The sequence below is a fragment of the Lontra canadensis genome, unplaced genomic scaffold, assembly GCF_010015895.1.
Source record: "Lontra canadensis isolate GAN:19392208 unplaced genomic scaffold, GSC_riverotter_1.0 scaffold35, whole genome shotgun sequence".
Classification (NCBI taxonomy): Eukaryota; Metazoa; Chordata; class Mammalia; order Carnivora; family Mustelidae; genus Lontra; species Lontra canadensis.
In genome coordinates this window covers 10,103,277-10,211,493 of record NW_022631029.1, presented here as the reverse complement: position 1 = coordinate 10,211,493, position 108,217 = coordinate 10,103,277, and the positions used below count along the sequence as shown (strand labels likewise).

The 108,217-nt window shown below is 54.9% G+C and overlaps 1 protein-coding gene and 1 pseudogene across 5 annotated transcripts; one reads left to right on the top strand and one right to left on the bottom strand.

Annotated features, from left to right (window-relative positions):
• Positions 1-24,169: 24,169 nt before the first annotated feature.
• POC1A (POC1 centriolar protein A) lies at positions 24,170-93,203 on the top strand. Of its 5 annotated transcripts, none has more exons than XM_032868217.1 (11): positions 24,170-24,462; positions 26,297-26,381; positions 27,574-27,745; positions 28,146-28,325; positions 29,641-29,748; positions 30,727-30,842; positions 38,630-38,763; positions 47,808-47,876; positions 49,971-50,069; positions 73,032-73,171; positions 92,455-92,563. In XM_032868217.1, exons 1-10 carry the CDS (start codon positions 24,445-24,447, stop codon positions 73,122-73,124), a joined length of 1,074 nt encoding a protein of 357 aa, XP_032724108.1. In that variant the 5' UTR covers positions 24,170-24,444; the 3' UTR covers positions 73,125-73,171; positions 92,455-92,563. The 5 variants fall into 5 exon arrangements, with proteins under 5 accessions (XP_032724108.1, XP_032724109.1, XP_032724106.1 ...); XM_032868215.1 differs by having other exon boundaries at positions 24,171-24,462; positions 73,028-73,171; positions 92,455-93,203; XM_032868219.1 differs by lacking the exon at positions 24,170-24,462 and adding an exon at positions 24,533-24,730 and having other exon boundaries at positions 73,028-73,171; positions 92,455-93,203.
• LOC116873937 lies at positions 58,109-59,320 on the bottom strand (annotated as a pseudogene).
• Positions 93,204-108,217: the final 15,014 nt, after the last annotated feature.

Here is a 108,217-nt window from a genome sequence, read left to right as displayed (position 1 = left end):
CCGTCTGAGATGAAGGGACTTAACCTGAGGTAGAGGAAGGAGCAGGAGGGGCAGGACTAGATGGAACCCGTGGACTACAACAGCTCTGAGAACCGGAGGGTGTGTGGAGGCACAGGGCCTGATACATGGTTAGGGTTTGACACATACTGTTGAAGAGGGAGCAGAAGGCTAGCTGAAGACAAAGCATAAGCTAGCACCCTGCAACCTCCCCCCACCACCAACCCCAACTGGACATGTGCAACATTCTTCCAGGAATCTCCTACGTATCTTAATGTTAATAACTTGCTAGAGGGGAAAACAATCCTAAGTTGAGGATGGCAAGGCCTCTGGTATCTTGTAGGTATCTTATAGATCGGTCCTCTTTAGTATATGAAAGTTCTTCTGGAAACCTCCCTTTTCCTTATTTCCTCCAGCTCTGGAGTATATAATCACCACTACTCAAGCCCCCGGTGTGGCAGCTTTCAGCCCACAGCTGTGTGTGCTTTAATAAAACCACCATTTTGCAGCAGAGATACCTCAATTCTTTCTTGGTATTCGGGTCCAGACTCCACCTCCACTGAACCTCACCTATATTCCAAAACCACATCACTCTTATTTTTATTTTCCACTGCTGGCTGTCCAAAGTCCCTTGCCGGCCACCCTGGGCACCAACTGGTTGACTCAGGACTCCATCCCAAAGTTCAGAGTTGGGCCATTCCTCCTCTGGGTCTCCCCCAGTCCACACCTGCAGGGTAAGGTTAGGCAAACCCCTCTCAGGAATGCCAATCTGGCCTCCTTGCTCCACACCCTTCCCAGCTTAACTTGAGCTGGGTTGGCCTGGGTCTGTGCCAGGCTCAGAGCTACCCTCCTCCGCTCTTGAAGAAGGAGCCATGCAGGCTGCTCCTTCCCCAGCATGACAGTGACCAAGATGTGTCCAGGTTCTTCTCAATTCCCTTTTGAATCTCCAGCCAGCTGAGAGGCAGGCAAGGTAAATCTCCACATTCAGAGGAGGCAGCTGGGTCCAGAGTGGCACTGGGACCAGTCCAGGGCCCAGGAAAAGGGTTCTGGCCTGGGAGTCTGGAGCCCAGCTCTGCCCCATCCTGCTGAGGGCCCCTGAGAAGTACCCATTAGCCCAAGAGGAGACATGAGGAAAGGTCAGCATTTGGACTCAGACCCAGCTGTCACTAAAAGTGAAAACACAGTAAAGATGGTGTTGGGTGCTTTGCCCATCTCTGGGCCTCACTTTCCTTATCTGGGCAATGGGATCATAATCCCTGTTCCACCTGCTTCACAGAGCTGTTTGAGTGGTCGGAGGCAAAAGAAGAAGAAAGAACTAGATGTTGGAACTAACTATGGATTCCAACCCTGGCTCTGAATCTTACTTGGCTTTGGGCAGGTTAGAGTCTCTGAGGCTCGTCATCCTCATTGTAAAGCTCTTCCAGCCCTGCCACTTGTGGTTGGCAGGAGGGTCAGGTGAAGTCATAGATTTCAGAGGCTTATTGTTTAAACCAGCAAGTCTCCAGCTCTCTGGGAGTTTCCTGTTTAATAGAGGGAAAGGTTGAGAAACAAAGAAACTCACATGGAAAGTGAAATTCAATGTTGTCAACAATTCCAGATGGAGGAGGAAGCTATTACTCCCCAGACGCTGAAGGAGGGGGGATCCCAACCACCAGGAAGGCTTCTAGAAGAGAGGTGCCAGCTGGAAGGGTGGGTCTACGTGGGACCGGGAGACTGATAAGTGAAGCCTTGAGTGGGAAGCTCCCAGGCCTGTCCTGGTGGGGGTTGGGGGGTGGGAGGGATGTATGAGTCAGCCCAAATAGCTGGACTTCAGGGGTGCAGCCAGAATGTGAGGTCAGGAGGTCAGATAGAGGCCATAAAAGGCCACAGAGATGCTGGTGTCAGGGCTTAAGAACCATGGCCAGGGCACTGGTCAAAATGCCTATTCCCAGGCAATGCCCCTTTGATCCTGACCGAGGAAAACTACGGTTTTGCCAGGCCTCTCTCTTGGTAATGTGGGGGTGGCACATCTTAGGGCTATATTTTGGGAAATGTGAGTTCCAATTGAAGACTTGGAAGGGCAAGTGCTGAAGCCATGAGTTCTAATCCTGGCTCTGTTTTTGCATCTATGAAGTGAAAGCAGCCCACGTCCTTTGCTGAAGAGTCTGGGTGGGCCCCATTCTGGCAGAGCTGTGACCCCTCTCCTGGGTTCAGCCTTCTTCCTCTCCTCTCCCTCCCCCCTCTTCTTTTTCCTTTCTTCCCCCCATCCAGCCCTCGCTTTTCTCTCTCACTGCTGTCTTGCCTCCCCCAGGGCCGCAGTACAGATTCATCTTATCACCCTGCTTCTGGGCAGGAGAGCCCAAGCCACTGAAGTTCAGGCAAGGTCAGACCCCATGCTGGGGCCTGGCCTCCCCCGTTTCTTCCCTCTAGCCCAGTCTGCGTCATCGTCATCATCATTGTCGTCACTGTCGCCGTCAGGGGCTGCTGCACACAGCACTCATCCAGCGGTCAAGGCAGAAGGAAAATGTCAAACCCAGCCTGAGAGCTCAGCCTTTTCCACTCTGGGTCCCAGAAGCTGCTTGTAGTAGTGCCCCTCTTTGAGGGTCAAGGAGCCGATAACCTTACACAAGCTTAAGGCTTTCTTCTGGGCCTCAGTTTCAACATCTATCTGTCAGGCAAAAAAAAATCCCTCCAGCCCCCCACCCCAAGGAGATCCAGATGGACATGGGGCATTTTTTTTTAATTTTTAAAATATTTTTTTTAAGATTTTATTTATCCATTTGAGAGAGAGAGAAAGTGTGCCTAGGGAGGTGGTGTGGGGGTGGCACAAAGGAAGTGGGAGAAGCAGACTCCCCACTGAGCAGGGAGTTGGGCAGGGCTGGATCTCAGGACCCCGAGATCATGAGATCATGACTCAAGCTGAAGGCAGATGCTTAACCAACTGAGCCACCCAGCACCCCTGGACAGTTTTGAAGAGAAGCCAAACCTACAGCCTTTGCTATTGATGCTTTGTGTAGTGTTGGCGGTGAGCCAGCTGTGCTTCTTGGGGTGGCTGGCAATAAGTGGGAGATCAGCCTTGCAGAATGTCTAGAGATTCTGGAGACGGCTCAGTTCTGCCCTGGAGAGTTGGAAATGTGAGCTCCAGGGTTTATAGTAATAGGGCCCAAGAATTACCATAGGAAATAGAATTTAAGGGTTGGACAGAGTAGGAGGGTCCTGAGGTCCCCAACACCTGCTTTGTGCTGGCCTGTCCTTTGGAACCCTTTCAGGTTCTGGCCCACCAGGTACAGGCCTGGACTTGGGTTTGTAAAGCCAGCTTTGGAGCAAGGGGTGTGCTCTGACCAGCTAGGGGAGAAAGGGGCTAGGTTGGGACAAAGCCATCAAATGCTCCAGGTGTGTGTGTCGGGTGGGGGGAATTACAGGAAACAGCGTCACCCCCCAAAGAACAAACTCTATTCTCCCAGAAAGCCCCAGAGGACCCCTGAACCTAGTCTTCCAGGATAGAACACACAAACTGTGGTCCAGACACGTTCTCTTTGACCCACACGGGGCTTTTTAAAAATGTGAATTAGTTGTCAACATTCAACAGTCAGGAGATTGTTAAATTGAAAGATTTCTAACTTCTCTTGAGGGATCAGCAGGCCTAGAGCCCCTGAGCTGGCCCAGGCAGGAAGTGTATTCTCCAGTTCTCTACCAGCCCTCTCATCAGTGGGTCCCTAACCCCAAGGACACGTGATGTCTAAGCAGTGACGTATGTCTGCTCTATAGACAACTGAGTGTGTGTCTTTAGCCCTAACTCACTTTAGAGCTAGGGTGACTAAGAACCAGAGGTGGGAGAGGACTCAAGGTCATATAGCAAGGGAGGTTTGGGCTGTGAGGGAACCCCAGGATCCTGCTTCTTAGGCCACACACGCTGGGCTCTTCTGCCCTCACAGCTTCTAGATGACAGTCAGAGGCAGGGGGTTGGGGGAAGGATCAGGCTGGCTGTGAGAGGCTTTCTGGAAGGGACTGACCAAGAGGTGGGTTCCCTAATGCTTGTCGTCCTTCATGCCCCACCTGCAGCTCCTGTTTGTGGATCAGGCTGGGACGGGCCCCACAAGGTGATGGGCTGGTGATGGATGGAACAGGCTGAGCCCTTGCCCCTCTGGCCCATGTTGGAGGCAAAGCATGGAGGAGCCTCCTTCCCTGCCCTTCATGGTTGTTGTGGAGACAGATGCCAAGAAAGTAGCTATTTTTGAGGCTATGACCAGTGTGGGCAAGTGTTCTGGGACAGCGAATGGCAAGGAGGGGCACCCACCTCGAAACTGGAGCCTGGTATCCAAGAGATGCCACCTTGAACAAACAGCTAGGCTGAGGGGTGCCCAGTGAAGGGGTGCCTGGAGGCATTTAAAGGCCTGCCCAGCACCCCTTCTGTACAGACATTGAGGAGCTGGAAGAAAGGCAGAGGAATGGAGAAAGAGTGAGTGAGCCCCAGAGAAGTGGTCCTGGGTGTGCAAGGGTAACTAGGAGAAGGCCAGGGAAGATAACACAGTGAACAAGTATGGCAGCAAGAATAGCTCTATTCAATGTTTCGGCCTGGTGCTATCATTATATGCACAACCTCAGGTCCCCTTGGAGCAACCCTACTCCAAGGTCAGTGGAATGATGAGCCCCATACACGGGGCAGTAACCTGCCCAAGTTCACACAGCCAGCAAGTGGAGAGTGTGGCTCACCTGTTGGCCTTGGACTTTCTGGTCTAGTGCTCCATCCTGAGAAGGATGAGGCAGCTGGGAGGACACTGGGGCTGTGTCAAGGGTCAAGGTCTGAGTGGAAGCTCTTCTCTACTTCTAGGATATGTGTTTGGTTTGGATAGGCAGACAGGAGTGCCAGGCCAAGGAGCCATCCAGCCCGACCTTTAGTGGGAGTCACCTCTTTTCAGGGACCTCTGGGCAGCCAGCCATGGCCTCAGGGTCCTTCCAGAACCCACACGCTGGTGGGACACTACATTCCCTCTCTATCCCCTTCACCTGGGTCAGTGGCTCTGGGCCCAGATGCACCATGGCTCACAGCCTAGCAGAGGCCTCCTGCTGCCCTCCTCTCTCCTTGGGGTGCCTGGAAGGAAGAAGGGGGGTCTGGGCTACAGGTTTTCTGTCCCGTACTCCAGAACCTGCCTCGCTTCTGCTTCCTCTCCTAGACTACCTGTCCCTCTGCCTGGCCCTTGGTGTGTCTCCACATCTAATTTCCACACATGCCCTTGAAATGGCAATGAGCAGCCCCATTCTTAGGGAGTGGAGTTGGGCTCCTGCCAGTATTAGGCTCCCAGCTCCATTCTCTACTTGCTCCCTGGCCTTCAGCAGATGGCACAGTCTCTCTGAGCTTCCATTCCCTCCTGCACAAAAAGGCAATGGTACTTTCTGTGATGGTGGAATGTTATGGGTCCACTTGACCTGGCCATGATAATGGAGGTGGGCCTCATACAATCAGTTGAAGGCCTCAAAGAACAACAACCAGAGTTTCTTGGAGAAGGGCTTTTGCTGCAGGCTGGAACATGGGAACCCTACCTGAGTTTCCGACTTGCTGGTCTGCCCTGCACATTTTGGATTTGTGAGGCTCCGCCATCATCTGAGCCAATTCCTTAAAATGAAATAAATTTCTCTCTTCACGTATCTGTATCTTACTGGCTCTGTCTCTCCGGGGAAGCCTGATTGATCCAGTGCCTACGCGCAAGGTTGACACAGGGATTCCCTGGGCAGCAGGGATCAGCCTGTGCAACAGCAAGCAATTTGAGTTAACGGGTGGCCACGGATGAGCCTTGGAAAAGTGACTTGTCCCAAGTATCAGAGCTGGAGTCAGTGTTTGGGCCGGTCCTGCCTCCTCACTGCTCAGTGTATCTTTGCTCTGTCACCCTCCTCCTTGCCAAGAACCTTGAGTGGAGGTGCCCAAGGGGCCACCGGTGGCTCCCTCTCTCCAGGGGTTCCCTTGGCGCTGAACAAAAGCCCTCAGGACCGGGTGGGAGAGGTGAGACCAGAGGCACTGTTGGGGCCTGGCTGGGACTAAGTTAACAGCTTCTTGTGCAAGATTAGCAGGCTTGTGACATGCCGACATTCACCGGCCCCCCGAACTGCTGTGGCCCTGCTGTGGCCTTTGGAGTGGTTGGAGTGAGATCAGCACAGGAGCGATAGCCAAATAACCACCCCTTCTCTTGGGGGAAGGCTCCTTAGCCCTGCCTCCCCCTTGCAGACCTAGCAAGCTAGGACCGTTGCAGCATGCACTTGGGGTAGGCAGCACAGGGACCCACGGGGGCCAGCTGGGGAAGGGCAGTGGGTGCCCGGGGCCCTCCTACATCTCATCCTTGCTCACTGTATCCCCAGGAACACAGCCTAGTGTGGCCAGGCCATCTTCCCTTTTCTCAAGAAAAGCCTCACATCCAGATTGTTACGTGAGCACTCAGAATTCTTCTTGTATTTTTAAACAACAAAAACTTATTTGAGTAGGTAATATTTGCATATGACTAAAATGCAAATAGTATGGCCAGGTAAACAAAGAAATTTTCCTCTTCAGGGTCTGTCCCAGACACAGCTACTGTTCCGGAGTTTTCGTGGGTCCTTCCGGAAAGATTCTGCTCATTCATTCAACATTTACCAGTTGATTGCCTGCTATAACTGAGCTCCATTTATAAAACATATTCCTCTTTGTTCATTGCTTTTTTTTTTTTTTAAGATTTTATTTATTTGACAGAGAGAGATCACAAGTAGACAGAGAAGCGGGCAGAGAGAGAGAGGGAAAGAGGCTCCCCTCTGAGCAGAGAGCCCGATGCGGGACTCGATCCCAGGACCCTGAGATCACGACCCGAGCCAAAGGCAGCGGCTTAACCCACTGAGCCACCCAGGCGCCCTGTTCCTTGTTTTTTGTATTTAACACTATAGCTTGGAGAGGGCCCCATCATGAGCAGAGAGCCTTTTTATGGCTGCATAGCACCCCACTGTCCTGCTGTTCCTAGTTCCCTGGCCTAGCCCCTCACCAGTCCTTTGGTGGTTCCCGGTAGGTTGCCCCTACAAGTTCTTGAACATGCTTCCTTGTATGGGGACGTGGGATATTTAGAAAGGACATCACTAGGTCACAGGTCAAAATCTTTGATTCCAACATTGTTTTCTCCTCTTATGATGAATTGCATGTGTTCTTGTAATAAGCAGCCTCAGACCCTTGATGAAGTGAGATAGCTTTCAGGAAATGGGTGAATAGGTTTATAGATTCAGCAAATACTTACTGTGCACCCACTAGGTTTTAAGACAGAACAAGGCAGAGGTAGTCCTATTCCATGGGATGTTCTGGTAGGGGTAGACTGTATATACATATATATACAACTTACATATATTAATATAAATATATATTCAGTATATATATATTAAATACAAGCCCACGCAAACGTGATCGCAGAATGAGCGCTCACATGGGTGGTCTGAGTGGCAAGGACAGGGACTGCTTTACTTGGGGGCTTGAGGAGGCCTCTCTGAGAAGGGGATGTTCGAGGTGAGTCCTGGTGGATGCGAAGGAGCCAACCAGGTGATGACTAGAAGTGGAGAAGGCCGGCCTGCAGGATCCATGCTCTTGGCCGCCTCCAGCTCTGGCCAATGCACTTTATAACATGGGAGGTTGGGACCACCAGCCATCATGTCCAGGACTGAGGTCTGGGTATGTTTCATTATATTACAACTATTATGACAACGATGTGATCAAGGGTGCATGGATGAGAAGTCTCGGGAAGGCAGGCAGCACTCAGACGGGCTCCCTAGACCTTTAAGGACTGGAGGAGGGAGAGTAGGGAAGAGTTAGAAGGCCTCCTGGTCCTTTGAACCCTCCATGAAGTCAGCGTCTGGTGCAGCTGGTGGGAAGGAGCATGACGAGCGGCCAAGGCCACTTGGGCCCAGTGCAGGGGTCCTGAGAGCCAGGCTAGAGATGAACCTTGTTGGATGGGGTTTGGGATTGAGGGATGGCTCTGAAACCTTGGGGCTCAGTCTTAGCTGAGGCAGACCCTGGGCTTCAGGCAGAGTGGCAGTGCCATACCCATCTGGGGGGCCTGACATTGGGGGGAGGCCACCCATGACATTTACCCAACCTCCAGAGCCCATCCGGCTTGACACAGCCTCTGGGTTGTGACACCCACTCAGTGCTTCCCCCTAGCCAACGGCTGCCATGCTATCTAGCCCCGAGGTTCCTCTTTTCTGAGCTACTCACATCGAGGTTCGTTGGGATTTTGCCTTCGTTGTGCTGACTTGGTGGGGTGGGGTGCTTGAGGGGGTCAGCAGAACTGGTGGCTCACAGAAGTTCTTTAATGAGCATTTGTTGAATGGATGGATGGATGGACGAACAAATGCATGCACGAATGAAGAAATGGAGTGGGTAGATAAACAAGGGTTCCCTGTGGACTGGGTGTGAGCGCATGTGTGTGGATGGGTTCCCATCTCTGAGGCAGTTTGAGGGCAGGTTGTGTCAGCAGAGAGGCAAGTGTGGAAAGCAAGAAGCAGATGGCGGGTCAACAGATAGCCCAGAATGGGCAAGGGAGTTCTCAAGGTCATTGACCAGGCACCTGTCAGCTTGGGCATTTGCAGGATCCTGCCCTGGGGAGATCTGTGAGTGCCCACGTCCTGAGCATCCTGCCACCACACTTCCTCTCATCCCGATACAAGCACACACGGACCATCGAAGGTGTCCACGTGGTCCTCCTTCCGGCCTCCCTCTGTGCTCATCCTGGGTGAGGCCATTTCTGATCCTGACCCTGGTCTATGGACCGTGTCTGTGGCCAGGAGCCCACTGAGCCCCATGGAGCGAAGCTGGGGTGGGGATTGCAGGACAGCCCACAGGGCAGGTGGCCAGTCTTCCTCATCCCAGGCCTTCACCCCTTCTCTTTGTCTTTCCCCTGCTGCCTTCTGGGGCTGGCACATCGGAGGATAGCCGTGGGCCATGCAGCAGGCAGGCTCTCCCTCTACCTCTGGCTAGCTACATTTACAAAATCTGCTTTCCACAGTCGGCTCGTGTCTTTGCTGATAGCTCTGAAGTGACGCATCACGTCGGTGAGTTCTTAGGGCCAAGTTTCTGCTGGAACAAGCCGCTAGTCACATTTAGAGGGGCACACACTGGATAGCTCTCCAGGGGTCCCAGGCCCACAGGTGTCAGGGTCACTGACACCCCCTGCACAGCCACATGCCCAGCCACTCTGATCAGAGGGACAGCAACACACACGCTTGCTGCCTCCGGAGCTGCGAAGTCACGTTGTTACAGGCAGACACCCCAGGATGGCCGCAGGAGACCACTGCCGTGACATTGTCATACATGGTGTCACACATGCATGGAGTATAGGGTCACAGAGTTGTGCACACTGCTTCATCCTCCTTCCTGCCGCTACCCACCCTCCCCGCAAGGGATCACTAGCTCCCTGGGGTAGGGCCCATCCCTACCCCCACCCCACATCCCTGATGAAGCCAAAGCTATCATGAGCCCTGACCGTCCCTCCCTTGGCCTGCCTTTTTGGTGGCCCTCCTACTCACAAATCCCCCGATGGCCCTGTGCAACTCCGAAAAGTCCCCAACGGACCTGTGTGGCCTAAGGGAGCTCCCTGGGGCATCATAGTCAGGCCGGGTGACAATAACAGTTTCTTCTTTGGGGCTTCAATTTCTTTACCTGTTTAATGGGGGCATGGACCTGGTGGCTCCAAGTCTTTTCTGGTACTCGTGATAGGGACAGCTATGATCGTGTGGTCCCTCTGGCAATTCTTAAGCCATGGGCTCCTTGGGGCCATCTGGCTCCTGAGCCTCTACTCAAACTTTAAGGCAAATACCTCTCACTAATGACTGGGCCCCCATTGCAGTTTCCTGGGAAACAAAGCAGAGCCCAGCTGCGCATCAGGCCTCACAGGGGCCACTCACGCAGGCCTGATACCTGGCTGTCTGCCAGGACCTGAGGAGGAGGCGCCCAGCTTAGAGTCAAGGGGCCAGTAACACTGACCTCTGGGGGCTCACCCAAGACTTCTACGAGCAACACGCTGGCAAAAAGAACCTTCTAGAAAAGCTGCCGTGTAACTCAGCCATGAGCTCAGGCAGGGTGTCTCAGCACCAGAGACAGTCATAGTTCTGGAGAGGCCAAGTGGCAGCCCCTCTTCCCCTTCTTGTTCCTGGTCTTCTCAGACCCCTGGGGTTCTGGGGCAACACAGAAGTCAGTATGTCTCCCCAGAGCTCGGGAAAGGCCAGTGGGTTTGGAAATCTCCCAGGTCTGGTAAGGGTCACCACGGAGAGGTTCATGTACTTTCCAAAGGGCAAGTGTTGAGAGGGCACTGTGTACCAGGCTCAACGCAGGAACCCAGAGAAAATAAACCAAAGTGCACCCTGAGTAGCATCAGTGCAGGACGTTTAACAGTGTTCTCTGGGGGAAAAAAAAAAAAAATCTGTGGTCAAGTAAGTTAGGAAAGCCTATTATATAATTCAGCGGGGCTGAACGAAGGCAGACTGGTTTCACGCTTGTGGGTTTTGGCAGAGCCCCTGTCAGGCTGTGTGCCGCAACTGGGTTCCGGGGGGTGGGTGGGAGATGGCGTGGGTCTCCTTTCCACCCTGCTCTCTTCCCCAAGCCTCCGGTGGGGTAGGAGTCCTTGAGCAATGAGGCTTGAGGGGCACAAGGATTCCAGATAAAGCAGGGTGCCAAGGAATCTGCATTTCTGCAAGTTCTGCCAGGACATCACGGGGAAAACCACCGATTTTCTCTCAGGGCAACCAGAGGGATCTATTTAAAGCCAAACCCCAGAGGTCCTCCTCTGCTCAAAGCTCTCCTGTGGCTCCCTCTCGCTCAGGAGTAGCCAAGTCCTCACAGAGTCGGTAAGGTCTACCCACCTTGCAGACACCCTCCCTCTGAAGCCGACCCAGCAAATATCCCCACGTGGGGCCCTTGTTGTGGGTGTTCCTTTTGCCCTGTAATGCTCCTTCCCCAGATCTTCTCCAGAGGGGCAACCCTCCCCCACCTTCCTTCTCATCCCCCTCACCCAGCCTGGTACCCCTGCTCTTCCAAGAGACCCCCTGGGAACCACGGCGGTTTCCACAGCACTGGATGTTGGCTCCATGAGGCCGGGGCCGTGCTGTCTCGTGACTGTTCCCAGCACCGTGCACAGTTCTCAGCAGAGGTTGAGGGCAGGAGGTGTGGGGGGGACTATTAAGTGAATGGAGCCTGAGCAGCTCAGAGCCCCAGCAGGGCTAAAGCTGGGACCTCCCAGGCCAGGCGGCACTGGGCAGCAGGGAACTCTTTCGCAGGTGGACTCTGGATGGGGCTCTCTGGTCTGAGGTCAGGACTGGCACCCAGGGAGGGGCTGGGGAGGTGGACAGAGGTGTCCGGGCTGAGGTTGTGGGGAGTGGCCCTGTGGCAGCCGGACTCTGTCACTGGCTCCAAGAGTCTTATCAGTATCTATCCTTGGAATACTCAGTGTTCCTGGTGATTCTTCCCAGAGGTCATGGCAGTGCTGACAAACTCTGCTGCCCCCAGTGATCCTGATGAGTTCAGAGGGTGTCCTGTGGCAGAGACCAGAAGGTTCTGAGGAACTGCGGCCAGGTGTGTTCTCCCCGCTGCACCCTCCACTGACTCTGGCTTGGCCTGCAGGTGACCTCAGTGGGCAGCTAGGGGAAGGAGGGTTAGCTGGACCTGTTTGACTGACAGGTGCAGAGGAGTTATGGGGAGGGGGTGGGGGAGTGGTAGACCCTCCTCTCACCTCCTCTTCCATAAGGTGGGGGATGGCTGCCCGGGATTTTCATTGCAGTCCCCGGGGCTGTCTGATTCTGTATCTTGCCTTCCTCACAAATCGCCATGCTGGCTGTACCCCTGTGACCCTCTGCCATCATGCCAAGGCTGTGTTTGGGTGGCCTTGAGTAGCCCCCCTCAAGGACCGTGTGAACTTGCACATGATGTCAGTGGTGGCCTTGTTCAGGAGTCCCAAGGAATTTTCTGACAAGCAAGTCTTTGGCTTTGGGCCCCCTGCCCAGTGAGTTGACATTAGGCCCCGAGCCTTGCTCTGAATGGCTCTGCCTGGCGGATAGACTGAGGGGACTGAGGTCCCTGGGCCACCTGTCCCAGCCTTCCAGGCTGGGTGTCACTCCCTGAGCAGTGTTTTGCTTCCCGGGCACTCATATACGCCCAGGCACACACAAGCGTGCATGTGTGAGTACGTGGGTACCCTCAAGGAAAGTCTGCCAGTCTGAGCTCCCACCATCTCCGCCCACCTGCCCCGCTTTTTTAAACCACCCTTTATTGAGAGCCTACTGTGTGCCAGGCCTGTAGTTCAATCCTCACGGCAACCCTATACCCTAAGGTTGTGTTCCCCAAAGGGACATGTTGAAGTCCTAACCACCCCCTTCCCGACCCCATACCTGGGAATGTGACTTTATTTGGAAATAAGGTCTTTGCAAATATAATCATGTCAAATGAGATTGAACCGGATGAGGGTAGGCCCTGATCCCATGCCTGGTGTCCTTGCAAGAAGAGGGAAATTTGGAGATGTAGAGAAGACAGCTACTTGAAGAAGGAAGCAGAGAGTGGAGTCATGTGGCCCAGTGCTGAGGAACTTGGGGGCTGCCAGAAGCCAGAAGGGGCCATGGAGCGTCCTCTGCTAGAGTCTTCAGAAGGAAAGTTGACCATGTCACCGCCTCAGCCTCTGATTTCAGGCCTCCAGAACTACGATGGAATAAATTTTTGTGGTTTTAAGCCACCCAGTTTGTAGTACTTTGTTACAGCAGTGCTAGGAAACTGGTATACCCAGTTTCTGTTACGAATGCCACAGGATCTCCATTACATGAGGAAACAAGGCTCAGAGAGGTTAAGCTCTTGAACACAGTCACACAGCAAGTCAGTATTGTACCTGGGATTAGAACCCAGATCTGCACAGCTCCAGCCTTTCCCTTACGGGCCCCAGAACTGTCACCTTCTTCCTTGTCTCCATCCCCTGACCCACTAAAGCACACCACCCCCCAGCCCCTGGGGAGATCCCATGCCCTCCCTGCTGGTGGTCTCCTGTCTTCCTTGTTAGCTACTAGACTGTTTCAGTGTCCTGGCTTCCCCAAGCTCCAGCCCTAACCTCCTTCCTTCTCTCCCCCAGCAGGCTGGCTTCAGGAGCACATCTCTCTATCTCCCCAACCCCCGGGCGCCACAATGGCCTCAGTTCATGTGGGGATTCCGGTTGTCCCACAGCCCAGCACCCCACTACTCTTCCTGCCACGTCCCTGTGCTGTCCTGATCTCCCCGCAGCTGGACTCATTACTCACTGCTCCCTAGGTCTGAACCACCCAGGCCTCTCCGTTCCAGGACCACTCCCTTTCCTGAAGGGGTTTCTTCGGGGCTGACCCCTGCTGGGACCTCCATGCTCTCTCTTTGCCAAGGACCACTCGCCTGGGTCACTCAGACTCCTGTCTTACCCCAGCTCCTCACCCAATGGCTATCAGACCAACTTGATGAGACCAGCAGTTCCCCTTTCCCCATTCCCGCAGTCCCCTGACCCCAGCTCTGTCCTACAGCTCTTGAATTCCTAAACGTTGCTCAGACAGTAACTGGATACCAGCCCTCCCCAAAAAGGAGTAGCCTGCTGGCCAGTGTCACCCCATGCACATGTCCTTGAGCCCTGGCCCAGTCACCTGTCATACTTAGGGCTTTGCCCAATCTGCCCAGTTAAGTGCCTTCTCTGAGCGCTCGGGCTTCCAGGCTCATAGAGTGGTCCTCCCGAAGGGGAGCACCGACTGTACCCCTTGCCAGCACATCAAGACTCTAGTGTACCCCACTGCTTATAGGACAGAGGCCAAGTTCCTCTGTGCAGTCTGTGTGGCCTTTCCCACTACTCTCCAGGCTCCCACGGGCAGCAACTTTCAGCCAGAGGAGGCCTGGGTTCTAGCCCTGTTGCTTTCTCTGCGATCAGGCCTTCCTGGGCTCCCAGCCCTACACCTGCTTTGGTCCCCCTGACCCTCTACCCTGGCCCAAGGGTGGAAGTTGCCACAGCCCAAAGCAAGCACAAGTCTGTTTGGCCTCATTTGGTACAGGCCTGGCATGATTTGGCAAATTGGGCCGACCTGGTTGGGAGAGGGAGGGAGGGCAAGGCCAACCTTTGCCCGATGCACTCACCTCTCCTGAACCAGCAGAAGTTTGCACAGAGAGGTCATTGGAGTCCCTGTGTCCATGTGCCCCAGCAGGGCACCAGCACACACACGGCGCAACAGTTCATGTGGGTGCTCTCCCTGGTCCCCCCGCCCCATACTGACCCCTGTCACACACACAAGCCTGACTTCCTGGCTGGCACCCAAGATCCTGTACTGGGGGCTTTCTTCCCCCAGAAGACCCCAGGCCTGGCCCAGGAGAGCCTGGAAGCTCCAGGCCTCCACCATGATGGTGCCGTAAACCGTGATTCCCTGATCCTCAGGTGGGATGGCCCCGAGGCCAGTTCTGTGTCATATCTAAGAGCACTCCAGTGTGACTGGGCCCCTGTCACCCAGAGCAGTCACTTGCTTCATAACACACCCTTCACTGGCTACTTTCCCTTCTCTGTTTCACTTTCCTTCTCCCTACGCTGTTTCCCAGAATCACCTCCCAAATAAATGAGTTACCCCGAATCTGTCCTCAGGGTCAGTTTCTGGAAGAATCTACAGTGAAATACGCAGGCGCACACACACGGCCAGCCACACCCAGACGTGCGCACACACAGACACACGCACACACCCTCAGTCGCAATGCAGACAAACACACACACAGCTATGCACACACCTGTGTCCAGTGCGCTAGAGAGGGGACTAGACTCAACTGACAAGACCTTCCCTCCGGGAGCCATGGAAGTGGAGAATCTGGCCTGAGGGAGTCCAAGCGGCCTGAGTCCTGTGGGGGCCTGAGGGAAAGCAGCTGTTTGTTCTTTCTGCTCATGGAAGATAAGGGCATTTGAACCAAGGGTAGAGGGTAGGAGTTGCCCTGAGGGGCTGTACAGGCAGAGGGAACAATGTAGACCCAACACAAGGCTGGGGAGGGTCTGGCCCCTGAGGTGGGGTGGGGTGTGAGGCGAGCCTGGAGCAGGGGAGGGCAGAGACACTGTGGGGAGCCTGGCTTTATTCTGAGGGCAGGGAGCCGTGGAAGGGTTTTATGTGTGGGAGCATAGGGCCAGCCCCAGGGAATACAGACTGCCAAGTGTAATCATCCCACATCTTCGCCAAACCCCTTCTCGCCCTGCCACAAGGAACAGAAGACAAGCCCCATCCTCTCTGGAAATCAGTATCTCCCCTGCACGGGATGGCTGCTCTGGCCCTGAGCGTGTGACTGACCTGTGGGGGGTGAACCTACCCAGAACCCGAGGATGACTCACCACAGGAGGCCTTTGTCCCCTGGACGGACCTCTGGGCTCCTGGCCGCTGTGGTGGGAGTGGCTGGCCCTCCGTTACATGGTCAACTAGGCAGTGGAGGTGAGTCCTCACCAGTCAGGCCTGTCTCTGCCCACCTCAGCGTGGAGGAGCTGTGGATCTCTTCCAACCCAGCCCTTCTTCTTCTGGGGCCTGCGATGCCATTTCTCTGTGGAAGACCTGCTTGTTCTTCAAGTCCGCTTCCCCACCCGCCTCCTCCTGGAAGCGCCCATCTTGTCAACAGAGGGACACCCCAGGGCTGAGCTGGAACCCCTGGTAGGATACTCATGGACCTTAGCCCGCTTGATGGTTCCTTCCCTCTCTGAGTCCTCTGAGGAGCCAGGCACAAGGGCTATTATACGCCTGACTCTGCATAATGTGGTGATGCCAGAAGAGGGCTAGGCACGCAGCAGGCACTTGACAGATGCGTGTAGAATTGAGTTGCCTGCTTCCCAACCCAACAGAAAGTCCCTCCATGAGTCCAAGCATCCCTGGGGGCCTTGAAAGGATTTGCTGGTGAACCACTCAGGCCCAAGTGACCCCAAGGACTGAACTGTCAAAGTCTGGGTGACATTTCCCTCTGTCAGGCCAGGGATGAGTGTCCAGCACCCCCTGTGACCAGCAGGGGTGGGGTTCCTGCTCTCTTGGAGCTCATAAACCAGGGGGAGATGCATGAGAAAGCAATGGCACACAAGCCCGAGGGGGATGGAAGCAGGAGAGAGTCAGAAGGCATGTTTCTGAGGAATTACTGTTCAGGTGGAGGCCTGAGGGTCCAGGCCTGAGACAGGCATGATCTCGGGGAAGGGAGGTCGGGCAGAGGGAACAGCCAGTGCAAAGCCCCAGGAGGGTCTGAGCTTGGAGTCTGGGAGGCCAATGTGGCATGACGAGGAGGGGGAGACCAAGGAGGCCTGCCTAGGTGTGCCCCAGCCCATTGCCTCGGGGAGTCCGCCCAATCACATATACCCGCTGAGACCAGAAGGGCTTTAGAAGTCCCCTATGGATGTCCTTACTGGACAATGGAGAAACTGAGGTCTGAGATGGGACCACAGAGCAAGTTAGGGTCAGAGTTGAGACTTGTCTAGTCTTGGGTCCCTGGCCAGAGCATCGGAGATGGGTGAGAGCTCCCCTGGAGGGCAGGGCTGTCCAGGCCCCCACTGTGCCCAGGGCTTCTTGGTAAGGTACCAGGACCATCACAGAAGAATTACCCAGGCCCATGGAGTCAGGCTCTGTAGCTGGCCTAGGAATAGGCATCTAAACCAGCTGCATCCTGGATTCTGGAAACCCTGAGTCCTAGGGCCCCAGGAGCAGGCTCACCTCCTTGGATGACTTGCTGAGAGAAGCTTCTACAGCCCCTCTCAAACTGATGGGTGGTGGAGGGGGACATGAAACCGCATGGCACACTGGGACTTAGTCCTGAGTCTCAGCGTGACTTGGTGTCAACTGGTCCATCCTCAAAATATTAATTTTATATTAAAAGGACATTAAAAGAGAAGTAGACACTAAACTTACTTGCCCATTTACAATAAAACACAAGACAACAAAGGACTTTCTAATGTGGGGTTGGCCACTCTGGGACACTTTGGGTCCCCATCTCTGCTGTTGGGGATCAAAGTCTTTTTTTTTTGCCCCCCCAGAGAGGGAGTGAGGGAGGGGCAGAGAGAGAGGGAGAGAGAGACTCTCAAGTGAACTCACACCCAGCACCAAGCCTGACGCGGGGTTTGATCTCACAACCCTGAGATCCTGACCTGAACTGAAATCAAGTCAGACACAACCAATGGAGCCACCCAAGCGCTGTGGGAGTGAAAGTCCCGAGGCCCTTTTTAGTTCATCTGAGATCTGAACTATTTTAGCATTCTTAGTTCTCCGGTTCTAATCCTCGCTTCCCACTTACTCTGTACCTCAGTTTCTCCACCAGTAAAATGGGCAAAATGCTGTATCGCTCCTGGGGTTGGGGCTAAGACTTCATGTGACATGTGGTGTGGAGTGACTCTGTGGTAAATTAAAGTTGTCAGTTGCTTTCTTGGTCACCCCTTCCCTTGCACCACAATTCAGGATCCCCTGGAGGAGGGAAATCCAATTATCCTCCGATTCTCAGGTGTCTGGCCCCATCTTCTCACTCCAAATGCTCTGGGGTTAACTAGCAAAGTCCTGCTATGGGGTGTGAGGGGGCTGTGGCTTGCATCTTACTGTCTTGGTCCACATCCCGAGGGTTGGGCTGCTGTCTCCCACCACCCTGCCGGATTTTCCCGCTTCTCTCCCGCAGCTGGGCAGTGGGGCATGGGGACAAAGAGTTACCTTGGCTACTGTGGACTGAGCCTATGTTCCTCACGGCCAGAAGACTGAAGTTAAAGAGGCTCAGTGACTTGCCTAAGACCATGGAGCCAATTCGCAGCCTAAGGCTGTGCTGTCCAGTACTGCGGCCACTAGGTAATACTAGCCTGTTACATTTAAATTAATGAAAATTAAATACAATTAAAAATTCAGTTGTGTAGGCCCAGGAGTCACATTTCAAGGGTTTGATAGTCACATGTAACCAAGGGCTACTGTATTCGATAGTATAGTTAGAGAACAATCCTATCATCATAGAAAGTTCTCTCATTCCCTCTGGTTTAGGGCAGTCTTGGCCCAAGGACTCACCTGGGGAGCTCTTAGACACCAGTGATTCTAAACAGCAGCAGGGGCTGAATATTGTTGCTCAAAAGCCCTGTCCGAATTATCTACTAGGAAGGTTCTCAGGTTTGAGTTCAGACCTTTTATGGCATTTGCCACCCACCCCAGGCCCCCTTTAGAGAGCCAAGGCTAGCGGGCCTCAGCTTTGTGGGATTTGTTCTATCCCAGCTGGGCTTTTTTTGGCCCCTTCTCTTTTTCCTGGACAATGCAAAACCATCCCCCAAGGGGTTGCTTGGGGTTATGGGAGGGAGGACACTGGTCACGCTCATGGGATGTGGGTAGAAAGACTCAGCACACAGAGGCTTCCCCATCTGACTTGAGTGGATGGTATGGTGTGGCCACCAACCAGCTCTGTTTCTTCACACCTCCTGGAAATTGGTCTCGGGTTCATTGACATCACTGCCCCCCAGGAATTGCCATAGCAGCTCTAGACATGCCGTTCACTGTTTGCAATATGGAAGGACAGGCTCAAGGTGGATGTTCACCCAAAGGGACGCGCCAGTGTGGGCTTCTTACCAGAGTGGCCAGTGCTGTTGGATGGAGGAGGAAGGCTGAGGAAGGATAAAGGCTTGGGCTTAGACTCCTCCCTGCTTGGGGTTCAGCCTGGTCGTTAGAGAAGTTTGGCCAGCAGGAGCAGGCACACTATTTCCACAGCGGGTATGACGGAGGCCCAGAATTGCCCTGGGATTTCCCTCCTACAGACATCACTCCCACAAGAGGAAGTCCTGACATCATAGCCTCATCTGTGAGAGGGCTCTTTTGGCTCCTCTCAGCCCTGGGAGGGGACATGTGGTCAGCCCCTTGACCCACTGAGCTCGATCCCCATGATTCTTGTCAATGTGTGTGTGACCTTGTAGTCTAGCCTTACTTCTGAGGCCACCTGCTTTATCCCTGCTCTCCCGATACTCCGCATTCAACCCTGCCACCAGACCTTTGCCTAGTCTGTTCCCTGCCCTGGAATTGTCCTGTGTGTCTGAACCCTCCCCCCCCCATTAAAGCTCAGGTTTCCCTGTCCCCACAGAGAAGCTTTTCCTGATTACTCTAATCCCTTCCCCTTCTCTCCCACTGAGAACAAGTCCTGTCCTTCAGAGGCTCTGTAACCATCCGTGAGCAATCTTGTCATGATTCATTTATTTCACTGGCAAATATTTACTGTGGGCCCACTCTGTCTGGGCCCTGTGCTGGGTGCAGGACTATAGTCACATCCTTTCCCTGGAGCTGATGTTCTAAGAGGGGAGAAGATAACGACCCAAGAAGTCCGGTGGGTCAGATGGCAAAGTCACTGGTGAAAAATAAAGCAGGGAGAGGGAAGGAGGGTTGGCACTTTAAGTAGGGTGGCTGGGGAAAACCACAATGAGAAGGTGACATATGAACAAATTCTCGATGGGAGTGCTAGGGTGAGCCAAGTGGACACAGAGACAGTAGCCAGTGCCAAAGTCCTGAGCTGGAAGTGTGCCTTGAACATTCTTATTCCAGGAGCAGCAAGAAGGCCCATGTGGCTGCAGCAGAGGCAGCCCAGTGGAGAGAGGTGGGAGCAGAGGCAGAGAGGTATCAGCTAGACAGTTGGAGCAGAGAAGACATGTGATGTGACTGAAGTCAGAGTAAAAAGTCAAATGTGTTAAGCGGCAGCTCCGTATCAAGCTTGTACATTAATTAGTGGCTCATGGAATCCCTCCTCCCCCTGTGGCAGATAGATTATGATTATAATCAAGGACATGGAGATTCAGAGATATGGCCGAGACTCCTGCTAGATCACCCAGCTTAGAGGTGGCGGGGCCTGGGCTTGTCCCAAGATGTGTCTGACACTGGGACAAGCCCTGAGCTGCCATGCTGAGTTTCAAGCCCAGGCCACAGTGCGAGGCCAAGTGATAGAACAGATGGGGGGGCTTTCCAGGGGCAGGTTGGATTGGGCTGTGTGGATGGGTGTGATCTCTGCCTTTCCTCCTTCTTTCTCTGCTTCACCCTGAGGTGACATTGGCTCTTGGGCAGGGGGTCTGGAAGTGATGAAAGGGGGAGAGTCTCTTGCAGGGGTGCCTACCCATGGGCTGTATGCCAGGATAGAAACATTCATGCCACAAAGGGGTTTGAAAAAGCTCTCTTCCAGCCCCTCTCAACATGGAAGTCCTCCCAACAAGGAGGCCAACAATGTTGGCTCTTCCAACATTGAGCATACTCAACCCCAATATGAGGGACTTAGATAGAAACAGAGTCCAATCTGATGGAGGTGGCACAGGGTAGGGGCTGCTCAGTCAGAAGGTGGAGGCCCCAATCTTTGTTTATACAGGTTGTGTCAGTGGTGGATCATGGCTTGTCTCCGTGGCGTTGGGAGAATGTGGTGTTGCAATTTTTGGAGAATAAATGAGCAAGAACGGGTGGAGCATCCCCAGCTCTTCTTCCATGGGTAAGGATAGAAGATAGTGGGATCTGGAAAGACTAAGGAGAATGAGTAAAATCTTCTAGTGCCTGTTACTTTGAGTGAGCTCGACATTTGAAAATCATTTTACCAAAGGGTTTCCCTAAATTCGGTTTTGTAGATTATGAGCTCCAACAGACCAGGGATATTTCACAGCTAAAATTATACAAACAAAAGAAAAAGACAAAACAAAACCAAAAACACTACCAATAACAGCAAGAAAAGAATTCTAAGTTTAATGGATATATTTTTCTGTATTATTTTTTTCTTCCTTAACTTTTTTTAAAAAAAGATTTTATTTATTTATTTGACAGACAGAGATCCCAAGTAGGCAGAGAGGCAGACAGAGAGAGAGGAGGAAGCAGGCTCCCTGCCAAGCTCGATCTCAGGATCCCAGGATCCCAGGATCCCAGGGTCATGACCCAAGCCAAAGGCAGAGGCTTTAACCCACTGAGCCACCCAGGCGCCCCTTCCTTAACTTTTTCACTTTAAGTGTTCAGACAGCAGGAAAGAGAATCGCCGAATAAGTTGTGAATGTTGGTGGGAAGACTTGAAAATCATTCTTTGAACAGTGTGGAACAATCTCAGGGCATGTAAATGATACAACACTTGTTTCAAGGAGAATTTCAGTTTCTGAGTTAAATGAGCCTGAACACTTGTAATGTGAAAAAAAACAATTCTGTGCCAAATCACTGTGAAGATGGGATTAAATGTATCTGTTTCTTCTGTCTGGCCCCAGACTTTCCAGATCCAAAAGAGAGACCCATTCCTCTACACGCCAGCTACCCACCTGTGCCAGCTTCTGAATCTGCTCTGGTTTGGAGACCCATGGAGATATCATCTTTGGTCTTGGGATGTAGTGAGAAATCTCTGGGCCTGGCCAGATCCTAATCAGTGTTGGAGTCTGGCCAAACTGGCCTGTCCAGGGAGGTGACAGCTTCCTGAATATTGCAAAACATCCGGTCCAGGTCAGTTCCAGGTTGGGAAGATGCCCAGAACAGGGTAAAAGGTCTGAACAAGGACTGCGTGGGTGTTCCAACAGCATAAAGTGAGCAGGGATGGCCCCTGGTGGCCAGGCCCTTAGAATGTCTCCTATTTATCTTCTTTTATTTTTTATTTTAATTCCAGTATAGTTAACATACAGTGTTACATACAGCAGTTATGAATAGTTAACATACCCTTTTACATCTAGTGGTGATGTAGAGTTAACATACAGTGTTAGTTTCAGGTGTATGATACCGTGATTCAACAATTCTACATGTCGTGTGGTGCTCATCATGGTAAGTGTACTCTCTTAATCCCCTTTACCTATTTCACTCCTCTCCCCACCCACCTTCTCTCAGATAACCATGTTTGTTCTCCATATAGTTAAGAATCTTTTTTTTTTTTTTTGTTTGTCTCTTTTTTTCTTTATTCATTTGTTTTGTTTCTTAAATTCCACATATGAGTGAAATCATATGGTATTTGTCTTTCTCTGTCTGGCTTATTTCATTTAGGATTACACTCTCTAGACCTATCCCATGCTGTTGGAAATGGCAAGATTTCATTCCTTTTTATGGCCAAGGATATATATATACACACATCCATACCACATCTTCTTTGTCCATTCATCTACTGATGGATACCTGGGTTGCTTCCATAATTCGGCTTTTGTAAGTAATGCTGCCATAAACAAAGGGAGGCATATATCTTTTTGAGTTAGTGTTTTCCTGTTCTTTGGGTAAATATCTGGTAGTGGAATTATGGGATCACAGGGTAGTTCTGAGGAGGAAACAGAAGGCTGCCTGAGGGCAAAGCAAAAGCTGATACCCTCCAACTCCCCCCACCCTTCTGGGTGGGACAAATGTGACATTCTTTAGGAATCTCCCACCCATCTTAATGTTAATACCTTGCTAGAGGGCAAAACGACCTTGGCAATGGCAAGGCCTCTGGTATCTGGTATCTTTGTAGGTCTTTTTTAGCATATGAAAATTCTCTTGAAACCTCCCTTTTCCTACCCCCCCCCCCCCCCCCCCCGCCCGCCGTGGTACAAAACCTGGCATCCCTCACAACCTGGGGCAGCAGCTCTTCCTGCCCACTGGTCCTGTCCCCGCGCTTTAATAAACCACCATTTTGCACCAAAGATGTCTCGAGAATTCTTTCTTGGTCATCAGCTCCGGACCTCACCCCACCGAACCTCACCTATACTCTAGAACTTCATCAATTCTATTTTTAATTTTTTGAGGAAAGTCATACTGTTTTCCACAGTGGCTGCTCCAGTTTGCCTTCCCACCCACAGGGCATGAGGGTTCTTTTTTCTCTGCATCCTTGCGAGCGCTTGTTGTTTCTTGTGTTTTTTATTTTAGCCATTCTGACAGCTCTGAGGTGGTATCTCATCGTGGCTTTAATTTGCATTTCCCTGATGATGAATGATGTTGAGCATCTTTTCACGTGTCTGTTAGCCATCTGGATGTCTTCTCTGGAGAAATGTCCATGTCTTTTTTTTTTTTTTTTTTTTTTCTTCCATCAGAGAGAGAGAGAGAGAGAGAGAGAGAGCGCGCGCACGAGCATGGGGAGCCACAGGCAGAGGGAGAAGCAGGATCCCTGCTGAGTAAGGAGCCAAATGCGGACTCAATCCCAGGACCCCAGGATCATGACAGGACCTGAAGGCAGATGCCTAACCAGCTGAGCCACCCAGGCATCCCAGAAATGTCCATGTCTTCTGCCCATTTTTAATTGGATTATTTGCATTTTTGGTGTTGAGTTGTATAAGCTCCTTATATATTTTGGACACTAACCCTTTAGCAGATAGTCATTTGCAAGTATCTTCTCCCATTCAGTAAGTTGTCTTCTGCCTTAATTACTTTCTTTGCTGTGTAGAAGCTCTTTAACTGGATGTAGTCCCAATAGTTTAATTTTGCTTTTGGCTCCCTTGCCTTAGGAGACATATCTAGAAATGTCTCCTTTTCTTTTAAACATGTAATTTATAACTACTTCTCAGGGCCGAGGGTTCTGGAGAGGCCCAGACTGCGTCACACTTCTCTGTATTACAAATGGGTAAACTGAGGCCTGGGCAGAGGTATTCCCCCCCAAGGTCACAGGTCACACAAGGAGGCATGACAATAACAGAATAGGACCTAGGTTTCTCCATCCACGGAGAATCCCACGGATGTCATTCCAAGGGACTAGTGTTCTTTTAAATCGACACTTGTTTTTTTTTTTTTTTATTATTATTTTTATTTGACAGAGAGAGATCACAAGTAGGCAGAGAGGCAGGCAGAGAGAGTGAGAAGGAAGCAGGCTCCTTGCTGAGCAGAGAGCCCGATACGGGACTCGATCCCAGGACCCTGAGATCATGACCTGAGCCGAAGGCAGCGGCTCAACCCACTGAGCCACCCAGGCGCCCCAAATCGACACTTGTTTTAAGTTCGGAGGAGCGGACCATTTAAAGAATCTCCGAGGGGTGACTAATTGGCCCTTAAGGCATTGGGCGACCACCTGGTTTCAAGGGCCCTTTAAGAGAACGCCCAAAGAATGACTCACGTGTCCTCCACTTCCGGGATCCTTGAGGCCTTTCCTACGCGTGGTTAATCCCGCCCGGCTCTCAAGGTGTCTTGGGAAAAGTAGTTCCACTTTCCTACACACCCTAGGTGGCCGCGGTCTTGAAACTGCATTTCCCAGAAGGCTGTGCTCGTGGCCTCGTAAACCGAGCTAGGGGTGGGCGGCGTGAACGCCTCATCCTGCGTGTTATCATTTCTCTGGGGATTAGTGACAGTGGACAGAGATCTTTGGCCGCGACGTCCGTGGGCTGCTGGCCTGGCGGAGCTGTGCGCGGAGGCCGTGGAATTCGCCACACAGCTCTGCTTCCGGCCTGGGGTCAAAAAGCCGACGCGCTGCGTCTCCTTTAATCGCCGTGGGCGGGGCGTGACGACGCGACCCGCGTTGCTATTGGCGGCGGTTGGGGGCGCGGAAACTGAACGGGCAGCAACGGCCGACGCAGCTTTCTCCGGCGCCTTGGGCGCCCCCGGCCCGCCATGGCTGCACCTTGCCCTGTAAGTTCTCGCCGGAGGTGTTTGCCCGGCCTTAGTCTCCCCCCTGGGACTGTGGGCGCCTGGCCCGGGCGATGGCTGCGAGGGGGCGAGTGGGACGCCGGGTTCCAAGCCAGTCTTCTCCAGCCGCTTGACGGTCTGTGCAGGGGTCACTGGGTCGGGACACGTAGTGAGCACCTCCGGCGCGCCAGGCCCTTTGCAGACTTCCGCGGCGGACCACCAAGTCCCTGCTCCCTGGATTCGCATCCTAGCTGAGGAGACGCTAGTACTAGTACGTTTCGACTGCAGGTCGGGCCGGAGGCCAGCTCCAGGCCTCGCTGGCCTGAGTCTCACCATCCTGAGCAGTGGGTGGCTGGTAGGGGCTTTTTTGAGCGAACACTTGCTTGGACGGGACAGCTCAGGTCTGCATTGTGTTCTGGGCTGGGCGCCCTGAGTCCCAGGTTCCTCCAGAGGGAAGCACTCCCAAACCCCTCTTTTTGAGAGATTGTGTAAACATGTCTGGTCTTTGGGCTGGGTTGAGAGTCAGGAAGATCAGATGGTGCTCTGTAGAGCAGAGGGCCTAGACTTAGGATCCAGCTTTTTGATCCTTATTCTAGCCCTTTCCACAAATCCCTCCCCACTTTTGGGGGAGATGAGGAACCATAGAGCCTGGTGGGATGAGGAGGTGGGAAGGGTGTTGGGAGGTCTCAGGAGCCCCCTGGTCAGAGGTAGAACTGAACTTGCCTAGAGGTGGACATTATCTTATTCTTGTTCTCCTAAGAGGTTCAGATGTAGCAGTTGCTGCTCTGTTGGGGGCCCTTTCCCAGCTGCCACTCCCTTTCTTGTTGAAAGGGGGACTGGGGCAGGTGTGTTGGGGGTGGAGCTGGGCACAGGGCCCTGGGGGCCTTTGTTCTGGTTACAGCTCTGTGAGGTGGAAACGGTCTTAACTCTGTTCCCAAGGACATTTTTTTTTTTTTTTTTTTTTTTTAACCAAGAGGAGGTTTTGCTGGGCTCCATGGTGTGCCCAAAATGCTTCTTTGAGGTTTCTGATATTTAGGGAAGGGGAGATGTTTGCATGGCAGGACTGTAACTTTTCAAGTACTAAGAGAAGCTGCTGTTGGGTGGTAAGAGTCTCTGGAATATTTTCTCCATGTCTTCCTAAGCTGTGTCCTGAACAGCTGCTTCCTTGACCTCAGTAGAGGTCAAGTGCCCCTTGGGTCACTGACCCTTGGGGCCTGTCCAGGCTGACCTTTGGGTTCAGTGGCCCACACTGGCTGCCAGTGAGATTGAAAGTGCAGAATCTGATTCCCGAAATGGGAGTTGCTGAAAGACCCCCCATTTCTTCTTCATTCTCTTCGAAAAATTGCTTTGTTGAAATACTCACATGTCCTAAAATTCACTTTTTTTTTTTTTTTAAGATTTTATTTATTTATATGACAGAGACCGTGAGAGAGGGAACACAAGCAGGGGGAGTGGGAGAGGAAGAAGCAGGCTTCCTGCGGAGCAGGGAGCCCGACATGGGGCTTGATCCTAGGACCTTGGATCATGACCTGAGCCAAAGGCAGACGCTCAACCATCTGAGCCACCCACGTGCCACACGATAGATTTTTATATATTGATCTTGCAACTTTGCTTAACTGGTTTATTAGCTCTATTAGTTTTTTAGCTATATGTTAGTTATAGTTATTTAGCCATATAAAAATAGTTATTTAGCTATATAAAAATCCTAAGGATTTTTATATATAGGATCATGCCTTGAGCATTTTTGTACCTTCCTGGCTGTTTGGAAGGGTTTTGACCCCTGGGGAAGCCCCTTCTTCATTCAAGTTTCACACATTTGACCCTGGCTTTCCAACAGGAGGACCCCTCGCTGGAGAGGCATTTTAAGGGCCACCGAGATGCAGTTACCTCTGTGGACTTCAGTCTCAACACAAAGCAGTTGGGTAAGAGGAGGCATCTTTTCCTAGGCACTAGGTTATGAGCCGAGAAGGCAGAGTCTGTAGCTGGGAGGTGTGGTATGAGGGGAGTAGGACACCGTGAGGACCCAGGTGGTTTGTCTAGACCTGCATTTGGCTTCAGCTGGCCACTGTCTGAGTGCTGGGCTCTGTGGCTCTGTGAACTGCATTCTGCATGCAGAGTGTGAGACTCAGAGAGTCTGGGGGCCTTGCCAAGGGCATGTAGCCTTGGGAGGGGGGCCCAGGGTCTGGGCTTTTCACTGCATATACCCCAGCCATCTCTTGGGTCTGGCTGGTGGAATGGCCCTAAACAATGGCTCCTTTTCCTTGGGTCCTCAAGTCTGTTGTCCACAGCAGTATGGGGGCATCCAGTGAGAAGGGCGAAGAGCAGAGCCACGTACTTCCTACCCGTGTGCAGCAGCTGAGTACTCCTGCTTCTTGGTCGCGTGGGGGTTCCTATGCAGCCGTCATGGCTGCCGTTTGCTTGTTTGTTTCTTTTTTTTAATGCATTTTTTTTTCTTTTTAAGATTTTACTTATTTATTTATTTGAGAGCGTGAAAGAGCACGGGTGTGCACGTGCGCACAAGTGGAGGGGAAGGAAAGAGGGAGAGGGAGAAGCAGATTCCCAGCTAAGAAGGGAGTCCAGGACCCTGGGATCGTGACCTGAGTTGAAGGCAGGCACTTAACGACTGAGTCACCCAGGTGCCCCTGCTTTCTTCTTTCTATGGATAAGGCTCCCCCTTCATCCCATGGTCAGGGTCCCCTGCCAGAGGTTGCTGGTCACTATAGATGAAGAACAAACGAAGTCATTTGATCTATCTTGGGGAATCTCTAGGTTTCTGATTAACTTGGCCCCTCTCAATGGTAAAAGGCCATTGGATTGGGCTGGGAGGACTTGCTGTCTAGTACCCTTAGGGTGTGACTATGGGGGACCCCACGGGGGATGAGTTTTGTCAGAGGCCTGCTGGGTTGCGGCCTCGGGCTGCCATGTGAAGGGCATCTCTTGGCTTCTCTGCCCTGTGGGCCTGCTGCTCAGAGAGCTGACAGCCCATCGATGCTCCAAACCCAAGCTTAGCAGTCACTGGAAGTGTGGTCTGTCTCCTGTCCCCTCACCCCATCGTCCTGCTCAGAGGCTCAAGGCCCACCAGAGCTGAGGGTCACAGCATCCCTCCTTCCTCAGCCAGTGGCTCCATGGACTCATGCCTCATGGTCTGGCACATGAAGCCCCAGTCACGCGCCTACCGCTTTGCGGGTCACAAGGACGCTGTCACCTGTGTGAACTTCTCCCCTTCGGGACACCTGCTGGCCTCAGGCTCCCGAGACAAGACCGTCCGGATCTGGATACCCAATGTGTGAGTTACAGGCTTGGAAGGGCTTATCTGAGCCTGGGGCCCTGGTGCCAGAGCTGTCCCCACTCAGGTCCCACCCTGGCTCTGGACTTGTCTCGATGGGACATCTGCCCGACTTCTGAAGAGGGGCTGTCAGAAGCTGGGGCTCCGGTTGGGGCCCTCCCTGTCAGGTCAGGAGAGGGATTCGGGGCTTGCCGCTGCCATCCCGACAGGGCTCCCATCTGATGCTGCTCATGTGTGGCAGGGTGGGTGGTGGTTCTGGCCTTCCTTGTCGGGGGGCTGGGGCGACTGGCCTGCGCTGACATCGGGAGGGGCCCCTGTCGGGCGGGGAGAGCATCGATGTGCTCACGGGCCCTCTGGTCACTGCTCTGGGTTTCCTGAGTCGAAGTACTCGTCCCCGCAGCAAAGGCGAGTCTACCGTGTTTCGTGCCCACACGGCCACAGTGAGGAGTGTCCACTTCTGCAGCGACGGCCAGTCTTTCGTGACAGCCTCCGATGACAAAACGGTGAAGGTGTGGTCAACTCATCGCCAGAAATTCATGTTCTCCCTGAGCCAGCACATCAACTGGGTCCGCTGTGCCAGGTGAGCCTCGTCCTGGCCCAGGTCCCTCAGAGGGACCCGGGCCTTGAAGGGCCCTGAGGTGCTGCTGGGCACCAGTGTAGCATGACCTTGGGCACACTAGCTCCTCTTTCATATTCCCGAGCCTCAGTTTCCTTATGAGTGAAATGGGAGCAGAGAAGTTGTCACGTTGTGAATTGTCGAGGAGCTTCTAGCTCACACGTGGCAAGTAAGTGAGTTCATTGCCAGCCACGACTGAGCGCCTCACATCTGGGCTGATGTGGCTGGAAGCACATCAGCAGGGGCTGTTTTGGAGCAAGAGCGACAAGGTGATGTCGCTTCTACCTCACTACGATTTCTTTTCCCTTTTCATGGCAGTCCTGCAGGCTATATGGTGTCATTCCCACTTTGCGGATGAGGACAGCGAGGCTCAGGACAGCGCAGTATCTTGCCCCTGGGCGCTCGCTTGGTTAGTGGTAGAGCTGGGATTTGAACCTGCGGTCTACTGCTCAGAAGTTGATTTTGCTTGAGCTGCTGGATGGGGGTCGAGGCTTCTGAGGAGGCTGGTCTGGAGGCTGGCTCTCCCTTTGCCGTGGTGGGGCAGTGCTGTGGGGATGGGGGCCAAGTGACCCAGAGGACATTTCAGGGGCCAAGGGTCGTGGATGTAAATGTGCCTGCTTTCAGCTATTCTGATCCTTTCTCTGGAGATCTCCGCGTTCCAGAGGAAGAGGTTGGGAGGGCTGGGGATCCTGGGAAACAAAGGGAGTCGGAGATCGGGGCCTATTACAGTGTTCTTCTGGAGACCCCACGCAAGTTACTTGTTCTTAGGGCACCTATGTCCTGGGAAGTCCCTGATTGCTCCGAGAGGCCTCACCATTGGGCTCCTGAGAATAGGAGGGGCCAGGCCAGCAAACAAGTGTGGAACCTACACCAGCCTTCGTGGGTGGGTCCCTAGGACCCACATACTTTTGTCGTTAGATGGTGCTCCGAGTCAAAAGTGAACTCAGGGGACCTGGGAACAGGATAACGATGCTGATGGTGGCTTCGGGACACCTTCATGTTAATAGCATCAGCCATCAGCACACACTTTGCCACATGCCATGTGCAGTGCTGGGGGCCTCGTGTGAGCAACGCTGCTCCCTGCTCCCCACGAGGTAGGTCCCATTCTTACCCATCTCTCAGAGGGAAAGCCGCTTGCCTGGGATTGCTCAGGACCGGAGCAGGGCGCATTGCTTTGGCTGGTTCTGGAATCAGGTGGTGGGCAGGGCAGGAAGGTGGCTGTGGAGGACAGCGTGCCGCACCCACAGTGGTGGTGTGACTTGTGCCCTGCCTGGTTCAGGTTCTCCCCCGACGGGAGGCTCATCGTGTCTGCCAGCGATGACAAGACTGTCAAGCTATGGGACAAGACGAGCCGGGAGTGTGTCCACTCCTACTGTGAGCACGGCAGGTAAGTCACTGGACGCTGTTGTCCTCCTGCAGGTGTTCAGGAAGAGCATGGACCTAGGGACAAAGGGACCCCAGTGGCCTTATGTGGGGCCACGTTTCTGCCCCTCTCTGTCTCTGGATTCTTCCCTCTGTGAGCAGGAGGTTCAGCCTCATCCCCATCCCCACAAATACGGGGGCTAATTTCAAGGCATGTGATGCTTGGGGCCGCTCTTTTCCCTTCACTTCCCAGTTCTCAGACTGGCGACTTGTCTCTCTCAAAGAAGGTGACCCCAGACCTCCCCACATCACATTAGTATGTTACTTACCCATGGTGATGGTTTTATCAATGACAGGCTTGTCAGGTTCTTGTAAGTTCTTGGTGGTGGTTCCCATTGTGCCGCATCATCAGGAGAGGCAGGGGCCTGCACTGGAGCTGGACCTCCCCTGTTCTGGTCTCCTTGATGAACCCCAGCTTCTGCCCTCCTCTAGTAGGCAGCTGGGAGCCCAGGGCCAAGCTCCTCTGGAGAGCCAGCCATGATGCCAGCCTGGGTGTCACATGTGGGCATACTGGGGGACTGTGGCCTGTCTCCTGGAGATAGGTCAACAGCGGCCTTGGGGTCCTGCTGGCCCTTTGGGGCTGGGCCTCAGTGGGCAGGGCCTGTCCTGCCTCCCGCTTTGATGAGGGCTCCAGCTCTGACTCAGAACACCCGGAGTCATCAGCTGATCTCTGGGCTGAGGACCACTTTCTCTATTTGTATTTAGAAGTGGCTGCTGGGATTTGCTCCCTGGTGAGTCCACGTCCGGTACCTGCTAGCTACTGTTCTCAGCCTCTCCTTGCTATCCCTTGGCCCCCGTAAAGAAACAGGACAAAAGGGAGGTCTTCTGTGTTTGGGGAACAGTCTGAGCAGATGTGCATGGTTAGGAAAGGACTGGATGTCTGGGGGTCTGTTCAGAGCCCGGATGGTCCTTCTCTAGCCTGTGGCGGCCCCTGTCTTTGCAGCTTTGTCACTTCCGTGGACTTCCACCCCAGTGGCACATGCATCGCCGCCGCCGGCATGGACAACACGGTGAAGGTGTGGGACGTGCGGACGCACCGGCTCTTACAGCACTATCAGTGTGAGTGGCCGTGCGCCGCCATGGCAGGGCTGGGTGGGAGCAGGCGGTGGGCTTGTCACTCTGGTGCTGAAGCGGCCCCGAGAATGGCCCCGGTCAGTGTGAAAGAGCCCTGGGCCTGCTGGGATCTCCCGTGGTCAGTAGTCTGTGTTGTGGCCATGCTGGCTCGGAACACTGGCCTGGAGGCGGATCGTGGCACTAGCTGGTGTCCCCCAAGCCATCTGGGAATCTTACACATGCTGCAGGGCGAAACGAGGAGCTCGCGGGGTATGTCTGGCCAGGGCCCTGCTCAAGGGCCACTTCTCAGGGCCTGCCTGTGCTACTGGCCTAAGGCGAAGGGGGCAGGTCTGTCAAAAGAAGTCAGTGTTTATACGATCTTGGCCACCTCTGGCCTCATGGTGTCCTCCATAGATACAGAGCCATGAACCAGATGGAGGGTCCACTTAGGCTAGAGACCAGGCTCAGGAGGCAGCTCCGGGGCTGTGTGCCCTTATCCAGCGGTAGCCCTTGGGAGGCAGAGTGGCAGGCAGTCAACATGGGCCGCATCAGGCTCCAGCTGGGGGGTGGGGGAGGGACGGATTTGGTATGATTAGGATGAGCTAGCCAAGGGTACTGGAGTATGGAACTGTCTTGAGAGCAAGTGTGACTGGGCAGGGCCCTGAGCCTCCTCAGTTGTGGGGATGGAGCCAGGGAAGGAAGCTGGCGAGGTCCATGGGAAGAACTGGGAGTTGTGCAAGGGGCAAAATGGTGGGTGGACCCGTGGGCCTGTGCTGAGACTGGGGAGCGGGAGAGCTGGAGTTGTTTGAGAACCTATGGTCATTGACTTGGGACTAAGTTTATTTTTTTTAAATTTTTATTTATTTTTATTTTATTTATTTGACAGAGATCACAAGTAGGCAGAGAGGCAGGCAGAGAGGAGGAAGCAGGCTCCCTGCCGAGCAGAGAGCCCAATGCAGGGCTTGATCCCAGGACCCTGGGATCATGACCTGAGCCGAAGGCACAGGCTTAACCCGCTGAGCCACCCAGGCACCCCTGGGACTAAGTTTAAAGTCCACGGGCTATGTTCCAGAATTCACACCTGAAAATGGGGAGGATGTGTCTGGACAAAGGTGTGGGACTTGGGGTTCAGAGCTCTCCTTTCTACCTGCTCTGAGCCCTTCTTAGCTGATTCTCAGATGTTGAGGATGGCACTTTCTTGAGGTAACCGAGGTGAGAAGATCTTCCAAGAAGAGGGAGAGGCACATGGTGGAGGGTGGGCTCTGCAGCCAGTCTCTGCATTCCTAGTTTCGTGATGTTAGGCAGGTCACTTGACTCCTCTGGGTCCCCTGGGACAGTGATGGGGTCTGCCTTGCAGATGGTGTTTGTAGGGTAACAAGGTGGTCTGGAACCAGGTGCTGTGTTCATGATGCCCGAGTTGCCGAGTCTGGGTCCTGGAAATCCCGGAGTAGGGAGTCTGGCCTGCACTGCCCTACACCACCACCAGGTGGCAGGGGCTAGCCGCATAACTGGTTCCTTCCTCAGTAGAGCCGGGTGTTTGTCACAGCCTCAGTCCCAGACGGACCTTCCAAAACAGAGCAGCTATGCGTCTGCCCTCTACTTGGAGACCACAAGTCTCCTTCCCCTCCTTCAGGCTTTAGAGGCCTCTCTTCTGCTCTGGGCCAGGCCTGGGTTAGAGAATGGGCACATCTGCATGGTTAACTAGGGGATGGTTTGCGGGTGTGGAGGAGTGCTGGGCCGGAAGGCGCTCCTGAGTGTGGGGTCAGGAGAGATGGGAAGGGAAGGTGACGAGGCACTGCAGGTTGGAAGTATAGGCTCTTTCCTATCTGTAACTGGGGTGGTAATAATACCTTATGGGGTTTGTGAAGCTCTGTTGGGGGAATCCACGTGAGTCCTGGAAATGTGGTTTGTAACACAGAAGTATTTTTCTTTTAATTTTTTGTTTAATTTTTTTTCACCACATAAGTCTTGACACGGGAGAGGATGTCTAGGCGACCCTGGGAGGGTCCAGCTTCACCTCTGATGGATCAGGAGCATGAGTCTGGGTTTGTAGAATACACCAGCGGGTACCCATTGGGGAGGACCTTGAATGCCATACTCTGGCCTATGGTCCCAAAGATGCAGTCTGGCTGGCCGTGCTGGGACTGGTCCCATTGCTTGAGGAGTGAAGGTCTTTCTGGGAGGACAGCAGTGCTGGGAGGTCTGCATGGGCTGGGGGTGGGGGGAGTTGATGCATCTGGGTGACTGGTGGGTGGGCCGCTTGCACCCAGTGTCTGAGTGAGGGCCGGGTTGTGAATGGGGCGGGGATTGGGCCCAGAGGGATAGGTTTTGGAGATTGACTGGAGTCAGGAGGTCATGCTGTGGGTTGAGCAGCCAGCTGGGCCCAGGAATCGGGGGGCTTGGGAAGGGCTGAGGCCATATCCTGGGTCCCTGCGATTGAGGGGCTGCAGAATGGAAGGTCCACAAAGCAGCCAGAGTGAGGGGTAGGAGCCCTCTCTCCCAGTATGGGAGGACTGAAGGGGCAGAGCCAGAGGCACGAAGGAGCACAGCGTCTCCTGAAGAGTGTGATTGGGAGGAGGAGTGATGTAAGGCAGTCGAGGAGGGTGCCGGGTGCTGGAGAGCGGTCCCTGGAGTTCTTGAGGGGGCAGTCTTGGCAGTGGGTGGGGCTGGGAGGTCAGTGACTGGCAGGGCTGGGGAGGTGGTGGGAGGGCTCAGGTGGTACCAGGAGCCAAGTCCTGAGGGGACCCGAGGTGCGTGAGGCTAACAGGCTCTGCAGAGAGATTTCAGTGGGTTTTTTTGCTGTTGTCCTTTGCTCTTGTGACAGAGCCACCGGTGTCTTGTTCCTAAGCCACCCCAATATGGATCGGATGCCTTGGGTGGCTTGGAATACCCCGGCGTTTCCTCAGCTCCCTGCCCAGTGCATGGTGCATGGGGCAGCAAACTCATTGCACTGGCTCTAAGCTCACCCTCTAGGGCTCCAGGAGAGCCTGGTGGATCTGAGGACATTGGCTGGGGGACGGAGCCCTCACCTTTCTGCTGCTTGAGGGCATGGCTAGGTCTGCTTAGGTCCAGCGGCTTCCCTTAAGGGTTCCATGGCCGAACTTTCTTCCTGTGAGGCTCCCTCTCGCCCCATCATAGCAGCTGCTCCCTCATCCTTAGAGGAGCTGGGGCTCTGTTTGGAGGCTGGCTCCCGAGAAGGACTTCTGGCGGTCTGGTAGCACATGCCTGAACTCTTTTCGGTTCCCAACCACTGGAGGAATGTTTTTAAGGCTGCCGTGACATCTCATGTCTCTCTTGGTGACTCTGGATGAGTACCTGGCATTCCTGGGTGGGCTTGGGGCACGTGAGGTTGTCGGGCTTTTCTGAGACCCTTTGGTTCCTGGTACTGTGTGTGGTCAGCAAGCCCAGCCTGCCCATGTCCAGCTGCCCCGTGGTCGCGTGCATCACCGAGGATACTTCCTGTCCTGTGCTGGGTCTTCGGGACTTAATTCGGGCAACAAGCAGGCAGCTGGCACCATTTGTTTCAGGCAAGGAGTTTTTGGCTCTAGCCTGTCACTGTGGGGAGCGGTTCTGGTTTCCCAATTCAGCAAGGAGACAGTGAGGCTGCTGGAGCCCTGGGGGTGCCGGGCCCCACGGAGGTGGGTTCAGCTCCATATGTTCTGAGCCCACATTAAGGCTGTTCAGACATCTGAGCAGCAACCCCCATCCGGAACTCATAATGCAGTTTGTGGCTCACAGGCACGTGCGGGTCCGCCGTCCAGTGATGGGCTGGGGGCGGGGGGTAGGCGAACAGGACAGGGCTACTCCCCATTTCATAGATGGGCAGTTTGAGGCTTGCCCATGGTCCCGCAGCTGGGAAGCTGGGGATCTGAATCCCCAACGGAAGGCCTCTGAGTGTAGCGACCACATGCTGGCTTCCTTACACCATGTTGAATCTCGTGATTTGCTTCCTGAGGTCCCTGGGAGGCCGTGGCTCAGCCTTCTCCCGACATTCTAGTTAGAGCTCAGAGTCCCAGGTTCTCTGTCCCCTGGTTCCTACCACACCCCTCCACCCTACCCCAGATGTGGTCATGGAGGGTCTTCAGGGGGCTGTGCAGTCAGTGGGGCGGGCCTGTATTCTTTGCTTGACATTTAGAGACCAAAAGCGTTGGTCAGGAGGGCAGAGCACTGTCCCACATAACCTGGCCTTCCCACATGGCATCCCTAAGTGGGCATTTATGGGACATTCACACGGAGGCAGGTTTTGAGCACCCTTCCCTGCTGGTATCAGAGCACTGTCATTGTGTGACTCCGTGGCCCCTGGAAACCCAAGGTCGCTGGTGACACCATTGGCACGTTGTGAGCAGCCGCCCCAGGTGAAGCGAGCTGAGCCCTTTGTGAGGGTGGTGGACTGGGCCTTGACCTGGTGTGGCCTGCCTTACAAAGCTATCTCCTTACAAAGCTGCATCCTGGGTAGCTTTGTGTGGGTGCCTGGGACTTCTCTGGGCCCCCTGGTCCCTCTGGAGCCCACTGGGGAGTGGGCTGGGTTTGCGGAGGGCTTGTACATGCAGCGCTGTGTGGGCAGCGTGGATTGTAGTACCTAGGACTCTCCTTAGGCCACGTGCTGCCCATAAGCAATGGCCAGTTCCCGGTGCATAGGGTCAGGGTCTGCAACGGCCTCCGTCCCACCCTCTCTGGGCTGCTGGTGACGTGTAGAATCTTGATGTTGGCATGTCTCTGACCGTGGGTTGGAATGTCTTCCCTGGGGCACCCCCGCCCCGGTCACTTGACACTGATTGCTGCATTGGAAGCAAGAAGAGGGCCTGGAAGCTTTGAGCTTGATCAGAAGTGGATGGCTCTGGATAGTCACTGCTTGGGACTTTATGGCGGGAGCCTCCCTAGGGGACTGTTGTGCAGGGCTGATTCTTCGGATGAGGCCTCCCTAGAATGTGTCTCCCACCTCCGTGGAGTGGGAAGGGCTGCCCCAGGCTGGCGGGGCGGTGGGAGAGGGAGGAGCATGGGGAGGGCCAGGCAGTGGGTCCTGGTATCTAATACATCCTCATCCTCCAGGCTGAACGCTCTTCTGGAGTAAATGGTTCCAGGTGTTTTCATCCCAGCAAGGAGGGCTTTGATATTCCTGCTGTTTAAAATGGAGCAGGACTTCTCGTCCCCGTCTCTGGGGGAGATTCCCTCTGTGGGGTAGACCTGTCCAGCTGGGAGGCCCTGCATGGTATCCACATCCCGTCCAGCCTCCCTGGCAGTGCAGGGAAGCCCTGGACTCCATGAGCTCGCCCTCCCCTGATCCACACCCTCCTGCTCCCACTGCTGCTCTGCCAGCTTTGCCTCAGCTGGGGTGGGGTGGTGTTCATTCCAGGACAGGCTGCCAAGGGCCACAGAAACGAGGATAGCATGTCCTTCTCCAGGCGCAGGGAGGTAGACGTGCCAGGAGCAGCATTTGAAGGGGTCCTGGGGAGGTAGAGGTGGGGCAGGCTGCCTCGCAGAGCTGTCCCGCTGGGGGGCTGAGGGGTTGAGGGTGGCGGGGCTCCCCTCCTCCCACCCCACGTCGCTGCCAGCGTGAAGCAGCAATCTGGCGAGCAGCAGTGGCCGCTCGGGAGTGCAGGGCCCTAGCTCTTAGCTTGTAGACGCCTGACCTAGAGGGCTGGTGGGAGAGTGCTGAGCCAGACTGGGCTCCTGCCTCCCTGGGCATGACTCGCTCTTTGGGGGGAGGGAAAGATTCACTTTTTATCATTCACCCAGTTGTGTAATCACAGTGACTGTATTCTGATGGTTAAAAAAAAATCTGGGACACCTGGATGGCTCAGTCCGTTAAGTGTCTGCCTTCGGCTCCGATCATGATCCTAGGGTCCTGGGGTCGAGCCCCACATTGGGCTCCCTGCTTAGCGGGCAGCCTGCTTCTCTCTCTCCCTCTGCCTTCCCGCCCTGCTTTGCACACACACGTGTTCTCTCTCTCTCAAATTAAAAAAAAAAATCTGGAAGTATACAGAATAGAAATGAGAAGTCCCATATTCCTGTCCTCCCCAGAGGACTCTATAGAAGGTCTCTATTTGGAGCTTCTGTCCACTTCCCTCTGCATGTGCGTGTCCCCTTCCACATGTGGGTACTGGCAGTCAAATTCTGTGTTACGAACGTTCTTTCTGCTTCTGCTTGTGGCTGGCTCCTGCCTGTTCAGTTCCTGATGGGGTCAGCTGTGGCTGAATTCTTTGGCTCTCCATGCCCCAAGTCTTGGCAAACACTGAGAACCCTGACCTTGCCCACCCCCGACAGCCTCGAGTGTGGGGAGTGTGGCAGGCTGAGGGCTCTGTCCTCTGTTTCTGTGGAGCCCCTGTCAGTGCCTCTGCAGGCTGGCTCGAAGAGCTCTGGTGCCTGGAGAGTACTCAGACGGAAACACTGTGTTATGTAAAGCCCTGGCTGTCTCCCCTAAGTGTGCTTGGGAGCTTGTACCCACGCTCCCCAGGCATGCTGGCACATTAGCTGGGCTGGGGTCTGGGGGGGGCTCCCTGTATCCCTGTGGGCTCTGCGGATGGCCGACCTGTGGTGGGTGTGTTTCTGGCCTAACGCTGGTTGCAACCTCCCAGGGCCAGGCTGAGGGGCTGGTTTTAGAATTTGTCTTTCTGTTTGTAGCAGTTCTGATTCGGCAGGCCACGGTTATCTCACCCTCACTGGTGTCCCCGACCTGGCCCATGGATGAAGGCACTGAGGTCTTCTTAAAGCAACTTCTTTAAGAAGGTGTAAGGTAGCTGGTCCTCACGTTGTTGTCCCCACATGGCCTGCCTGGGTCCAGCTCACCAGCCGCTTTCTGAGTCCTGCTCAGTGTCAGGTGCTGAGCCGGGAGGCCAGGACCTGACACAGCCCCTGCCTGTTAGAGCACATAATCTCATGGGGGACCTGGCCACGAGTCAAAGAGCAACACCGAAATGTGAAAGACTGCGGTGAAGAATGCACCCACTGGAGCCTCTTGGTGCTTCGGGGGGACAATTCAAGGGGGTGGCTCTGATGAGATCGGGAGGCTTCCTGGAGGAGGTGACCCAAGCAGTGAGCTTCAAGGTCGGGGCTGGAGGTGGGCAAGAGTCTCCTAGCTCTGTGTAGAACAGCTGGGGAGCTGACGGGCTGGGGTGGCTGGATTGCGCAGAGTGAGGGTCCCCAGGATGGAGGGGCTCAGGCTGGGCCACTGGGGGAAAGGGTCACACAGATGAGGGGGAGCTATGGAGTGGGTAAAGTGGCAGGACCTGGAAGCTGTGGGTGACAGCCGGGGCAGCAGAGAGGCCCATCAGGGACAGAGGCCTCGTGGGCAGGCGCCTTCCCACTGCGCCCCAACCCGTGGGTGCTGAGGTAGAGCAGGAGAAGCGGACACAGCATGTCAGGGTGCTTGCTCAGGGTCCTACGGTGAGGGACAGTGGGGAGGCCGGATCGGAAGCCAGGCCTGACTGGCTCCGGAGTGTGCGTCTCACCGTCTGCTCGCCTGCCCCGAACCCCCATTCGGTTTCCCCTAAGTAGTGGTCGGAGAGACAGAGTGGACGCTACGTTTGAGCACTCTGTTCTATTCCAGCTCAACTGCTCCATGCGCTGAGGACAGGCATCAGGAGACACAGGGCAGGCGGGAGCCCATGTGACTAGGGCGCGGGCAAGTCCTCTACCTCTCCCAGGGGCTGTTGTGGGGCTCCCCTTGTCATCAGAGCTGTGGCCACCCTGGCCTGGCCCCAAGCCAAGCCTCGGCCGGCCCCAATCGCCCATCTTCAGGCTCTGGCTGCATCCCCGGGCCTCCTGCCAGCACCTGACTGACGTCCCCCCTCTAGTGCACAGCGCAGCGGTGAATGCCCTCTCCTTCCACCCGTCTGGAAACTACCTGCTCACCGCCTCCAGCGACTCGACCCTGAAGATTCTGGACCTCATGGAGGGCCGGCTGCTCTACACACTCCATGGGCATCAGGTGAGGGCATCAGCCTGGCGCTCGGTGGTGTGGAGGGAGGCAGAGGTGCTGTCTCGAGGCCCATGTGGGTCTAGGGAGTGGCCCTTCTCTTGGCACCCCCGCTGGGGATGGGCAGTGGGGTAAGATGCAGAAACAGGTTCACCCCTCACAGGACGTATGACCTCTGGCAGAAGGGCTGGGGCTGGTACTATAGCTGAGAAGGGAGTCCAGGGGTTAACTTTGTGGGTGGGAGAGGCATCTGGACATGGTCACACTTCCCCCAGGGGGCTGCATGGAATCTGTCCCTCAGTGACCTCCAGTGTCCCTTGGGTCCAACATTTGAGTAGAGGCCTGGAACCCCTGCCCTGAATGGGGGTCTCTTGGGGGTTCTCCAGACACGATGCCTTTGGAGACATAATCCACAGGTGTCTCTCAGGCAGGTGCTAAGGGAGGAAATCTTCGTGTGTGTGTGTGTGTGTGTGTGTGTGTGTGTGTTTGTGTTTGCGAATTCCTGGAATTGAATGGAGGGAGCAGAGACCTTTTCTCGGAGTGACTTTTACCAGTGTAGCCGGTGGCCTGGACTCCGTGGGTGGCCACTGACCAGCACTAGCCCCTGTGGGCAGGCCATGGGGAGGTGGGCCATTTGCAGTGCCCAGTCAGGAAGTGTGGCTGAGCAGAGCAGTCACTGGAATGTCTCCAGTTGGGACATAACTGCCACCACCAAAGGGGGCAGGGAGTGCGGAGATCAGAGCTTTCTTTTAGTTCATCCCCTTCTCTACCTGTGAGAGGGAGGCAGGCAAAGAGGAGAGCAGGGATGGACTCTTGAGGGCTGAGGGAGGCCTGCTGTGCTCACGCATCTCGTGCTGGCAGCAAGGTGTGAGGCATCTAGGCTGGGGCTCTGGTTTCTCCTGCCCTCTGAGTCGGCCATGTGGGGACCATTGACCATGGCTTGGGGAGGGGGCGGGGAGTGTGGGCCTTTTCTTCTGCTCTCTTGGGACTTGGAAGGCTGCCTGCTCCCCTCAGCCCTTGGTGACCACTTGTGCTCCCTGTCACATGTCTGGAGTGCAGGACCCCTCCCTGCAGCGGCCGCCCATCTAGGTGTAGTATCTGGCCTCTGGGCAACTGCTGGGAAGCCACCCTATCAGCCCTTTGGAAAATCGGTTGTTCAGACATGTGTAACCGGTTTGGGCTCTTCAATAACCAGGAGGACATTTTAAAACCACATGAATTGTGCTCTCCCCTCCAACTCCCCACAGAAAGAAAAAGCAATATCCAGAAACATCACGCAAACAGAGGCCTGCCAAGTGATCACCTAGGGCTTTTGGGATGTGTGTGTGTGCGTTTGTGTGTGTGTGAGAGAGTGTGTGAGGGTTCTCTTTTAAACTGTTGACTCACCTCTCAGCCTAATAAGCCTTAAATGTGGTGTCTAGAATGCCAGTACCGTGTTCAGGCATAGCATTGAGCACGTAAAGGAAACCTGTTGACGTTCTCCTGGAGAAGTGACAGAGGGAACGAGGGAAACTGCGCAGTGGTTTGTTGGCTGTGGAACCTGGAGATGTGGGAACTAGGTTGAGGGACAGCTGGCAGTTCATACAGCCCTGTGCGGGCGTGTTGTCCTCTTGGGCTCCCTGCTTGTGTAGTCCGCTCCCTGGCCCGTCTCTCCGGGGAGCTGTGCACCTGGACTCTTCGGGGACTTGAGCATTCACGTTCTGTTCCAGGAGGTGGCTGAGTGCCCCATCAGGCCCAGGTAGCACCAGCCACTTCCTGAAGCATGGGACTGAGCAGCCCCAGGGCTCCCGAGTGGATCACCGGTGCCTTGGGCTTCTGTCCTGCAGGTGAAGACGGCGGATTTGAAAGTACTTCCGATCCCGGTGGGGGCAGCTGAGGCCCAGGGAGCAGTTTGGAACTGTAGGGGTTGCACGCAGCTTCAGGTGGCAGGGCGAGGACTGGTGTTCAGGTCTCCGCGGTTCCCACCCTACTCACTTGCCTCACACGTCTGGCTTTTAGCTGTCGAGTTGTGATTTCACTCTTGTTTTGCGATTCCCGGTCGGTGTAGGAGGCCAGCAGGCTTTGTGACCGCTTGTGTTCCAGCCTTGCCTGCGGCGTGACCTCATTCTGGTCCAGCAGGAGGGAACCCCGTGAAACTTAGGTTTGGACTTGGCAGCCCTCCTTGGGACAATCCCCAGGCATGGGAGGGAAGAGCTGTGGGAGGGAAGGCTAGTGAGTTCTGCCAAGTGGAACGCACCTCCTCGTGCTTCTAGTTCCACACCTGCGAGAAGGGACAGCCCAGGCTCAGGGTCAGGCCTGCCGAGAGGAGCCAGCTGCAGGGAGCTGAGGCCGGCGGGAGGCAGTCCTTGGCCGGGAGGGCGCTCTGGGTGTATGCCAGGGAAGTGTCTCTCTGTCCCCGTGTGAGGGCCAGGCCTGAGCCAGCTCCTTTGGGGGAACAGTGAGGGAGGGTCAGGGAGGAGAAGGAGGCTCAGAGCAGGAGGCTCAGGGCAGGCAGTGCTGTGGGGCTGACACTCTAACCTGGGTTGAGGCTAGAAGTGTGATAGGCCATTTCATGGTCTCCTAAAGTCACAAGGGCACCGGGATGGAGGTGCTTGCCAAGTGCCAAAACTAAGGTCAGGATCACCTGAGAGCCCGGGTCTCCCATGCTGCACTGAGGGCAGCTCGTCAGCCCAGGAGTCTGGCCACAGCGGCAGTTTGCTGGTTGCTGTCTAGCACACAGTCGGCCATAGCGCCCATCGGCCCATGTGAAGCTGGCTCCCTTTGTGGGGTTAGGGGTGGATGTCAATCCTAAGTTCATTGTGGGCCTCAAGGATTCTGGTGTTTCTCTCCTGCAGTCCTGGCCTTGGGACTCTGAGCTTCGAAGGCTCATTCAGGGGAGGTAGCCGGGGACTGAGAGAGGCTTCTGCCCCATGGAAGCTCGATGCCACTTTGGCTGTCCCCCAGGAATGGTTCCTTGGCTGCTGCTAGGGCCCGTGGGGGCTCTTCAGAGGCTGCTGCCACATGAGTGTCTTTGAGTGATTGAGCACCGGGTGCTGGGCCGAGAGCTGGGCAGGCCCTTTGCTCTCTGCAGCCCGGGGGTCCCAGGCCCTCAGCAGCTCTGCTGCTCCAGCTGTGAGGGCTCTCGGCAGTGAGGAGGCGGCTGGTGGGGCTGGTGGGACAGGCTGAGGGGACCCCTCTACTTCAGCCGATCTGCCCACCCCAGGTGGAGGGTGGACGCAGTAGGGAGGGCACTGGCAGCCTGGATGGGGCACATTGCCTTCTTTCCTCCACCTTTGTCCCCAGGAATACCAGGGCAGTTTCTCTCAGCAGACTGAGCTAGTAAAGAGCCTGCACCAGTCTCCTTTGCCAGCGTCTTTGAGGAGAGTGCTAGGAGCCATTCTGGGGGGCGGGGCACAGCCTTGTCTGACAGGTGATGGTACCCAGCTTGTTTAAGGAAATACCCCAATGTCTCCAGGAACAAACAGCTTGTACCCACCCGTTTCTGGTTTCGAAACGCCACGGCTACTCTCCCACCTAGTTCAGCCGAAAAGCCTGAGCCTCAGGAGGCGGGAAGAAGGCTGTCAAGGTCAGACCATTCCAGCTTCGCCTCTTTCCCTGGGACATTGGGCAGGACCTTGAGCTCTTCCTTATTTGTAAGAACTGCTGCGTCTGCCTCATAACAGGGGAGCACGTGTCTACACTCCCCAGCACCTGGCACGGAAGGTTTTTACAGATACTGGTTCTTTCCCACTTTAGCTCTTAGGAAAGATCCCAGGCTGCTCTAGGTGAGCGCTCGTTAAAAGGCCATTGAACGTTTCTGTTATGGGCACGGTCCTGGCAGCCTGCGTGGGCAGTCCTCTGTAGGAAAAGGAGTCGCTGGTAGGGGTCTCTGATGGGCCCGGCCTATAGCCACCAGCCCTGCCCTCTCGGGGCTGGGGAGTGCCTGTTTCCCTTCCCTCCATCACCCACAGGGTCTTTCAGGGGTTTATCTAGCTCTTCGTTTTGTTTGGGCTTGTCCTCATCTCCCCTAAAACACCCTCTTGCTTTGGCTTCTCTTTGGCCACACAGCTCCTGATACCTGTCCTTGTGCAGGCTGTCTGCCTCAGCGCACTTGTCCTGGCTGGTTGCTCTGAGTAGGTGTGGTCTGTTAGTGCCTTGGTCCACAGGTCTGCCTGCTGGGCCCTTTAGTAGTCCCGCCCATCAGGCTGTCTTTTCTAGGGCCTGCCTCCCAGAGGATGGGCCAGGTATATTGGCAGGAGGCTGGCCGGGGTGCCATTGCCCTCTCAGAGGCTCCGGAGGGTCTTACTCTAGGGTCAGCCACGGCGGTGACAGTTAAGCAGAAGGAAGAGTGTCCCTGCTTCTTGTTGGATCCAGTGCAGACTTCAGGATGTCAGAATACAGGGGTCTCCTCTGGCATCCCTCACCTTGCAGCAGGGGAGAGCAAGAGAAGGAAGAGCTTTCCCACTGAGCACAGCTGTTGTACTGCAGCCCCATGCCCCGCTCGAGGCCCCCGTGTGGCAAGTGTGGGGGCAGTGTGCTAGAAATGCAGCTTTATTTTTCTGTATTTTCTGAAACATAATCTTGAGCCATGCTCATTTGGTTTAAGTCCCCAGAGCTATTTGGGAGAGGATGGTGGGCGGGACGTGGGTGGGAGTTAAATCTGGCGTTTCTGGCTAGGCAGTTGGCGTTCGTGCTGCTGCGGAGTGACTGAGCTGCACGGGGACCACTGGGCACGTGGTTCCGTGCACCCCGGCTGGCTCGAGGGCCTAGAACCCCAACCCAGGGCTGCTGTCCACACCTGGGGCTGTGCTCTGAGGCTTGGTGCTTGTGAAATCACAGGCTTAGGGTATGGGGTCCACCAAGGTCACTGGGAGCTTGGGCCATGCCAGAACCGAGGCTGGGGCTGGGGCAGTGGCATTAAGGGGTGTGCAGGGTTGAGGAGAGGGGGCAGTGTGACAGAGTGGCCTGGAGCACATGGGCTGCCCCTCAGGCGGCTCCAGGTGGAAGGAAGCTCTCAGAAAGTGCTCTGCCCCCTTTGTTTCTTTCAGTGCTCTGTGGCCCTGGTGTAATCATTTCACTTTGGAGAATTACTTTTATGCCTGGGAGGCTCAGACCCAGTTTGGATAGTTGGGCACCTCCGGGGAGGGGTGAGAGCACATCAAGAGGGAGAACAGCTCATTTACTTCAACTTGTGTAAGCCGAGAGGTCAGCCTGGCCTTCTGTTCCCTGCCCAGGGTTGAGGATTGGGAACCCGCATCCTTGGCCAAGGTCAGGAGAGAGCCTCAGCATTCCTGACCCCCAGCTCCTCCCAGAGGCTACCCCTTGTCCACAGGGTCACTACTCATACAGAAGAGTCAGCCACGGCAGGTGTCGGCGAGCGAGTGCAGGAGCGTCCCTGTTGTGGGGGTTGTGAAAGGAACAGCCTGGGCGCATCAGAGACCAGAGCTCCCACGCCAGGGGCTTCTCAGGCCTTCTTGGTCTCCATATCTTTGTTGGATGGTCACTTTTTTACCTCTGACTTGAGACATGTGGTGTGACATTCCTGTTTGTTTGCTGGCGGCCAGTGAAAAACATTTCAAAAGCCTTGGGAGGTGGTGGTGGGTGGGTTACTGTGCTGGGTCTTCAGCAGCGTAGCTGTTGTGGGCACCGTGGTCAAAGTTTCAAGTGCACAGGGGCCTTGGGGAGTCAGGTGGAAGGGCGTGAGGAGAGCGGAAGGGCCTGGACAAGCTACAAGGGCTGGAGAGGGAGAATCAGTAGGACCTATGGGATCTAAACACTGTGGGTTCCTTTGTTTTGCCTTTTTTTTTTTTTTCCTTAAACTTTCTTGATTGATGCTTGATGCTTTGCCATGCGAGAGCAAAGAAAGCAGATTTTGTGGGTCCCTTGGGTTTGGAGGTTGACAAGGCAGAGACAGTATGTGTTAAAGTGACTGGGTGGGAGGCCAGGCTGTGTCCTGTGCTTGTGATGACCGAGCAGAATCCTCTCACCGAAGCCTGACTGGCCAGATCTGGAGAGGGAGGGAAGGATCTGGTTGGACCCTGTGAGGGGTCTCTGCCAGCAGATGTGGCCTGCAGGCGGATGGGGACCAGGACGTCAGGCAGGTGGGCATCTCCGGAAATCAGAGCACACTGCTGAAGTCTCAGCCAAGAGCTCAGAGTCACGCTCGGGAGTCACTGCAGAGGCCCCTCTTGCCTCTGGTGCAGAGACCACTCGGCGACATCCCTGGCCCGAGCCAGTGAACTAATGCACCGAGAGTGACTAACTGAAAAGAGTAAGCCACCCTGAAGGCAGAACGATCTCAGAGAACGGCAATCCCATCTGATCGTTGTCAGTGATAAAAGGGACCCCCCCCCCCCACCGCCCCAAGCCATGGTGGTTTGGAAGCTAGAATGCCCGCCTAAATGATTGCTGGGCTGAAAGAGAATCACAGTGGAAATACCATCTGGAGGTGGCTGCCAGTGAGAGTACTGCATGTTGTAAACTTTGGGGGTGTAGCTAAAGTAGTAAATCGGTGCACACGTGTAGCCTTAAATGAGTTGATTCAAAACTGAGAAAGATTGGAAGAAATCAAATCAAGAGCTCAATGCCGAAAGTCGACGAAAGATCCTGAAGGCAAGATGAGACCCTCTGGAGCTTGTGGTGAGGAGCAGTGAGCAGGCTGATGGGGCTGGAGCACCAGTGAGGGCAGGAAGCGGTGCGGGGTGGGGGGTCTGGTGAGGTCGGTGGGGACGGGGGTTGTCTGGGCCCTGGAAGGGGTGGGATGAGGGTTGTCAGTGGTGGAGAAGCCCGGGCTGCGTTCCAGTCCCTGCTGGCTCTGGCCCATGGCAGAGCTCTCTTTGTGGGCCTCAAACAGGCGAGAGCCTCCGTGGAAGGGTGTTCCCTCTGGGAACGGCAAGGTACAGGAGCCAAGAATCCTCTGGGTAAATGGGCATTACCGGGAAGGACTGGGGTCCTGCCGCTACTGCTTGCCTGCTGCTGGCACCAGCCCAGGAGTGTCTGGGCATTTGGACTCTGGGGAAACCTCCAGCACCTGCTCTCTGGTCCCAGCTCCCACCAAGCCACAGGCTGCCGGCTGCCTTCTTCAGGGGTGCTGCTACTGCTGGCCTCCGGCATCTTGTCCCCAACTTGGCATCTGGTGGTTGAGTGACAGCAGGAAAGGAGACTGATGAGTATTTGTTTGGTTCCTCAGTTGCTGTGACCTCGTGGAAACTGGCTATTTCTCCATGAGTTCCAGGCAGGCAAGAGCCTGGCTCCTTTGACACTCCCGTGCCCTGGTTTCCTTCTCTTTTCCCTCTCCCCTCTTTGTTTTTCCTCAGAATGAAAATAGTTTTGTTGTTTTGTTTTTATATTAACATAGCAACGCCACATACTCATTGTTTAAGAATTCAAAGTTTGGGAAATTACAGGATTTCCAAGAATCAAGTAAGAGTCATCTGAAATTTTCTCTCCCCACCACCCCGGAAGTCCTGTTCACCCTTGGGGGTTGTCACCCTGAAAGAGTCTCAGGGATGGTCGAGCTGCCCCCTCCCCCTCCTGCACTCAGCCCCGCACTGGCAGCCCGTGATTCCTTGCACCTGGCATTTTGCACCGTTCCCAGTCGTACAGATGGATCTCCTTTGTCCTGATGGTCAGGTAGGGCTCCTGGCTGCACTGATCCCCGGGCGCTTGGAGCCCCACCTGTGAGAGAAGGCGGGGAGAGGCGCAGGGGGAAGGGGCAGGACCTTTCAGGCCTTGGTCTCCCTTCTGGGACATGTCAAACCGTCCTCCGAAGATTAAGTGGGTTAGTGCACAGCAGTGGTAAATGGCCCCGTACTACCTTCTTCCTCAGCACCCTCATTATGGGCATCTTGGAGAGGAGGAGCCATGGGTAGATTCAGGAAGTGGAAGAATGTCCCGTCCTGCTGAGGATGCTTGGGCCCGGGGGGGGGTGGCTTTCCACCTGCCTGTCCTCTCTGGGCAGGCAGAAGCCCACAGATTCCTGTTTTAGCCCATAACTTGTCTGGTCTTTTCTGGTATCAAGCGGAAGGTGCATCCTAGTGTTGCCCATGGCCAGAGGCACCCACTTGGGCAGCTGGGCCTCTTGCTGCTCCCTGCTCTGGTCTGGAAGAACAGAGGTGGCCTTTGTGACGGGGGCCATGCTGTCGTCAGGAGAGAAGCTCTTTTTTCTGGTTTTGCTTGAGAGATGCCAGATACTAGCAGACGGACTGTTTGGCTAGGAGGGATTGGTGGCTCACCGTGTCGTGTAAACAGACTCGCTTCGGGCATCTTTCTGCTGTGGATGTCAGGCGTGTGGGAAAGAGCCTTCCCCCTTTCCCAGGAGACCACGCCCTGCTCCTCCAAGCCTGGATGTGCTCCCGGGCCCTCCAGCTCTGCCTGCACTGGTCTGGCATCCCCCTTCCCACAGTCATCCAGACCTTCAGCCCCGGGGAAGCCAGAGTGGGACTTTCTCTCCCCAGGGTCCTAACATAAGGCAGGTGACGTGCATTTTAGGGGGATGTATCTTGTCGCTCCTGTGCTCAGGCACATTTGATAATCCCTTCCCCAGCCCCCTTCCTGCCCTGCTCTGGCCTCCTGTGTCCCCTGGACTCCCTGACAGCACCCTGCTTCTGCTCATCGGCTCCTGCTTGGGGCCATGCGCTTCTCTGCTCGGCTATAGGGTGGTGTGGGGGAGAAGCACGGCCCCAGGCCAGGAGGACCAGGTTCTGGAGCCGGTGCTAGGCCCAGGATGAGTCAGGGCACCTCTCTGACCTCCAGCTTGCCCTTGGGAAGTGGGGACAGTGATGTCAACCCAGCAGAGCTGTCAGTGTGCACTGTCCTGCTCACTCCTCCCTGCCCACCACGACCATGTGGCCTGGCCTTTGTGCTGTCAGCGGTGCTTGGGAACAGAGGACTCAGCCTTGACGCTCGAGGCTGAGCTCCCGACAGGTGCCTCTGTGAAAGCTTGGGGAGGACTACGGGCTCCATGAGGCCCAGCCCTCGGTCCTCCCGCTGCTCTTGTTCATGAGCTGGTTTTCTTCCTATGCTTTTAGAAGCTAGAGTGACCTTTGGTGTTTGTTCTTTTCTGTTTGTTCTGATAGGGCCCAGCCACCACTGTTGCCTTTTCAAGAACGGGGGAGTATTTTGCTTCTGGAGGTTCTGATGAACAAGTAAGTAAAGAACAGTGTGAGCAACGTTGGCTTATACTTACAGAAGGGCACAGGAGGTCAAGGAGCCTTGAGGATGGACCAGTTCTTGCCAGCTTCCTTGGTGGCTTTGAGTGACCGTGAAGGCTAAAACTTGGGCTGAGGTGCTCAGACCCAGGGTGCTCCACTTAGGAGCTCTTTGAGGGGCCCCATTTTTTTTTTTTTAAGATTTTTATTTATTATTTATTTATTTGACAGAGAGAGAGAGAGATCACAAGTAGGCAGAGAGGCAGGCAGAGAGAGAGGGGGAAGCAGGCTCCCCGCTGAGGAGAGAGTCCGATGCGGGGCTCGATCCCAGGACTCTGGGATCATGACCTGAGCTGAAAGCAGAGGCTTTAACCCACTGAGCTACCCAGGGGCCCCGAGGGGCCCCATTTTCAAACTGTTTGGCTGCAGGGGGAAGACACGTGTGAGAAGGTCCTGTCCCATTTTGTCACCGTTTGTGCCGAGGCTTTCCGCCTGTCAGCCCTGGTGCCTCCTGCCCAGAATGTTCCTTCACTTGGTGCTGGGCCTCACAGCTCTGACTGCTCAGCCCAGGAAAGTCCCATTGGCCTCCCAGCGAGCCCCAGCCCCAGCCCCATGGACAGATTGAGGTTGTCGGCCAGGAAAGCAGAAGGTGGTTGGAGGCTTTTGTGGCATGGCCTGGATAAGAGACCGTGGGCGTCTTCCCGTCCCAGCACCAGCTCCTGTGCTAACCAAACGAGGGAGGAGGAAGGCCCAGGGGACCCCTGAGCTGTCCCCGAGTGTGGAGGCCTGGATCATTGCTTAAACAAGGGAAAAGTCATACAGTAAGGTCACACTATAAATAGTCCTGGTAAAAGAAAGTCACAGGGTACAAGAAGCGGCCTAGTAGAAAGTAGGGCTTCTGCCCACTCTGGCCCCTCCTCAGGCTGTCCCTGTGAGTAGCTCCCTGGCTGCCTTCTGAAAGTCAACTCCCGAGAGCCTTTGCGGAGAGACTTGCGAATCTGTCCCCCTCCTGGGAGTGTAGCCAGCTGCTGGACCAGTGCGGTTATACTGGGCCCTACAAACAGGGTGGGAGGAGTGCTATTTCTGTTTGTAAACAGGAGGAGGAACAAAGGCCTCAGTGCCTGTCAGTCAGGGGGCAGTAAGCGGTGGACTGCCCTGGGAGTGGGGTGCGGCCTCCCACAGAACAGGGCTCATGGCTGCTTCGGAAGCAGGGAGGCCTCTCAGGTGTGGTGAGCTCGCATCTGATGAGGATTCGGGACTCTCTGGGGCCTCTGCTGAGCACCAGCCACACTCGTAGCTCCTGACACATTGTAAGTGACCCTGGTGCAGGGCAGCCACCTGGGACTGACACCTTCTAGCAGGAGCTCTCTTGCTCCCCAGCAGGGCCATTTTCCAGCCTTTTGCTGGGGGAGCCTCAAGACGCGATGCTCCTTCAAGCAGAGCGGGGAGTGATGGGTGTATTACCCACGGCTCCATGGCTACCAGTGTCTGCCGAGCTATCTCCTGTGAGGTTGGAAGTAACATCATCCCGTCTTCACGGATGAGGAACCAGAGGCACAGAGAGGTTGAGTGCCTTGCCTGGAGCCACACAGTAAAGGGTGGACCCAGGAATTTAACCGCAGTGGTCGGGTGTAACTTAAGGCCAGGCCGCGGCCCTTGGGAGCTTCTGTTTTGTGGGGAGAGAGACAATAAACGAGGACGAGAGACAGAGAAATTGAATAATTGTTGAGTCTGATGCTATGAAAGAAATCACTAGAGGGCTATGATAAACATTAGCAGGAGACCAGGACAGTCTCTCAGAAGATGCTGCTGAAGCAAGCACTTTAGCACAAGCAGCTAGCAATGCTGATGCTGGGACACTCTAGGAAGGGGCAACAAAGGGCAAAGGCCTAGGGACAGCATGAAGTGAGCCTACACGGTGGCCCGTCCGAAAAGTCTGGGAGGTGGGGCAGGTCCCAGAGTTGAGCGGGGCTGTCAGGTGGGGACTGTCTTGCAACTTTGGCCGGGGTCGAGGGGTGGGGTCACCTCTGGGCTCATTTCTTCCATGAAGTAGGGCTGGTGTGATGTCTGTGTGCTTGTTGCTCTCTGCAGGTAATGGTCTGGAAGAGTAACTTTGATGTTGTGGATTATGGAGAAGTCCTAAAAGTACACAGGCCCCCAGCCCCACTGGCCACGTCCTCTGGGAATCTGGTAAGTGGCTCAGCAGGCATGTCCCAAGCCCTGAAACTCTGGTGGGTCATGGTGAGCGGCAAATCATACTTTGGCACTTGCTGCACTTTGTTTCAAATCTAGAATGTACAAACAAGACGTGAGGACCACTGGGTGCGAGGTCCTGTGCTGTCTGGTGGGGGGAGTGTTTGCATGGCGCAGGCTACTAATGGTTGAGGAGAGGGAGGACCTGTCCCATGCCCCAGCCTTGGGCCGAGGACCCACTGCACTGGAGAGTTCCTAGAGGGCGTGGGGCCTGAGCCACAGCTGGGAAGGATGGGAAAGGCCCAGCCTTGTTGCTTTCACTTCCCTTTTTTTTTTTTAAACCATGGAAAGGAAGTTCCCCAGCCACAAACCTTTTTTAGTATCTTTGTCGGTAAAAGGGCATTTAGTGTTCCTGAATTAAAATAGTTAACCGCAATTTTTGACAGATACTTTTGGGGAAAATTTGATAACTGACATGATCTCATTGAATAAGGTTGCATTCCACTGTGGCTGAAGTAAGTTGTCAAGCCAAGGGTGTGGAGCCCTGAGGGTTTTAAGCCGTAGTGGCCGCAGGGTGTTTAAATCTCTCCCTCCCGGACCTTGGAGGCAGTGTAGCCTCTCCCACCCACGGAAACCAGCCTGAACAACAGGAAACGGCTTGCCCAAGGCCCCCAGCAAGTCAAGGCTGGCCCAGAATAGAACCAGGAAGCCTCTGAGTCCATCCTGGGCTTGCCTTGGCTCCAGCAGAGGGATCCCCCACCCCAGCCCGAGACGACACACGCGCACACACACCCATTCTGTGTGTTGGAGCTACCTCTAGGAATAGGCTGGGTTGAGATTTAAAGCTTTTCTTCCGAGGGTGGCCCTGGGCTGGGAGGTTTTGTTCTCTCTCCACATTTGTTAACGAGTAGCCGATTCTCAGTTTTGGGGTTTGGTGGGGATGACTGGGTTGCATTGCGGCCTGCTTGCTCCTGTTTGGTCTTCTGCCTAGAAAGGCATTTCTCAAACTGGAGGACTGGGACCCTGTGGGGTGAGGACCCTCTCCCCTCTAGCTCCCCCATCCCTCTCCCCTCTAGCTCCCCCATGTACTGGGCATTCAGTGAGCCGAGCCCAGGCTGGGCGGGTCAAGTTACTACTCTCATTCTCAGATGAGATGTCTGGGGCTTAGTCACCTGCCGGGATGCCTGGACCTGGGGGCTCACCACACTGGCCCCTCTGAGCAAGGCTGACCGAGCTAGAAACTGTAGGTGGCACAGGGCTGCCCAGCAGCTCTCCCCCATCCCAGGAGAGGGCACGGCCACCTGCCTCTTGGGAATGGTTAGTAATCAGCAGCAAGGGGAGAATCCCATATTCTTCTTGTGGTTATTAGGCAAGTGGCTTGGACAAGCTGCCTCTTGTCCCTTCAGTCTTGCTCAGATAAGGGGTATGGAGCATCCTTGCGCCCCAGAGCTGTGGGGCTTAATACTCTAGCACGAAGGCTTTCAGCGTAGGGGAAGCCAGCAGGACAGGGCAGTGTTTAGCAAGGATGGGAGACTAGCTCACCGGTACTCAGGAAAACCATGTGTTCCCATACTGCCTTCTGGCCCACGATGGAGCTATGGCCACAGTTCCCCTGGACGTCACCACGTGGTGCTTACACAGGGGAAAGGTTATGGCCTCGGGTCAGAGAACTGGGTCTGAATCCTGGCCGTGTGGTCCCAGATGAAGCACCCATTCTTCCCACACCTCTATTTCTACAACGGGACCTGAGTACTCCCGCAGGCAGGCTCTGAGGCCCCCATGTGGGACATAGGTGAACTTTACTAATCCACACAGCGACTGGACTTATTAGTCCTACAATTGTTGTTTATGGCTTTTCCTTTATTTGTCACACGCCCCTTTGCGACGCCGAGGCAGTGTATGGGGCCCTCATCCAGACAAACACCCATGCCCAAGGATACACACCACATGGAGTACACGTCTAGGGGTGTCTCTGATCTCAGGACTCCCAGGCCAAGAGGAGGGCTAAGGGGTTTTTGGTTGGTTTGTTCTGTTTTATGTACATGACATAAGATTTCCCTTTTGAACCATTTGAAGCATGCAGTTGAATGGCGGGAAGAGCATTCACCCTGTTGTACAGCCATCACCACTGTCACCCACAGTTTTTCCAGCCCCTGCCACCCAGGAGAGCCCGTTGGCCCAGTCCTACCCCGCGGTTAGGTTTGCCCCTGTGGTGGGAAGGGAAGCTGACAAGTACGGTCTCACCTTTCCTGCCCCAGGGCTTCCCTGGCACTGAGTTGTTGACTGATCCCATGGCTGGCCAGAGTGTCACCACTCCCCTGGGGAGCCCAGGTCATCTGCAGCCACATGCCAGGAACTGGTGCACCCGATGAGCTCCCGCCCCTCCCGCGGACCCCACCCCAGCCCTATGAAGGCTGCAGCGGGGGCTGTCCTGGGTCTTGCAGGATGCTCAGCAGCTCCTAGGCCTCTCCCTGCTGGCTGCCGGTAGCATCTCCCCACCCTTTGTTGTGACAGCCCCAGATGTCTTCAAACATTGACAGATCGCTTGGGGGGGGGGGTGCAGGATGGCCTACCCGCTGAGAATCGCTACCCTAACTCCTGCCTCAGGAGTGATCCCAGAAAGGCAGTGAATGCAACAGCAGGAGGGTAGGAATCAGGTGGGTCGGGGGCGTCTCTGTGGCAGAAACAGCATGGCCACTGTGCGGAGGTTGGGCTGCCCGGAGCACGATGACTCTGGAGCTCCTGCCCCTGCTCGATTGGGCCAGATTTGGGCTTCACCCGGCAGCCATGGCTCAGGTCTCTAGACTATCTCTAACAGAAGTCTATTTTATAGAAATGTTGTTTCAGCCTGTCAAACTTTGGAATCTTCCAGAGGTGACGGTAAACAACAAAAGAAAGACCTTTAGCAACTCGTTTTTTGTTTTTTTTTTTACTTACCATTGGAGTGCGTTCTTGCCCTTCCTGCCTGCCGGCTTCCCTGGCCCCGAGATGGTAACTGGTGAGTGGTTTGGTGGCTGGCCAGGGTGGCCTGGCTCAGCCCATGCCCCAGGTGCTCTTGAACCTTCTGACCCCCTCCCTCTCCAGCTCTGTCTCTCCCCAGAGCCTGGGGCCCTAAAGCTGCCCGACACACACCTGGGCATTTGAGGATCTTAGGGAGCCAGCAGGCCAGATACTGTGTGTGTCACGGAGGATGGCATTCTAAAGCCGGAGGGCAGGGCCCCCCCCACCCAGTGGACCATGGCCAGGGCAGCCCTGTGAGCGTGTGACAGCCCCTATGCCCTGGAAAGCCCCCTGCCCTGGACCCCTGCTCGGACTGTAGCATTCAGCTCTCTCTCTTGGAATTGAAGGCCATCCTTGAGCTCACTCTGAGCAGAGAGCTCTGTTCACTGCCAGAGCTATTTTCAACCTCTGGTTGAAATTCACAGCTTATTTTTAGGCACATTTCATGTTGAAAAGCACAAGCCATTTCCCAGCCCTTCAGAATGAGAATAATGGGTTCCATCTTCCCTCTATTCCTGGCTGAGTTGTGGAGGAGAGAGTTTAGGGCTGTGGCTGGGAGCTTTCTCTGCTTGGAAGGTTGCAGAGGAAGGGCTCCAGCCCAATGGCTGAGCTGGGGGCGGCCGGGAAGCTCCGTGTTCTGCCCTGTAACACGCTGCAAGGCCGGAGGGAGGTCGGGAGGGCTGCTTGCGGGCAGATGAGCACTTCCCAGAGGGGCACGTGTCGGGGCAGGGGGTGGGCCCTGCCAGTCTTAGATAGCAGGTGCTCCTGCTGCTGTTTTCAAGGGTCTGGTGCTCACCTCTGTCCTGAGCTGCAGTTCCCGGCCTTCTCTGTTCTCTCGGCACTCAGCCACTCAGGTTCTAGCTCCTCTTAGTTCCCTCCTGCCAGCCCATGAGGCATCAGGGTCACTGTGTCTTGGCTGACCTTGGATTTGGCCCCTGCTCCCCCAAGCCCAGCTGTCATAGGACTGATTTCTGCCTCAACCAAAGAAGCATTTTAAAACCACTTTTAACAGCAAAGATGCATTTGTTCCGATTTACTCTTCTTGCCTTTCCTCCACAAACACCTGAGAGCCTATTATGTAATTGCAAAGGAAGGTTGTGCCGCGCGGGGTGGGAGGGGAAGAGCGCAGAATTCCAGGTAATTCGGGAAAACTGAAAACCACTTCCTGCGTTCTCGGGCCTGGCTGCCCTCCAGTTCAGACAGTAACCTTGAATTTTGGGGCCCCTCAACCTCAGATGGGAGGACGCCAGGCCTGCCTTCATGAGATTTCACGAGGTGGTGCATGCCAGGCAGCCACCTGGAACCGTGCCTGGCACATGGCAAGTACTCACCAAGCTTTAGCTGTTTTTAAAATGTTCCTCTTCCTTCCTCTGTCAGACCGAGAGCAGGATGAGCCCCCTGCCCAGTCGGGCTGATTGTGTGTTCCCCACTTGCCGAGCGGGGGGACAACATGCAGCAGAGGAGGCGATTCTGACAGAGATAATTTTTGATGTTGACTGTTCTCTGCAGGTCGCCTTTGTGAGGTCCGGTGAGGGTTTTAGACCCTTGCAGGAATCAGTTCTGCTTCCTGATGAGACCCAAGTCCTCTGTGCTCCCAGATCCAAAAGCCAGTCCATAAGGTGAATGGAAACAGGCTTCTTTTCTTCCACCACCCCCATGACTCCTCAAAGCAGAGTGGCTGCCCATGGCCCCCCGCCCTCATCCAGATCCTCAGTGCTAGAGCTGTCCCCAGGAGGAGGTGGCAAGGTTGGCCAAGAATGCTTGACCCGAGGGCTCAGCGTTCCCTGAGGATGGCCTGTTTCTTCTTTCTAGTTTCTCTGTTCTGAGGGTGAATCCCCAGCTGCCTCCTACACCCATGCTTCCACTTTCTGTTTTGGGGTGCTGCCATGGGTGGGGCTTGATGTAGGGGTTCTTGGGCTCGATTCCAGTCTTGGCACTGCCTCTTACCCCATGCTGAAGATCTGAGGCTCCTGGGTTCTCACCCCAGGCATCTAGCCTGAGGAGTCAAGAGTTGAGGTAGAGGACGGGGTCCATTTCTACCTGCTTTGTGGAATTCCCTCTGTATGGAACATGGAGGACTGGGGTCTCTTGCTGAGAACGTAGATTTCTGGCTGGCATTTGCTTTCAGTAGTGGGGAGAGGTATGCATTTGAGGAGATGCTTGGCAGACAAGGCATTGTGGGTGTTTATGGCAAGAATGAAGTCCGGATTTATGTGTCTTAGAAGGGAACCTCTCCTTTCTCCAGCTGACCCTGGTTCTGGCTCTGAATTTCCTAGGACTAGTTAGTAAAAAGGGCTCTAGTCAGCAGGTGAGTCGGGACAGGCCCAGGCACTTACGCGTCTTGGAAGAGGGTTGATTTCCTGGGGTCCAGACTCCCGACAGCCTGTAACCACTTGGTTGGCGGTTTAAGAGCTGTACTGCCCCTGTTTGCTGATCCAAGAGGAAGCTGGAGCCTAGCCTGACGTGTTAAGTCTCTGCTGTAACCTCAGGCAGTCCATATTGCTTCTCTGTACTTGGATTTCCTCCCATCAGCCTACGATGCATCCTTCGGGCATTCTCCATTTTCCCGGCTCACTACATAAAAAGCTTCTCCTGCCGGCGTGGGGGTAGGGTGGCCACAGTGGCCTTTGCTGACTCTGGGCAGCAGCAGGCCCCAGACAAGAGGCCTCACTTCACACTCTGGTTGCATTTTCCTCACCTTTATCGGCATGGAAGTCATGGAAAGTGCTCTGGGCTTCTTAGTTTCAGCGGGAAGACAGAAGAGAATAGAACCAAAGAAGATTCTGTATTTGTTACCAAGCTACAATTCTTAAAGAGAGTTCCTGCTGGAGTCTGAGCATCCTTGCACAGTGGCCGGGGAGGGTAACTGGACTGTGCCCAGTCTAGGAGAACCAAAGATTCCGATGTTCCCTGCAGAGGGGCACCTTGGGCCTGGGGACCAGCATTGGGGGGTTGGACCCTTCCCTCAGGCTCTGACCTGTTGCATCTGCTCCTGGGAAGCAGGCCAGATCCCCTCTCCTTTTCCTTCCAGAGGCCACAACTGAGTTTCCTGGGAGGTGGGTCAGGGCTGCAGCCAGGCGCATGTTCAATAATGACTGTGTTTACTGGAAGGAGGAAGTTGCCTTTGGCAGCGCAGTGAGGAGACAGGCCTTTGACCAATTCACGTGGATTGCGATAAGCCTCTTGCTGTGGCTCTCAAACCTCCGAGTGCTTCCAAATCACCCTGAGGGCTTGTTAAACATAGCTTGCCCCATCCTGAGTGTCTGACTTGGTAAGGAATTTGCAATTTCTAGGTTATGTCGATGGTCCCGGGACCCACTCTAAGAGTCGCTAGTCTACTAGACAACAGTCTAGCCAGTTGTGACAATGGCTTCCTGAGCAGGGATATAGTGGGAAGAAGAAAGTCTCTGACCATCTTGGGAATTTTCCATTGTTCATGGGGACTATAGTTTGGGAGAAGCATTTGGAGAACTGGGGTCCCTTTCAGCCCAATTTGGAGAATTGTAGTCCTCCTCTTTCCAAGAGAGGAAAAGTGCTATAATGGCTTTAGTTCTGATCTCTGTCTAGTGGTAAAAGAAATCCCGGTGCTTCCCTGTGGGCTCTTTAAACCTAGAGGCACCCACTGGGCTCTACAGATGGCTGGTTTTATTACCAACCAGGATGCGCTAAGTGGGAGGATGGTACCCAGGGCAGCCCTCCGTGGGCCTCTGCCGCCGGTCTTCCTGTCTCGGCTCCTGTTCTGTCCATTAGTGCTGCTGCACCAGTCCAGTGACCTGTTCTTAAACCCACATTCTGTGGTCAACTGCCTATTATCCTCAGTACCACTGCCTCCTGTGCCTGCGCAAGTGTGTGCCTCCATCATCCCCCCCTCCTCCAGAGCCTGCGGGGCCTCTAGTGAAGCCAGCAGGTGAGAGTCTCTGGCCCTTGAGCTTGAGATGACCTGGGTGCTGGTGGCTCAACATCTCAGGCCTCAGGTCAAGGAGGAAGTGGGGAAGTGCCTCCAGGTATTAGGAGCAGGAGCAAGTCCCAAAACAGCAGTAACATCAGTGGCAGTGAGAGGATGGGGCTGTAGGATGGGACTTGGCTGTACACCCTTCTCAGAGTAGCCCCTTGGAGTGGTAGTTTCCTGCCACTGGAAAATTCTCATCTGTTCTCCACTGTTCCATCTCAACAGTTCTCTACCTGTTCCAGGTAGGTCACTATATAGAGAAGAGTGGCGTGATTCTTAGAAAGGAAAGCCTATTTAATGATTTAAGCCAACAGCAGACATGTTCTTGGAAACCCCAGGCAAGGCATGGTAAGACATTCATGGTGTCAGGAAGATCCAAGAACCTAGCTCTAGAACCCACACAAGGCCCAGGGGACCCTTGCTTCTGGCTCTGCGTGCTTGCACACGGAGCATAAACCAGGCACACACACACACCTTTCGGAGCTCTGTTACCTTCTTCAAGGGTCTCATAACCATTGAAGGTTTTCCTTTTCCCACCATTTCTCTTCTTCCCAGATGACCTCTCCTCCATGCAGCCTTTTCCGGGAGGCCCACAGCTTGTGAATCCTTCCCGCCCCACCTGCCAGAGCAGCCCTTCTTTCCTGTAGTTGGTTATTCGCCGGCCTGTGGTCTTCCTGGAGGGCTGGGTACTTGGTCACTTTGTGGCACCCAGCATGTCACCAGAACACAGAATGTTCTGGAAATCCAGGTTCAGTGGACACGTGCTTGCAGTCTGTGGGCAGCATGGGTTGAGCCTTTGAGGCAAGAGGCAGGCTCTGGCTCTTTCTTTTAGTGTTTTTGACGGTCCCAGGTTAAAGGAAGGAAACCCCTTTCTGGCCTGGTTTGTCAGTTCCAGGGGCAGGTGCACGGGGTGGTAGGGGCAGTGACTGGGCAGCGGAGACGGTAGAATCAGCATGTCTGCGCTAGAAGTTTCAGTACTTCTCATTTTCACTGGAAAAAAGCCTTTTGCAGCTTGAATTTGCCAGATTGGATGGCAGCGTTGGCCCATGTGGTGTAAGGGTGTTAGATAGCGCTTGTGTTTATGTTCTCATCGGTTACCATGGCAAAAATCAGAATAGATGGTTTCCATGGAGATTATCTTAAAATTAGTTTCTTTGACGGTCTGGACATTGCTGCAGGGTTCACAGAATGCCTGTCGTGCCCCTGGGGGATTTCTCTGTGGCAATGCCAAAGACTGGCCTGAATGTTGACTGACTCCAACAAATCTGCATCCTGTGCTTGAAAATGCCGGGACACCAGGCTGGGGACATGTCCTCAGCTTCTTCCTGGGGTCTCATTCGCCTGGCCTCAGCTCCACGGCTCGTTCCAGCCACCTGGGAGCTTCTTCTTTTTTACTAAATAAAACAACAAAAAAAAATCCTTTATATTGTGGAAAATTTCAAGCAAGCACAAAAAGTAGCGAGAATAGTGTCACAGACTCCCCTGGATCTTTCGTCTGGCTTCAGCATTTTGCCGGTCTATTTTGCTCATCTCCCTCCCCCCATTTTTTTTAGAAGAGTTGGAGTATTTTTATTTAATCCCAGATACATTATTTTACCCTAAATAAAGACTTTTCTTGGTTATATAACTGCAGTGCTCTTGTCACATCCAACAAAATTAATAATCCCTTACTATCAAATGCCTAGTCCATACTCACATTTTTCCACATTGTGTCAAGAATATGGCTCTGTGCTTTTTGCTCAAATAAGGACGTGGGAGGCTTTGAAAAAACCCATGTCTCCCTTCCCCACCATGGTTCTGGTGCCTGGAGAGACTGAGCAGTCTTGGCTAGAGGTGCAGTTGGGCTGGGGGCAAGAGAAGCTCCGGGGTGCCGCTCTCCCACTGTCCTCAGGGACATTTATACCAGGAGCTCCAGGACACCCTTGTTCCAGCCTGGAGATGGGGCCGCTAGTGCCGGCTGTCCTGGGCAGGCATCCGCTGGAGGGCGCTGTCCCTCTTTGCAGCCTGTAGGGGGAGGCAGGGAGAGAGGTGATATAACCTTGGTTCACAATAGCTGTGTGCAAGTTAATTTTCCAGGAGGGGGAGGCTGAGAGACCCCATAGGATGCAGCCTCCCTTGACTTCTCCCTGGGGGTGAGAGCTTTGGCCCAGAAGAGGCCCACTGCCTCTAGGGTAGGCATTGCTGGCCGTGGTTATCTGCCTTGGCAGCCGTGCTTGTGTCCTGAGATGCTACACAAATTCTGAATTGCCGAGCTCGGGAGTGATGCCCGGGTGTGGTCAGTGCCTCTAACACTCTCCATTGAACTAAGTGCAAGGAGAGTTTAAAATAGCCAGCCTTTGTTCCCGGGGTTTTAAAAATTCAACCCCAGTAGTTACAATGAGCTGTCTTCAAGTGGATCTATAAATAAACCGCTACTGTTTCTCTTTGTCACCGAGAGCTTCGGCGTCTTCCAGAGACGTCGGCTCTGCTGCTCATCTTCATTAGCTGCCTCTCATCTGTGGGGCAGCTGTGGCCATCAGCAGGCTGGGCTGACAGCGCGGAGTTCCTAATGACAGTGACACGTTCTCTTTTTAAAAAGCCACATTTTACAAATAATACATTATATGTTAATAAAAATAATTAATTTTTAAAAAGCCACATTTTAAAAGCCAAGATTAACTACACAGGGAAAAATGTATTTTCGCACTGGGGAAGCCTGGCAGAGCGGTCAAGGTCAACGCCACTGATAATATGTCCTGTCCACGTGAGTTCTGCGATGTCAGGTGGTTCGCTTCTGTGGTGTTCTCATCAAAAAATGGATAACCTCGTTCCGATCATGAGAAAACCCTGGACAGACCCACATCGAGGGACTTTTGACAACAGAACTGATCAGTACTCTTCTTCGAAAGTGTCAAGGTCATGAAAGACAAGGGAAAACTGAGGAGCTGACCCAGATTGCAGGAGACCAAGGAGAAGTAACTCAGTGCAGGGGGACGTCCTGCTTGGGATTTTGGAATAGCAGGATCCAAGGACATTAGAAAAACTGGTGAAGCTCAGCGGGGGCCCTTAGTTTGGTTAATGGTATTGTCCCAAGGTTAATTTCCTGCTCTGATCATTGTCGTAATGGTTATGTAAGATGTTAGCACTGGGGAAGCCTGGGGGAGGGATATATGGAAATTCTCTGTACTATTTTTTGCAACTTTTCTCTAAGTCTAAAATTAGTTCAAAGCAGTCTAATTTTTTAAAAGAAAATCTCTAGTCAGTCCTTGGGCTTCATCTTCCCTGGGTGCCCCGGTTCAGGTGTTTGCACTGGGAGGGTAGGTGTTTCTGTCTCGAGGGAGGGGGCAGGTGACCTTAAGCCCCTCAGCACCCAGCCGGGGGTGGGCCTGTGGTCACATCTGTGGGATGGAGCTGAGCAAGAGCTGACCCTGGAAGACGCGGGTCCTGTTCAGAGCGAATGGTGTCACAGGGGCGCTGCTCACTGCTGTGGAGGCTACAGGGTGGCTTCTCTGCTTGTCAGTAGTGTGGCTTGTGCTAATGCTCCGGAGGTCTCACCCGCTCCAGGAGTGGACGACTCCACCCCACCCCTGCCCGCTTCCTTCTGGTCCCTGTTGCTGGCCCCCGACCTTCCTTTGCAACCCACCTCTGTGTGTTTCTGGCTGTACCCAGTATGAGGGCCTGGAGGGTGTCAGCCCCTAAAGGCCTGGGGTGTTTTCCTGTTCCCTCAGCACCCCTTTGGGGAGGAGGGTCAGGGACCCCCTCTGTGCCGAGGACAGTTCTTGCTGCACGATGGCCCGCTTGCTCTCTCACAGCCTCTACCTGTTTGCAGTCGCCAGGTCTTCTTTCCTGCCCCCTGCCAACCTCGGCTCATCCTTGCTCTTTTCTCCCCCGCAGCTCCCCTCACCCGGGTATGCTACTGCCGTGAATAGACCTTCTCCGCTCCACTGCTTTCCCTGGGGGCATATGTGGACATTGGAATGACTTTCCAGTTCTTGCTTCTCAGGGCAATCCTTTCACTCCTCTGAAAACTCTGGCTTTATACATCAGCCCTCTCGTGTGGGGGGAGATACTTGGAAACTCCTGGAGAGTGTGGCCGGCGGTGGGCAGCTGGAGGTCACCAGGGGTGGAGCCCAGAAGTGGTCGTTTGAGCCTGGGTATGGAGGCCTCAGTCTTGCTTTGAGCCTGGGTGAGGAGATAGGGTTCCTTGGTTTGTGCATTTAGCATCTCGCATGTGCCAGGCAGATCTGTGGGGGACGCAGGTGTGATAGGATGCCATCTGCCTCCAAGGGACCACTCTCTGAGGAGAGGGCTGGTATGGGAGTTGGCCGAGCTGCCTGGAGTCCCAGGTTGGGTTAGCATGTGGATCCCTCATTCCATCTCAGACCCATCCTTCGACCCCTTCACAATTCTTAGTTCAGAGGACACCCTGTCCCCTTTTGATCGGTGGGGGGCCTGGAATCAAGGGATGGCTCTTAGACCCAAATGTGACCCGTTGTCATAGAACATTTAATTCCGTTCAGAGGCTGCTCTGCTGGCCCCAGACCCTGTGTCCTTGAGCCTCTTGGCTCCCTCTGTGCACACAGATGACCGAGCACCCTGCCCTCCTTGGGAGCCTGCTGCGGGGAACACACGAGAGCACCCTGCACATTCGTACTCTAGATAAAAGCCAACACGGTAACCAGATCCCATACTCATACTTAGGCTGGCTTGGAAGAACATTGGCAAGATTGTTGAACAATTAGATGATTTGAAGACACCAGAGTTCCTCTTGGGTTCAGGGCTATGTTTAGAACCAGAAGTTTTCTCTCTTGTTGGACCCCAGGCCGGAACTCTAAATTATAGGGCAAACAAGGCTGTTGTGTATCTAGTCCACAAATATGCGCAGTGGATACAGTACCAGGTTTCTTCCGAGCTCTGATTCGAGAAAACGGCCATGCCTTTTTTCCGCTTGAAGAGCTGGAGAGAAGCGTGAGCTCCAGTGAGCTCTGTCCTCTTTTCTGCTCTCCTGGCTGGGATCAGGTTTAGCAAACAGGCAGGCAGACATAGACACCCATTAACTTTTCATGAGGGCAAATTGTCAGAGCCAAAGGCCCAAGGCAAAGACTATAAGAAGCGTGCGCGTGAATCTCTGCACCCTGACTTAGCAGACTAGGCAGTGAGCAGTCAGATGAAAGATTTTAGTTGAGAAAGATTTAATCATGGAGTGTGTGTGTGTGTGTGTGTGTCCATTTCTTCCAATTTCGTGCTCAGCCCTGCTTTGGAGACACAGTGCCACGCTTTGGTGTTTATAGTGGGCCATGGCCAGCCAGACTGCCGCCCGGTTCTGTACAAGTTGGGTCCCCGTGAGACAGCCCAGATTTGGGGCACAAGTCACCTTCCTCTCCCCTTTCTGGCCCAGAGTCTGGCCCATGGACTAGTTCTGGGTGCTTTTGTCTGTGACAGAGTTTGTTTCCAGAACAGGCCGAGCAGGGGACAAGGTCCAGTGTTAGAGATTAAAAGAAAAGGAGAAATTTCCACCTTGAGCAGCTGTTAATAATTGACCACCCCACTTACCAGAGTAGCCACTGGATCACATCAGCTCACAGCATCTTCATGGTAAATCTCCAGCCACTCCTGGCTGCTGGCCAGGTGTGTGCAGACCTTGCTTGCTGCTGACTGTCAAGCTACATAGGGACCTCTGAGCAGTTGGGGCCTGACATTCCACAGACAGAGTGGCCACTGCCTTGGAAACGCTGCCTGGGGACCTCTGCTGACGACCAGGGAAACTGAGGCTTTGGGAATTGAGCCGCACTGAAACGTGAGCTGGTTTTCTGCATCTGGGAGCTGTAATCCCCAGACCAGTGATGGGCCTTATGGGCCTCACCTGGGGTCTTCAGCCTGGGCGTTTGCCCTTTGGTAATGTCCAGTGGAGAGTTAGTGATCTTCACCTTGAGTACCGAGTGGTCATGATGGGTAGTATCAAGTGCAGTGTCACATGATGGGCAGGTTGGGCTTCTAGGGCTACTTCAGTTATAACAACATCTTTTTTTTTTTTTTTTAAGATTTTTATTTATTTATTTGACAGCACAAGTAGGCAGAGAGGCAGGCGGTGGGGGGGGGGCGGGAAGCAGGCTCCCTGCTGAGCAGAGAGCCCGATGTAGGACTTGATCCTAGGATCCTGGGATCATGACCTGAGCCGAAGGCAGTGGCCCAACCCACTGAGCCACCCAGGTGCCCATCTTTTTTTTTAAAGTCAGGCTTATTAACATACAAATCGTAGCATTCACCATTTTATTTGTTCTTTTTTTTTTTTCTTTTTAAGAAAGCTTTATGCCCAATATGGGGCTTGAACTCATGACCTTGAGATCAAGCATTGCGTGCTCTACAGACTGAACCAGCCATGCACTTTAGGTTTTGCCATTTTAAAATATGAACTGCTGGGGCGCCTGGGTGGCTCAGCTGATTAAACATGCGACTCTTGGTTTTAACTCAGGTCATGATCTCAGGGTCATGGATCGAGCCCCAATACATCAGGGTCTGTGCTCAGCGCAGAATCTGCTTGGGGTTCCTTCCCCGCTCCCTCTCCTTCCCGCTCTGCTCCTTCCCCCACTTGCATGCTCTTTCTCTCTCTCTCTCTAAAATAAATAAGTAAAATCTTTAAAAAGTGAATTGCTCTCTGAGTTTGGGCAGACATGTACAGTTAATCACCACCGTGATCAAGGTACAGAATAGTCCCATCATCCCTAACATTCCTTTTTGCCTCTTTCTGTCAATCTACTCCTTCCACCTCCACCCATAGGCAACCACTAATCTGCTTTCTGTCACTACAGATCAGTGTGTGTGTGTTTCAGAATTTGATACAAATGGAATCATGTAATTATATATTCTCTCTGGTTTTTTTCACTTAGTCTTAATTATTTTGAGATTTGTCCATGTTGTTACATGAGTCAATAGTTCATTCCTTTTTTTTTTTTTTTAAGATTTTATTTATTTATTTGACAGACAGAGATCACAGGTAGGCAGAGAGGCAGGCAGAGAGAGAGGGGAGGAAGCAGGCTCCCCACTGAGCAGAGAGCCCGATGTGGGGCTCGAACCCAGGACCCTGGGATCACGACCTGAGGCGAAGGCAGAGGCTTTAACCCACTGAGCCACCAAAGCGCCCCAGTTCATTTCTTTTTATTGCTGAGTAGTACTCCATCGAATGTTTATCTGCCTGTTGGTAAACATCTGGGTTATTTTTTTTTAAGATTTTATTTATTTATTTGACAGACAGAGATTACAAGTAAGCAGAGAGGCAGGCAGAGAGAGAGAGAGAAGGAAGGAGGCTCCCCGCTGAGCAGAGAGCCCCATGCGGGGCTCGATCCCAGGACCCTGGGATCATGACCTGAGCCGAAGGCAGAGGCTTTAACCCACTGAGCCACCCAGGCGCCCAAACATCTGGGTTATTTTCAATTTTTGTCTGTTGCAAGTAAAGCTGCTGTTAACTTTTTTTTTTTTTTTTTGCTGCTGTTAACTTTTATACTTATCTTTATATGGACATGTATTTCCCTTTCTCTCGGGTACATATCTAGCTGTAGAATGGCTGGGACATAACAAGTGTATGTTTAGCCTTTCAAGTAACTGTCAGACTCTTTTCTTGAAGTGGTTGTACCATTTTACATTCTCCCCAGCAGTGTCTGAATTTGAATTTCTCTACCTCCTCGCCAACACTTGGTATAGTCAGGCTTTTTAACTTTAGACCATTCTACTGGGTGTATACTGGTATCTTACTGTGATTTTTTTTTCCCCCTAAATATTTTATTTATTAGAGAGAGAGAGAGAGCAGGGGAAGCAGCAGTGGGAGAGGGAGAAGCAGACTCCTCACTGAGCAGGGAGCTCAACATGGGCCTTGATCCTAGGACCCTAGGATCATGACCTGAGCTGAAGGCCGACACCCAACCGACTGAGCCACCCAGGAGTCTCTGTGATTTTTAACTTGCATTTTCCTAACTGCTAATGATGGAGAGCATCTTTTATGTGTGTGTTTGCGTCCTTATATGTTCTTTGGTGAAGTGTCTGTTCAAATCTTTGGGGTTTTTTTCTTTTTTTTTTTTAAGATTTTATTTATTTATTTGACACAGAGAGAGTGATCTTATAAGTAAGCAAAGAGGCAGGCAGTGAGAGAGGGAGAAGCAGGCTCCCTGCTGAGCAGAGAGCCCGATTTGGGGCTCGATCCCAGGACCCTGAGATCATGACCTGAGCTGAAGGCAGAGGCTTAACCCACTGAGCCACCCAGGTGCCCCTGTTTTTTCTTTTAATTAGGTTGTCTTCTCATTGAGTTTTGAAAGTTCTTTTATATTCTGGATACAAGTCCTTACCGGATATGTGACTTTATTTTATATTTTCTCCCTGTCTATAGTTGGCGTTTTCATTTTCTTAACAGTGTCTTTCAAAGAGCAGTTTTGAATTTTGATGAAGTTCATTTTATCAGTGGTTTCTTTTATGGGTCATGCTTCTGGTGTCATACCTAAGAAATTTTTGCCTAATCCAAGACCATAACGATTTTCACCTATGTTTTAGAAGAAAAGCTTATACAAATATTTTAGTTCTAGGATTGACATTTAAGTCTGTGATCCATTTTGATTTAGTTATTTTTTATATGTGGTATGAAGTATGTACCAAAGTTCATTCTTTTACATATGGACATCCAATTGTTCCAGCAACTGTCTTTACTAAGTTGTTTGCATGCCTTCATTAAAAATTAATTGACCGGCTATCTGTAGGTATATTTCTGGATGGTGTTGATCTATGTGTCTGTCTTTTTACCAGTACCACACTGTCTTCGATTGCTGTAACTTTAAGTCTTGAAATCAGGTAATGTGATTTTTCTGATTTTCTTCTTTTCATCAAAATTGTTTTGACTTCTCTAGTTGCTTTGCTTCTATAGCTGATTTCAGAGAGAACTGTCATCTCAAAAACACTGGGCCTTCAGTATGCAAACATGATATATCTCTTCATTGGTACTGGTCTTTGATTCTACTCATCAGTGTACTGTAGTTTTTAGCAGACAGATTTTGCATATATATTGTTAGATTTATGTTTAAGCATTTTGTAGTGGGTTGAATGGTGGCCCCCTCAAAAATATGTCTGTCATGACCCCCAGAACCTGCAAATGTGATCTTATTTGGGAAGGAGGTCTTTGCCAATGAAATTAAATCTCGAGATGAGGTTTTATCCTGGATTATTGGGTTGGCCCTAAATCCAATGACAAGTCTCCTTACAAGAGCTACACAGAAGAAAAGGCCATGTGAAGATGGAGGTAGAGACTGGAGTTACACAGTCATAAGCCAGGGAATCCTGGAGCCGCCAGAAGCTGGAAAAGGCAAGAAAGAATTCTTTCTCAGTGCTTCCTCAGGGCGGGGGCCCTACTGATACCTTAATTTTGGACTTGCAGCCTCCAGAACACGGAGAGAATAAATTTCTATTGTTTTAAGTCACCAAGCGTGACCATTCGTTAGAACAACTGTAGGAAAGTAATAACACATTTCATGATTTTTTTCATGCTATAGAAAAGATAGTAACCAAGGATTTTTGAAAATTAATGAAAGGGATCAAACAACAGACCCAAAAAGCTCAGAAAAAGGACAAAGGCTAAACAAAAAAACAAAACCAAACCCTGCACAAATTACATTCAAGCTTCTAAAAATCAAAGATTAAGAGAAAATCTTGAAGGTAGACAGAAAAGTGACATTGTTTACAGGATCAAAGGTTAGAGGGCACCTGGGTGGCTCAGTGGGTTAAAGCCTCTGCCTTCCGCTCAGGTCATGGTCCCAGGGTCCTGGGATCGAGCTCCGTGTCCGGCTTTCTGCTCCGCGGGGAGCCTGCTTCCTCCCCTCTCTCTCTGCCTGCCTCTCTGCCTACTTGTGATCTCTCTCTCTCTCTGTCAAATAAATAAATAAAATCTTAAAAAAAAAAAAGGTTAGAACTATTGAAGAATACTTATATGAAACTATACAATCCAGAAGTCATTGGAGTAACATCTTTAAAGTATTTAAAAAAAAAAAAAAGTGTCAACCCAGAATTCTGTACTTAGCAGAAATATCTCTTAAAAATGAAAGAGAAATAAAGACTTTTTTTCCGACAAAAGCTGAGAAAATTTGCTACCAGCAAACTTGATCTGTAAGAAATGTCTCTTTTCTCTTTTCCTTCTGGGATTCCAGTCACACGTGTCAGACAGTTTGATCTTGTCTCACAGTTAATGGATACTCTGTTCTGGGGTTCTCCCCCCGCCCCCTTACTGTGTCAGTTTGAGGAACTGATCAGTGTTGAAGGACATTGATTCATTTTCCTCAGCTGGGCTGAGCCTACCAATTAGCCTGTCAAAGCCATTCTTCCTCTCTGTTACAGGTTTCCGATTTCTAGCATTTTCATGGACTCTTTCTTAGACTTTCTATCTCTCTGGTGGAATTCCCCATCTGTCCGTGTGTGTTATCCACACTTTCCAATACAACCTTTAACATAGTAGTCATAGTTATTTTAAATTTCATGTCTGATAGTGCCAGCGTCAAAGTCATCTGATTCTGCTGATTGCTTTTTTTTTCCCCAAGATTTTATTTATTTGAAAGAGAGCGAGAGAGAGCGAGCATGCACATGTGAGTGTGGAGGGACAGAGGGAGAAGCAGGCTCGCTGCTGAGTGCAGAGCCCGGATGTGGGGCTCAATCCCGGGACTCCAGGATTGAGACCCGAGCCGAAGGCAGATGCTTAACAGACTGAGCCAGCCAGGCGTTCCTGCTGATGCTATCTGACAGTGGGGTTTTTTCCCTTGCCTTTTTGTGTGTCATAATTTTTGATTAAATGCCCATACATCATGTTTAGGATAGTAGAGACAGAAGTAGATAGTCTTATCGGGAGTTGAGCTGAGTTTAGTGTTACTCCTTATCCGTATCTACATCTTGATGTTGAACCAGTGAGACCATAGTCAGTCCATATGGGTTGATTTCTTGTCACAAGGAAGACCTGCCAGCTGTTTCGTTTTTTAGTAAATGTATGGGTTGGTGACCGTGTGTTCAAGTGGCTGAGATCAATTGGATATTTCTGCAGTTTCTACTATGCATGATGCTGAGCTCCTGGTAGCCTATGACGACAGGCTGGTGGCAGTAGAAACTGAGGCAAGCAGAAGATGAACCTGCTATGAGAGCTCAGGATCCCATGCCAGGGACCATACCAGGGGACCATACCAAAGGGGGCACATGCGGACCCCAAGTGAGAGTTCCACGAAGTGGAAGGGATTTGTCTCTTCTGAGTCTTCACCTTTTTTTCTTCTGATGTTAGGAGGTTTGTATATGGCAAAAATGAAAGCTGTCCTCTCGGTGCCGCTGTGTAGGTACATAATATGTGCTGATGTCATCGTCACTGAGACTCGCCGGGCAGGGCCCCCGGGACCCTTTGATGTTGAGCGGGGCAGAGCCCTTATAGCCTTTCCCCGTCACGTGCTGCCCCGGCTGTTCCGTCACTGTCATTACTCACAGCCCGGTACGTGCGTCCCTTCCCACTCCCCTTCGTCATCTCCTTATCTCTGCTTATCGCTTGCTCACCCAGCGCTGGGAAACGCTGCATCTCCAGGGAGCTGGCGTGCAGGTGAGGGGCTGCAGCGCTCTGCGGGGTGGGGCTGCAGCCTCCCCCCGCCCCACCCCCCGGCCTTGGCAAGGTTTCATTACCCAGGAATGTCGCCGTGGTGAGCTGGGCTCTCGGAGGCGGTGGGTGTGTGTGGAGGGCCTGCTCCATGTTCAGCTCTATGCCGGGCAGGTGGGTGGGGGAGTGACTCAGACAGTGTCTGACACCGGACCTGTGTGGCAGGTGTGTGGAGGCAGTGTCACCTCTCAGAGGCTGCCTCATGTCAGGGAATGGCCTCTCCCGTGGGTCCTGGTCCCAGCTTTCTCCTTTCCTGGGTGACTTTGATCAAGATCTCTAACCTCCCCGAGCCTGCTAACTGCCCCCCCAAAAAATAAGCTTAATGCCTGCTGTGAAGGAAGAGCCACTGTAAGGATTAAATGTGTGTAAACGCTGGCACGTGCTAGGTAACAAGGGGACAACGGCTCTTGCCATCTTTATGCGCTGGCCCGGTGGCGTGTGCAGTGCTGTCATGTCCACCGGTAAGAGAATGGACAGGAAGCAGAAAAGGGCTGCATCCTGGGGGAGGAAAGACAAGGACCAGACGGCGCGGTCAGAGGAATAGCCTGGGGCAGGCAGGACCCTGGGCTTGTGGGGGAGGCTTGAGGCTGGGGCCCTCCCAATGGTCATTTGCTCTCGGAGCTTCCGTCTCCTTTGTTGTCACCTGGTCGCGGCCTGTGAGAGGTCAGAGTAGGCAGGGGAGCATGGCAGTTCCCACAGCCGTGTCCTCCAAAGGCCTCCTCCCCGGCTCGGCACGTGGCTGCTGTCCTCAGTGCACCTTTGGAGCTGGCTCTGTTTGGGCTCAGAAGAAGGGTTCCTGTTGTGAGTCAGCGGTGGTCCCCCCTGCTCCCCCAACTCGCTGTCATCACTGTGCTCCCAGGGACTCAGCTTAGGGCTGTCAGTTTCTGGGCCGTTTTTCAGAAACACTCAGAATTTCCATTCCATCCTTCCCAGGCAACAGGCAGACCCCGTCTGACCACTCCTGGAGGATGCTGGCTGTCGGGACAGAGGGCTGCCTGGCTCCCGCCCTCACTTTCATGGCCTTTCCTGAGGGAGCCACAGGGACTCACTGTCCAAAGGAAGAGTGTGCGTGCCTGGAAGGGTGGCGGTGGCAGCGGTGGGGTGGTGGGGGGAATCCTTCGGGGCAGGGGGCGCAGGGCTGGAGCTACTTCTCAAGAAAGGCCTGCGAGTGATTTCAGAGAAGTGCCTTTCACAGCCCAGCCCTTTGGGGGGCAGGGCCAATCATCACCCCCATCATGCAGATGAGGAAGCTGAGGTCCAGGGAGGTTAAGCTTCTTGCCCAGGGCCACCTTGCTTATCAGTACTGGAGCTCAAATGTCGGCCAGGGCCTGTCTGAATCCCAGCTCTTCCCCAGCGCACTGTGCCGTGTCTCCTGAGATGGCTGCCTGGGCCTGGGGCTGCTGTGGTGAGGTGAGGGCTATTCAAGGCTTCTGAAACATTTCCTTTTGGGGTGGACTCCGGCATAGGCATTGGGATCTGAAACTGTGTGCCGCTACCTGTCAATGACCAACATTGTGGTTGAACCCGCCTTCATAGTTCTTAATATAATTACAGGACACCCTTCAGCAGTAACCATCAGGAACCTTTGGAAGAAATGAAGGGACCAGGGCGCCTGGGTGGCTCAGTGGGTTAAGCCTCTGCCTTCAGCTCAGGTCATGATCTCAGGGTCCTGGGATCGAGCCCCACATCTGGCTCTCTGCTCAGCAAGGCATCTGCTTCCCTGCCTCTCTGCCTACTTGTGATCTCTCTGTCAAATAAATAAATCTTTAAAAAAAAAAAAAAATGAAGGGACCTAGAAATAACACAGCACATGTGAGGCCACACAGCAAGGGTGAAGGGAGAGGAGAGAGAGAGCAAGCACCTGGGGTTCCACTTTTATTGGGGTTGAGGGTAGAGGCCTGGGGGTTTTCAGGGCTCACTCGTTATTGGTGAATTTTAAACATAAGAGTGGGAATTTTAAGAAAAAAACCACGTGGTCAGTTACCAAAATCTGCCAAGATCTCGGAAACCAAGGAGCCTCTGTGGTGGGGGGTGTCCCAGCTCTTCGTCTGGTCATGGGCGGGCAGCATGTTTATTCAAGATAGCCCTCTTCTGGGGCGCCTGGGTGGCTCAGTGGGTTAAAGCCTCTGCCTTCGGCTCGGGTCATGATCTCAGGGTCCTGGGATCGAGCCCCACATCGGGCTCTCTGCTCTGCGGGGAGTCTGCTTCCCTCTCTCTCTGCCTGCCTCTCTGCCTACTTGTGATCTCTCTCTGTCAAATAAATAAATAAAATCTTTAAAAAAAAAAAAAAAGATAGCCCTCTTCTAGTGGATGCCTCCCTGAAGTGGACGCCTGGGCAGTCCAGAAGTCAAGCACTTGCATTACAAACCAGAAGGAAAACCCCACACCTGTCAGGGCCTACGCTAGCCAAGCGCATTGGTTTCTGGAGGCCCAGGGCCCCAGTCCTGGTGGGCACACATAGCACACAGCAGGCATGCCCACAGTGGGCTCGCGTGCTTGGCACTGCTCCTGTTTTCGAGAACACCCCTCGAGCTCTTGTGTCTGACCTTCACGTTCTCTTTAACCTCCAGAGCCTATGTTTCTCCAGGTTCAAATGGGCATGCACGGGAGAGTTTGCTGTCTTTGAGACTAGAACACTTTCCAACCAAAGCAAAATGGGCGGTAGGGTCTAGGAGCCAAACTGCCCTCCTTGGCTGACTGGGAATCCTTCTGTGGTCTTTCTCTTCTAGGACTCTGATGCCCACCCCGGTGACCCTGGCCAGAGTAGAGCATCTTCCTAGGGCTGGGCTACTGTGGGTCCATCCGGGAGATGGGCAGACTGAGATGCAAGCCAGCTGCTGGTGGGACATGTGCAGGCAGCCTCGGGGAGCCCCAGTCATAGCCAGTAAACTCTGCTAGCCGGGTAGAGTAGCTATAGCTCTGTGGCACGTGGGTAGCTGGCAAGCTTTGAGCCCAGTGATACTAGATTCAGAAGGGACAGGGGTGATGAGCATAGGCAGGAAACAGGGAGAGGCACACAGACCCATGGACGGGCAGCAGGCCCTGTGGACAGACCGGCATTGATTCAGCCCACTCGTGTGTCCTGGCACTGGAGATGGAGTGGCTGGAGGAACCAGGCAGGGCTGGGGCAGGCACGGGCATTCGGGAGCACAGAGGCGCTGCTGATCAGGCATTCTGGGTTGCAAAGTGAGTAGAGGCTAGGGTGCTGGGATCAGGGGGAAGGAAGGCTGGATGAGGGCCTTCCAATAGGGGAGGACCTTGGGATCTGGGCAAGGGGGTGCAGAGGCAGGAGGGGAGTTGTGCAAGGAGGTAGCCTGGAGTGGGGTGCCTTGTCAAGGTGCTCAAATTTTCTCCCAAAGGCAGTAGAGAGCCCTGGAGGACTGGCAAAGCCAGGGGGTGATGTGGTAACATTTGGAAATTTGTTGAGGTCATGGTTTAAAACCCTGAGCCCCACGTGTGGCTGCCTTTATGGGTTACTGGGGCTTTGGGGCCAGCCGAGAGTATCAGTCTCACTAAGCACGTCATTCCCTCGGAGCAAGTCCACAGAGGAAGGTTCCAAGACCAAAACTGGGGCATCTGCCATCTGTGTCCCCGGGAATGGTGTGGCTCTGGGAGTTCCACCCTGCTGAATAAGCGTACAGCGGTTCATGGGTTAAGAGAAGTGCTGATACGTACATAGAGTGGTGCCTGAATCTGGGGAGACCCATGTTGGACTGGGATGGGTCCCCTTAGGAATCTCCTGTGCTTGGTGATTGTGAGTGTGTATTTGGCGGGGTGGTGCAGAGGTTAGGCTTCTGCATTTGGGGACTGAAGCCTCTCAGGCAGGAACACTGATCCCTCACGTCCCCGGAAGGCTCTTTACAGCAGTTCGGGGTGCCTGTCCCCCCAGGCACAGGATTCCCACCAGCCTTCTGGATGCTCATACACAATGCCTGTTTTCCCAGGGGTTCTGTACTGGGGGTGGGGAATGGGCCTGGGGCTCGCCAGGAAGAGGGGTGACATCAGAGCCAGCCTGGGCTTCAGGGTCTCTGGACTCTGAGGGGGCCTACTGGGGCCACGGGCTGCATGAGGAACCAGCGGAGGGCACTCTACAGCCCACCTGCCCCTCCCCCCAGGCTCCTCCAGCCCTCACTGCCATGTGCTCCGATGGCACTCCTCACTCACGGCCTTTGCTCAGAAAGGAAGTCCTGGAAGGGGGCACGTGGCCCAGATGTGGGAGTGCCGCCACACTGCGTTTCTCACCAGTATTTAGAACTCGTGTTTTCCAGGTTGTGGGTAGTTTTCCACTTTATCCTTTGGAGGGGCTGCTCCTCTCTCTGTGTTTCTTTAAGCCCTGAATGAGGACTGAAGGACTCCCTTTCTTTTCATTGTTCTTAGCCAGAAGTGGATTTCCCCATCTCTCCAGGCAGAGGCAGGAGTCAGGAGTCAGTGCAGAACCAGCCCCAGGAGCCCACCAGTGTGCCTCAGACGCTGACCAGCACGCTGGAGCACATCGTGAGCCAGCTGGACGTCCTCACCCAGGTAGGCCGGGACGTGCGTTCACCCCACTTGGCCTGGCATTTGGGCCGTTTGAAGTTGGGCAGCAGGTGCTATATTTAAAAAAAAAAAAAATCATCATAATGGATCTATTTTCCAGTCCAAATTAATGAAGTTGCAGTGCCTGCCTTGAGGTCCTGGCTCTCAGAGCCATCCAAGCTCTGGCCAAGCCACTGGACCCCAAAAATCCCCAGTGCTGGTCCTGCCAGGGTGTGCCCTCCCAGGGCCAGCCTGGGCCATAGCAGAGCTTTGAAAGAAACACTGTCCATTTATCCCGCTCATCGCGGGATGGACACCCTCCAGGGGTGTGCCAGGGAGCTGTGAGCGGTGAGTCAGGCATCTGGGAGCCCAGGCTCTGGCTTTGAGCTGGCACTGCTCTTATCCTCCAAGCAACCTTGGCGAAATCCCTTTGGCTCCCCAAGCCCTGGTGCGCTCCTCTGTGATGTGCAATGTTCGTGGACTCCAGGTCCTGTTCGTGGTCAGGATTAAAGAAGATGAATGTGTGGGAAGCATTTGGCTTACACCGGCTTACTTATGTTCAGTAAACATAAGCGGTCGTGCTGACCAGCGTCATCAGCAAGGTAGACATGGACCCAGGCCTCTGGAGCGTAGATACATCTGGCAGTTGCTAATACAGAATTGGAGTACAACAGCTTCCCTAAGAACAGAGTGCCCTGGCAAGAGGTGGCTGCTGGCACCGCAGGCACGAGAGTGGCCTTGGTAGGGGGAAGCAGCCTGCCTGGAGGACTGGAGGGGGCCACGGGCACATCCAAGCAACAAGCAAAGCCCAGCATGGCTGGCATGGGGTGTAGGTGGTGGGGGTGTGCCAAGGCAGGATTTAAAGGTCGTCAGGCCCCTTCCCTACCTCAGCTGTGGGTGCAGACTGCCCTCTCTTGTGCCAACTCATGGGTAGACCAAGGGTGTGGAAAGAAGACAAAGGAGCCCTGAGTCCCTGGTAGAAATAGAGCTGAAGTGGCTTACCATCCTTTCCCTCCCTCTGGATCCCTGGCCAAGTGAGAAAAGCTCTCTATCATGTCATGTGGCCCACGGCGTGTCATGGCATCCCAGCTGGCACTGCACACCTTGGGCCCAGGGAAGGAAGGAGCTTTGAAGGGAAAGGTCTGGCGTCAGTGGCTGGGACTGGGGGGCTCCAGGGGGTGGGGAAGACAGGCACATCAGACAGACATTTCTGGAAGCCTGTTAACCCTTGAGAAGAAGGCCTGTGCTGAGAGAGGTATGAGCAACATGCACATCCCCCATCTCACACGCGTCAGAAACCGCCAAGCCCGCCTCATGTTCTTCACAGCCTTGCCAAGTGTGAGAGATCAGGGGAGGTGGAATCAATTAGAACTTTATAGGATAAAATTGGAAATTAAGTCTGAGAAGATGGTTAAAAATAGCTTCATTGGATCGCTTCATTGGAGTATAGCACTAGAAGCATTTCCCGTCACTGTTTCAAGGGGTGCACGCGGGAGGTTTTGTTACGTGTTAGCAGTTTGGAGTGTGGTAGTAACTTTGTGAGAAACTGCCATTGCCGAGAATAATGAAGGCTTTCAGGTGGCCTGGGCCTCTGGCCCCAGGTCTGGATGGCTGTGTGGCACCGTCATCCTACCTCACACCGTCCAGCCCCTTTGCAGATCCAAACAGCACTCCACCCCCGACCAGATGCCAGGCCCGTCAGCCAGGCACCTGCTCTGCCAAACAGTGTGCATTCCTGAATGTTCCTGATGGACTTAACATATCCTGAAGAAGAATCTTGGTTTCCACAGTTGAAGCCCCCAGTCGAGGCCTCAGCCTAGTTTCCAAGTGGTAGGAGGTGCATTTGTGCTCACTGGTGTGCTGTCCTTGAGTTTGGTGCTGGTTGTTTTCCAGACGTACCTCCTCTCTTCCGTTTGGGGCTCTAGCTGAGGTGTCCGAGCTACAGCCAGAGCTGTCTCTTGTGGGATTGGGTGTTCCTTTCTCTTGGGACCAGTGTGGCTGTGGGCAGCCCCACCTCTGAAGCCCAGAGCCAGGTGACCCTGTGAGCTACCCATGTGGGTCACTCAGCCGGGCTCTGAGCCTCCTTTGCCTGTGGGTATTGGCCTCACACAGTACCCTGTCAGTGAGCACTCCTCCCCATCTTGATGTATGTCTGTACTCTGGAGGGGCAGGGGTATCTCAGCTACCCCCACAAGGACTCCTACCTCAGAGTCATCTGAATCATGCTGTTCCCCTCTGTCCCAACCCCCTCACTGCCCCTTCCCTCCCCCACAAGGAAGTCTACTTCAAAGAGGGTTCTGAGAGGGAAGTTGCCTTCCGGGTCCTTCCATCCTCCATCACCCAGAACATCCTCCAAGGAAGAACTGTGGGGGCTGCAGTGGCTGAAATGTTTACTGAGTGAGTCACAGAGCCTTCCGCCCCTGGGTGACATGAGCAGGATACCCCATTGCGGAAGCCCTCAGTCCTCAGAGCCTGCCTTTCTGCTCAACAGGCTGGGGCGGCCCAGTGACTGACTCCTCCTCTCTGGATGTTCACGGTCCCTTTGTGCCAGTCTGAAGGCCCAGGACCAATCTCAGTCCTCCTCAGTGGCCCAGAGATCAGGCGGCTGAGCACGCCCATGGAGAACAGTGTGGCTCAGCTTGCTTGGGTGTATGTTCTGGTGACCTTGGGCCAGGTGCTTAACCCCTGTGCCTCAGTTTCCAAATCTGGAACGCATTGCTGATAAGCGTAGCCACTTCACGGGTCTGTCGTGAGGATTAGATGTGTTAGCTTGTGTGAAGCTCTGCGAACAGTCCCCAGCAGCGCCGTGTGCTTCCCTCGTCATTAGTCAGGGTCTGGTGGGGATGGCGGGGGGATCACAGCAATACCAGAAACACTTCCCCCAGTTCCCCTCTATCTCCCTGCCCGGAGGAGCCATGCCTCAGCCCTCGCAGCGGGGGTGGCGAGTTTCCTTCGTTGCTTGAGCTCTCTCTGCATCTGGGGCCAGCAAGTGTTCAAAAGGCTTGTCATCGCCTGGGAAGCAAACTCTCTTTGGGCCATGTGCAGCATCCAAAATCCAGCCCTTGGACTCCCCAGTTGAGGTTGTACCGTTTTATTTTTTTAGGAATGCCTTTTCTCTAAAGTGTTCTTCAAACGGGTACACATTGTTCTTCAAAAGTGTACCTGTTCAGGGCGATAACTTTGGAATGGTTGCAAGGTTCACAGGCCTTTGTCCATCTCCTGCGTGAGTGTTCTCACTGGCCTGGCCTGGCCTGGCAGTCCTCCCTATGGTGCTGTTTGAGATGGGAAGTCCACAGAGGGTAGGGATCATGTCTTCGTTGTCATCTGCCTCCTCCTGCTGTTTATCTGAGCCCTGCAGCTTCCCACAGGCACTCTTACCTGACCCTCATGTCATCCTCCCACCTGGCGCCCCGCAGCTAGCGCCATGCCAGGCGTGGATAGGGTGTGGGTAATGGCTTGCTGGGCCTGGGCCAGCCCCCGGGGCCACTCAGCCTGGGACTTCTCCAGGATCCTGGGTGATCCTGAGCTCAAGCCACTGTAGGCTGGGGTTCCCCAGCTTCCCCTGCTGGAGAGTTTTGGTGTAGTCAGGGTTGGCTTCCTCGAGGAGTCCACCTGCGAGCTGAACGTTAACCTGAAAGTTAAGGCCAGACACTGTTGCTCTGTGATCACAGAGCCTGGTAGTTCTGAGGTCCCAGGCCAGAGAGTACACCCCCTTGCCCTGACCCTTCTTTGTGTAGAAGACGTCCCTCCTTACCCCTCTGAGGTTGCCGTTTGGGGCTTCATGGATTCCTCCACTGTGCTCCTTGGGACCCCGATCCCAGCTGGATGCCATGTTCTGAACAGCTGGGGTCTATCTGGCCTTACACTCCCCTGCCAGCTGTGGGGAGCAGAGTGACCACCGGCCCATCAGCTTGGACACACCTGCCCTCCCGGATCTGAGGACCAGCCCCGTCATTCATCAGGTGACATTGTTCCCCAGAGCCTTATAAAGTTGGGATAGTCGAGCCAGCTCATGTTTCCGAGCGCCATTGGGAAGCCCCTGGTTAAATGGATGTGTTAGACCGGCACCAGCTATTCCGTGAAGCACAGCACGAAGTCCGTGTGCTCCCAGGAGAGTGTGGGAAAGCACCAGGCTGGCCAGGTAACACAGGAGTGTAGGGAGTGGACATTCCACAGACCTCCGCAGCTGCTGGACTTGAGTCCCAGGAATGCCCTTGAGCTGCCAGTGAGACTCTAGTGGTCTGACTCGGCAGTAGGATGAGAGGGAGAGAAAGAAGAGCTCTTTTCCCAGGTCCAGGGAGGGGAGCCCAGGAGGTGACGGGGGACCGGGGTGCAAGGGGTTGTTGAAAATCAGAGATGGGTCATGGGGCCCATTAGAGATGGGAGCCTTGAACCTGGAGCCAGGCATCTGGCCAAGATTGAAGCTCTTCAAAGACGTATACTTACTGTGATAGCTGTTCTTTGAATCCAGTTATCCTAATGGTTGTTGGGGGAAATGTGTTTCCTAATAATGGCGTTTAGGTTTTTCTTTCTTTCTAATTTTTTAAATTGTATTTATTTGAGAGAGTGAGAGAGCCTAAGCAGGGGGAGGAGTAGAGGGAGAAGCAGGCTCCCTGATGAGCAGGGAAGCCCAATGTGGGGCTCGATCCCAGGACCTTGAGATCATGACCTGAGCCGAAGACAAATGTTTAACTGAGTCACCCAGGCACCGGGGTTTAGGTTTTTCTTTGGAAAGTTTTTGCTCCTCAAAACCCAGCATGGGAATTCTCAGGAGCTGCCAGGGCTGAGTGGGTGCCCCGTCTTCCTCTTGTGACCCTGTCCTCTCACACACACGCACACACACACACACACACCCTGGAGAGAACACACACCTGTCCTGTGGCCACCACGGGGTCACTGCCTGTCCCAAGTCTTCTCTTCCTGAGAAAGTTGGCTCAACCTTAGAGGACTATGAGGTCCAGAAAAAAAACTGCTCTGGTCCAGCTTTGCCTCTTTCTGTCTGTGTAGATCTGAGTAAGCCTTGGTTTCCTCCTCTGTAGACGGGAGACTTTGGGCACTGCCCATCTGCCTGTCCCATGCGATAGGCAGCAGAGGTCAGCACCTCACGTGGGGCCGGGACTTCCCTTAGGGCCTTCTTTCCATGAGTCGCCTTCCTATCTCTGCTCCCCTTGAGGAAGGACTCCAGGGTAGGCCCCATGGATGCCAGACCTGCCTGCTTGGGGTTGGGCCTTCAGCGTGTATCCAGACAGAGGCCCTGACCTTTCCTCTCATGTTCTTGTGGGGCTATGTCAGGTGATCTAGGGGCCACTTTCCACCACTGGCCGGCTGCATGAGTTCACCTCCCACATTGTCCCCCTTTGCTTCCTTTGCGACTCCTGTGTGACAGAGCTTCGGGTACTTTCTGGGATTTGCAGAGTCCCTAGATCTTCCTCAAGGGCCAGAAGTAGGGCGCTGAGGCGCAGTCAGTACCCAGGAGCTGGGGAGGCTACAGTGAGGGGCCAGGGCCCAACAAACAGCTTGGAGGTTTTGCCTCTGAAGCCCACAGCAGAGTTATTTTCGATTCTAGTTTCACATCTTGCTGCTTTTTAAAAATACCGAACCATGAAATTCCTGCTCCAGCTATGTTTTTTTTATGGCACCCGTGCTTCGGGCTGGCCACAGCAATGCTGTGATGTCACGTTCAGGTTCCTGTGACTCACCAGGGGCCGCTGGGCTCCGGGACTAGAACATGCATGCAGTGGGAAGCAGGCGGGGGCAGGCCCACCCAGCCCCGCCAGTTTGGGCCTCTGACATTTGAGTTCGTGAAATAGCCAGGTTGTAACTCTGCTGACCTAACTCAGCAGGGCCAAGGATTTATGTCTGTGTGCTTTGGGGAGTTAGACTGTTGGGGAGTGGCCTGTTTATTTTGAGACATCCCGACCCTCCCCACCATGGTCCTGGTGGTTCCCTATTTGATGGGCTGCTTGGGTGAAACACCTAGTTCCGTGCTGGCAGGGAAGGTGGGAACGCAGGGCCCGCCTGACCCCTCTTGGGGGCTCTCGGTGTACCTCTTTCCTGGGCAGATGAACTGTTGTTTGTACAAACAGACTCGATTTTGAAGCAGTTGTGCCATTTTAGCTGGGGGCTGGCCCTCCCAGGTGCGCCTGGACCGAACTCTTTGGGAGGGTGTAGAGTGAAAGTCAGCCTGCCCGGCTGCCCCATCCCCTGCCAGGACTCCCGTTTATAGGGTGTGTGCAGCCCTCCGATGGCAGCGGCCTGGAGTGGTGGTTGTGGGTTCCCACAAACGTGGTGCCTCTCTCCACATCAGCACATCTGGCCACCAGGCCTACCTAGTCCAGAGAGGGTCTAGCTGTCCTCCTCTGTACAGACATTCAAGAGTTGCCCTTGGGCCAAAATCAAGTTCAGGACAGCCTGCGCTCCCGCCACTTGGGGGTTTGGAGATGAGATTTGTTTTTCCTCTGTCAAGAGGCTGCTTCCTGGGGACAGACTCTGTGGTCTGCGTCAGAGGCATACTTGGGGTCTGACTCCAGCTGGTTGCAGAGGGGCTGGGCCCTGGCCCTTCCCCCACCCTGTTGCTCTTTTGGGCCATGTATCCACAGGCCCCTCGGCTTTGCAAAAAGCAAAGGCTGGTGCTGCTCGAGGCACTCAAAGATAGGCTAAGCCCACGTTCATAAGTGCATGGCAGGCTGCATGGCAGCTCTGTCCTCTCTGCCGTCTGCAGTTGTGGCAAAAAGCATTCCTCTCCAAAGAGGCTGCTCATCGAAGGCCCCCCGCCCACCAGACGGGCTTGGAATGGCTGTGGTTACCTCCGGGGCCCGGAATGTTCATGGTCCCAGGAGATTTCTCCTGTGAGGCCCCAAGCCTGCTTGGGGTGGGTGGCGCGGGGGGAGGGTTGGAGGAGCAGGGGCTGAAGTGGGATAACAGGGCCCATGCAGGGGCATCTCTTTCATACTAACTCCAGGATTGCTCTAGAGGAAGGAAGAAGGGGACTGCGGGTGGTTTGCTCGCGCTCTTCTCGGGACCCAGAGGCCTTCCAGGGAAGGGTTAAGTGCTGGCCACAAGAAGGGGCCTATGACTGTTCTGGTTGGACAAGCTGTGCCATATAGGCCTGCATGGCTCTGCGATGAACCAAGTCACAGCTGACCCTGTGGCCATTTGGCACTGTCCCAAATGAGGCACCGCTAGAGCAGGGGCAGGGAGAGCTACAATCAGGCTGGCCCCTTCCTTCCCCCTGCCCCTCGGAGGGCCCTCTCCAGGCCTGGACGGCCAGTACAGATCCTCTCCTTGATGGGGGAGGAAAGGCAGAAAGATGCTTTAAACTCAGGGAGGCATGGCTTTTGGAGGAGTGGGTCCATGCCTGCCTCCTTTCTGATTTGGGCCCAGCTGATGGCTCCAGAAAACCATTAAAAATGAGAGGCTAGGTTTCCTACCATGGATCAGTGGGTCCTCGGCAGGGCAGGGAAATCCTGTGAGCCCTTCTTGCCTGAGCTGGTCCTGTTGGGCTGGGGCTTACTGCCTGGCTTGCCAGGCTGTCCTGAGGCCTCCAACAAACTACCTGACAGTCTGTCTGACTTGGGATGATTGTGTTTTATTGGGTTGTGGTAAATTAACTACCATGTTCATTTATGGATTGTTGGAAAAGTCAGCTTCCAAAGAAACAGAATGCAGGAGGTGGTCAAAGCCAAGGTTCACGCCCCATGCTTGGCCCTGTTTGGACTCACCCTGGGGTCAGAGTACAGCAGAGCCTCTGGCCCAGCAGTGACTAGCATCCTGCACTTTGGGGCTGTCCCGTTAGACCCTTGCCTCCCTGGTGGCCTGCCCAGGGCTGACAAAGAGATGACCTTGCACTCAGGCCAGTGTGGGTGGGATACGCAGCTCAGATCTTCTGTCGTGGTGCAGGTAGCCCCCCATGGGTCCCAGGAGCATTTGGTTTTATGGATGGTGGTGAGTGGACCCACTTCTAATAGCTTCTCTTTTGTGGGTAAGTAGTAAGATGGAAAAGCCTGTGTTCATTTAGAAGGAGCTGCTTTTAAGCCACAAGGAAGGTAAATTAGCCAAGATTCCTTAATCCCATGGCTAATCCACCAATAGAAAATAGTGTTTCATGTACTTCCCGAGGAGAGCTAATCCTCCGTAGAGGTGGGGGTTGGGGGATGCAGAAACATCAGAGAAATCCTATATCCCTGAGATAATGTGAAACAGAAACATGGACCTATGGGCTTGAGGGACAAAGGCTCATTTTGTGTTGTTAGCAGCAAACTGGGGGGTGAAAAGTGTTGGTTAAAAAGACAGTTGCCGAGCCTGGAGATATTGGGAGGAATTTCTTCAAAAACACATTTTGTTGTATATCGAATCTGTGTGATCCTAGACAAGTTAGTCTGTCAGACGTCAGCGTGAGAGGGAGTCTCCTTCTTCCCCTCTACAGTTCAGGGCTTGGAGCTGTTAGCCCTCATCAAATGAGGTCTGAGGTGGGAAGGGGAGGAAGTAGGCTGCTTCTTGGACTCCCAACCCACTCTGTGCACCCCCACATCCTGCTGAGGCCAAGGCCAGCTGACAGGGGCCCCTCCGTCCTACCTACCCTCCAACCCCTCCCCCACTGTTCCCTCAAGCCTCCCAGGTCCAAGGCCCAAGCTAGGGGGAGGGGAGCGGGTTCCTTACCAGCCAGTCGGGCTCTTGGGGACCTGGACTGGTTGGGGCAGGACCCAAATTCTCTGCATCTCCGTGGCGCTCAGGGCCTGGCATTTGTCCATCCAGCGCCCCGTGTGACACCTACTGTGTGCTAGGAGCTGTGCCTGGAAACAGGAGGACAGCGGTGAGCAAGAATTGACAAAAACCCCTGTCCTCGTGAAGCTGACGTTTAGATTGATGGAGGTCAACAGGTTGTCAAGGGCCAGCATCTGCACCTCAACTTGAAGGCCCCTGTGCCACAGATGACGGGGTGCCGGACAGAGGCTGGGGCAGAGAGCCAGAGCCCTGGCTGGTGGGAAGGGCAGGGCTCAGACCAGCAGCCCCGTTCTCAGGAAGGTGTGCTGGCCTTTCCAGCCCGCATTTACCCCGCAGACATAGGGCAACTGGCTGGCCAGGGCACCATCCCCAAGACAGGGCACTGCGTGTGCACATTCACGCGTGTGTGCTCACACAGACGTACACCAGCAGACAAAGCTGGAACTGGCAGGAGACGAGGCAGAGCTGTGCGGGCGCTGAACCTGGCAAACCCACTTTGTTTTGATAGCTCACAAGACCCCACAGCAAAGAGATTCCCCTTTTCTTGCATCTGTTTTAGATCTTTAAAATCTGAGTGAAGTCAAAACCATGCTATGAGGGAGATTAATTCCACATTTTTCCATCTTTGCAATGAAACCAAAGGAAAGTTCGACATTCTGTGCGGCATAGTCAAGACAGGGGCCTTGAGCCAATGGCCAACGCCAGGATGTTTCCCGCAGCCTGGCACCAGGGTTCCCAGTGGTGTGGTTGGGCAGCTGTGCCCTCTCCCGAAGCCCCAGGGCGCCTGGGACACTACCACCAGTAATCTGGCTTCTGGGGTGGGGGGCGGGGGCTGGGATGCCCCCGCCCCTGTGGGAGACCTCCTGGAGGAGCCCAAAGCAACCACAAGCCTGGAAGTGATTAAAAGGAACTTTCCGTCACAGAACTTTAAGGAGCAGCCAGACCACCACGTGCCCTGATGGCTCAGTCCCTACCAGTCCTGACCACAGGCTGCCTTCTTCAGGGCCCCATCAAGCCCCATCTGTGCGCAAGGCCCCCTGCAGCCCAGAGCTCCGCCATGGCCCCTGTGAGGTGGGGAGCCATGTTGCCCATAGTACACCCCCGTGTCCAGAGCAAGGGCCACATAAATATGAGCTGTTAGTACAGGATTACAGTGGAGCCCAGAGAGATGGACTGTACAGATGAGGAATCTGAAACCTTGAGTCCGGTAGCTTGTCCAAGGCCGCTCAGCAAGCTAGGAGTCAAGTTCAGATCTGAACCCAGGAAGAACAGCCCTGGAGCCTGTGCTCTTACCACAGGATAAAGGTGGGGACCGGAGGTTACCATGGCAGCATTTTCCAAGGGCCCGCCCCCGTGCTGTGACCAGGACATCCGCAGAGAGGAGGAGGACAGGCACCGAGTGTGGGAGGGGACCAGGAGGTCGTCAGGGGGAAGACGGCTGGAGTGGGGCTTTGGTCAGAGAGAGCCGTGATAACAGGCAGCGCGGGCCTGGAGTCCAGCCTTTAGCCCTGAGCTACTGCACAGGAAAGTGACATGGGAGAAGCAGGTGGAGGGGAAGGGTGACCCAGGAGTCCCAGGAAGCTGAGGTAGCAGAGGGGGTGGCCCTGGGGCAGGGGTAGCCTGCCTGGATCCGGTGAGGGCACTCCTCGAGCAGAGCCCTGAGATGAGGGCGTTGCCCAACCTGATTCAGCAGCCAGAGGGGTCGCGGACAGCACGGTCCAGTCACGGGACTGGTTTCCTGCACGCGGTCAGCCCTTCCTCCAGCCCTCCCCCCGCTCCAGCACCCCCCTGTGCTCACCACTCCCCCTGCCCTCTCCCAGCCTTTGGGCCTTTGCCCCCGGCTGCCTCCGCCCTGCATACTTCACCTCCCTCCCTCTGACTTTCTCCCCACTCAGTGGCCCTGGCACACAGCTGCACAAGTGGCACCCCCCCACCCCAACCGCTTCGCCCTCTTGCCTCACTGCCCGTCTTGCCCCCTTCAGGCACTGGTGGCTCCGTCTCCTGGCTTTCAGCTACACTGCTGTCTTGGGACAGGTTTAGTTCCCCTCACCACTGTGCCCCGAGCCTGGCAGAGTGCTTGTGGGGGTGGGGGGATGTCACTTCTGGGCCACCTGTCTTCCACGGTCTGGGAAGCCTGGGAGGGGCCCCGTGCTGTACCCAGATCTCTACTGAGAGCAGGAGGGCGGATGTGGAGACGTTCCCTGGCTGGGGTGGGGGGCCGTGGGAGAGAAGCCTGGGATGGGGTCGGGGGGTGCTGTGGGAAAAGCTGGGGCACGGCCTCCACATGCAGGAGCGTTCTGTAAGGAACTGGCTGGATAGCTGAGAAGTGCACATAGAACGGCTGGTTGGTCTCCCTCCATCTTTCTCCCGCCTTCCAAAACATTCCTCACTGTTAGTCGTGGCCGAGCTACTTTGCCAGAAGCCAGCCCAGACAGGACAGGTGCGGCAGCCACGCCAGTGCCTAGAAGCCCCCACGAGCCAGAGTCTCTTGGTGGCGGCAGATGACAGACCTGATAGATGTGGGGATGTCCGGAGGGGCCCATTGGTGTACTGTGGTGCCCTTGGGGCTTTATGGAAGTTGGGCTCCGGTTTTGCTGCTACATTTGTCCGCAGGATATATAAGAGAGAGACTTTCAGCAAAGGTCGAGGTAGCAGCTGTGCTCTGGGCGGAGGAGCAGCTGCAGAAGGTGCCCTGGCTCGGAGGGTCTGCCCTGGGTCTGTGCTCTGAAGTGCCAGGTCACTCCCTTCCGTCTCACCTCCAGCTGAGGCACCACTTGGCCACGGTCAGTTCCCGGGCTGAGCCTCTTCCCCAGACTCTCTCTGGAATCAGCTTTGAGAACTGGCCACTCTGAAACTTGCTCAGACCTGTGAGTGCAATAAGGCAGTGCCAGGGAGTGGAGGCTTCCCTGTTCCTGTCCCCTGTGGCTGAGGGCCCTGGGGCCCCTCCTCCACCTTCCCCATGGCCACCACACTCTCTTCCTTGTTCAGCCACTCCAGACCAACCACACTGAGCTCCTTAATAGTTCCAAGTGTACCATATTCTTCTGTGCCTCAGGGCCTTTGTACCTGCTGTACCAGGGGTTTGGAATTCGTTTCCTTCAGCCCGTCTTGTGTTGTCTCCTCACAAAGGCTTCCCAAGCCCTGGTCAGAGTTGGAGGTCTCCTGACCAGGTCTGTCAGCCCCAGAGTAGGTGAGCCGTGTCAGGGTCCTGGACTTCACTTGGATCTCACTCTGTGTGAATGCATCCTGCTCCTTTTCTTGCCTTGTCCCCAAACACAAGTGAAAAGGGGATGAAAAATGACCTGAAAAGCGGGTAGAAACAAGGACTAGGGAAAGGAGCTGAGGAAAAAAATGCAAGACAAGCCTGCCTCAATAGGAAACCAGTCTGGGGAGAAATAAGAACCTAGCAGGGCTGAAAGAAGGGGAAGTCATTCCGTGAGGAAGTTGGGGGCCAGGAAGTAGGCAGAAGGGCCAGAGGAGAAGCCCACCAAGCCCAGGGAGAGCACGATGGCAGAACTGGTAGGGAGAGAGTGGTCCCCAGAGGACTGCACACTGCTCCATGGGGCGAGCGGGGCCTCTGAGGGTGGGGGAGTCCTTCTCTCAGGGAGCACTGGACTCTCACCTCCACACGATGCCCGTGCAGAGCCCGTGGGAGCATCCTGGCTCCCCAGCCTTGGCACCAGCCCGCTCAGGCAGATGCCCTGCAAACCCACTTTGGCTTCTGACGGCACTACCGTTTCCTGAGTCCCTGTCACACACCAGGAGTCGGGGCCTCCCCTTGGCCACCTCGGAAGTTAGTGGAGATGCACACCCCAGGTGCTGTCCCTCATAGGGCACCTAGACTGGCCTGTCTGAGCCCTTGGGGGGCATGGGGACAGTGTGGGGTGAGCTGGGCTCTGCTGTTCCAGCTGCCAGAGCCCCACGGCCTCAGGCAGGCATCGGAGACCTGGATGCCTGTCGGTAGAAGGCATCTAAGGCCATGAGGTATGGAGCCATGGTGTCTGTGGAAATGTCCCCCATGCTGTGTTGTCTCCCACTTGGAGTTGGGGGCCCTGGGTGCCAGACGTGTGGCTGAGGACTGGCATTTTGGTGCGGCTTCTTTGAGCATCACTCAGGTTCTTAGGGGACTAAAAATACAAGCCTGTCACTTTAAAATCGGTTATTTTTAGACCCCACTCAGAAGGCCCTTCAGGGTGTTACATGAACCGTCTTACACGTCTTGAACTGTGAGTGAGAGAAGCTGCTCGCCTGTTAATGTTGACTTGACAGGGGACAGATCAGTGTCTGCTGTCCCCTGAGCAGGAAAATGAGGGTTCGAGTGAGATGCCCTTGTTCAGCCTCTCCCGGGAGGATTTTCCGCTGGAGAGCTCAGGCAGCCAAGTCAGGCTAGAAACAGTTCCCTGCCCCAGCTGGAGCTGGCCTCCCTCATGCTCTTGGTTTCGGTCCCCAACACCTCTATCACCCTCCTCCCTGTCTGGTCCCCTGTGCTGGGCTGTCCCTTCTTCGTCAACCACTGAGGGGCCAGGCTGCTTTCCAGGGGGCTTCAGCGGTGTCCCTGACATCCTTGTGTCCCTAATTCTGTCTGAGACCCAGGGGCTTATGGGTCCATTGCTCTCCCCGCTTGTGTCCCCCACTCTGACCCCAGCAGTGAAGATGATGTCAGCAAAACAAAATAGCCTTGCTGCTGGCTCCGGTCCCCCTCCGGGCCCTCAGAGGGGCCTCACACTTAACCTGTCCTCTCCGGAGCCCATTTTCACCTCTCTTGCGGTGCCGTCCTGTCCCTTCTCCCATCCCCACCCCTGACTTACCACCGGGTGCTGGCGGTTCATACCTCGTGGGTGTGTCTGGTTAGGCCTCTAACACGCCTAACCAGGGCCATGCAGGCCCTCCCCAGAGCATCCCCGTGTGGCAGCCAGAGGGGTCTGCTCCCCACTCAGCCTAGGACCACCAACACCATCCTGTGCTCTAAGGCTGAAGGCAAGGCCGCCTGGCGTGGCCAGCAGCGCCTTGCCCCATCTCCTGCTTCCATGAGGCCCTTCCTCATTCCTGCACAGGGCCCTCCTTTGCTCTGTCCCTCCTGTTCCTTTCTTTCCCTGCCACCTCTGGGCTCTGTGCTCACTGATCCTTTGGGCCCAGCACCCTCCTTGCCTGCTTGCCTGGTGAACTCCTTCTTAGCCTTTGCTCACCCCTCCCTTCCCCCACCCAGACCCCTCGGTTCTTCCCAGCACACCCTCCTGCTCTGTCCTGCTGCTTAGTGCTTGGCCTCTGGATGGGGTGTGTACCCCATGGGTCCCGCCGAGTCTGTGTGTGCCCTTGTCAACCTCGGTGACATAGGTCAGCCCAGGGATCACGTGCCGAGGCTGAGCGTGAAGAGAGTCTGGGGCAAGGGTCTGCAAACTTTCTTAACAGTAGCTATCAGGCTTTGTGGGCCAGAGGGTCTCTGTCACAACCGTGCAACCCCATCCTTGCCAGAAAGCAGCCATAGACAGTATGTAAACAGGTGGACATGGCAATAAAACCTTATTTACAAAAGTGGGCAGCAAGCTGAGTGTGCCAGGCCTCAGTCTAAAGAAACAACAGAATACTTTCAACAGCAATCAGGAATGTTCCTAAGGGCACTATTTCCCGTGACCAGGGCTGTGGCATCCTGGAAATCGCCAGTGACAGCGGCAGCAGAAAGTGCTTCAGAAACAAGCCCTCCAAGGTGACCCGCTGACCAGGTGTGACTTTGAGAATGAAAATTCTGGGTCTCCTGTGACCTTGCCCCCCCAGTGAAGCTCCCCTGTAGCTGGCAGGTGAAGGCTGTGACCTTGGAAGGAGAGGGTGTTAGATGAGGGGTGACGGTGTCCAGGCGTGGGGTTTGAATGTTTGTTTGGTTTTTTTTAATTTATTTATTTGACAGAGAGATCACAAGTAGACAGGCAGGCTGAGCAGAGAGCCTGATGCAGGGCTCGATCCCAGGACCCTGAGATCATGAGACCTGAGCCAAAGGCAGAGGCTTAAACCACTGAGCCACCCAGGCGCCCCAGTGGGGTCTGAATTCTGCTTCCTGTCACTGTGGTTCAGGGAGAGAGTAGTCAAGCCCCGTGTTGTGAGGGGTGGGGCATGAGCAGGGAATGGGGTGAGTTCCATGGCGTGTTTGGGAATTGATCACTTATGCTGAGTGACATGGCCCCCAGTGAAAGAAAGCGTCTAAAATTCAAGTTTTCGGGTGGTTTCTCATCACGTATCTATTAAAAGGTTCTTGTTGATAATGTCCCTTTTGTCCATATATCATTGCTTTTTTGTAGCCAAAATTGTGACTTTGTGATAATTCCAAACCTAAATATCCAGTCAGGTGAGAGAGTGCTTTGTGGGGTTTGGGGGCATCTGAGGCCTGGGAGCCACCTCTGAGGGTGGCCTGATGGTGTGAGGAAGCTGCTGGGTGATGCTGGGGGGGTTGTTCGTTCCCATTTAATCTGGAGCCACTGGGCTGGGTGACCTGGACAGGACAGAGGTGTCCTGATGGATAAGGACAGAGCTGCACGAAGATCTCCTTAGACTGCCTGAGTTTGGGCTTTGGGTGGGGGGACACACGGGCCTCCTGGGGTTACATGGCTGGTACCCTTCAGGCATGGCTGGAGCAGGGGGAGGAGGAAGGCCAGGCCTCACCTTATTCGTTCACCACAGGAACAGAGCGAAGGTGCAGCTCACGGTGCTTTAGCCCAAACTCTGAAGCTGGGCCCCCTTAGTTCACGGCCCTGGCTTGTCATTCATAAGCTGTGTGACTTCAGGCAAGCGCTTAATAGCCGCGTGCCTTGGTTTCCTCATGTGAAAAATGGGGATGATGAAGCCTCCCACCCCGCAGGGTTTTTGAGGAGTGCTTGGCATATCATGAGCTCTCCGTGAACGGCAGCTGCCAAGAGCGGCCCCTGGAGCCGAGTGTGTCAGAAATCATGAGAGGACCGCCACCCCCCCACCCCCCGGCTCCCCTGAGCCTGTCCTGGGTCTTCCCACCATTCTCCCTTCAGGTCTGGACCCCTCACTCCATTTACAGCAGGGACTCGAGTGAGCTGCCCAGATGGCACAAGGCCCGGGGAGAGGGACTGAGTTGCCTGGTTTCTCCACAGTCCACAGACAGGAGGGACCTTTCCGAAGGCGTTTAGACCCCAGCATGCAGGAGGCCTCAGGAGATGGGTCACCTGCCCAGACAGGTCTGCCCGGCAGCCAGAGCCCTGGCCTCCTCAGCCTCTTCTCCACTTTCCCTTTGCCCTGCTGCAAGGGCAGAGGCCTCCAGACAGCTGGTCAGTCAGGGCTGCTTCCCTCATTGGCATCTGCCACCAGACCTCCTTGGGGACTTAACAAGCTAGGGGACTTATAAGGGGGAGAGGCTGGGACCAGACCTCTGCCACGGCTCCTCTGCACAGAGAAAGGGGAGGGGCCTGTGGGTCCCGGGGCTGCTTGCGAGGCCAGCCCTCATTTGCCCCCAGTGGAAGGAGGGTGAGAGGGTGCGTTGGGGGCAGGGGTGACGGTGTCTGGAAGACTGTGGGGCTGTTTGCTTCAGTAGTGCGCCTCCCCACCCTCTGGAGCGGGTGGGCCTCATCTCTGGGCACCGTGTGGCAGGACCCAGAGTGCAAGGCAGGGTGAGCAGCCTGCTTGGCATGGCCCTGGGCAGCTGGAAGAATGGACCACAGCCTCTGCCTTCTGAATGCTGAGGCAGCACGTATTTACTGAGGCTTGTGGTATGCCTGACCTGTGAGCAAGACCATGCAGTACGGCCTGGAACCAGTCCTTGCTGGGGACGCCCTTGCCCACCCATGTGCTGTCCCCAGTGTTTTCCCCTTCCGCCAGAGGCCCCAGCAGCTGGGAGGCTTGGTGGCACCATAGTGGCCTGGGCTGAGTCCCTGCAGATGGCCCACCTGCCCTCTTGCTGTCTATACCGCCAACCCTGAGCATGTTTGACCTCTGTTCCTTGAGTGCCCCAAAGTCACCCATTCGGTCTCAGGGGAGATCTTTTTCCGTGGCGGAGGGAAGGCACATCAGCAAAATCAGGCATTGGGATTTCTAGGTTTCACTTGACCTTGAGAGCCACCATTTTCCATGAAAACGACACCCCATGCTTTATTAGAGTAGGATTATTAAGGAAAACTCGTGGAGCAGAGAACACCGGACAGCATTCTAACATACAGATAATCCAAAAATCGTCCTCCTCTCCCTGGCCCATCCTTCCGGCTCAGACGGGCGTCAGGTGGGATCAAATGTGAGTGTGAAGAGCCTGGTGGACCTCCTCCCCGGATGGTGACTATCACTCAGCATCTGGGCAGAGCCGGGGGGCGCTAGAAGTAGAGACCAAACAGAGATGATGACTCTTCCAGAGTCGGTCGCAGCTGGAAAAGGGGAGAGGTGGGAGAAAGGCAGGGAGGAGGGGAGCTGCAGATTTTGAGGAGTCGTGGACATGAAGCCTTTCTGTCTACAACAGGCCACAAAGCACGTCCTCAAAGCTCCCCAGGGGAGGGCCCATAACCAGCCGGCACCCTCCTTCTAGGGGCTGCAAGGGAGAGATGGGTGTGTAGTTATGTTTAAAGAAGTATAATATGAACAAATGGCCATATTTCTACCGAGCAGAAGCATGGGCCCCCCGTGGAACTAAGTGAAGGCCTCGTGAAATGCGTGGCACCCCCGGTTTTGACACTCGCCCCGCACCCACTGCCTCCACATTTGCGGATTATGTCCCTGTGGAAAGTTTAAAAGGGCGGGGAGGGGGTGGTCACGGAGGAAGAGCAGGCTGGCTCCCCCACTATGACCTGGAGTCCAGGGGCATCGGAAAAAGTCTGGATGGGGAAGGATTTTGGAGCTTGGCTCAGCGCGCGTTTCACAGCAGCCAGTGGAAACTTCCAGGAATGCTGCTCTGGGCCAGCCAGGGGCTGTTTCCGCCACCCCTTTTACGAGGTACAGACCCCTCAGCGGCTTCTGGCCAGCACAGGGGGAGTGTGACTGTTCCCTTCAGCCCGGCTCTGCCTCTTGGGGTGCAATGCTCCTTTTCAGGCTCAGGCCTGTACCCCCGGGTTCAGAACCCCTGCAGCCCAGGTCAGTTCCCTCAGGAACGGCCAGCCGCCCTGAGGAGCAGCCTCTGTGAGCAGCCGACATCCGTGCGGGATGCTGCGAGAATTTATAGCAGCCCGAGAGGGTAAACTCCTTCCCAAAATGTTTCAATGGTTTTTTAAATGTATGAAAGGAAAGTTTCCTTTTCATTGGACCAAGGCCCAGAGTCTCTTTGGAGCCTCAGGGAAGGTGGCAGAACCTCTTGGGAAAGCCCATAGACAAATGGGCAAAATTAATAGAAAGTATTGTTTCTTAACCTGACCCCTTTCTGCTGGCTGTCAGCTAGCTGCACAGCACAGGGACCAAGCCTGCCTCGCTTATGGCGGATTCACCCGGGGCCTGGTGCAGGCCTGGCACTACACAGGCACTCACCCAGCCCTCGGGGAGGAGGTGAAGGAGAACTCAGCCATCATGGCCAGCCTGGCTAGGGCTGGGCTTGGCTGTGTGACTGGTGGGCAGGCCCTGGGCAGGAGTCCTTGAGGGCAGTGAGCCAGCTGCTCTGTGGGGAGCACACGGGCTCCCAGACAGCACTGCCCCTCTGCCAGCACTCTGTCCCAAGCCAGAGAAGGTGGGCACGTTTTTTACAGCCTTGTCCAGCAGCCATGTCTGTAAGACTGGCCCCGGCCCATGAGGCACATGTCTCCCCAGCACGTGGGACTAGGGGCGTTTGGCAAGCCAGATGGCTAGGTCCACAGGCCAGCTATGCTGGGTGGGCAGGAGAGGACAGGGAGCCACAGGCGCAGCCTCCGGAAGCCAACATGATGACAAGCGTTGCCAGCATGGGTCAAGCTAAGAAGTGCTGGCCACCATCTTGAGTCACCTCCTAGGCTCCGGGATTCCTGTGACCTTGGCATTGTCCTTCCATTACAGAGGAGAAAAGGGGCTCAGAGATGGAGTTAGGGCCTGTGTCTCAGACGACCTACAGGAGCAGTGGTCCTCATTGGACTCAGACAGGCAGAGGCCCTCCTAGGCTCAGAGTTGCTCAGTCACTCACCTCCCAGCCTGGAAAGCCCCTCCAGGTGTGGAACTGAAGGGCCTAAGACGTGGGCAGGACCCAGATGGGGTGCCTTCATTTGGGGGTGTTGTTTTCTTACCTTTGGAATGGAGATGGGTGATGATCTCTGGTTGATTGTGGACAGAAACCTGGTCCAAATGAGGAAGTGGTTCTGCTCTGGACTCCCATCTAAAGGCCAGACTTCCGGGGCTGGGGATCCTGACCCTTGGTTGTCTTGGGGAATGACCAAGGCTGTGGGGCCCGCTGCCTCCCTTCCCTGTGTCCTCCCCTTGGCCTGCAGACATCAGAGGACAGCCATGCAGAACCAGGAGGAGACACAAAGGCCAGAACTGTCCCTAGAAGCCATTGGAGACAGGGACCTGGCAGGACGACAGGCTGGGCAGCCGAACAGGACTGGTTGAGGGGATCCCCAGGGCAGCCCTATAGCCCCTCTGTCCTCTGAGGCCTGACTGTGCCATTTGTCTTACAGACGGTCTCCATCCTGGAGCAGCGGCTGACGCTGACGGAAGACAGGCTGAAGCAGTGCTTGGAGAACCAGCAGCTAATCATGCAGAGAACACCACCGTGATCAGGGGAGCCAGGATCAAGAGCTCGCTCGATTTGCGGGGGGGGTGGGATGGCAGGCCAGGGATTTGTACTGGGGGACTTGGGTCAATAAACGAAGGGGATTCAGCTCCGTCCCCGAGCCCCCGAGGTTAGGCACTTCTGTCCCCTACCAACTCTCTGCCCCCGGAGGCTTGCCACCTGCCAGCGGAAGGCCCCTCTGGGCAATGCCCGCACAGACACAGAGGACTGCATTTGGTTTAATGGGAAGGAGTCACTTGAAAATGTTTGCTACCTCGGAGTCCTAATGGGCCTGAAGATCACAACACACCCTCCCCCCCAGAAGAGGTCGCCCCCAGGCCACCTTATGGGGTTTTGTCGCCCTCTCTGCTGAATGCCTGGCTCTTCGCACCCATGACAGCTTAGGAGTGGACTGACTGCCCATTGGATGGGCCAGCCAGGAGTTTCCTCTAAATATGACAAAAGGCTCCATGGGGGCCATCTGAGTCAGGTTAGTCCAGGAACAAGCATGCGGTGGGGCGGCGGTGGCTTCACTGTGGCCTGGATTTCTGCCCCACACGTGTTCACTGGGGCCCAGTGGCTTCCTCCTCTGTACGCCTGTGGGTGAAGGAATCTGAAATTAAAATGGACTTTATTGAGCTTGTCATAAAAGTGGCATGTTCTGAGTGAGACCTCATCAGTGTCCCTCCCACTCCTCAGGGCCCCTAAAGGGAGAATGAAAGCAGTGGCTTCGGAGGGCCCTTGCCAGGTCACCTTGGGCACTCGGGACACTCTCATCTGCATCTGCTCAGGGAACTGGGGGAGCCAGGACAGCTGGAGCCCCAGCCCAGCATTCACCTCCCTCTGGCTGGCCTCAGCCGGTTTTGTCAATTGGGTCCTGGAGGACTCAAGCAGCTGCATTTCCACTTACTCCGGAGGGTTCCCCCAGGCGTCTTCCCGTGCACTGCACAGGGAGAGCCGGGCGGGTGCCCTCCACATGTCTGGGTGCCGTCCTTGTCTCGGGCATTTGGCTCCTTGGGGCCCAGCCAGCCAGGGAGGTATTTATCCTTCAACATACCTGCTGTGCCCTGGGGGGCCGGGGGGGCCACGTTAGATCTCAGGAGCTGTTGGTACCACGCAGCTAATGAGCTTCCCAGCCCCTGCAGCTTCCAGGTGGGAGCAGAGCCTGAAGGCTGGGAGTTGGGGCCGACATGGAGGCGGCCTCCGTGGAGCCCGGATGAGCGGCAAGAATGGGGAAACTGCCTCCCCCACCAGCTGGAGGAGTCCAGGGTCAGGCTTCAGCCAGCGGTGTAGCCTTGACATGGTCCCATAACCTCTCTGAGCCTCACGTTCTTGTTTTAGGCAGCGCTGGTAAGTACCCCTCCAGGGGCTTAGGAGGTAGACCCCTCCCTCGGAGCTCTGCGAGTGGGGAAGAGGCTGCCAGGCAGGCCTGCGTGTCTGAATTGGCAGGTAAGGCGCTCAGATTGCTCAGGAGGTCAGGAGCTCCCCCTGCATGAAGGCTCTTAGGGAGTCTGGGCAACGCTAAGGGAGCTTGCTCAGGACACCCTTGTGGGGAAGGTCTGGTCATCCCTTCCCATGCTGGACCTGTGGGAGCTCCCAGATGCGAAGCTGGAGACCCCAGCGTTGGGGCTCTGGTGATCTGAGCCACCAGTCCAGGGGGAGGTCATCTGCAGGGACACAGATGGTACCCCTCACTGGGGACTGCAGGACAGAAACCACGTCTCCAGGCAGCGTGTGGCCGTTCTTGCTCGGGCCAGGCCGGGTTACCATCTCCCTGCCTTCAGTTTACTCCAGGATTGAGCTGTGAGTTTCTCTGTGAAGAAAATGTGGATTGAGATCCTGTCAGGGATTTGGGAAATGGCCTGGGGGCAATGGTGTCTGGGTCCCTGGAAGCCCCACCATGGGCTCTCCCAGAGATAGCCACAGGCCATCTGAGAGGCAGGGCCCTCCTATCGGGCTTCCTGCACACACACACCCGCCTGGATGCAGCCACCAGCCAGACTCAGAATGGGGGGCAAGATGGTTCTCGGAGAGCAGCGCTTGTCTTTGAATCACCACAGAGACCCACCTCCTCCAAGCCCGAGGGTCAGCATGTGATGCACAGGCCAAAGCTATGAAGGGGCCAAGTTCTTGCCCAGAGTTCCTTTTCTTGATCCCGTGGGGCCTGACTTGGGACCTCACTGCTCTGAGTGAGGATCTAGGGGCCCAGATTGCCCCTAAGAGAAAGGGGACAGAGGACTCTAAGGTGCTCTGACCTCCCACTCCCCTGCCCCATGAAGGTACTACAGGACCCTGACTTGGGCAACACTGGGCTGGTCGGCTGTGGGGACCTCACAAGCAAGAGAGGAGTATGGGGCCCGGGTGGGCTTGAGGCAGCTTGGCAAGGTTGGGGGCCACGGGACAGGGCCTTTCTTGTGATGGTGTCTCCCTGCCAGGCCTCGCCAGCAGCTCCCCTGTAGTAGGGGCTCCTACCAGTCCTCCCGCTGGAGCTGCCAAGCTCAAAAGCAGCCTTCTGGAAATGCAAATGCCTCTGCTCAGTCACCATCTCTCCTGATTGTGGATTTTGATAACCGAGCTCCAGAAAAACCAAATTGCATATCTCTCTCTCTCTCTCTCTCTCTCTCTCTCTATGTCTGTTTTCTAGAAGGGTGAGGTGAGGTTAGGGGGTTTTGTTAGGTATATCCCAGTGGTAATTCCCACCACCCCCTCCTCTCGTGGCCCAATTTTCCTAATGTGAACTAAAAGAACAGGTGTCGGTGATTGGTGTTTTTTGTTTTTTTTTTTTTTAAGATTTTATTTTGAGAGAGCGAGAACACAAGTTGGCAGGGAGGCAGATGGAGAGGGAGAAGCAGACTCCCCATTGAGCAGGGAGCCCGATGTAGGGATCGATCCCAGGCCCCAGAGGCAGACTCTTAACTCATTGAGCCACCCAGGTGCCCCTGATTGGTGATTTATTTTTTATTTATTTTTTTTAAAGATTTTTTTAATTCATTTTTTTGACAGATAGAGATCACAAGTAGGCAGAGATGCAGGCGGAGAGAGTGGGGAAGCAGGCTCCCTGCCGAGCAGAGAGCCCGATGCGGCGCTTGATCCCAGGACCCTGGGACCATGACCTGAGCCGAAGGCAGAGGCTTTAACCCACTGAGCCACCCAGGAGCCCCCTGTTTGGTGATTTAAATTGTGATCCCCCCACCTACGTTTGCCAGATTCTTGGGGTTCCAGGATGAACCTGTACTTCTGCCGGAGACCCTGGGGGAGGTCCCTTGGGCCAGCTGGACGACCAAGCCAGTGAGCAGCGGCTGAGTCCTGTTGTCACCCGTGGCAAGCCCAGTCCCCTTTCATTCCCGAGTGTCTGCTCCCCATGAGGTCCTGACAGACCGGCCAGGCTGACCTGGAAACTCTGCCATCTTCCTACCCAGCACCGTCCTTGTCCATCTGTCCCAGGACCGGCTTGCCACAGATTCCCGACCTCTCCGTGCTGGTGGGCTGTGTGTCTGTCTACCAAGAGGGCGGAGCAGTGGAGCCAGGGGTTCGCTCTGGGCGTCCCGGCCCCATAACCCACTGCCCGAGTCCAGATGCTGACTCTGACACCTGCTGGCTCTGAGATCTCCAACGAGTTCCCTAAGCTTGTGGCATCTCCATCTGGAAGGTGCACGTGAAGTGCTCAGAGCAGTGACTGGCACAGAACATGACTGTGGTCCTTGTGTGATCCCCCTCCACCAGCCTGGGGTGCTGTCACTTCCAGCAGGTCAGGCCCCTTCCCCGGAAGTTGGTCCATGTGTCCATGTGCTGATGGTCCCAGAGTTCCTCTAGCTCTGGAACTCTGGGTGGCGAGAGTTACAATCTTTTGATGCAGTGGGCCCTGCCCTGGACATCCCCAGGGGTGCAAGAGGGATTTGGGCCAGCTGGCGGGCAGAGGGGCTCAAGGCAGCCCCTCCCCCGCCCCAAAGGCAAGCACTCTTAAAGCCACCTCCTTGGCTGTCACCAAGGCCACCACTAGGGCCAGCACGGGCTACAGGGTGGGTGTTGTGATGACCCGGAATCCCGGAAACCCAGCCCGCTGAGCAAGCGAGAGCGCGGTGACTCACACTGGCCCTGTTGTCCTGGCTCACTGTCATTAACCTCATTTTCCTAGATGATGTGCTCAAGATGGGCCCCTGATGGCTCCTGCCTTAATTGGTGTGTGGCGATTTAAGGGGGCCAGAAATCCCCCCAGGGCTTCTCACTGAGCACCCCCGCTCCACCCCACCCGTCCCGGGCTGCTGAGGAGGGTCCCCCCTGGCCAAGACAGCAGTGGCAGGCCGGAGGCGGCCCAGGGGCCCAGGGTGCTGTTCCACTTCCTGTGGGCACCGGGCCCTGGCGTGGGGCCTTGTCCCGTTGCCTGACGTGCACCTGCCCACCCCAGCCAGGAGGCCCAGCCAACCTAGGCTCACTGGCTTGGCCACACTGGGGAAGTCTTCTAGAGGCTTTGCCCCTGACTCCCTACCGAGGAGGGCCCAGCCTGTGCTCAAGATAGGACTGGAGCCAGGCCAGAGAGCCGGGGACAAAGGCATTAGGAGGCTTTCCTGCCAGCCCCTCTTGGGGCTGGGAGCCGCTGTGTGCAAACAGTCTCCCAAGAACCTCTTTTTTTTTTTTTTTTAAAGATTTTATTTATTTATTTGATAGATCACAAGCAGGCAGAGAGGCAGGCAGAGAGAGAGGAGGAAGCAGGCTCCCTGCTGAGCAGAGAGTCCGATGCGGGGCCCGATCCCAGGACTCCGAGATCATGACCCGAGCCGAAGGCAGCGGCTTAACCCACTGAGCCACCCAGGCGCCCCTCCCAAGAACCTCTTTATAGAGCAAAGCCAAGGAGAGCTTTCACTTCAGGTGAGGCCACCTTGAGTCCCACCTGCCTGGGAGTGCTTTCTGGCTGCAGGAATGCATCTCCCGACCCCCATTCTACCGTATAAGAAATCTGAGCACCTGGGTAGGGAACCTGGGCAGGAAAGGAAGCCCTGTTCTACAGCAGCTTCCCTTTCTTGGCTCTAAGCTTCTCCTTCAGGCAAGTGGGACTTGGGCACCTTCCGTGGGTAGCCAGGAGCCCCCCTCCTGTGGGGGCTGGCCCACAGGAGCCAAGGCTCACACCAGCAGTATCACTCTGCCTCGCATCCTGACGTCGGCCTGGTCCAGCTCCATTCTCCTGCTGGGTACCTGGACTTGGCTTTGGAATCAGGATAGCCTTTGGGGCTGTGGATGTCCCTGAGCGCTGGGGCCTGTGTTTATCCAGCCCATGTCGCTCTCCTGGTCTCAGGTCTGGCCAAGGGCTCATGTGTCCCACTGAAGCTCTGCTCAACTGGTCTCTTCCAGAATTTTCCCTGCCCTGGCTCTCCCTGGCACATCTCTCTAGAACCACCTAGTTCTAGAACTGTGATGCCCCACCCCATCTCTGCACTGAGCCCCTTAAACCCTGACCCCACCCAAAGGCATGCCCTCCTGCCCAAGTTGTGCCCCCCATTCCCAGCTCAGCTCTCAGAATCTTCCTTCTGTGACAACTGCTCCTAGACTGGCTCCTCAGAAGCTTGTAAAACTTGGAGCCAGAAAAGCAGTCTAATTAGTCCTCCCAGACCCTCCAGGCAGCCTGTCACATACGTCTGCTACCTGGAAGCAGAAGGTGCTTTCTGTTGCAGAGGCTGGGGCCAGCCCGTGTCTGGGCTGCTGCCATGGACTTCTTAGCTCAAACCGTGAAGCTGATCTTTGCTCCTGGGGTTGCCCTGATCCTAGGGTTGGGTTAGCACCCCTGGTAGTTAGGGTGTGTTTGAGAGCCATTTGTGATCCCCTATAAGAATGCCCATGCCTCTGAAGAGATGTTCTAAAGTCTCCCGTTGGGGGATAAGTGTCTCTGGTTTGAGGTATCCTTAGCTCCACAGGCCCCTCTAGTGAGGGATGGGAGCCTCAGGTGGCGCAGGTCAGGTGAGGGCCCTCTCAACCTCCCCTAGAAGCTTGGGCTTGCCTACCACTCAGGCCATCCCAGAGCTAGCCACCCCCGCCAAGGAACCAGAACCTGCTGAGATGCCTGATCATTTCCTGGTCTCCCACTTCTGCTCCCCCATCTGTTCTCATCAGAGTGGCCAGGGGCTGCTAGACGATCAGAATAAAAAGTGATAAATAATAAGCAAGAACTGGGAAGATAGCCCATGCCATCCCTGCTCAGCTGCTTCCAGTGGTCCCCCAGCCTCCTCCATGGCCAGTGGAGGCCCCAGTGCGGACCACAGCCCTGAGGCCCTCCTCAATCCTGACTGGCCCCCACCCCCTCTCTTGCCATGCTCTGCCCTCTTCTCATGCCCCTCCAGCCATAGCAGCCTTGGCCATACCTGGTGCATTTCAGCCCCAGGGCCTTTGCACCCACTCTGTTCCTGCTGCCAGGAATGCTGGGACTTTACCTCTCTGCGCTTCAGCCTCCTCATCCAGAACATGGGATGGGAGCAGGAGTGGCCTCATAGGACTGCTGAGAAGATTCACTGAGACAATTCACACAAAGCTCTAAGAGCAGGCCTGTCCTTGCTGGGCTCCAGTACATGGCCTGGAGAAGGGGCTGGAGGCAGAAGCTGAAGGGCTCGGCTCCTGGCATCGGAGTCCTGAAGGTGGGCCAGCTGGAAACCTGGGGCTCAAAACCAGTGCTTCTGGGTGGGGGGGCGGGGGCGGTTACGCATTGTACCCCACAAAGCCCCCAGACTCTGGCACTAACCACCATGGGTCTCTCTCACTGGACAACACCCCCACCACACGCACACACGTCAACATGGCTCCCTACACACCCTTCTTCTAATGAGGCTTCCAGCTATCAGGCCAGTCTAGGTGCCTGCGCATGGCCCCCACCTGACGGGGGCGGGGACAGCCAACCTACAGGCCAGGCCTCCCTGCCCACCCCCTAGCCAAGAGTGGCAAAGGTGGGGGTCAGGGCTGACATGTCAGTGGCCTTGCTCGCCTCAGGGCTCTCTGGTGGAGTAGGGGAGGCTCCCTACACCAGCTCCAAGAGGGGCTGGATCCCAAGGAGCATTTTGCTGCTGGCCGGCTGTCTAGCTCTAAGGGAGCGTCTTCAAGTCTCCCCCACCCCCCGCCAGCTTGTTCTGTCTTGCCCCTAATGGCTCAGAACCCCAGCCAAGCAAGGCTAGGAGGTTAGGGCTTTCTCCACTTGAAAGAGGGTCTCTCCTACCACTCCCCCAAGGGACTGGTAGCCTGGGGCCTCCTAGGGGGCCTGGGATCCTGGCAGCCAACCTCGTGGTGGGGAGGTAGGCACCAGAACTTCTGGGGATAAAGATTCCTCCTCTTGCTGCTGTCATCCTCCTCCCCCCTTCCGCCTCCTCTTCCTCCTCCACACGTTTCCAATCCTCTCTCAGGTCCCTCTCCCCAACCCCAGCCCCTTCCCGGTTTCCTCGTTTCCTCTCCGAGGCATCCACTCACATGTGGAATTCATTAGGAGACCCTCAGGGCTCGTAACCCAACTCTGGCGTGGGCTTGCGGAGGGGGCCCTGTCCATGGCTCCCATGCTGAGACACAGCAGCCTCCCCATCCACCCCGGCCCGGCCCCGAGCAGCTTTGAGCCAGCAGCCACCGGAGCTGGTCAGGGTCAAGGGTTGGTGCCTGCTGGTTGAGGGAGGCATGGCTGGGTGTCTGGCTCACCTCCTCCTTCTCCAGCCTGCCCCCCGCCACCGTGTCCATTTATCATCGCCTCCCCACCAGGCTACCGGGCTAGCTGCTGATCCCATGGTTTGGGGTTGGTGGGGAGGTGGGGGCAGCAATACAGGCTGGGCCTGTGGTGGAAAATAGACCGCAGGGTCCTATAGCAGCCTGGAAGAGCGTGGGGCTCTGCATGATCACCTTGCCGACCCTCCGCTTCCCGTCTGAAGATGGGAAGGACACTCCAGGGAAGAGATGTGGTGTGAGAAGCCACTGGGCAACGTAAAGCCACTTTCTCCCCTGAAGGACACGCTGAGGGCATAGTCCCCTGAGCAGATAGTGGAGGTCATGTCAGCAACTGATGGTGTGGTCTCCAGCATTTTTTGGTGTTTTTTAAAAAAGATTTTATTTATTTATTTATTTATTTACTTGAGGGGGCAGGGAGACAGAAGGAGAGGGACAAGCAGACACCTCACTGAGCGTGAAGCCCGACGGGGGGTTTGCTCCCACAACCCTGGGATCATGACTCAAGCGGAAATCAAGAGTTGGGCATCCAACAGACTGAGCCACCCAGGTCCCCCCTGTGGTCTCCAGAGTTTGGGAAATGCCAGGTGAACAAAATAAACCCAGCTAGATCCTGGCAGGACTTGTCAGAGCCTTTAACACACTTCTGTGCCAGGCAGTTTGGGCCACAGCGCTCATAGTGTTTTCCAGACATTTGACCACATAACTTTTTTTTTTTTAATGATTTTTTTTTATTTATTTGACAGAGAAAGAGAGAGAACCAGAGAAAGAGAGAGAGAAAGAGAACAAGTACGGGGAGCCGGGGAGGCAGAGGGAAAAGCAGGCTCCTCGATGAGCAAGGAGTTTGATGCTGGGCTCCATCTGGGGACTCTGGGATCGTGACCTGAGCTGAAGGCAGATGCTTAACTGACTGAGCCACCCAGGTGCCCCCACATAACCTTTTATATCAAGCTGTACTGGGGAGGCCCAGTGTTCCATGGATCCCACTTTGGGAAAAGCCCTGAGGAGGTAGGAGGTCTGGGTCAAAACCCTCTGATGGAAAGGCTCTCTGAGTTCAGAGCAGGGGCTATTGTCTGCTGGGTCTGAGTGAAAGGTGGGAACTGAATGGGGTTGACAGCTGAGGAAGGGTGAAAGAAGGCAGCAGGGGGCTGGTGTGGCCGAGGCTTGGAGGTGGGATCGTGTTTGAGCCGTGTTAGGATCCTGACGACACTGATTCCCTCCCCACCCTTCATCATGGGGGGGAAGGCAGGTGGGTGGGCAGGCGTGGCCGCAGAGTCAAAGGCGTGAGGCCGGCGGGCAGGGCCTTGCCCCACGGGATGGGACCTGCACCGGCAGGCCCCAGGTGTTGGGAGCGTCCACACCACCGCACCCACCCCGCCATCAGCCTCGGGACAGGGCAGCCACCAGTGCCTGGCCCAGCAATGGTGCTCGGTCTCCTCTGTCTCTGTTTCACCTCCCTGTGGGGCCGACCTCTCTGCTCGAGCCCCTTCTGTGCACACTCCCTGGCACAGCTGCCGCAGGCCCCTTCTCATCCCTCTGCTCCAGGAAGCTTCCTTCCCTGGGGTGGTCATCACCTGCTCCCAGGGCCCTCTCCCCACTGTCCCGGCCCAAGAGGGTTGAGCCAAGGGGCCTGCTCATCCCTGGGCGGGGCCCTCTAGGGGTGGGCTTCTCCTGCCATCTCCCAATTGGCATGGTATAGCGCACCCCCACTTTATAGAGGAGGAAACTGAGGCCCTGAGAGGAGAGGCTGGTGGTGGAATCAGGACTGGAACCAGGTCTCTCTTGGTCAGGCCCCCTCCACCCCGATCTCCACCCACCACCCCTCCTCTCTCACCCTGTTGCAACACGCACGGCACACTCACGCCTTGGATTATGCTTGGAGCCCTGAGAGTCAGAGTCCATTCGATTCTTCTCTCGCAGGAGATCTTAACCTTTGCGAGGATGGGTTCTGCCAAGTCCCAGGGCACACGCCCCTGTGGCAGGAATAGGGCGGCATAGGGCCAGGCTGGGGAGGGGAGTCTTCTAGACCCTTTCCTGGTGCTGCCCCTGGTGCCCGTCTACCTGGGAGCATGGCAGCACGTCCAGTCCAGGCAGCCAGATGGCTGAGCACATGCAGGACGGCACCGGGTGCTGAGGCCTCAACCCCGCAACCTCACACCTGGCCCAGGACAGCTGGGTCCCAGGCCATTTCTCCAGCCTCGTCATGATCATGTGGTCACCATCAACAAGGCCTCATAGGAGGGATTCCTGAAAAACAGGGCTGTGTGGGCCGGTGGGGAGGGAAGCAGACAGGCCCAGGCAGCAGGCAGATACTAATGAGGCAATTAGGCCTGGCGGCTACAGAGAGAGACCTAACAGTCTCCACCCCTTGGCCCACCCGCAGCAGACCCAGCCCAGGCCCCTGGCACTTCCGCTTGCCAGATACCCTGGGAATTCCCAGCCCTCCTCCACTCTCTCAGCCTCAGAGCTTGGAACGGCTTAACCGTCAGGACCCTGCCCATGCTGGTTCTCCTGATGGGAAAACCATAGGCTGCTTCACCCAAGACAGAACGGGACCCAGACTCGGACAGGACAGAACGGGAGTCAGGCAGCTGCTCCTGACTCCATCACTACTTCTGGCCTTTGTTCTGGCCGGCAGTGCCTGTCAAAGACACCCTCCTGCCTCCCACCCCTGCTCTAGGTGCAGGGCTTGAAGCCCTGAGGGACAGAGGTGGCCTCAGAAGGTTCAGAAGCCTGGAGCAGGAGGCCAAGGGCAACATGGTGGCCAGGGCAACAGATGGGCAGATGGCTTAGGACTCCTACTCCCCCTAAGCCCGGGCTCGCATCCCTCAGGACCTGAGTGGCCTGGGTACCCCCAAATTCCAAGTTTCACAAGAGGGAGGGGGAATCAACTCAGAGTACAGACTTCGGGAAGGAAAGGGCTCTGGCCTTCATGTGTGGCTTTGGGGCAGGGACTGGGTGGTCCTGAGCTCACTTGGGTTCTTTCCCCCTCTGCTGTTTCTTCTGAACACCCAGGAAAGCTGGCCCGGCCTGTCTGGTTTCCTGAGGCTTCTGAGCTGCTGTTGGCCCTCTAGGGATCACCTCAGGGTCAGTGGGTGGGGCTCCCAGCTGAGTCTAACCCCCAAGCCAGCCCCTCCTCCAGCTGGTGGGTAGTGGTATATGCAGGATTGAAACGCAGGCTGGGGACCCAGGGCCCTCTGACTCCACCAAGAGGTGGGTATTTTGGCTTGACCTTTGGAGAAAGGGTGAGCCGTACCTGGATGGCAGGGAAGGGGAGCCCTCTCCAAAACAGGAAAACTGAGGCCTGCCACTGGAGATTGGGGACCAGGTGCTGCTAGGCACACTGAGAGCAGGAATCCATCCCTCGACAGCAAGGAGCCTCTTCTGGCTCCAGGTAATCAATCAAATCTCACTGAGTGACTCCAGACAGGTCATGCAGGGCAGGCTGAGAGGCCCAAGTGGGAAATGGAGGTGGGAGGCTTCCAGAATCACCCAGTGTGCAGGGGAGAGCCAAAGGCATTTGAAATCACGGGACCATGGGCTGGTGGCTGACAACACAAAGTCTAGAAGGAGGTCAGAGTTCTAATGCTGGCTCAGCCACTTCCTAGATGCCCACTCCAGCTCTGGAAGACAAATGGGTTTGGGGAGAAGGATAAGAAGGTATTTAAAGGCAAGAACTAGGAGAAGTTTCCAACAGAGGGACCAGTGAGTGCAAAGGCCCTAAAGACAGAGCAGGAGGACAACAAAGGGGGCGGGGGGTGGGGCTGGGAGAGTGAGGGAAAGAGAGTGGGGGTAGTCAGACAATCTTGGCCCTTGAGGAGAGGCAGGGCAGTGGGGAGAGGGGCTGAGCCGCTTCATCAAGGGCTACACTGGCCACGGAGAGGAGCTGGGACTCTGTCAGGATGATGGGAAGCTCCGGAGTGGGAGAAGGCCAAGTCTGATTCACATTCTCAAAAAATGCCTCTGGTTGCAGCTAGGGGAATGGAGCAGGGGCTGGGAACAAGGCTGGCAAGGTGGGCCAGGGAGAGGGAGGAGGGCCGGGACTGCATTGTGACGGTCAGTGAAGGTGGATTCGGAAACTGGCTTATGGGATGAATCGGCCAGGTGTGCCTGGGACATGGGAAGAGCGTTTGATAGCACAGATGCTATGTGCAAGGTATAGATAGGCCCCTCTTGTTATGGGGTGAATAGGTTCACATGCCTCCAGTCTGTCCCCTGCCCCCACCTTCCAGAAATGGGAAAGAGCAAGGGTTCCCTGTGGACTGTGCTTGGGTCCCCTCCTGTGGGAGGGCCCGCGAGTTGCAGTAAGAGCCAGCTGGGAACCTCTCCCCTGGAGGAAAGGAGCTCTGGGTTCTTAGTCTGGGGCCCAGCCCCTGCCACAGCTTGACTGGTAACCTCAGGCCTCAGTGTCCCCAACCGTCAAATGCGTTGACAGCCTTTCCAGGGCTGATTAAAGGCTGGATGGGGAGCCAAAAGGGAACGTGATTTGAGGCAGTCAGGTGTGCACCTGCCCACTAAGCCCACAGGGGTCTGCGTGTGGGAGATTGTAGCTGGAGCCCGAGGCAGGTACTCACCCCCACCTCCAAGACAGCCCTTCCCACTTGCCTGTGTTTATGTGTTTCCTTCCCATCACCTGGGCCACCATGACTCACCTCAGGCCCAATGGGTGAGTAACTGGCTGGGCCTGAAGCCAGGCCCTTGGGCAAGACATTTCCCTTCCTGGGCCTCAGCTTCCCCACCTGCAGAACAGACAAGGCCTGCTCTGGTCTCCTCGCTGGGGAATCTCTAAGGAACACAGGGCTGAGGATGTGAAAAAACGCTGTAGGACGTAGGAGGAGGGCAGCACAGGGTGTGACCTTTGTGTTGGGACAGAAACCGGGCCTGCTTGAAATCTGTCTCTAATCTGTCCTGAGCAGAGAGCATCCCAGGAGAGGTCTCTTACAGGGACCCTTGTGCTGAGGAGAGCTTGGAGAAGAGAGGGCCAGGCCAGGAGGAAGGCCTTGCAGGGGGAGAGGGGGGGAGGGGCAGGACTCTGGGTGAGAAGCCAGGACCTTGGGAACTCCAGTGATAACAGGGGTTCACACAGGTGAAGTCACACAGACACTCCCTGGCCGGATTGGCTCCCTCCCAGACCCCTCCAGGCTCAACTGCCCTTAAGTGGGGAGAGGGTAGAAAACAGGGACAACACCTGGAGGATCAGAGAAGGAGCACACTCTTCTGAGGTCAGGCAGGGAAGACTTCCTGGGGTCAAGACCCCTCAGAAGCTGCAGATGATTTCAGAAGGGAGGGGGGCACAGAACGAGGAAATGTGTGGAAGCAGGGGTGCCATGTCTGGGCACAGAGTAGGGGGCAGGAGGAGGCCAGGGTGACATGAGCCAGGGCTGGGGACAGAGAGGCCATGGCTGGCCTGGCTATGAATTGAGGCTTTAGCAAATAGGTTTTATCTCCCTTGTCTACCACAATTAATCAGCTGGTCATGCCTGCTTAGGACGGTTTTGAGGCCAGAGGGTGGTTCAGCAAGCGGGAGTGCTGTGATTAACTAGTAATGTCTGCCAAGGACAAAGCAAGGCAGAGTAGTATAGGTTTGTCCTCTAGTCTGGCTCCTCAGGCTGGCCCCAGTGGGGGACACACATGGGGAGGTTAGCTAAGGGCCTGTTCTGCCGTTGTGGGAAGCTGGGAGAGGGAGGGATTATGCTGGTCTAGTTCCCCTTTGAGGTCCCAATCCCCTTCCCTGCACATGCCCTGGCCTAGGGCAGGAAATGTGTAAGCTCGAACAGTGGGGAGGCTCCACAGTGGCCTGGTTCTCCTCACTTCTTCCCCTTTATCTCCTCCAGGGAGCTTTGGAGAGTTCCATCCTGCCAGCTCTTGGTCTCTGCTTCTCTTGGGTGTGACCCTTTCTCACCTGCTCCCCAGGGCTCTATCCCTCCTATCCCTTTACCCCACACCTGGGCAGGGTAGGGGGGAAGATGAATAGGCATGTGGCTCCCCAACCTGGGAGCTGTCCCAGGCAATAGCTTCTCCCGGCCACACTGCCATCACCCAGGGTCTGGTGGCTCCCTCCTGGAAGGAAGGGAGGGACACAATTTGGTTCCGTTTAGAACCTGTCACCACACAGATCCAAGCAATAGCCAAAAGCCTGTAACAAGCCCTCTGTGACCGGTCTGTGGGTACCCCTCCAACAAGAATGGCAAATGTCCAGACATGACAGGGTCTGTGTATGTGTGTGTAGCTAACGGAGAGTGTGTGCGCACATGCATGTTGTGTATTTCTGTACACACCCATATTTCTGCCTGTGAGCATATGTGGATACAGGGTAGGTTTGTGTGTTTGGGCCTGTATCGCGTGTGTCTTTACCTGAGTGCATGTGCATGTACAAGCTCAGGCGTGCACAGCCAGAGCTCTGCCCAGGGCAGGAGAGTTGCCAGGCCTTTCAGGGTTCACTTCTGGCCTGGTTTAGACATGACCTGTTCTGACGGCAACTCAGGCAGGAACCTCACTGGGGGATGGGGAAGAAGCTATCCCACGTTCTGGGACAAGCATAGTGACCCCCAGTCTGGGTCTCAGACACAGATGGGCTGGAGTCGCCAGAACTCTCCCCAGCCCCTGCTCAGCGGGTGTGAAATCGATCACCGTTGCAAACTGCCCTCCTGCAAGCAGCAGGAGCTCACCTGAAATTTGTATTAGTTTCCTAAGGATAGGAGGAACAGACTCTGCTCCCCTCCTCTCCCTCTGGCATGTGCTGTTCAAAACATGTTTGCCCATCTCTAAGAAATCCATGGACACTGGTAGGAAAAGGAAAGTCTGCTTCCAAGATGCTTAAATTATTCTTATTTTTTAAAAGATTTTATTTGAGAGAGAGCAAGATAGAGAGAGACTGTGCACCCATGAGCAGGGGGAGGGGCAGAGGGAAAGGGAGGAGCAGGCTCCCCACTGAGCAGAGCCCTGGGATTCTGACCTGAGCCCAAGGCAGAAGCTAAACGGACAGAGCCACCCAGGCGCCCCAATGCTTAAATTATTCTTGGCGACACAGTTCCTGGGTCACCAAGCCACGTGGATGGGGGAGGGGTGGACGGCAGGGGGGCTGCACACCAGCTCACATCTGGCTCAGTTCACATCAAACATCCCGCTATCATAGCCAAGCCTTGTCGTGCTAGAAGTCCCCTTCACTGCTCGGTTCTGGGGCTGGATATGAGCAGATAGGGAAGGTAGCATCAAACACGCCTCATGGGTTCAGGCCTAGCACTTGGGGGAAAAGGGATGAGACCTGGGGAGGTAGACATGCCATTGGGTATCCAAAGGGAGAAAGTCTGGTGGGGTTGCTGGACAACGACAGTGATAATTCCAGTGCAAAATTGGGGGCAAGGGTTCCAGGGGCATGGAGCAGGGGGCTAATTCTAGCAGAGGAGGCCTCCCTGAGGGTCACACTGAACTGGGATCGTCTGGAAGGCTGGCAAAGGGTGAAGCCAAAAAATGTCCAGGCCATGGGGGTAGGGTGTACAAAGGCCTGAAGGTGTGTGGGAGAAAGGGACAGCCCTGAGACAGCCTACCCATACTCCACCCCCAGCTTACCCCCAGTGACCCGGACCTATTCTGGGGGTCCCCACCCTGCCCCCTCAGGGAAACCCTGATGAGGGGGCAGGGGGGAAGGTGGGGCACCTCTCCTGGGGGCTGCAGATGGGGGAGGGCCTGAACCCTGAAGGGCAGGAAAGGCCACATTCCTGAAGAGGAGGAATGTCTTTGATCCCAAGACCTTGCTCAGGGCACAGGGCTCCCTCTTCCAGGTATCTCTCCCAGCATTCTGGAGGGAGACTCACAGTTGTAGGGCAAGGTCCTGGGCAGAGGTGGTCCTGCCCTCCTGCTGTCTGACCACCGGCGAGTTCCTGCTGTGCTCTGTAAGTCAGAGGGTTGTGTGTCCCCCCTTGCATGCATGTGCACACTCATGCATATGCACCCAGGGCATCCCGGATATGATCCATTTCATGCCTTGT

Excerpts from the sequence above, each read along its gene's own strand:
- POC1A (XM_032868215.1), top strand. Across the intron at positions 28,326-29,640 it reads AACTGGGTCCGCTGTGCCAG|GTTCTCCCCCGACGGGAGGC; the intron begins GTGAGCCTCGTC and ends TGCCTGGTTCAG. Across the intron at positions 47,877-49,970 it reads CTGGAGGTTCTGATGAACAA|GTAATGGTCTGGAAGAGTAA; the intron begins GTAAGTAAAGAA and ends TGCTCTCTGCAG.